This window comes from Eretmochelys imbricata, chromosome 8, assembly GCF_965152235.1.
Source record: "Eretmochelys imbricata isolate rEreImb1 chromosome 8, rEreImb1.hap1, whole genome shotgun sequence".
NCBI lineage: Eukaryota > Metazoa > Chordata > Testudines > Cheloniidae > Eretmochelys > Eretmochelys imbricata.
Window position 1 is genome coordinate 66,054,546 of NC_135579.1, and position 144,179 is coordinate 66,198,724.

A 144,179-nucleotide genomic window follows, 5' to 3' on the forward strand; every position below is an offset into this window, starting at 1 on the left:
CATAAATGATCTGGAGGATGGTGTGGATTGCACTCTCAGCAAATTTGCGGATGATACTAAACTGAGAGGAGTGGTAGATACGCTGGAGGGGGGGATAGGATACAGAAGGACCTAGACAAATTGGAGGATTGGGCCAAAAGAAATCTGATGAGGTTCAATAAGGATAAGTGCAGGGTCCTGCACTTAGGATGGAAGAATCCAATGCACCGCTACAGACTAGGGACCGAATGGCTAGGCAGCAGTTCTGCGGAAAAGGACCTAGGGGTGACAGTGGACGAGAAGCTGGATATGAGTCAGCAGTGTGCCCTTGTTGCCAAGAAGGCCAATGGCATTTTGGGATGTATAAGTAGGGGCATAGCGAGCAGATCGAGGGATGTGATCATTCCCCTCTATTCGACATTGGTGAGGCCTCATCTGGAGTACTGTGTCCAGTTTTGGGCCCCACACTACAAGAAGGATGTGGATAAATTGGAGAGAGTCCAGCGAAGGGCAACAGAAATGATTAGGGGTCTAGAACACATGACTTATGAGGAGAGGCTGAGGGAGCTGGGATTGTTTAGTCTGCAGAAGAGAAGAATGAGGGGGGATTTGATAGCTGCTTTCAACTACCTGAGAGGGGGTTCCAAAGAGGATGGCTCTAGACTGTTCTCAATGGTAGCAGATGACAGAACGAGGAGTAATGGTCTCAAGTTGCAGTGGGGGAGGTTTAGATTGGATATTAGGAAGAACTTTTTCACTAAGAGGGTGGTGAAACACTGGAATGCGTTACCTAGGGAGGTGGTAGAATCTCCTTCCTTAGAGGTTTTTAAGGTCAGGCTTGACAAAGCCCTGGCTGGGATGATTTAACTGGGAATTGGTCCTGCTTCGAGCAGGGGGTTGGACTAGATGACCTTCAGGGGTCCCTTCCAACCCTGATATTCTATGATTCTATGATTCTAAATTGATTCAAGTCACGGAGGAGGTTAGAGCCAGAATTAAGACACAGGAGCCTTGTACTCAGTCCATGCTCACTTCTGTTACAATGCCCATCCTAGGGATCAGAGATCACAGTGTCTGCTAAGCAGACGTGGCTCATCAGCCAGTAGCAGGCCGAAAGCACTCCACAGCCCTACTACCATTGCTCCCCCACAGCCACAAACTGATCCGGAATGAAGATCAAGTGACATTTGGACATGGCTTTCATGCATCCCAGTAAAAATAATTCAGAATCTATTGTTCAATTTATTTTCAAGGCTTTCTCCACCAGAAGGAGGGCTAGCTGTGGCTAGCACATACATTTCTATGTCCACCAAATCAGGAAGCCTGCAGCCACATGCATCAGTACTTTCATGTAGGCTAGTACCTAGGTCAGCTCTGGGGTTTTCTGAGTTTGCTTCTTAGAGAGTTTTGTGCCAGTAGATTGGGTGAAGGGCAGGTTTTCTTTCTCAGAGTATTTTCCTTGAGAAACCAAATAGCCATTTTCTAGCTCTTAAGCATTTGTTCTTCCAATGTGCCTCATTCTAGCTTTCGAATTCTGAATGGACTTCCTAGTCAATGATTTCAGCTGCAACGGCCCTGAAGATTTAGAACTCCCTAAGATTTAGAATATCAAGATCCAATGAACAATCAGTGTTCAGATGAAGCTCCAGACTCCTAATGGCTAAACATACGTAACATTATTCACTGAAGGACCCAAGACAGTAGTTACACAATGTTCAACAGTGGTAATAAGACAGATACAGATAAAGCAGAGAAGGGCTGATAATAGAGGGCTCTTTAACTTATCAGATAAAGGCATAACAAGATCTAAGGAGCAAAAGTTGAAGCTAGACCAATTCAAACTGGAAATAAAATTCAAAGTTTTAACTGTAAGGGGAGTTAATCACTAGAACCACCATCCCTTAGTAAGGTTCTCTCTCACTTGAAGTCTTTAAATCAAAATTAGGTGTCTTTATAAAAAGATATGTTCTAATTCAAGCAGAAGCTATGGCCTGTGTTAAGCAGAAAGTCAGACTGGCTGATCATAATGGTCTCTTATGACCTTAAAAATCTATTCATACAGAATATTTTGTCCACAATTCTCCAGTGACTAAACTTCTTTGGCTTAGCTATTGTATCCCTTGAATTTCAGCCTAATATGGACCATTCACTGTAGGATACCTTTTATCTATGGATATATCCTCCTTTGCAGAGCCACAGTATATTCTGTCTCTATTGAAAGGTTATTGATATCTCTCTCTGAGATGAAAGAAAAGCTGTTTGCCTTAGTACAGTATTGGTCTTCTTTCTTTCTGCAACAGGATAACCTTTCAACAAATAAATAATAAAATTAAGCTTCTATAATGGGTTACATACTCCGCTGTAAGATGTTATGTAATGTGTTATGTTATTTTATACCTTGCAGTATATGGAACACACATTAATGAAATCAGTATTTTGAGTGATATCATTAAAATACAAATGCAGAATAACTACTCTATTAGAAACCTACAGGCTAAAGTGTCCCTTACAAATTTAGCACCATCCCACTTCATGTTAAACTAGGTATGGTTGCTCATGCACAACTTGATCGTGCTTGGTCCTGAGCTGAAGGTGCTCAGCACAGGATAAGGCTCATGGTGGATAGCATGATGTACTGACCTCAGGCCCTTGCCATACATATAGTAGGTAGAATGTGGTAAGGGCAAAGGACAAGAGAAAATCAAACTCACAAAAGCAGAGGAGTTTTAAGTCAAACCTTTAATGTCATTTGTTGTGTCATCATAAGAGATATGTTTGCTTTCAGCCACTCAAATTGTAGTTTCATGCCTTGATCCGGCTTACAAACAAGGCTTTCCTAGTGAGTTCAGTGGGAGAAAGATCGCACCTAAAAAGCTGAGAGAGGGCACAGAGCAATGGTAATGAATTAGGCATTAGTGCCCAAAATACAGTATCTTAATCTACGGATACTACAACTTCTCCCTCCCCCCCGCCCCCATCAGACTTTGAAAAAAAATTCTAGAAGATATTGGGTGAGAGACTCATTGAGAGGACCCTGAAAAAAAATGAGCAGTCAAATTCTATAGTTGGAGAAACACAGTAAATTTGAGGATATGTAGCAGAGAGTAAACAACAGCAGTTAAAATTAGATGCAAATACCCACTTCTATTGCAGCAAAGGCAGGACATGTGTATATAATAAATAAATAATAATAATAATGATCAAATGACCCCCAAATGAGGCCTTTTATTGAACCTGTTGATTTGTTACTGTAGCATTCTTTCGAGTATTTGTATGTTTAATACAATATCACATTAAAATTAAAACCAACAGAATATTTTATATTTATATTTGAAATACAGATGCAAGATTCTTGCAAATGATTGGTATGTTTAAAGTACAAAGTTGATTGACACATGCTTTCACTTAATGATGGTAATTACAAAGAATAACAACTCCAAGCCACATCTGCTCAATGTAACAATCTTGTAGGGCTGTGCAGATTACATTGAGAGCTGTCAGAAATGCCAATTTTACCACAAATCATGCATAAGCACATTTGTAAGACAAGAAACAGATTAATAAGCATCAACACTTTTCTGTAAACACTTGTTGAAGAGAATAAAAGTTGTTAGCACTGAAGGAAATGATACAACAGTGGAGGCTTTCTCTATCAAGCCTGAAATAAGAAATCACAGGAAGGACAAAAGTGCATGCTGAAGCCATAAAGAACCTGTCCCCCATCAAGGGATCAAAATGTAGAAAACCACACATTCACATTTCATGTGAATAACATTTGATCAAATTCACTCTATCACTTGTGTCACATTTTGACTAAAATCTTCATTTAACACATTCTTTAGCAACACTAGGTTGTCGTGCAAACAAGGTGTTCCTGAATGGACCTGAAATTGAGTACCTAACAAATTAAGCAATTCTTTACAAATATTTAATTCCTTTTACAGTAAAATAAGTTTTTGCTGTTGTTTATATTTAAGCTAGGAAAAATAATTCTGTCTGCTATTTTAATCATGTGTAAACTCCGGAAAAAAAAATTGTGTGCGACTTTAAACATGTATTAAAAATATCAGGTAAAAATCAAATGACAATTGAAGTTCAAACCAGTAAATGAAAATAACTGAAATAGCAAATTTATAAATACCGTGAACTTTGTTACCATATCATAATTTTAGGTGCTTTTATTCAAAAGCTGTTTAAGATTCAGGGTCATGTTTTTTATAGCAAAGGGGCATGGAATTATAGCCAGTCAGTCATATGATCTCAGACAAGTCATTAATGTAACATGACTTTGTTTGCTTTTGTATGACACGAGGCATTACAAGATATAGCTAACACACGGTAAAATTGCAGAATAAATAAATAGTATGAATTTAAAACAAAAGATCCTTAAATATGCTCCTCTCAGTAATTTTTTTAAAATGAAAAAGTTAACAAAATGTATTTGTTTGTTGGAGAAATAGTTTTCCACTAAATGTGTGTTGGTCATTTATAAACAACCAATCCAAGTACAACCAGAACACGCACATGCAATGGAAAATTACCAAATATCTCTTAAATAAATAGATTTGCAAGAAGTCCCTTATATGTACTCATATACATGACTATCCCAAACTCGGAGTAGATAAATTAGTTACAGACTGAATATCAAAATCCATTCATTCAAAAATTAATGCCTTTTTATTTTGCATCATTTGCTTTTAAATCAAATTTTAACCTACCCAGATTTCTGCAAAAGCATTCCTGTTTAAAAAGTGTGCATTTCTTGGTAAATTTGAATCCACAAGGGAAGGATCACAAGAGCTCAGCAATTTAAAATATTAAATCAAATTATTGCATCACTCCCAAGTATTTCACTTGCAAACTATTTATTATTTACTATGTAAATACTAACAAGGCTGAAGTGTAACGAATACAGAACAATGCTACAATTACTCTCATATTTGATGCTTATTCAGTTACATATTTTATTCATGCTCCTCAATCCTTTTTGGGGGTAAGGCCAATAAGAAAGGCTCACTGAGACTCTTAGGCCCCATTCCTGCAAACACTTATGCATGCTTTAGTCACCTAAGTAGTCCCAGTGAAGTCAATGGGACTACTCACATGAGTAAAGATAAGCATCTGCATATTGCAGACTCAGGTCCTTACCCTGATTTGTAGCTCTCACTCACCTAATTCTGCCTTTTCGTACGCCACAATAAACTTAGCCATCTACCGGAACTTATATGATGGTTTTACTGGCCAAAGTTCACAACAAATAAATCAAGCAAATATTGTCCCACTACATTCAAAATGTCAAGTTTTGAAGAAGTTATAAAACTTACTGAACATTGCTTCAGAAATGGCAACTAGAAGGATTTAATAAGATTGTAATGTTATTTCTATCAAGCCATTAACAATAAAATTAACTTTCAGTGATTTTTTACAGTGCCTGTCAAGCAGGAACAGTGACATTATTTAGTCAACTTGCTAGTAAACTCACAGTGTGGCAAGGTTGAAAATTGTTGGACTAGGAGTGCATCAGCCCACTAGAAATATAGTTTGACCTGCTCTGAAGGGTATGACACTTCATGTTTTCTATTTCTATAGGAAGAGATTCTCCTAAGTAATATTCTTATCCACAACAAATATGTAAGCCTGAACAAATTTTTCTCAGAACCAGCTGCTTCTGTGGTATCTTGGCATCTGAGTAAATGATTTGCAGAAATTCCACAGGGAAGGAGGTACTTTAAAGGCTGCCAGGGAGTGTTATAGGGCTAGAAGAAGAGTGAAGAGGCACAGCTGTGACAGCTGAAAGCAGGATAAGCTGCCACTGATCTGTTTCCATGCTTATCACAACACCCATTAATCAATTCCAATCACAGCAGGCCCACCAACTAAACCATACTCCACCTCTCAAAAACGGACTACTCAGCCCTATAATCCTCTTGAAAAATTGTTCATCTGAGGAAAATGTCAGAGGGACAGTGTGTTTACTTTATTAAAATTAAAATTAGTTGGGAATATAAAAATAATAGAAGTAACAGTTAAAACAGCCACAGGCTTTTCTTTTTGGATATCTTATTTTCCGTTAAAATTTCACTTACTAAAATGTTTTGTATCATTCTAAATGAAAGGATCATATTCTACCTCTGCCTTCTGTTGTAAGCCAATCTACAGATACTCATTTTAGACAACCAAACTTCTCATCTGTTTATTGCTATTGAAATGCAATCTAACCTTTAGTGTAGCCAATGCAATAGTTAAGCTCTGACAGCGTCATTGAAAAAACCCACTCTCCTAGAACTATGTAAAACATTAACACACTAGAATCATGCTATGAAAATTATGCCACAAAATATACAGAATTACCTACCAACGGTATCAACCAAATCATAACTGAATGTGTTAGATAATGGTGGGTCTGTTTTCTCCTTAACATGTGCGTGTACTTCCCATTAATGTTAACGCTGATATGAATGGGAATTACGTTCTGCACCAAGGAAATAAAAGGACACCCATCCTCAGTGACCATACACATACTAGGCTCAACACTGATACGTAAGCAGGTTTTGAACTAACTGCCTGATGTTTACTCAGTACCCAATTACGGCACACTTGTTCACTTTAAGTACCATTCATGCAGGCAGCCCCATCTTTTGTTGGCTTGCTCCTTAATTTCCCCATCATTAATGTGATTTAGGCCCTTCCTATGCTGACCCTGGGTCTGCCCATGCCAGGCCAATTGCAGCATCAGGACCTTAATGATGTTCTAATGTTATAAATCAGAGACCCAAAAGAAAATTATTGTAAACATATTTCTATCTTGCAACCATTGGGCCATACACTGATGCAATGTGCACATAAGTTCTTCATGTAGTTCCAGGACAATAAGGTAAAGACTTCCATGAACTGTAATAAGAGTTAGAATGGGCTCAGAACTCAGAGTAAGGAATAGAGACTGTTATAAACTCAGAGCCCCTGTGCCCTCTGCCGCTGTGCTGCACGGAACAGATTTCAGCTTTGTGTTGACAAACTTGATGTCGAGTATCAAGGAAAGCACTTAGGCAGAAGCCTGGATGCTTGAGATCACACGTGGAAGGATTAAATGCACTTTATGAATATCTCTGAAGTGTCATGTTTAAAACAGAGGGAGATTTTCCAAAAGCACAAAAGGGATTTTGAAGCACAAGTCCCGTTAACTTTTGATGTGACTTGTGGTCCTAAATACCTTTGCTACTTTTAAAAATCTCCCCCATCTATAATAAGTCTGTAACTTACCATGTCCTCCTTTATTCAGCTATCATTCCTTATATGAGTAAACGAGTACATATGTTGTAATGGCGTAGAGTCTTGTGGCAGTATTTGGAGGATTGCCCTGGTTTCCACAGAACTGCATGGGTACTTTCCAATATTCCTGCAATTTATAGAACTTCAACACATGCTTTAGCTGATAATTCCTATTATTTACATAGCATCAACACTAGCACTGTATATAGCATGTTCTGATACACCAGCAAATTGAAGATGGTGAAATAATTACTGTAAAATAGCACAGATCATGGTCAGCAACATTTGTACCATTTACACAGGAACAATACGCCACATAAGAGCCAGGCACTGGAGAGTTGTTTATGCATCCTAGTGAATTTTAGGTTTTTATTAATACAAATGTCTCAAATTATCAGGACCTCAGAACTGACCCAGTTTTCAGGCTAATCCATCTCTCCTACCAGGCCAAAACTCCATTAGATCCAACATGCAATACGCGATGTCATTGCAATATGTAATGTTGATTTATCACAATAATAGTGGCAAGAAATATATCAGAAGCGCACAGTACATACCTCTGCATTGTGAAGATACACATTACATGGTAGCAAGGAGAACCCCCAAATTTCAGAGTTTGGGATCTACTCAAATACACAGTATAATATTTGCAGGCACTTCTGTGGGTCCTGTTGAAGACTCGTCAGGTAGCACAACCATCACCACAAAAAACATTGGCACCGCCTTACCTTTTGTCATGCTCTCGGCTCTATGGCCTGTTTGCTCATCCATGTGTCGTGGGGGGACCTAGACAATACGCTTTCTTCCTCCCTTTAGTGTCTGTCTCTGGGGTATGGATGGCAGCTCTGCTTCTCCCATCTGGCATCTTTGCAGGCCATCTCCATCTGTCTCAAGTTTACCCTGTTAAAATCCACTTCTGTCATGACTTGCTGTACCTCTGTGGTCTGGTTAGAAGGCCAGTTTTGGGGACAGGAACTGAGGTTACAACTTCCTCTCCCTGCTGTGAAGCACTTAAAGCATGGAGAGAGGAACAATTAGAGAGAGCATGTATGATGGCAAGAGGGACCCAGAACAACAAGTGATCACCTCTAACTCACTAGTTTCCTCTCCTAGCCAAGGTGAGAGCTGCAGTCATCTATTCAGTCCCAGCTGCTTAAAACAGAGCCCAGAATTGGAGTTGCACCCCTATATTCAAACTGAAAATAGAATTGGGTCTCTGCTGTAATAAGCCATAGGTTCAACTTTAAGTATTGTTCTGTCTAATGCATTTATCCCTTTGTGTCTTCTTCCATGTCATGTACAGCACGCTCCTGGCACTCTAAGTATTATTACTGCTCTCAAGATGCACTCAAGTATCTGATCTCAATTTTGACATTTAACCAGTATCTTTGAAGAGAATTACGCTTGTGAATATCTCAGAGTAATTCCTGACAAGGGTTTAGAAAGTAAGCATTATAGGGGGAGGTGAAGAGCTGGGCTAACCAGGAGTACAATAAATTAGGCAACCTCTTTAGCTATAAAATTTGAATGAGAAGTAGTTTCTGCTCCTCCATCTGACTACCTAGGAAACATCATCATAGCAAAGAGGAAAGATTATCTTGAAATTAAAGCACTGCACTTGGAACAGGAAACCTGGAAACAATTCTTAGTTAATCTGTGCCTCAGTTCCTCATCCGTAAAATGGGGATAACAATACTACTATTTCCTCCTCCTTAGTCTATTTAGATTATAAATTCTTTGGACCAGGGACTGTCTTCTACTACGGGGGCACACATGAACTAGTACAATAGGGTCCTGATCTCAGTTGAGGCCTCTGGGTGCTACCATAATAAAAATAACAAATGATAATAATATGGTGTCTGACGAATCTGAAAAAGAAGTTAAAAATGAAATGAATGGCTATGGTGAGCAGATAGGCAAGTAACATTCCAGAACCAAACTGCAAACTGTTTGGGAGATTTTGCCTCCTTAACCCATCTCCAAACTGGTAGCTGATGCGATTCAGGTTATCATCATTCCTGAGGCTGGTATTTCTAGGAATAAAATCATATCAGAAGCAGATCTGGGAAGAAAAGCCAAGGAGTTTCAACTCTGCTCTCACACCACTTTCCCATCTTTTTTAAATTTGGGCACTCTGTGGCAGAGATGATATCTTCCTCTGTATTTGGAAAATACATAGCACATGGTGGGCACTAATTCAATTTAAATAATTAATAAAAATATCCTCAGTCTGAAGGAATTGTGTTAACAGAGCTGTCGCAGTGGCATGTGACATTCCTTAGCACACTAAAGGACACCCCCTCCTGACCCAAATATAAGAGCTGATCTTGCTTTTTGGCTAAAATAGGAATTCTTATACATTTATGATATAAAAAAAATATGAAAAACCTCAAAGAATATTGCTTCCAGCAGATGAATCACAGACTAAAAACAACAGATAATGTGAACCTAGATATTTGCTTCTTGGGAATATAGGGTACAACAATATGCTCTGAACATTGTGACATTTGGAAATATGGAAGTAATAGAAAGGAGATCAGATGTACAAATGTGCACATTTGTGCACACACACACACACAGAGGAATATATGCTTTTTACTTTTTATTTACAAAGAAACATAATGCCACTGGGGATCCATTGCATTCCAGGATTGGATGAATCTAACAAGGGTCTAATAACTCAGTCATAAACTACTATGCAGTATGAATATGGCTTTTATTGACCTCATTTTTGGCTATAAAAAGAACAGCACTATGCTCCCAAGGGAAATGTTGATACATTTTGATTTACGGAAACGCAGACCTGTTCAAGTGCTGTTATGAACAGAAAAGTGACTGTAAAAATGGCACTTTTACTCAACACGTCAGCTCCCTGTGCGTATTCAGTCTATCTTGCATTTTTAGCGGCAAAAATAAGTTTTACTACTTCTTATTCCTGCTGTGACTGCAGAGCCAATGCAGCTATGGGAAAGCAATGGATTCTTATTTGACTCAAGCATCATCAACAGAATTGTTAAGTTCCCATTGAATATTCCTTGCAACTGAGTCCTTCCCCACAACAGATATAAGAATACGCAGACCTCCCACAACAGGGAATTTCTGTTATCCATATTTAGGGTCATTATTGTGTGACAGTACCAACTACCAGCATACTGGTATTACATAGGTTTCATATCCAGAAGCCTAAACACGAGAGAAGCCTTTCAGCAAAAAAATCACATTATTCCCTGATGTCCTAACCAACTTTCTTTGTTATTTAGTGTATCTACAAGATCCTGTCCCCCAAGCAACTATTTTAATATTATTTAATATTTATCCAATGCTGTGAACTTTCATTATTGTCTGCTAATACATTTTACTTTAATGAGAATATAAAATGTTTAAGGATTTCTTTATGAATATTAAAAGGCCAGAGGATTTTTCTCTCTGAAAGCCTGAGTTATCTGACTGCAGAGAAATGAGAAGGAAGAAGAAAAGCACTCTAAAGAGATGTGTTGCATATGTGTGCGCGCATTTGAGAAAAGTGGATCATTGATGTGTAGACTTCTGGATGTAGATGGCTCCTGTGGACGCGTAGATGCTCCTTGAGGACCCAGCATTGGTTGCCTATATCACGTAACATAGAACTATCTTTATTCTTTGGACATCAAAACCTACCACCACAGCATTGCCACTGCAATGTGTCATAAATGTGTTTTATGTATTGTATATCTCACTGAAGTCTCATCTTTCCTGGACCATTGCTGAAAGCTAATAGTATGGAATAAAGTCTAGTCTCAGATACAGTGAAAAAAGGGCCATCAAAAAGAGGAAGTTCACAATAGTGTGTTGGAGTTCCTGGTACTGTAATAGCAGAATTCCAGGACCAGTGCTAGTCTTACTACTAGACCACTCTCGAACTAAACTGCAGGGCTAATCTATGTGAAGGATTCATAGGCAATATGGTAATACATATAATAAATAATTTCTACTTCACCCATCACCATAGTAGCTAAGGGCTGTTCTATACACAGATTCTGGAAATAAGCTATACTGATTTAAGTACCTTTGTATCAATATAATCATGTCTAAACTAGGTGGATTGCAATAGTTTAACTTGCAATAGTTTAACTTGTATCAGTTTCTAAATGGATATTGTTAAATTGGTACAAAAACCACATATAGACCAGCCTTATGAGGATACAACATAAGAATTGTCCTAGTGAAGATCAGAAGATGTTGTAGAGTAAAAGTGAACTAAAGAACCTGTGCCTGTAACAGGGGCTGTTCATAAAGATGTCATTAGCCCTGGATTCTATTCCCAGTTCTTCCATTGATTCAGTGTGTAACTGTGCGCAAGTCAGTTAATGTCTCTGTCTCAGTGTCTCCATTTACAAAATGGAGATATTTACACATCTTTGTATAGCACTTTGAGATCTACAGATGAAAAATGCTACACTTTTTTTTATTTGTCTGATTCCCACTGTAGCAACCTCCCACCCTGTTGTGGAGAAAGGGAGACAGTCTGATGCTGACTGAGGGACACAAAGTTGGAGCATTGTCTGGCTATTCTGGAAGGAAGACCAGAGACACTAGATGTGGTTTAATTAGGCCGCAACCTTATTCCTAAATGTCTGGGAGTACCCAGCAGAAAAAAGCATACAGCACAGGTAATTTCATAATCATGTACATATAGCAAGAATGGGGAGGCTGCTGCCCTTTACCCATCCTCATCCCCAGCCCACCCACTGCTGGGACCTCACCCCCACCGTTGAATGACGGTTAAGGGGGCTTTTACTGCCAAACCAGTCATAGTAACCCCAACACCCTCCCCCACATTTCCATTACCTTAAAGAATACCTTCTTTAAATCCTTTACCAATCCATTTTATCTGATCACGTATCCCTTCCCTACAGTGTACCTGCATTGAACATCTGCCCCACATTTACATAGAGTTTGACAATCACAGCCTAAACCCCGTTTCATGTCCACCCCAACTAAGCCTCCAACTCATTGTGGGGAATGCAGAAAACCCCACTTCATCTTGGCCAGTCTGTCAGTGATGGGAAAAGTCCTTCCCAGCCCCTTGAGAAAGGAGCAAGTAGGGTAACAACCAGCAGATCATGACAAAATCTGGTATTTAACTACACCCATGAGCGGGAGGTGGGTGCTGCTCTGCCTGGTCCAGGTAAAAGATGGCTTTTTCCAGTGCCAGTGTGGACCTAAACAGTCTTTGCTCTCTTCCGGGAGGAAGATGGGTCAGCATCCCCACGCTCACCTGGTCTGAAGTCACTTCAGCAAGGTAGTCTCTGGCCATCTAGCCCTGAAGGGGGGTTCTTTTCCTACAAGCCGGACAACAGCCCTCACCACTTAATGTATGGTTAGGTCATTCCATCTGTGTAGAAGAATGACCAGAGTATATTCATAATCCGTAAAAATTGTGGGAAATTCTCTCCGTACACCATCAGCGCCAAAAAGCGTGCCTGCTCTTGATTTAGTAACAAATACAGGACAAAGTTCTTGTGGGCCAGACGTGCACACATGTATCTACTTGTGCATGTTACTGATCTGCAAAACACTCTGCAAATTAAGTGGCAAATAGACCCTTCAAGAAGAGAAATTCCACAACGCCATTCACCTTTTTATGTCTATCTCATTTCATTTCTGTCTTTGGTTAACCTTTTCATCTCATAGGACTGATGTTAAATGCAGACAAAAAATACTTGAACAATCCCATACTACCACAATACAATTAACAACTCAGGTTCTGAACCCCTGGTCTAAATTTTTGCAAGCACAGTAATTGACAGGTTGGATTACTTCTGGCCCACTTTTATTCAAGGGGCAGAATGTGGATAAATGCAGATTGCTCACTAATTGAGGAATCTCGCTCTCTTCAACTACGCAGACTGCTTCCCATTTATAGTCTCAATCTCATGAGGAGAATAGCTGAGACTGGGAAGAGATCCATACAGTTTATCTCAAACGTTTGCAGCTCCAAAGGATAGACTATTTAATTATGATGCAAAGTTAAATTAATGGATGTCTTAATTTACGTTTAAGTAAAGAATAAAGGAAAGGTTACTAAAGATACAGATCTATGTAATAATCTTTCTTGTGAGACTTATACACCGTTGTCTCTGTTCATAATATTTCTGTGTTACTCAATCATTTATAAACTTTTATTTCACCAGGAAAAAAAAACATTTAGAACAAGTTCTTGTTTACAGTAGTGACCTGTCCAAGACCGCTCACAAACTCCTCTATGTTATTTCTTAGCAGGGGGGATGTTATCTAGTGGTTAGAACATGGATTTGTCACCAGAATTCTTGGGTTCTGTTTCCAGCTGTCACTGATTTACTGTGTGAGCGGGTAAAACCTAGACCCCCCAGTACAGCAAACTACTGAAGGACATACTTAAGCACTTTATTGAACAAGGATGACTTAAGCAAGAGCTTAAAGCTAAGCATGTGCTTAAATACTTTACTGAATTGAGTGCTTAACATTTTGAAATCTGATACAAGATGTGATACTGGTGAACAGTCTTTTCTCATAATTATTATAGACATACACAGTCAAGTAATTATGTTAGAAACAAAATAGAAAGCAAGAGCACTAGGATTTTTTTCGTATTGTTGTAGTCAGAGTATAAATTCTATACAGTATATTTTTCCATCTAATAGTTGACTGTTCCATGTATACCCTGCTAGTCCATGTAATTACTTGAAAACTATACACAGAAAAGAACCATCCTAATAAAAAAATAAAAATACAGGTTTTTACAGAAGCTGCTTTCAGGTATGTTACAAATGTTAACTTTTAGTTGTGGTTAGATTCCCTTCCATGAGGGAGGTTAATACAGACACTTCTTAACAGGCCTTGTAATTAGCATAGACTTGTGAAACACCTCCATCTAGTGGCTAATATGAGAACTACACACTACTGAAATTGAGAGTATAGATGGCCAAGATTTCAGTCCATCATACTGACTTACTAGAGCGTTTGCTATTTGATCAAGCTTTTCCACATCCATAACCATAATATGAATAGCCACATCATCAGCCACCCTTTCTCTACCCTCCCAAAAAACCCCAGCCTACCCAGCAGAGCTTTCTTTAATCCTGTATGGGAAAAGAGCCAAAGGCTCCCTATAGTCCATTCTGGATTTCACTCTGACCAGTCTCATTACGGTAAAGGGGCTGAAGCACTAAGAAAAGGTTACTTACTGTAACTGTGGTTTTTTGAGAAGTGATGCAGAGGTGTACTCCACTTGGGTGTGTGCACACCCAGAGCCCGTGAGCCAGACACTTTTGCCTAGCAGTATCTGTAGAGGGGCAGTGCTCTTGCCTTGTGGCTGTGGCCCCTTCCCTAGCTATATGAGGCAGTACTACCCCAACCCCCTCTGTCCTCACCACCCATGGCTGGAGTCAAAGCTCTATGTGGTTGTAGTCTCACAGCCTCACATTTCATCTTCGGATCATTTATTGTCCATATAGGGCCTTACCAAATTCACGGTCCATTTTTATCAATTTCACAGCCAGACTACTTTAAAATTGGTCATTTTAACCTTTTCAAATGTTTACATCTGAAAGTTCATGGTGTTGTAACTGTGGTGGTCCCAACCCAAAAAGGTGTCAAAATTGTTGTAGGGGGTTGCACGATTGCTACTCTCACATCTTCGCTGTCTTCAGGGCTGTTATAGTAGCAGTTAGGAACCCTAAACAAGGATCCAACTCCCATCGTGCTAGGCAGCATACGGACAAATAAAAGAAACTGTTCCTGCCCAAGGAGTTTTATAGCCTAGGCAGGTAGACAAGAAGATAGAGGGTGGGGATAAGTTAAAAACCGAACAGACCTTAGTGGGAAAAATGTATTTTTAATGGACGTTTCATTCTGTAGAACCCATCCCAGATAGTGGGTAAATATCTTACAGCAAGCAAATCTGTCCCATGGGCCTGGTACTTAACAACAATGGACTAGCTGATTTGAAGATACAAGAACATGAATGTCAAAGAAGTTAGATATATTTGTTATTGCATTTCTTTTGGGGAGGTCCAAAGGAGCAGGCAAAAGAATATTTCTTGAGCTTTAAGGAAGCAAAAGAAATTCTACTTTATAACTATGGCCTGGTCTACACACAAAGTTGCACCAATTTAAATAAAGGTGTGATGTTAAACTGAATTCATGAAACTCCAGCAACTTTGTGTGTGAACACTCCAATTCAGTTTAAACCTGGCTTAAATTGATTTAGTTTGTCAAATTTAGGCCTGGTCTACACAGCCCTGGTTTATGCTGATATAACTGGGTCCGATAGGAGTAATTTATTTAACAATATAGTTATTCCACTCTAAACCCTGGTGTGGACACAATAATAATGGTATAAGGGTGCTTTATACTGATATAACTTATTCCCCCTTCTCGTACAGGGATAATCATATCAATATAAAGCAGCTTGATACTACTATAACAATGTCCACACTAGGGGCACTTTGTACCACTTTAACAGTACCGGTATAGTTGGAAGCAGCACAATTTTCTTGCGTAGACAAGCCCTTAGGATCCTAAATACCTGTGTCATTTTTAAAATGGGTCTTATGAGTCTAATTCACTTAGGTTCTTCTTAAAATGGTATTTATACATTATATATTACAGGGGTAGCCAAACTGACTTGTGAGGCACATGGGGCTCTTTTACCATTAAAGTGCAGCTCGTGGAGCCCCCCACAATCCCATGATTCTCCACCTACCAGACTGGGTGGGGAGAGCTCGGATCCCTGACTTGCAGCAGGGTGGTGGGATAGGGGCTTCTGCCCAGCAGGAGGAGGGTCTGGGGGCTTCTGCGGGGTGCACATGATGCTGGGGCCTGGGGCTTCAGCAGGAGCGGGGCTGAAGCCCTGAGCCCTGGCAGGCACACGCCGGCTCTCAAAACTTCTGAAAATTGTTGTATGCAGCTCAGAGGGTCAGTAAGTTTGGCCACCCCCATATATTAGAATTAAACTCAATTTACTCTCAGTGGTTGCCTACCATTTACCATACATACCTCATAGAAGCCATGTAAAGATTCATTAGGTAATATTTGTGACATGCTTGAGATATCTGGAAGGGACACACTATACTGCAATACAACATATAACACTTTTCTTATTACAGGTAAATGCCACAAAATTTATAATGCCCTCTAAAAGCAACATTTCTTTTTTCAGATATTCCCCATTTCACATCTTCCCCTCTACCTGAACACCAATCTGATTGGGGTTTCACCTGGGCTTATCTAATCATTACAGGTAATTCAGAATAAAGGCATCACATTCAAAAAGATATATGTAATATTTCAATCTTTATCTTGTCACAGGAATGGATTCACTTCTTATGGTGCTCTCTGCTCATTAAATGCCAGCCTCTCAGGAGAATGGATGCCTTTTTGGCTCTCTTCTCTTTTCATTGCAAGTCAAATTGATGTGAACATGGACTGGATTTTATGCCATTTCCCATTCTAGCTTCCAATGCTCTCATGAGAATATATATAACAGAGCGCAAAATAACATTTTCTAAAAATGGCTGACAGTAACAACAAAACTGAATTGATTTTGAGGACAAGGCTGAAAATAACAAATGAGAGGGTACACACAATATGAACCTTTTGTGCCAAACACATTGTGGCAGGAACAATCTATTGTTTAAAAAAAACCCACACAACCATTTCTAGCATCATGATCTTACAGTCCTTACTGGAAGCTGCTGGTACAATGAATTACTGATTTAGAAAGAAAAAAAGAAAAAGACAGCCTTTAAAAGTAATAGAACAGTCCTATTTACAGTATATTATGAAATGAAAAAGAGGCAGAGCCCAGTCCACAAAAGCTTAGTGTTGTATTTGGCGAGATGAAGTAGCTGTAATCTCCTCTTTTACCTGTGGGTGCCATTACTGAACCAAAGGAAAGTAAAGCTGCAACTTGCTGATTCACCTCATCTTCAATATTCTTAGGGATCAGTGAGTGCATTAATGGTTTGCCCTAATTTGAAAACCTTGCTGAGTGTTCTATAAAAGGTGTGATTATAACCGGTCTTTTTATAAATGTGTTTGCGTGCTGTACTTTTACAGAGAAAAAGCAAAATATTTTAAGATACATATGGAGTCACCTGAAACCAATCTGGTGTTGATACTCAGAGTTCTCTTCCAGCTAAAATGAATCTACACCTGAGAGATCACAACACTTGACTTCAGAAATACGGTCCACATGTCAAAAAATTTTAAGTGGCCTTTTCAGGCACAGTAGGCCAGAATCATGATTGGTTTAACTCCCCTAATTTCTTTGGAGTTACACCAGAGATTAATTTGTCCCTTGATGTCTTTTTGCTGTAGTTCAGCTCAGGTCATGTTATTACCAGCTAAGATGATGTCAGGGTCTGTAATTTTAATAAGGTTTTCTTGAAGTTAAAGGGAAAGTATTAGTACTACCATTAGCAGAATTATAAAAAGAGCAGAAAGAATGAGGAGTACCTGTGGCACCTTAGAGACTAACAGATTTATTTGGGCATAAGATTTCATGGGCAAAAACCCACTTCATCAGATACATGCAGTGGAAAATACAGGAGGAAAATAGATATAGATACAGAGAGAGAGAGAATGAAAAAATGGGGGTTGCCATACCAACTCTAACAAGACTAATCAATTAAGGTGGGCTATTATCAGCCGGAGAAAAAAAAACTTGTAGTGATAATCAGGATGGCCCATTTCAAACAGTTGACAAGAAGGTATGAGTAACAGCAGGGGAAAAATTAGCATGGGGAAATAGTTTTTAGTTTGTGTAATGACCCATCCACTCCCAGTCTTTATTCAAGCCTAATTTAATGGTGTCCAGTTTGCAAATTAATTCCAGATCTGCAGTTTCTCGTTGGAGTCTGTTTTTGAAGTTTTTTGTTGAAGAATTGCGACTTTTAAGTCTGTAATTGTGTCCAGGGAAGTTCAAGTGTTCTCCGACTGGTTTTTGAATGTTATTTATGTGGTTTTTGAAATTGTGGAAAAGCAGCATCACTTGCCCCACAACCTCAGCCGTGCAGAACACAACGCCATCCACAGCCTCAGGAACAACTCTGACATCATAATCAAAAAGGCTGATAAAGAAGGTGCTGTCACCATCATGAATAGTTCGGAATATGAACGAGAGGCTGCTAGGCAGCTCTCTACCACCACATTCTACAGGCCATTACCCTCTGATCCCACTGAGGGTTACCAAAAGAAACTACATCTGCTCAAGAAACTCCCTGAAAAAGCACAGGAACAAATCTGCACAGACACACCCCTAGAACCCTGACCAGTGGTATTCTATCTGCTACCCAAAATCCATTAACTTGGTAATCCTGGATGCCCCATTATCTCAGACATTGGCACCCTGACAGCAGGACTGTCTGGCTATGTAGACTCTCTCCTCAGGCCCTACGCTACCAGCACTCCTAGCTGTCTTTGAGAAACCACTGACTTCCTGAGGAAACTACAATCCATTGGTGATCTACCAGAAAACACCATCCTGGCCACTATGGATGTACAAGCCCTCTATACCAACATTCCACACAAAGATGGACTACAAGCCATCAGGAACGGTATCCCCGATAATGTCATGACAAACAGGGTGGCTGAACTTTGTGACTTTGTTCTCACCCACAACTATTTCACATTTGGGGACAATGTATACCTTCAAGTCAGCAACACTGCTATGGGTACCCTCATGGCCCCACAGTATGCCAAAATTTTTATGGCTAACTTAGAACAACGCTTTCTCAGCTCTCATCCTCTAATGCCCCTACTCTACTTGCGCTACATTGATGATATCTTCATTATCTGGACCCATGAAAAAGAAGCCTTTGAGGAATTCCACCAGGATTTCAACAATTGCCATCCCACCATCAACCTCAGTCCACACAAGAGATCCACTTCCTGGACACTACAGTGCTAATAAGCAATGGTCACATAAACACCACCCTATACCAGAAACCTACTAACCGCTCTGCTTACCTACAAACAAGATCTCTATCAAGCGTTCTTAAAACTACAATACCCACCTGCTGAAGTGAAGAAACAGACTGACAGAGACAGAAGAGTACCCAGAAATCACCTACTACAGGACAGGCCCAACAAAGAAAGTAACAGAATGCCACTAGCCATCACCTTCATCCCACAGCTAAAACCTCTCCAGCGCATCATCAAGGATCTACAGCCTATCCTAAAGGACAATCCCTCACTCTCACAGATCTTGGGAGACAGGCCAGTCCTCGCTTACAGGCAGCCCCCCAACTTGAAGCAAATACTCACCAGCAGCCACACAACTAAAACACTAACCCAGGAACCTATCCTTGCAACAAAGCCCGTTGCCAACTCTGTCCACATATCTGTTCAAGGGACACCATTATAGGACCTAATCACATCAGCCACACCATCAGGGGCTGATTCACCTGCACATCTACCAATCTGATATATGGCATCATGTGCCAGCAATGCCCCTCTGCCATGTACATTGACCAAACTGGACAGTCTACTCAAAAGAATAAATGGACACAAATCAGACATCAAGAATTATAACATTCAAAAACCAGTTGGAGAACACTTCAACCTCCCTGGACACTCAATTACAGTCCTAAAAGGGGCAATTCTTCAATAAAAAAACGTCAGAAACAGACTCCAATGAGAAACTGCAGAACTGGAATTAATTTGCAAACTGGACACCATTAAATTAGGCTTGAATAAAGACTGGGAGTGGATGGTCATTACACAAACTAAAAACTATTTCCCCATGCTAATTTTCCCCCTACTAATAGGTTTCAGAGTAACAGCCGTGTTAGTCTGCATTCGCAAAAAGAAAAGGAGTACTTGTGGCACCTTAGAGACTAACCAATGTATTTGAGCATAAGCTTTCGTGAGCTACAGCTCACTTCATCCGATGAAGTGAGCTGTAGCTCACGAAAGCTTATGCTCAAATACATTGGTTAGTCTCTAAGGTGCCACAAGTACTCCTTTTCTTTTTTCCCCCTACTGTTACTCATACCTTCTTGTCAACTGTTTGAAATGGGTCATCCTGATTATCACTACAAAAGTTTTTTTTTCCTCCTGCTGATAATAGCCCACCTTAATTGATTAGTCTTGTTAGAGTTGGTATGGCAACCTCCATTTTTTCATGTTCTCTGTGTATATAGATCTATCTTCCTACTGTATTTTCCACTGCATGCATCTGATGAAGTGGGTTTTAGCCCATGAAAGCTTATGCCCAAATAAATTTGTTAGTCTCTAAGGTGCAACAAGTACTCCTCGTTCTTTTTGCTGATATAGACTAACAGCTACCCCTGTAAAAAGAGCAGTTAGTGTCTCAAGGTGAGAGAAATTCCAATCTAAACAATGTTGCAAAAATAATACTCCACTTCTCATTTCTGTGCAAAATTCAAAAAAACAAACAAAACTCCCCTTTGTTTATATTAATGGTTCTTTCGCCAGCATCCAAGGAACATAGCAGTGCCTTCCCTGACTGTGGGCCATGATTTAGGAAGGCCCTGTATGTGCCAATATGTTGCAGCACAGACTTTAGGTTTGGAAATACAAAAGCAAGGGAGAACTACAGGACCAGGAACGAATAATCTTTGTATTCAGTACAGCCAAATCCTGTCCTTTTTCTGCCACAAGGGACTCTAAAACTATTAATGCTTTTATTAATGCATGGACATATGGAGGTACTTAAGTTCCCTGATTATACCACGTGCAGTGTGATGTGGGTGAGTCTACTAAGCCCTTCATAGTCATATAGTGTTGGGTGGAGAAGGAAGAGTGAGTCTTGATTAACAATAGTTTTATAATCTGCAGCTAGGCCAGGTACTATAGACATGTATAATTTAAAAAAAATTTAAGGTGAAATTCATCCTTGAGCAAACAGCATACACAAGGCCCTATGCACCACTTATGCCTCACACCCTTAAAAGTGATGCACAGGGCCTTGTAGGGGCCTACTGCAGAGCGGTCAACCTCACCCCACGCCTATGTGGATTTGGTGGTATTTAAGATGAGAACCTACCAGTATACATTAGAACCAGGGTATTAGCATGGTGCAGGATTGCTCACACAGCTCTGCTAGTCCCTTTTTGTCTTCATCTGCATCACCCATAGTATTGAGCCTACCTAGAGAACAGCAACTGCACTGAACTATAAGGTGGTTTTGTGATCTACATGCATCCGGCAGGGAACGTTAAGACAATAAGGATGCTGATGTAAACAGCTGCATCTCTAGACTGCAAACAATATTCCCAGCTGATGATACAGCTGTTCATTACTCTCTCTCATATACTACCCTGTCCCTCTGCCCCCTCACCCAGAGCTGAGAGAGAAACAGAAAATTGGTCAGGTAGATTCAAGGCCCAACCCAGCCAGGGATCTCAGAGGACAACACAATCACAAAAACAAGACTAACTATGCCTATTTGAGCATAAGCTGTAGCTCACGAAAGCTTATGCTCAAATAAATTGGTTAGTCTCTAAGGTGCCACAAGTACTCCTTTTCTTTTTGCGAATACAGACTAACACGGCTGTCACTCTGAAATATGCCTATTTTGCTTTACATGTAGCTGATCTTACAAAGGCCTGGTGCATTATGTTACCTTCTGCATCACAGAAACAAAGGAGAAAATAGCGGTCTCTACTTCATTCCTGCGATATATCAGGCAGGCTATACCCATATAGACATCTCTCTTGACCTAAACCTTACCCACCCTCCAGGTTTACCGCTGTTTAATAAGACACCATTCATAGCTACATCAGTCCAACCCATAATCTGCCTGCCAGGATCCAAACTCCTTAACATCCATAGATTGACCCTAAACCCCTCTCCCTGATGATATATTACACCAATACATTACTAGAGTCACAGCTACCTTGATGATGTATAAATGCAATATGTCCTGAGAACACTAGTTCACCCTGATGACATACAGTATAATTGCAATATATAACCTAAAAGTAAAGCAGTTTGGTGATGTATAACTGTAACAAGAGATTTAGTTAAGATAATGGGCTAAAACTGAACACAGCACTAACGTACTGTGTTGGTTTTTTTGCCTGGCATCAGCATATTGGCCAAAGTTTCACTTTCCCCACCATAGCAAAATTTGCTGTGTCAGTTGTCCACATGATTGCTGTCCTCTCATACCATTGGTGACTGCATTTTAGAAATGCTACATATTAGGTTTGCAAAAGGATAACTCCAGTACAGACATACTGGGCCTGATTTTCAGAGATGCTAAGCACTTGTAGCTCCCCTTGACTTTAGTGGGAATTGTGGGTGCTCAAAATGCCCTGTCCTAGCTATAGAATTTCTGACAAGATAAGAAACTTTTCCCAGAGAAAGGAATCTATTATCGAGCTGTCAAACAAACAAGGATTTAATTAGCTTCCCAGACGTGCCATGGAAAACCTTCCAGGAAGGTTTTGCCATGTGAACTTGAGACTACAATAAAGCCACCAATCTTGGCTCAAAAAGTAAAAAGCTTGTGTATTATTACATTGAACTGAGATCTGATTTCATCATACACTAACTTACAGTATTACTTCGAACTCTGTCTCCCCAACCCGCATCTGTGTAACGATACTGTGTGTTAACAGAGACAATACTAAAGAACCTTGTTTCAGTGTGAAATAGTCCCCCTAAAAAAACACCCCAGACATTTGATTTGTTTAGCTTTCTGTGGAATATTTTATTTTGCAACACACTATTATGTTCTCAGCAGGTGTACCATAGATAGGTCTCAAAGCAACTATAAAAATGGAAACTAATAGGATGTTTACTAGTGTCTTAAATTATAGCAATTTTGTTCTCGGTTCAACAATCTGATTCTACTGTTTACAATAGTTTACAGTTATATACACAGTACATGATTCTGAACAGCAAATTACATTTTTAAAAGTTCAGTCAAATACAAAATAGCACTTTTTCACAAGGTGTAAACATATGTTTGATTCCGCTTTTTGATTTTTTAAAGCCACACAAAGGTTCCTAATAGCAGATTATGTCAAACTATGAATAAACTTTTACATTTCTTCTCAATGAAAATGGAAAGTGATTAACTGAGTCAATATCACATTTTATGTGATACAATGACAAATGCTACTAGCAATAAAAATGTTCTGTCAATGTTTCTGAAAAACACATTGACAAAACATAACTGCACTGCAAAACATTTCTGGAAAAGATATTAAATTATATGAATTTTAAGGAGAGTACTGTATGTGCACTACAAACTGAAGCAAAGCTTTTATTTCCCCAATAGCAAAGACCAGAGAAATACAGTTTATACAGTGGTTGCCAAAATCACTGAATTACTGTTCACAAAATATTTGGACAAAATTTAAAGTGGAAAACAAAAATTTCTAGTTGACAAAACAGGTGATTGATTTTCTAGTCACTTAACTTACAGCCAATTTTTCAGGTCACTTAGTGTTCCAGTTGCTGTAGTATAAAATCACATTTTGCAGATCGTTTACTTCATTCAAGAGGACTTCAAGAAATGACTGCAAAAGGAGTGCATTTTATCCTTTTACTGGCATATAGTATATTTGCTTGCTTATTATATAACTACAGCTTCCCAAATACAAAAACCTCATCCTATAATAATTCTTAACATCCAATTACTAAAGTCACAGGGGATAAGTTTTTTATATTGTTATTGTCTTTTTGTTCACTTATATCACTTAAATGAGGATAATTTCTGGTGTACTCAGACTTTACTACTCGCTGTGTGAAATTCTAGCCTCACTTAAGTCAATTGGAATTTTGCCATTGACTTTAATGGGGCCAGGATTTCACCTGCTCTGTCCAAAGTTGGATAACACCATTTCTGCTCCATCACACTATAACCAAATAAAGCATTGACTAACAAGACCAGGTGAAATGCTGAGAAAGGAACAAAGAACAAAAATGGCATGGATCTGGTGACTGAATTTAATCAAGAGAGGTAATTATCTTTGAGAGGAAGTTTTACATTCCAAAAGGAAGTGCGGGGGGAATCTATCAAGAGACACGCTATCCCTGAATACTTGGTTGAAAGGTTTGACAACAGGCAGTAAATGTCACTCATTACTAGGATGGACAACACCACTGAGCAAATCAGTTGCTCTGATTAGAACATGTTGTGTTATGATCTTTCAGTTCCAAGTGTTCAAGAACAAACACTTCTCAAATGCACCATTATCCTTGATTTTCACAGCAATCATTAGCTCTACCTAGAAGTACTATAGCTTTTTTAAACTACAGCCAACTCAAAAGGGGTGTGGAAAGGAAAAAAGCTGCTTATCAGTTTGACACATTGTAGCCTAGATTTAGTCCACATTTGCTTCTATTACTCTAGCTATTATAAAAAATGAAATAGTCTCAAAGGTATCTGCTTTTATCCTTGCAGAGAATCACAACTGAGTATATTTCACAAAGGAACAAGGAAGTAAACACTATAATAAGTGATCTGAGAACAAGTCACCAAGATATTCTTATAAATCTTTCAACATTAGTACAACTAGGGCCAGACTGTAGCTAGCCAAAGCTCCCAGAAGCAGCCAATATCAGTTGGGATGCAGTGGGCTAGTCTAGTGACTGGTGTAGAGGAGAAGATAGCCATGTCCTCAACCACTTTGGTAAGCCCATTGCCAGCACTGGACTGAGAGGGAAAGACCCTCGCCCCACTGAAGTCAATGGAATCAGGATTTCACCCAGAATCCTTGCTTTTCCTGAAGTCTGAGATTCTGCCCTGTACCTATGCAGGAGCATGAGGTTCTGGGAAAGATGCCTTGTATCCTTCCCTCTCCTTTGTGCACCTGCAAAGAGCTAGGCTCAACCTGGCCTTAAGATTTCAGTATGAACATATTAAGTGTAGGCTGCATGTCAACATAATTCTCAGCTGCCTCACATGGTGACTTATTTGTATATTTTAAAAGTGTTATGCCTCTAAACTTCTATGCATAGCACTAAAAATGATTTAAAACCAAGGAAAATTGTTTTTTGTTATATACTTTGAAACATGAATCATTATAGTCAATCTGCATTAATGTTATCTGAGCTCTGTAACCCCCGCCGTTACCCCTAGGGATTATAAACCTATTATCCCCTTAAATGTGTGTTTACCCAATAATTTTTGTAGCCTTTCACATCTTTCCTAAGAAAACAGATACCAAAAACCTCTCTCAAAAATACTAAAGCTGGCAAACCAAAAATAAAAAAGCCAGGAAATATAGTGGTAAGGATGACACTGCACCCTTAATAAATCATCATGCATTAAAGTGAGGCTACATTATGAATGGAGGATAAAGTGCCCATTTTTAACACTGAATTTCCTAGCTTTTCTCAATAATTTTGTTTTATTTACATATTATTCTTGGACTAGATTTTAACCCACTGTCTGGTTACTTCTTGTACGTTGCTCTATAATTTACTACAGTTAGATATAGGTTTGAATAAAAATACTCACACGTTTGTACTTTTCTTAAGTGTAAGTCTAATGTAAAGTCTTCTGGATTTACATTTGTTCCTGTGCAATTCAATGTACCATATCTTGTTGTACCTCAAGTCCTCTACTTTCACACAACACTGTCCATGCTCTTGATAAAATTACCAACACATTTCAACCTTCCGAGATTTTTCCTTCTCAACGCCCCCCCCCCAAAAAAACAGATGCCCTCCTTGTCTCTCTTTCATTAAAAAAGATAGCTCATAATGTTTACTTTTTCCTACATGCAGGAGTCTACTATATTTAATGCCTTAATTTTATACCCACTGTATCCCACTGGATGAAAGTTTCCCTGAACTTGTAGCTGAAGGCTGAGGTTTATATTCGCATTTTGGAACCCCTTTCTGTTTCCAAGTAGATTCACCAGTTTCAAGCTGTTTTTCTTCAGTCTTGCTATTTTGCATACAAATGGTCTGAGATGCCAATGAATTATGTCCTTGTTCAAGTTCAAAACTTATAATGAGTGACTTGGCGAGAGAATCCAATTCAGAAGTGACCATAAAAGACTTGGTTGTTCTGTGAGGACTGTTTGCTGAAGCAGAAGACAAGCTAAATAAAGTGCAGTAATTATTAAAATGCCCAACTAAGATGCAAATCTTTTCTGTATAGCTTCTGAGTTGAGTTGTATTTCTGTATGATCCTGTGGAGTACAAAAGCAAAAAGAACCAATGCTACTACTTTGCTAAGCAGCATGTGACTTCCATGCACATCTTTTCTTTCATTTCTGTTAGAAACAATACCGTATTTTGAAAGTATGTTAGTAAATCTATTGTGAGACTATGACGTTAACATGAGGAGTCAGTTGGGGAAAAAAAAGACTCAAGACTTTGCCTATAGTCTCAGGCTGACGCAATCAGCAGGTATACCTATAATCCAAAAGAAGCTAGTGGGAGTTTTCTGTAACATGATCAGCAGTGAAATGTTTAAAATTTGACATTTCGTTTTTTTTAATTAGGCTTCAGAATCAACAATGAATTGATATGAATGGAATAAAGATATTGTTTTAGTCTGTCTCTAGACTCAGTAGGATAGCATCCTATTGGTTCACTATTTGTAAAGTTCTTTCCTCAACCATGTGTAGTAACAAAACTTATTTTTTTTCATATGAATCTTTAAATTCTTCAAGAGCCACCAAAGAAATGCTGATATAGTCCACCAGATCAACCTAGAGTATCATGGGAACAATGGTTTTAATTTGCTTATTTGTGCCTGGTCCCTTACCCTGTAACTTATATGACAGAAAATTAAACATAAGGAAGGCTGGATGCAAAGGAAAGTTACCTTAGGATTATCAGGTCACATGAAACCAGGAATGTGAAAACACAGTAATTAACTATGTCAGCGGTTGTAAATGACTTAAAACTTGTAAATTCTCTTTCTTATTAATGTTGAAGTGATGGAACAAATACTTTAAATTCTGTTAAAGGTGACCTGCTTCTTTATGCCTGGAACTGTTTTTTCAACAAAAAGTTTTTCTCCTACTTGTCATCACCTTACAAATTCAACTCTAGTTTACCCTTTTCCTAAAAAAATTATATCGGTGACTGGAGAACTAGTACATTTATGACACCCTTGTTATTAAAAGAAAAAATTTTGTTCGGGGGTGTTGGGGGGGAAGGGTGAGATATTAATCAGACAGTTTAAAATATTGTTATTGTTAAAACCTATTTAACTTGAATGCCTAACAAAGAGTGGGAAGAGAAGATTTCATTAAAGATTCAACACTGTGTTCCTCCAGGTAAGGGCTGAGGAAGACCCCAAATCACTTCCAGAAGACACGAGAAACAAGGAAGATACTGATAGGCACAGGAAACGGTTACTTACTGTAAGTATGGTTCTTTGAGAGGTGATTCAGACATTTATTCCACTTAAGTATGTGCACACCGAGCTCACCACAGCTGGAGTTTGCCTAGCAGCACCCTTAAAGGGGAAGAGCTTCTACCTCATGGCCGTAGCCCTTCCCCTAGCTACACGAAGCAGCACTGCCCCGACCCTCCTCAGTTCCTTTGCACCGAATGCCCAGAAACAAGATTCTGATGCAGAGGGGATGGAAGGTGGATTGAGGAATACAAGTCTGCATCACATCTCAAAGAACCACAGTTATGGTAAGTAACTGTTTCTTCTAGTAGATGCAGACATGCATTCTCCTTAGGTGACTCACAAGCAGTACACCTCCCACTGCCCTGGAAGCAGGGCTCAAAGTCTACCTAAACAAGGACTGCAGGGAAAAAAGGACTTATCAAAGCCTGCATCCACCCTGGAAGGCATAATGGTTGTGGCATAATGGTTCATAAATGTATCGACAACCACACAGCAGCCCTACGTCCAATATGGAAATGTCACTGACGAATGCTACAGACGTTGCTTGCACCTGCTGTTGGGGCATAAAGTAAGCTATTTCATATGCAGTCCTGATACAGGATATTACCCATTTGGACGTCCTCTGTGAAGATTCTGATTGACCCTTCATGTTATCTGCATATGATGCAAACAAATGAGGCAAAGCACAAAACAGTTTAGTCCTGTCCACATCGAAGGCTAGACATTGCCTGACACCTAAGGTGTGTAGATGCTGCTTATCTATAGATGAATGCCGCTTTAGGAAAGAATACTGGTAAATAGACCACCTTGTTCAAATGAAATTGAGAAACCACTTTAGACAAAGATTTTGGGTGTGGCTGTAAAGTCACTTTGTCTTTGGAGAACTGTGTATAAGGAGGCTCTGCCCTCAGAGACTGCAACTCTCATTCTCTGTGTGGATGTTATTGCTACCAGGAATGAAATTTTCTAACACAATGGCAAAAAGGGACAACATGCCAGAGGGTCAAATGGAGATTATATTAAGGCTGCAAGGATTGAGTTAAGGTCCCACAGAGGAATTGGCTCCCGGGCTGGAGGGATGTAGATGAAGGAGCCCTTTTAAGAATTTTGATACCATGGCACTGGAGAAGACTGATCTTCTCTGAATGGGGGGGGGGGAATAAAATGCCAAAAATTGCTACCAGATGCGCTTTCAATGAACTAAACACAAGCCCCAGCTGAAGGTGCAGCAGGTACTCCAAAATGTCCTGGATAGAATCCAAGCAATGCTGGCCTCCTCAGGCTAGTGACCACAGTGAAATGGAAGTGATTTTCAGCAACAGGCCATCCTGGTGGAGGGTTTTCTACTGTTGAGGACAACTTTTTGAACAGCCACTGAACACTGCTCTTCCTCCTCATTCATCCATGCCACGTGATGCAGGGACTTGAGTGCAGGATGCAAGGCACAGACTTGGTTTTGAGTGAGTAAGTTGGGATGGAGAAGAAGCAGAATGGGAGGCTGACTAAACAGTGCAAGAAGGCCAGAGAAAAAATGGTTATCTACCTTTCTTAACTGTTGTTCTTCAAGATGTGTTGCTTATGTCCATTCCAATTATGTGAGAGTTTTCCACATGTACAATAGCCAGAAGGTTTTCCCCCTTGTGGTACCTGTGGGGTTGGTTCAGGTGCTCCCTAGAGTTGCACCTCCATGGCGCCATATATAGGGTCCTGCCGACCTGCTGCCTCTTCAGTTCCTTCTTGCTCTGACAGAAGGGTAGGTGGGTGGGTCTTGGAATGTCGATTACGAAAGATAGGTAACTGTTTTTCTTCTTTAAGTGCTTGGTCATGTTGACTCGCAATCAGGAACTTGGAGGCAGCAGCGGAGCTCATGGGTTCACTGGTTGAAGCACCGCTCTGCTGAAGTCTGCATCGTCCCTAGTCTGCTAGGTAATGGCGTAGTGAGAAGTAAGAGTGTGGATTGAGGACCATGTTGCAGCCTTGCAGATTTCCTGGGTCAGAACCTGGGCCAGGAATGCCGCTGAAGATGCCTGCTTGGAAGGTCTGGCATGCCAGACAGACTGCCCTCAGCTCTCTGACATTGCGGTGAAGTGAGAGCTCTGCTTAGGACCAGAGGCCCTGAGGTCCCCCAGATGCGCTCCCCACCCCATCATTGACACGTCCACGACCAGGGAAAGTGATGGTTGAGGTCCGGAGAAGAGAATCCCCGCACACAGAACTTGCAGGTTGAGCCACCATAGGAAAGACTTGAGAACCGTCCAGGAAAGGTGACTACATTGCTAGACTGTCCTGGTTTGGTCAATACACCGATGGCTAGCCACACCTGAAGGGGTTGGAGCCTCCGTCTGGCATGCTACGCTACGTAAGTACAGCTGGCCATGTGACCGAGGAGCTTCAGGCAATTCCTTACTGTAGTGGTAGGAAATTGTCTGAGATCTTGTAAGATGTTGCATAGGCTCTGAAACCGTGATTCCATTGGGAATGCTCTAGCCTGTCTGGAGTCCAACACTGCCCCTATGAACTCTGTCATCTGTGTGGAGGATAGTGTTGAGTTCTGCACATTCATTAGTAGGCCAAGCTCATTGAAAGTTGATCTTACCAGGTTTACATGCGCCTCCACTTGTGTTCTGGAGTGGCCCTTGATCAGCCAGTCGTTGAGGTACCTGCACCTGGTGCTTCTGCAAGAAAGTGGCCACAACTGCCATGCACTGGGTCAACACCCAAGATGCTGCTGACAGGGAGTACCGTGAACAGATAGTGATTGTGGTTCACCACAAACCTGAGAAACCTTCTGGGAGACAAGGTTATGGATATATGAAAGTATGCGTCCTTCAAGTCAAGGGCTGCATACCAGTCCCCAGATCCAGAGAAGGGATAATGGAGGCCAAAGAAACCATGTGGAACTTCAGCTTCTTCATAAACTTGTTGAGGTTTGGCAGGTCTAGGAGAGGTCTGAGACCACCTTTGGCTTTCGGGATTAGGAAATAACAGGAGTAGAATCCCTTGCCCCTTAGCTCCCGAGGAACCTCCTCCACCACTCCTGCTCTTAGGAGCAACTGCACCTCCTGAATTTGAAGATGATCATGAGAGAGGTCCCTGAAGAGGGTCCGGAGAAAGAGGATGGGAGGGAGCTGAACTGGAGAGAATATCACAGTTCTACCATGTGGAGCACCCAGCGATTTGACATGATCTGGGCCCACACATGGTAGAAGTTGGACAGTCAGCACAAAAAGGATTGGATCATTGGATATGGTGTTTGAACTGGTGCATTGCCCTCGGGTGCACCAGTTCAAAAGGTTTATTTTTGTCCAGAGGGCTGTTTCACCTGCCCAGAGCCCTGAGATGAAGGAGAAGGCCTCCTCCTGTGGTTTCTATTATACATTTTAGAATAGTCCTGCCTATTCTGAGGTTAGTAGAATCAAGGCGGGGGCTTAAAATGGTCCTTGCCAGGGTGTGAAGGTCAAGGGAACTGAGAGTGGCTCTTGAGTCCTTAAGGCTACGAAGCCACAAGTCCATTTGCTCAGAGATGGTCTGTTGGACCTCATATGGGAGCCCTGATGCTTGCAGCCAGGAGCTCCTTCTCATGGCCACTGCTGAAGCCATGGTCCAAGTGGCTGAATTGGCAACATCCAGGACTGCCTGTAGTGAAGCCCGTGCCACAAGCCTACTCTCTACCACTAAGGCAGAAAACGCTGCCATCGAGTCCTCTGGCAGAAGCTCCATGAACTTTGACATAGCCCCATAGGAATTGAAGCTACACCTGCTGAGGATCGCCTGTTGGCTCGAAATCTGAAGCTGGAGCCTCCCAGTAGAACAGACTTTCCTCCCGAAGAGATCCAGTTTTTTCATGTCTCAGGCTTTAGGTGAGGATCCTTGGTGCCTTTGACGTTCACATTTGTTCACTGCTGCCACCACTAAGGAGTCCAGTGGTGGGTGTGAATAAAAATGTTCAAACTCTTTAGAGGGGGCAAAGTACTTCCTCTCTGTCCTTTTCGCTATTGGGGGCATGGAGGTGGGGGTCTGCCACAACGTTTTGGTGGTATCCTGTGTGGTCTCTATGAGTGGCAGGGCTACTCAGGAGGGTTCCCAGGGGGCCAGGATGTCTATCATGGGGTCCGAGGACTCAGACCCCTCCTCAAGCTGAAGCCTCAGGTTCTGGGCCACTCTCTTCAGGAGTTGTTGGTGGACCCTACCTTCCTTGAGTACAGGAGCTGTGGAGGTTCCGGCCACTGCTTTGTCTGGCGATGACGAGGCTCTAAACGGGACCAGCTCTTTCTATAATGCCGAGAGGATCGCACGGTACTGGGTCTTCCAGTGCAGCATGGGGTGGCTAGTCCTGCACCAAGGGAGGTGGAGAAGATATGAGGGTTTCCAAAGCCACCGACACCGAACTCCTGGAATAGGACCCCTGGCTTTAATAGAATGGCCAGGAGGTCCAAAACGACCATTGGGCTGGAGCCTGCCACTGCGCAGGCTATGGCATGGGGGAAAATTGCTGTCTCTCCCTGTCTGACCTCGAGCGTCTGCGCTCCAATTTGTGCCGGCTCTGCCTGGACACAAAAGGACTCCACCTCCAATTGTGAGGACTCGCTCTGAGAGGACCATGGGGAAGCAGTGCCACCAGTGCAGGGGAGCAGTGCCAGGACATTGGGAACCAGTGCGATTCCACTGCCAGTCTGCTGCCTGAAGGTAACGGGGATCAGTGCTGAGATGATTGTGACCAACGTGATTTGCCTCTGGATGGCACCGAGGGTCTTGGGGAGCCATTGCTTTTGAGCTTGGGGCCCGATCTTGCCTGGGCGTGGAAGTGTTGCCGTGAAGGCAACGAGCTCTCTTGCTGCCTCAAAAGGTCTATGGCATGGAGGGCAGCTCCAAAGCCTCTCTGCGACTCTCCCAGGAGGGGAGTCCTGCAGAGCTGAACTCGACTGACCCCTTGTTGGGACACCAGTCAACAATGCTGGGCTAGGTGGTGCCGCATTTGCGTGGCCCAACACGGGTCTCATTGCGCTTGAGTCTTTCCGTCCTGGTCTTAGTGTGGGTGAATGTCCCCTATTTGGCTTCGTCTTCTTGCAGAGCACTGGGGACTGGAAGTGGTGCCACGTGCTACCAAGTATGGAGCCTTTGTTCAGAGTGCCCTGCTGGTGTTGTGTGTCTCTATGAGAGTCTTTTCTTGGCACCGAAGTCTCCCATGTTGATGCCGGGGCACTGCACATCAATGTTGAGGTTCGGCCAAACTCTGCTCCGAGTGAGGATGGAGGGCAGCTTCCATCAGAAGGATTTTTCACCACTGGTCTTTCTTTTTGAGACCTGGGGTGGAATCCCCTACAGATCTTACAACTGTCCTTCTGATGAAATTCCCCCAGACACTTCAAGCAGGAAGTGTGAGGGTTACTCCTGGGCATATGCTTGTTACAAGCTAAGCAGGGTTTAAACCCCAGGGACCGGTGGTGGGAGAGGGTAGAGAAAAAAGGGGAGGGGGTAACCCCCAGAACAATTCCTTACTGGAATTCTAACTATACTGTGACTAAACTAACTAAAACTACTAATTAATTTAACTATTTACAAAGAACAATTGAGGACTACTAGGGAGAGGGCTTGCTGAAGCAAGAGAAAATGAGTGTTCCGGCTAACTGTCACAGGAGGTAAGAAGAACCGAAGTGGCGGCTGGTTGGCAGGACCCTATATATGGCACCGTGGAGGTGACACTCCAGGGGGCGCCTGAAAAGACCCGACGGGTACCACTAGGGGAAAAACCTTTGGCTTCTGTGCATGTGGCACGCACACACCTCATTGGGATCGACATGAGTAAACACTCGAAGAAGAACCAAACACTGGTCGTGCCATGCTGGGGCTTTGAGAATGAGCCTGGCCTGATCTTGAGCAAGCCTGAAGGATGACCAGGAGAAAAGCATACAGGAGAGCCAATTGCCAGATGAGGTGGAAAGCGCTCGCAGGAAGCTTGGACTGATGCCCTCTAGAGAGCAGAACAGGTGATGTTTCCTGTTGTTCCTTGTAGCGAACAGGTCAATTATTGGAATGTCCCAAGCTGTGAAGATGACCCAGGACATGTGTCTTCAGGGAAAAATGCCTGCTGAGATGGTCTGCAAGATCATTCTGAACCCCCAGCAAGTGAAAACTATCGAAGCAACGTTCTCCTCGACGCAGAACAGTCACAGCCTGATTGCCTCTAATCAGAGCAACCTGCAGCATGCTCCCCTTTGCTTGCTGCACATAATAAAGACAATAGCATCATGATGTAAATATGCACACCAAGTCTCTAATACAGTCTCACAAAGCATGACATGAATTGTAGATGGCCTGAAGCTCCAGCAAGTAGATATGGAGTGAGGCCTCCTACTCCGACCACAGCCTTTTCACTTTTAGGGGCCCCCAGGTGCACCACCCACAAGTCATCAGCATGGCATCAGTAAAAAACAATCTGGTTGGCAAAGACCGGACAAAGGGAACACCTTGGCAAATGTTCTCTGGACACATCCACCACTGCAAGGAGTCTAGCACTGTAAAGGAAGACTGACCTGTCTGTCTAGAGGGTGAAGACTGGGATAGTAAATCACTCTTAGTCACATTTGAAGGGGAGTGAAGGCACAGCCTTGCAAACTGGACCACCTGTGTACAAGTGGAAATATGGCCCAAAGCCTCAGATACATCTGAACTGCCATGGAAGGCTGAGACTGCAGAATGAGGCAAAGACAGCGAACTGTCTGAAAACAGTTGGTCAGCAGAAATGCTTTCAACATCACAGAATCTAACAGAGCCCCAATGAACTTTGTTTTCTGAGTGGGAACGAAGGTTGATTTCCAGGTGTTTATTATGAGACCCAGACAGTCGAGCAAGCAGTGTGTGGTGCTGATGTGAGCAAGAACTTCCTCTCTGGATCTGCACCTAAGTAACCAGTCGTCCGCATATGGGAAGATGTGAATTCCCTTCTTCCTGAGATATGCTGTAACAATGACCAGGCACTTGGTAAAAACCTGGTGTACAGAAGAGAGGTCAAATGAAAGCACTGTGTAGTGACAGTAGCCTTCCGCCACGATAAACTGAAGAAACTTTCTGTGGTTGGCAAAATTGCCACATGGAAGTAGGCATCCTGAAGGTTTGGAGCACACCACCAGTCGTTCTGAGACTATGCAGGGAGAATAGTCGATAAGAGTGACATAGACCTGATATATTTGTTGAGGCCATGAAGGTCAAGGTCTTACCCCTCCCTTGAATTTGGGTACCAGAAAGTACCGGGAGTAGAAGCCGTGACGCTGGTGTTCCAGCTGAACCTCTTCCACCACTCCCAAAGCCAGTAGAGAGCAGACCTGCTCAAGGAGCACTGTTTTGTGAGGGGGACCCTGAAGAGGAATGGGGAGGATGGATGGGGTGGAAGTGTGGAGAGGAACTGGATGGCATAACCTGATCTGAGAGCACTTAGGACTCAGCTGTCAGTGGTGATCGAGCCCCAAGCATTGTGAAAGCAGGCCAGCCTGTCCCACAAAGTGGGGGAAGATGAGGAGGGAGGAGCAACAACAGGAACAGAGCTCTGCACTAAGGAGACCAAATGGGTACTTGGAGAGCACTGAGGGGAGGGCATGTGGACTGGCTGAACCCCAAGCCTGACTACATTCTCCTGTGGAATCTGTCCCACAATACTGGCATGGCCACCCCCAAGGACTGCAGTGTACGAAGGGAAGGATGAGCTGGCCAGCACAGAACTGTGCAGAGATGAAGATGAGGCCCTGGATGGGACAACTCTGGAGGTCAACAGGGAGAAGGACCGCCAGTGCCTGGGCCTGTGGCAGGTCAACGGTCACCACCATAGACCTGACCAGTGAGCTCACCTTTAAGCAAGACAAATAGCAGGACCTCTGCAACTGAGGGGTATCCCATGGATTCCATGGAGGCCACAGACATGGATAAGGCACTGGTGGCCAGTAGACGCTGGGCCAGATGCCTCCATCCCAACCACAGGACGTGTGCCAATCTTGGTACCCATAGTGGTCCATCAACGACTCCCAGTGCTGGTCAGGTGATGGAGAACAGGAGGATAATGATTCCAACTCAGATTCAGAGGAGGCTTGAGATCAAGGCAGAGTGAGACCAGAGAGTGCAAGTATCTGGTCCGATTTGTTCATTGCCCAGAACGAGGCAGGAAGTGGCAGTGCCGATGGAAGTGGTACCATCAATACAAAGCATGCCAGTGCTGGAAGCGAGAAGCAGTACTGGAGTGTCTGACAGTACTGATGTTGAGGGTGGTGAAAGGCACCACAGAAGCATTTGCAGTGCTGAATACAGCAGTGCCAAGGAGATTCCTGATACTGACGTCCCACATACTGAAGCCGGTACCAGCCCTGCTTATATAACCTGTGAGGGGTGAACATTGGGGTGCAATGCAGACAGACCCGAGGGTTCAGCGGCTCATTCAGTCAACAGAGCTATAGATGACAGTCCTGGCAAAGTCCTGGACCAAAGGAGAGATTGCAACCAAAAGGTGGAGGAAGTCTGTAACTGCCTGGTATGCTACCGACATAGAAACAGTCAGTACTTGCATCTGCCTCTTTGGTACTGTACTCAATGGATGTCCGGAGGCCAGAACTGGAGTCAACAGTACATGGCTTCTAACCTTCCTGTTTGGTACCGGGGAAGGATTAGAAGTATCTGCTTCATTAGGTGCACCAGCACCAACTCCATGCCAGTCCACATTTTCCTGGGCGAGCAGAAGATTCACCTGGAGACCTGGAGTGGTCTTGATTGACCTTATGCAAACTTTTCCTCAGCGCAGTCGACAGGGAATGGCTCATCTGTGTCTCTGAAGAAAAGCCTGCTCTGGAACGTGAAGCTGCAGCACTCTTGGAACCTGAACTTGATCTCCGACCCAATGAAGACCTCGATACTGAAGCAGGCCACATGGCCTGTTCGAGCAGATGCTGCTTCAGATGAAGGTCGCAAGCCACTTGAGTCCATTTCTTAAACCAGAGTTGGGCAAACTACAGCCCGCAGGACTGTCCTGCCTGGCCCCTGGCCCCTCTCCTGCTGTCCCCCCACCACCACGCCGCTGTGTGGACAGCACGGCTTGCGCCTGCCCACCTCCCAGTCTTTCCAAGAAGCCTGTCCTGCCACTCTGAGTGGCATGGTAAGGGAGCAGGGGTGGCTGGATAAGGGGCAGGAGGTCCTGGGAGGGGGCACTCAGGGGACCAGGAGTGGGGGGTGGGGAGGGTGGGGGCCAGTTAGGCACAGGGGTCCTGGGAGGGGGCACTCAGGGGACCAGGAGTGGGGGAAGGGAAGGGTTGGATTGGTTGGAGGTCCCAGGGGAGCCTATCAGAGGGAGGGGGTGTGGATAGGGGTCAGGGCAGTCAAGGGACAGGGAGGGTTGGATGGGTCAGGGGTTCTGAGGGGGGGGCAGTCAGGGGGCAGGAAATGGGACGGAATGGATAGGGGGCAGGGGCCAGGCTGTTTGCGGAGGCATAGCCTTCCCTACCCAGCCCTCCATACCGTTTCACAACCCCGATGTGGCCCTCGGGCCAAAAAGTTTGCCCACCCCTGCCTTAAACGATCTGCAGGTCATGCAGCACCAAGGCAGAGGAAGAACCACATGTGGGGATTACCCCCCACACAAAGGATAATGTTTAAACCCCAGCGAGGACAACACCGAGGGAAACAAACTACTACAACGAACGCTACTCTGACACTAATGGCACTACTAACTATATACAAGGGGAAAAACAAAACCAGTTGATATGTTGTGAAGTTAAGATCATGCAGAATTGTGACTCCAGGCACAGGCAGGAAGAAGGAACTGTGAGATGGTTGGGGCAGCACTGCCTCATGTCGCCAGTGGAGGGGCTATGGCCACAAGGCGCAAATGCCAACCTTCTATGGGTGCTGCTAGGCAAATTTCTCTAGCTCTGTTGCGTTGGGCATGCACACACCTAAGTGGAATACATGTCTACATCTACTCGAAGAACCACCTAAAAAACCCAGGCAGATTAAAAATAACCGTCAGTCTTTCTAACCTCCAACATACATCAAATAAAGAAGCAAAAAAAAAAAAAAAAAAGCACAAACCTCTAACTTCACCGGTCTCCTTTAGTGTACAATTTTCTGGTACAACACACACAGAAGCTGAGCTACATACCTTGTAATGAAGTAGTAATAATCTGACAGACTTTATCTATGCACTGCTCTAATTCCAAGTATTCAGAAGCAAGATTAGTTGCCTTCTTTAGTTCCTGGTGGGCAGATTCTTCTTTTGTTAATTGAGTTCCCATTTCTTTCTGTATTAATAAAGAGCAATTTATTTGAAAGCTATGAGACATCTGTAATGCTTAGTGGTTAGCGTTCTGATAGCAAATGTGGTCATGGGTTCAAATGTCACACCAGCGTTCATAGTTTTGCACTTCACTATTGCAATGTATTACGGGGATGTTGGGTTGTTGAAGATGTTATGTTTCAAAATACAATTTTGGCAAGATTTGCAATTTCTGCCAGTCTTAAAATCACCAGTTGGAGCTGTAAGATCCTAGAACATTTTTGACATTCAAGGGATAGATAACACCAATAAATTGGTCAATATTCCATTCCTAATTCAAAGTAAATCCCGGTGCTAATAGTCAAGGCTGTAAGCTATTGCGTACACAGTGAATTTTCTACTAGTATCTAACACGACATTTTGAAATAAATAAAAATGTGTTTGATAAGTTAAATTGTATGTAAATCAATGATTTCAGATAGATCAAATAGAAAATAAAATGAATATAATCTTTAATTTATAATTGACAGTGTTTTGTTGGTCTCTGAACCACTTGTATTTCTGCTGTATAATTTCAGAGATGAGACGACCAGAACAACAAGCAGATGTATTCACTGGGCTGTCCAGAGTGACATGGGGTCAGGGGGTGATTTTCAAAGGCACATATAGTAGTTAGGCACCTATCTGCCCTTCGAAAGTCTCTGCAGGTCTTTTCCTTGAGTTATTACAGTCAATTTAGAACCAAAAAAAAAAATCTATGAGCAATTCAAATTATTCCATCTAATGTATATTATCTTTCATTTGTCAATACTGAATTTCAATCCACAACACAATAATCAAACATCTAAAACTAAGTCCCTCTGGAGATGCTCACTCATTTCTAGCCAGAAATGGCCTCAAAAATTCTGCCAACAACAAATTCTGCCATCTCTACATCATCCATTTTATCAGATTATTAACAGGCACCCCCAGAACCTTAGGTCACCTCACTTAATTTGGCCATTTTGAAAAGTGACAATTTATTCCTAGTTTTCCTTTGTCATTGAACCAGCTTCTAAGCCATGATAATACTATATTTCTGATCACACAACCGCCTCATTTCCTTACTAGCTTCATGTTAGGGACTTTGTCAAGGCTTTCAAAAGTCAGAATACATTATATCTTGTTCCTCACCATTTTGATGACACACACAAAGAATTCAAGTAGCATGGAGGGTTATTTTAAAAAATTGTAAAGCAGAAGAATGAACCAAATTCTGTTCTAATAAACACAAAAATTATATTTATACAATCATAAGATAGTTAAGTAAAGAAATGCAAAATGTAAAGTTCTTATAGCAAGATTAACTTGGCCACAATGCATACAGGTACTAATTTTTATCCCTCTTCCTTGCTAAACTTTTAAACAAGAAACCCTTTGAAGTTAACATTTAAACAATGTAATTTTGTGAATGGGTTCCCTTACCTTTTTGTAGTCAGATATTGTATTTTCAAGGCATCTGGCAAAAGCCACTGCATTATTCTTTATTTGATTTTGAATCTACAAAAAGGGAATTTTAATTATTATTTTGCATGCATTATTCAAAGCACTGAGAAAGAAAAATGTGTAAACCTATATCCCAGAGACAGGACAATGAGCACATTTGATTAAGGAGGAAAGTGTTCAGAAGAGAATTACAGCACAAGCAATAGTTGGAAGGTGAATTTTCTATCATAATTCTCAACCATTTCATAAAAAAGTTATCACTTTATAGTGTTCATACTGAATATGCAAAAATTTGAATAAATCTACAGTAGACTTTATTCTAGGTGCAAGTAAGAAGACACTATTCTTTCAACTTTTTCTAAAGGAAGTGACCACTTTAATTGTACCACCACCATCATAACTCTCAGTAGTAGGATTATGGCAATGCCATTTGTCTTCTCTCTGATGCTTCCTGTTATATGCACTGCCCTCCAGTGAAGCTAAGACCCTTATGGTTCCATAGGTCTCTGCTACAAGCAAACACAATAGCATTTACCAGGTTGGCTGTTCAATCCCCACCCTTGGCAAAAAACTACAAATACAAATTTAATTTGCTGGGAATAGGGAGAATTTGAGTTCCCTGGGAACAGTGCCAGTTGTGGGAGGTCCAGTGTAACATTGTGTCGTGGAGAGGAAGAGGCAGGCAGAGTGAATCCTTATCTCTGGGAGCAGGGCTGGTTGTGAGGGAAAACACAGGCACGATAGCACCAATTAGTGTAAAAATAGATTCAATTATTGTAAGTATTTGCATATTTTGGGCAAAAGGTTTGTTTTCAAGCCCCAGTTATGCCATGGGCTAAACAATTTAACTATCCAATTCCTTATCAATATAGTAGTGCTCCTTCCACAAAGGCTATCACAGAGGTTTTCAAAATGCATCCGTAGCTCCGGGGGTGGTCTGCTGTATAGCACTCATTGCAGCCCTGGAGCCTGTTCCCATGGCCACTGACTCCCTATGGCATAACAGAGGCTTGGCCCCCACTTCATTCCCTCTTTTGGCTTGAGTGTGCACTCAGAAAGAGGATGCAAAGCTGGGAAGAGGATTACAGATGAGTGAAATTTTGAGGAGAAGGGCAGGATAAAGAATGTAGGGCACACGAACACAAAGGGATTGGTTACAGGAACATAGTGAAAAAGAGGAAAGAATAAGGGGGAAAGAAAGGAAGAAAGAAGGGAGAGTGTTGTGGATGAGATGTTGGGAGTTGGTCCTAGGTGAGCAAGGGTGGGTTTCTTCACTTCTCAACATTAGTCTTCTTTTTTTTTTCTCCTGCACTGGGAATAGCTCCAACGGCTATTTTTACCATTCTTCTCACGTTTCTCAAGCAACAACGATGAAACTGAAAAGACACTGGTCCAGTTTCACTGCTGTCCAGAGAGTTAAGAATAGCAGCAGTGGAACTAACAAGAGCTAAGAGCTTTCTCTGGTGGCTCAAAGAGCCATTGAGCACTGCTCTGCGTCACATTTGGAAGGTTTACTGCACAAGCATAAGGAATCATACATTTTGATTAAAATGGAAACTTAAGTTTTGCAGAATTGTATGCTCTAGATGTCCCGAATTTGCCAAAGAAGTTCTCTTACTTTCCACTAGCAAATAGATTATACAAGCTCTGTCGTACTCTGGAAAGACCCATACAAAGTAAACAAAAGACAAGAGAGCTTCAAACACAAATGAAGAGTAGGATTTGCCTTGCACACTATCTGTCCAAGATACAAGTTTTTATTCTCAGAAGAAAAGAGGTAGAAGAAGAATGCAGGTATACCCTGAGGCTGAAAAGAGATATGTACACTATGTGCAGCCTAATACTTTTTAAAATAACTTTTCATCCTTTTAAAACATTACCTGTAATGCTACCAGACTCACTGTCAACATGAATTACCCACTGTGTAAGTGGCATCTTTCCCAGGGCTACTGTAACTTGCATTCCTGAATTTTCAGACTCTTTTCTGGGTACATATTTTAGGGAAAAAATTTAGCTGCAGAGTCTAGTCTTTGTTTCTGTCTTCCTTTTTATGTAACTCTCCCTACCATGTATCTCCTTAGACTTACCTAACGAATATATATAATAGGGGAATACCAAGACCATGCACCTTATTTTAGAGAAATTTGTTAGGTGGGCTCTCTTCAATTTGCTTTAAAAATAATCTCTGCATGCAAGAAGGGCTTGAACTATTTTAACTGAAGTGACAAAACACTGTTTCTACCATTTCCCAGACAACTGTGTCTATCTTAAATTAAAATCGTCAGCCTATGATTTTCTGCTACAAATCTTAATCAAAAAGCCTTCATTAAAAAAAAAATAGATACAAACCCCAACTTTTTAACATTGCTCTGAAAAAAGTGTGAATACTGTTACATATGCTTTCATGCTAAACTTTTATTGCCTAATGTATAATTAAAATATCACAGCTGCCACCAGAAAAAAAACTACTACCCCAATTGCTCTAAGTGAATATGAAAATTCTCTTTTATATTATAAAGATTAAACAAACTCAGAGGTCTTATGTAAAGTTAAACAGAACACTGGTGTCACTTCTTTTTACATTTCAGTGTGTCTGGGGAGGTGGCAGGGTCAACTCATTGAAATGTCAAATATATTTGCTGTATTTATTCTATAACTTAATAAAGCAGCTGCTAAAATGGAAGTACCAGTGCTGCTTAGCAACCCAGAAAACTTTTGAAGGTTATTCCTGATTCCAGTTGCTACCATGAAAATGAACAACAACATTCTGGCATTCATGCTGTTAGATGCTTACTTGGAATAAGCCACTATCCTTTTACAGGCCCCAATTCAGCATAGTGCTTAAGTGCATGCCTAACTTTAAACATGTGAGTAGTCTTGGACTATACTAAACTTACTCACGTTTATGTACAAGCTTAAAAATGCTGAATGGAGCTAAAATTATAACAGCAGAAAGTAGGAAATACAGTTATCTTAACCCTCTAAAGATGCATAGAGACAGGATTTTGTAACACTAACAGCAAGTGCAGTAATAGCAGATGTGCTTGCTATTAGTACAATGAAAGGTAGTCAGTTTCAAAAAATAAGTTGAAAATAGTTTCATGTATCATACCAGCCCTTGAGTGTCCCTGCCAATTTTTGAAGTCTTATGATATTTTCCCTTTTTCCACTAAGTTTCTCTCTCCTTCTTGGTGTGTGAAAGATCCCCACAAACAACAAGGGAAGCTGAGTGGATACTCAGGGGATACAGTGAGACTCCATACAATTAGCACTGTCAAATGCACAAAGTAAACTGAAAATACACCGAATACTTCAGTGGAATCCATTTGAGCAAAAGGGACCAACTTTGGAGAACTAATTGAAGGATTAAATCAATATTTTCTCCCCTCCATTATATCAAGTTAACAGTAATTGAAAATTTTTTCATAATAGTAGGCAAAACATTTTCAGACAAGATTTTGTTAAGTTGATATTGTATCTTTAAAAGGGTCCAATTATAGTAACAAAGATACACCTTGCAGAGGTTTTATCTATAACAAATACAGATGCATATACAGTCTATACTACCATATCATATATTATTATTGTATGAACTCCAGGATTTCACAAAGCAAGGTATAAGTTTCCAACCCATATGTGTTACAGCATAAAAGTATTAGCAGCTATCACTAAAAACTGACCCTCAAGCCACAAACTCTCTCTCTCACCTCATTTTGTTGATACTGTTTCAAAAGTTCTTTCTGCATCTCTCTTGTTTTTTTCTGTACAGAATCCAAGAGACTCTTCAGTCCTGAACCTACTCCATCATAAATGGCAAGTATAAAATCTTCCTAAAAAATATTCAATATTTTTAACGTTCAAATAATGGTTTAAAAAACTGACATTTGCATCAATGAATTTGTAACATTTTGTTATATTAGGCAAATTGACCAACACAGACAGACCAACCCTTACGCCCAAATTAGACCTAATGTAGTCAATAGGGCTCTGATAATGCTTTCCCTTTGAGAAATCTGTATCTTCAGCTCTAATTCAGATTTCTGAGAATTCTTTTTTGTTACAGACTTTTACAGTGAGAATATTAGTGGCAAAAAAAACACACAAAACAAATTATTTTAATTTCAAACTCTGCATACAGGCTGTCAGCACAGGATTCAACCCTTTTTTTTTTTTTTTTTTAAACTTAGCTCTATTGACATGTTTTATCTTTCTCATGGTAAAACAATTTTTAATATTCAGGACTCAGTGTAAACACATAAAACCTGCTATATCACTGCCTTGAGGCCTGGTCTATGCACACATTTTGTATTGGTACATCTATTTGATTAGAGGTAAGATTTTTACCACAATAGCTCTAGTGATACAACCCTAGTGTGGATAATTATATCAGTATAAAGGTACCTTATACTGGGACAGTTTATTCCTCATCCCATATGGCAATAAGTTATACAAACATAAAGATGCCTTATATCAGTATAATTTCAGCCACGCTAGGGAGGTTGTTCCACTTTAACTATATCAGTATACTTATATGACTTAGGGTTATAAACAGGGTTTCAGGGTTTAAGTCAATGACTTGAGAAACACTCTGTTACATTCCAAAGGTGCTATGTAGGACCAAATTTTATGTTACAGATATTACGTTGATGTGACAAAGATACACTGTGTTAGTGTATTAAATGTGCAACTATGAAAATCCGAGTGTAGACATTTTAATTATTTTAAATCTTTCCTTCACACTACTACTGTGAAGAATATACTTTTATAGTATTGAGAAGATACCTTTATTTTGATCCAGTGGAATAGTCACAGTCCATAAAAAATTCTGATATTAATCTTTGAAGGTGTTGTATTCAACTAAATTGTTTTTACCTGTGAAATAGTTGCATCTTCTTTGGTGTCTTCAGAAAGGTGTAGGTCAGATCCTGTAAGTGCTGTCAAATGTCCTACATGTTTTCCTGCTTGTTTCACTATTTGGATTATTTTGTTGTGTGCTTCTGTTACCATTGAGGATATATCTGAACAACAACCCTGAGAAATGAAAATAATAATTTAGTTAGAAAACTTCTGCAATGAAAGTGTAAATGTTTTCAACTGCACATATAAAACAGTGTTTAAACTATCCTGAAGCATTACCAATATCATATCCTTATATTACTAATAAGTGGCTCAGTCACTGTCTCAAATAAAAAGGGAGCCAACCTCGCAAGCACATACAGAAAAATTATTACAATTACACTGCAGGATTAAAAACCATGACTGCAAATATATCTTAGACTAGAATAGAAGAAATAATAAATGGGTTTAAAAAACTCATAATCAATAAGTTTATATAAAATGGCACTGAACAGAAAACAACAAGTCTATCAAATTAAAAAATATCTAAAGAGACAGAACCATTTAAAAGAAAAGAATAACTACGGAGCATAGTTGTGGAAAGTGCTATATATTTATTCATCCAGCAAAGTATTCACGGAGAAGATGATTAATTAAAATTGCTGTAGGCATCTTTATCATATATCTTACCAAGTCAGCTTGTGATCATATGCATTGTGTGCCAGAGTGTTGTTACAAAGTCTACGGCCAATAATATAATAAGAGTATATACATTACACAGCTCTAGATTATTTTTTCTTTCAATTATTTATATGAAAATATAGGGGATATAGTTTACCTGCAAGAGTAATTGTAAATAACCTCCCAAGTTTTTTACACCCTGTCTCAATTCTTCATCAATTTTTAGGGAATCAGTGCACTTTTGGAAACTATTAAGCCAATGTTTTGTTAGAACCACAAGTTGTTCAAAGGCAGAGGTAATTCTTATGCTGCAGGACTGAGTAGCACGATCAAGAGAGAAAACTACAAAAAAAGGAATATTAATCAGAATTTCAGGTCTGCAAATGAAAGCAGGAACATTTATACTTATTATGTGTAAGACATGACAGAATAAACAGTGTAGAATATTTTGTTTATGTTAGTAACAATTAAGCTTACAATTCTCTTGACTTTCTTCATCTTGTTGTTCATAGGCATTTGAAATGGCAGTTACTCCAGTATAAATAGTAAACAAATTAGTTAGGAGACTATCTGCTATACTCTTTTCTTCATGATTCTGTCCTAGTAAATCCAAAGCTGAACCAATTAATTCTTTGCAAATTCCAGGTAGAAATGATTCAGAAGAACTTGAACATATGCTGCCGGATTTATTGACTGAACCTGTATTAATAGAAGAGCAACATGAATTAAAAGTTCCTTACAAAAGTAATGGGTCTGTTAGTTTAATTTTGGTTCCTTCTGTTTCTATGATCTAACTTGAAGGATGAAAAGAATTAGGAAAAATAAATTAGACATACTTCTGTTGAGAAAAGTTAATACACATAAAAGTTTCTATTAGTTAAATGAAAAAAGCACAAAAAGAAAATAAGCATATTTTAAAGTGACATAGATACTAATATACGCTATCACAAAACTATTCTTTCCAATTGCACTTATCAGTAGCTATGATAAAATAAAAACACAGCTGATCTAAAATGAGCAATAAATATAAGTATAAATATTTGGGAGACTCAAGTAACTTCTTATCTCTGAAAAACATGTTTTAAAATTTTAATTTATGAAATTTGTAACCAACAAACCAGAGACAATATCAGAGAAGTTGAGTAACTAGCAACATCTCAAGCAAAGAATTACTCAGTGACTGTATTGGAATTAATAGTCTCTGGTACAACCAACACTAGGCGCCGGGTGACAGCATAATCCTAGGTTTCAGAGTAACAGCCGTGTTAGTCTGTATTCGCAAAAAGAAAAGGAGTCCTTGTGGCACCTTAGAGACTAACCAATTTATTTGAGCATGAGCTTTCGTGAGCTACAGCTCACTTCATCAGATACATACCGTGGAATGCATCTGGTGAAGTGAGCTGTAGCTCACGAAAGCTCATGCTCAAATAAATTGGTTAGTCTCTAAGGTGCCACAAGGACTCCTTTTCTTTTTAGCATAATCCTAGTTAACCTTCAATGGCTAAGTGTAGCAAGTTTCAAGCCAAAACCCTCAGCATGATAGGCAGGAGCCTTGTTCAAGAGGGTTTTACCCTCAAGAAGGATGACACCGATTTAGGCAAAGAAATGTTGTGAAGTCTACAAGCAGGCACAGGAACACCAACAACAAATATGAATATTTTACTTGTAAAATGTCATGCTTCTCATTTTCTTTACAATAAATTCTCAAATTATTATACAGGCATAAATTACTATTAATAATAATAAGCTATAAGTTTCCAGCTTCTCAGTATGAAATAAAAAAGGTAATTGCCATACAAAAGAAAAACCACCTGATAAGTGTGACATATGTAGATCCTGGATTGGCTGCAATTTTATGTCAGACAAACATCCAGAAATTCTCCTGTTCTTCATGAGACTTCTGCTCCTAGAATATGAGGGCATGGAGGGGAAACACAAGAGAGACAGGTCTTTATTTATATTTATTCCAGAAGGTCAGTGGAAAATTGAAGACATTTGCCCTCAGAAAGATTAGTGAGAATCCCACTTATTTTTCAGTGACTGGATCAAAACAGCACAGACCATAGGTGTACCAGTCATCACTGTCCCCTTACATATGAGCCCCGAAATAAAGATCAGGGGAGATCCTCAGTTAATGTAAAGTGTCATACTTCCATTTGAGTCAATGGAATTATGACAATTTACATGAGCTGATGATCTGCCCCTACTCTTCAACTAGAACTCCTGTGTGACTCACTCTTATAACACTGGACCCTCTTCAATTTGATTATATAAGCAGGAACGATGACCAATTAATATAACAGAATTTACCCTCCTCAAGTATCTGCTTCCTCCAAGTTCAGTTCCTTCCAACATGAATGAACAATGCATTCTCCCAGTGGTTCTCAACCAGGTTTCAGGGGGTCCGTCAAGCAGGACCAGTGTTAGACTCGCAGGGGGCCAGGGCAGAAAGCCTAAGCCCTGCCATGCAGGGATGAAGCCTGGGGTCTGAGCCCCACCACCCGGGGCCGAAGCAGAAGCCTGAGCAACTTAGCTTCACAGGGCTATCTGTGGTGTGGACCCCCGGACAATTGCCCTGCTTGCTACTCCTTAATGCTGGCCCTGGCTTTTATATGCAGAAAACAAGTTGTCGTGGCACAGGTGGGCCACTGAGTTTTTAATCACATTGGGGGGGCGGGCCTCAGAAAGAAAATGGTTGAGACGACGTGCATTAGCCTACACACCACCCTATCTACAAGTCTCACCCTCAATCCTAGAATCCTCTGAGAGGGTGGGCTGTCTTGACTCAGCCACAGAAAATGGGAATATAAATTCTCTTTCTGTGCCTGCACAGCACAGACCTTAGGTTCAGAACAGTGGTACCTCAGCAGGCATCTAGGGAAGAGGCTAGACTAACCACTGAGATCTTTTCTTCAGTAAAAAATTACCCCCCCAAAACCATATATTAACTAACACATGGTATCTACCATGAGGTAAAATCCTAGTGCCAACAAGGGAGTTGTAATTTTCACAACCGTTTGCTAGGCAATATAAACCACAGGCTACCTCCTAGCTAACACGCCGCAAAAAACCTTCCACCTTCTATTTCCTACAGTGGGCATACCCTGAAAAGATATAGGACCATAGGGGCATGAACACAAACGGGATGCCATGTTCTTCTACTTATCCCTCTACCAGACAGCTCCCTAAGGTAGTGCAACTCTAAGCACCATGCTCATTTGGTCCGAGTCCCTCCTGACTAGGTAAAAACTCCCACCTACGTAGACATTCTGCTTAGCAGATGCGTCAGACTTATTGATAGCAGATTTCCTTACATTCACTTAAAACAGTAGTATGCCCTCCCTTAGCTATGTGAGGTTCCCGGTGCTATCCAGACAGATCAAATATACTACCACCATAGTGTTATAAGAGTTTATGAGGAAACACCTGCATATCTTGAAGGTGGTCAGTTTAGCTGACCTTAGATTGGGGCAAATTCAATTAAGTAAACTTGAGATATAGACAGTACCTGAAAATCTCAAGCTATGGGGATTTGCAACAGAACAAAGCCCAGTAGCCATACCTGATGAATAGTTGTCAAACTCAAAGCTCTTCCTCTGGAGGAGCCGCTGACTGAGATGGAAATTCTTGAACAGAAACTAGACGAAGTGATGCTCAATTTATCTATTTCAATAACTTGTAAGGCCCCCATTACTTTACTATCTAAGCATCTAACAGTCTTTAATGTATTTCTCTTCTCAACACTTCTGTGAGGTATGGTAGTACTATTAGCCATATATTACAGATGGGGAACTGAGGCAGAGACTGTGACCTGCCCAAGGTCAGACACGAAGACTGTGGCAGAGCAGAGACTTCAACCCAGGTCTCCCCAGTACTAGGCTAGTGCCCTAATCCCTGGACTATCCTTCCTTTCTAAAACCTGGAGAAAACAAAGGACTGCTTCCTCCCTGGTTCATAGGGTTTATGAACATGAAACCTGGGCCTGCCACTTTAGAGAAAAGGCTGATTTTTGGACCCTGTCAGAAGAAAATAACTTCATACAGTCAGCCACCCACCCTTTCTAAGGGAATAAGTGACAATAGCTTTGCTTTTCTCGGTGTCTATTTGCTGGTTGAACAATCTAACACCACGTGTCAGGGGTGGCATCCAAGGACACACAATGCTTTTTCAAAAACAGAAACTGCTAATTACCCAAATCCACACATTTTAAAATGAACTCTTACTCGCTCTCCACGCTAGGGTGACCAGATGTCCTGATTTTATAGGGACTGTCCTGATTTTTGGGTCTTTTTCTTATATAGCAGGGGCAGGCAAACCTTTTGGCTTGAGGGCCACATTGGGTTTCCAAAATTGTATGGAGGGCCGGTTAGGGGAGGCTGTGTCTCCCCAAACATACAGGCGTGGCCTGGCCCCGCCTCCTATCCAACCCTCCAGCTTCTCGCCCCCGACAGCTCCCCGGGGACTCCTGCCCCATCCAACTCCGTCCCCTGACGGCTCCCCGTGGACTCCTGCCCCATCCACCCAACCCGCTCCCTGCAGCCCCATCCAACCCCCTGGTCTCATTCCTGACTTGCCCCCTGGGACCCTTGCCCCATCCAACCCCCCCTGTTCCCCGCTCTGATCACCCTGCCCCCTAGCCACACTCCCGCCCCCTGACCACCACCCCCAACTCCCCTGCCCTCTATCCAACCCCCACCCGCCCCATACTGCGCCACCAGAGCATGGGGTCAAGCCGCAGCTCTGCAACTGCGCTGCCCGGCCACCCAGAGCGTTGCGCCAGTGGCATGCTGAGACTGCAGGGGAGGGGAAACAGCAAGGGAGGTGCCAGGGACTAGCCTCCTGGGCCAAGAGCTCAGGGGCCGGGCCGGAGGGTCCCACAGGCCGGATGTGGCCCACGGGCTGTAGTTTGCCCACCTCTGTTATACAGGCTCCTATTGCCCCTCACCCCATCCCGATTTTTCACATTTGTTGTCTGTTCACCCTACTCCATGCCATGAGGTTCAGTATTTTCTTTTTGCCCTGCTATAATCAACATCACAAACTCCTACAAAGCATATTAAATTCAATTTCCTTCACCATTAATGATGTCACCAAGTGTTACAGAAGAAACAAAGAACCTTGAACTCAGGTGTTGACAGTTCAAAAGCTTTTTCTTTCAATTCACTTTTATACAGGACATTGTTTAAATTAGGCAGATTAAATACACAACTGAGACTCTGACAGTGCACAGAAATAGCATTCCAATTACTGCCCAGCAAGCAACAGACCAGGAAAGCTGTTGCCATTCCAACATTATTCTATTGTTAAACTAATGTTTAGACTAGAAATAAAGAAACTGCCTGTCAGATTCCTTTTAAAGAACTTTTATTTAACCTCAGGGTAGAATTTACTTTGGGCTGTCAGCAACGCATATAAAGATTTACAATCAGCTGAACCAAACTGCTTTACTGCAGAATAACAGTATCATATCTGTGCCCCATAGCAAAGCCATAATTAAGGATCTGTCAGCATTTCCATTATAAGCTACTATTTGCAGGAGTTTGCAATTCAGCCGTAAACACTGTTACAAGGCTAAAACTTCATGTACAAGGTCTTGGCTCAGCTGCAATTTACTTTTTTAAATATGATGCTTTTAAATTATAGAAGTGTAAATAAAACCTTCTGAACCAGACACTATTTTGTATTGCTGATACCTACAAACATTTGAAAAAAAAAATCTGTTTTAGATCCTAATACATTTTTGGTATTTTTTCCCTAACCCCCCCCCCCCACCCCAGCTTCAAGATTTCGAATAGGGCTGTCAAGCAATTAAAAAAATTGTGATTAATCGCACTGTTAAACAATAATATAATATGATTTAATATTTTTGATGTTTTCTACATTTTCAAATGTATTGATTTCAATTACAACACAATACAAAGTGTAGTGTTGATTTTTTATTACAAATATTTGCACTTTAAAAAACAAAAGAAACAGTATTTTTCAATTCATCTACTCCAAGTACTGTAGTGCAATCTCTTTATCATGAAAAGAGAACTTACAAATGTAGAATTAAGTACAATAAAAATCTGCATTCAAAAATAAAACTATGTAAAACTTTAGTGCCTACAAGTCCACTCAGTCCTACTTCTTGTTCAGCCAACCGCTAAGAGAAACAAGTTTGTTTACATTTACAGGAGATAATGCTGCCCGCTTCTTAATTACAATGTTACCTGAAAGTGGGAACAGGTATTCGCATGACACTGTTGTAGCCAGCGTTGCAAGATATTTACATGCCCGATGCGCTTAAGATTCATATGTCCCTTCATGCTTCAACCACCATCCCTTCATGCTTCAACCACATATGTCCATGCTGATGACAGGTTCTGCTCGATAACAATCCAAAGCAGCGCGGACCGACGCATGTTCATTTTCATCATCTGAGTCAGATGCCCCCAGCAGAAGGTTGATTTTCTTTTATGATGGTTTGGGTTCTGTAGTTTCCGCATAAGAGTGTTGCTCTTTTAAGACTTCTGAAAGCATGTTCCACGCCTCATCCCTCAGATTTTGGAAGACATTTCAGATTCTTAAATCTTGGGTCAAATGCTGTAACTATCTTTAGAAATTTCACATTGGTATCTTCTTTGCATTTTGTCGAATTTGCAGTGAAAGTGGTCTTAAAACGAACAAAATTTGCTGGGTCATCATTCGAGACTGCTAGAACATGAAATATATGGCAGAATACGGGTAAAACAGAGCAGGAGACCTACAATTTTCCCCCAAGGAGTTCAGTCACTAATTTAATTAACGCATTTTTTTTTTAAATGAGCGTCATCAGCATGGAAGCATGTCCTCTGGAACGATGGCCGAAGCATGAGGAGGCACATGAATCTTTAGTGCATGTGGAATGTAAATATCTTGCGACGCCAGCTACAACAGTGCCATGCGAATGCCTGTTCTCACTTTCAGGTGACATTGTAATTAAGAAGTGGGCAGCATTATCTCCCTTAAACGTAAACAAATTTGTTTCTCTTAGTGACTGGCTGAACAAGAAGCAGGACTGAACAGACTTGTAGGATCTAAAGTTTTACATTGTTATGTTTGAGAGCAGTTAGGTAACAAAAACCCCCTACTTTTGTAAATTGCACTTTCATGATAAAGAGATTGCACTACAGTATTTGTATGAGGTGAACTGAAAAATACTGTCTTATTTTTACAGTGCAAATATTTGTAATAAAAATAATAAGTGAGCACTGTACACTTTGTATTCTGTGTTGTAAATGAAATCGATATATTTGAAAAAGAAAAACATCCAAAATATTTAATAAATTTCAATTTAACAGTGCGATTAATTTTTTTAATAGTGATTTTTTTGAGTTAATCATGTGTGTTAACTGCGATTAATCGACAGCCCTAATTTAGGATTATAAAGTAACTGCTATGAATGAAAGATAATTATTCTCTTTAGATAACTACTCTCTTTAGTTAAATTTACTGCTTACTTGATGATAGTCCACAATGTTGGATATTATAGCTTTACAATGCACACTGAAAAAGCCATAAAAACTATACTGTACCTATATACACTAAATCTGCCTTTAAAGTTACCCTTTTTTTTTTTTAGTTCTCCCCATGATGTATGAATGTGGCCTGAGGTGGGGGGGGGGGGATTTTTTTTTTTTTTTTTTTTTGAAGTTCAGGTACAAATTCATGTCCACACAACCTTAACTCTGCCCCTCAGAGCTGGCAATAGCCACGGGGAATTATCTGCATGTAACTCCAGCTTTATTCACTGTATTAGGTATAACTGTACTGAATGGTGGAGGAAGCTGTAGTAGCTTGGAAGAGCTGTGATTGTGATACAAGGTAACCTGGGAGACTGTGGCCCTCTGGGGGTGGTGTGAGCCTGGGTGTGTAATCACATGAAAGAGGTGCAAGGAAGGGAAAAAAAAAAAAAGTTGCCTTTGTCCCTTGACAGACCCAGTATGCCTCATTTCATCACTGCGCTGTGTAGACTGTGTCACTAGCAGGGCCTGGGGGCCATGGGGATTGTCAGCAGTTAGGTGGGCAAAGAACATGGTCTGTGATTTTAAGGAAGGGTAAGTGAAAGGATAATGTTTGATGATCTAGTGTGCCTACGGTGAAGAAGTTGTGAAAGGGTTTGAAGGAGTTGTAAAATTTAGTATATGTGGAGTTCTCTCTGTGGAATAAGAAAAGCATGAAAGTGTAGGGAGCTCCTGTGCAATACATAGCTAAGGCAAGTGAGAATATCTGTTATGGGCTTATTGGGGCTGACTTAAGACTGCACTGGCATTTACTGTAACTCTGTATTTCCTGGTTTTCACTAGTTTGAGCTTTGCTCAACTCGATGTTCTGGAAGGGTGTCAGCTATCACCAGGCAACCTTAACTCTGCATTAAAGTACAGGATTTTTTTTGGACATTTAATAGATATACTGGCAAACCACTGTTTGTATAGCCACTGTCAAGTCCATGTGACTGGTTCCTCTGACCATTTGTCTAGAGGATTTTTTTTTTTATATATCTCAGGAATTAAATTGATTGCTAGTTTATAAAGGTAAGTCGAGACACTCTCCAAACTATCTTAAGTTAATTGACAATCAATTAGGTACAAACTTTACTGCAGACAAGCCTTAAAATAGACCTCCAGCAAAAGTACTGCAAAAAATTCAACATTCTTGATATCTCCAAGGGAAAACATAAGGAAAAAAAGGTATTAGAAAAACCCACACCTTTCAGGCCTCCTAGGTACATCATAAAGTAACAAGATGGGGAATATGTATATATATATATTTTTTAAAAGGTCACTTAAGAAAAGATACAAAAAAATCACTGCTAAGTGCATCACATTCACAACAGAAAGTCATTAATATGCATGAAGAGCATACTTCAGCCATTCCAAAAATACATGAAATTATATTTATTTTATCACTATTGGCATAATGTGTACAAAAGAGCCTCAGAGCTTTCTAAGGTATTATATCAGTACAATTCCACCCTCCTCACCAATACGCAAGTTGAATGGCGAATAATTTTTAACGTGTCAGCACTGTAATAAGGCAAATAAAATAAATGTAAATTTATTGAGACATTTAATTATACCAATCAACAAGTTTCTGAAAATGTAATTTTTAATATAAAAAATTAGAATAATAAATTATTTACCTCCTTCTGGAAAAGGAAGAAATGGATGTAGTTGTAAGGTCAGGTTCCCACTCATCAGCAGGATCATAAAATACATCAGCTTTGTTACTACCATTACTCTGAAAGGAGAAGAAAATCCAGTTCTTTTAGCTATGCTAAAAAGAGGAATGGTATAATAAAAGCTTACAATTTATTTGTAAAGAAAGTAGGCTGGTCTTTAACACTAGCATTTGCCTTTGAAATAAATGTTTGTTGGCTTGCTTGTTAAGGTTATGTCTACATTAGACCTCTGTGTCTCAAGTTAACTGATCGTAATTAACTTGAAGTACTTAATATATTTGTAACTGCTAATGCAGAAACATCTCCACAGACTTGTTGCAGGCTACAAACTTTTATTGAGTGTCCACACTAGCCTTTACAAACGAGATAAAAGTTTAGGGAAGACAATGTCCAGCCTCCTGGATTTGGGGAAGCCAAGGACAAAACTACTTTACAGCTCACTCCCTAAAGCAGAACAATAAAGACTCAATGCATTTAGATTTCACTAAAGTTTCTTGCATTATAACAACATTTAGAATTACATAACAATTCTAGCCATATTTTTCCATATGTAATGGCAAAACTAGAGGTTAGGTGCTAAGACCAAAGCAGTTCCTAACGGTAAATATACCTAAATGCACTTTTTTTATTTGATATACATACATAGAAACAGAATTTCCCCCAACTCCCTCCCCACACCTCCGTTTACAAAATTTGAACCAGATAATACTGAAAGAAGAATTCTGGAGCTTTCTTTTTAAATTTCTGATTTCAGATACCCACATTTGTCTGAAGAAATTACTCTTTCAGATGAAAGGGTTTCATGTTTCACCATTTGAGGGGCAATTTTCTTTTAAAGGTTTGATAAATATTACAGAATAACATTTTCCAAACATGAAAAGCCAGTATTTTTTCCATTGAGAAAATTTTTTTCAAATGGTATTTTTGGGGCTCCAGGGGCTCAAACTGTCTTTTCAAATTCCAAGCTTGAGTTAGGCCTGTTCTACACTACAAAAAGTTAGGTCGCTGTGTCAACCTGGTTGTACACTTAAATGTCTCTGCCACTGATGTGTGTGCCCCATTACACTGACATAGAGACACCAGCTCCCTGAGCAGCATTGCGCTATGGTCAACTTGTAGAAAGCGACACAGCTCAAGTGAAGACATGAGTTACCCATGTCGACCCGAAAAGTCCGCCAGCAGCTGCCCCACAATGCCTAACGCTGACTGCTCTGGTCACAATTGTTAACTCCAGGGGTCATGCATATCAGAAGTCCCTCCACGTTTAAAACCCCTCATGTATTTTGAAATGGCTTTTCCTAGTTGTCCAGCTGGGTGAGCACAACTCTATCTGCTCTCCCTTGCTGTATGCAACTTCCCAGCTGACTATGTCAGCTACACACTCCAGATGCACTCCTGCCTGGAGTAGACAGGAGCTATTGGATCTCCTGGGGCTGCGGAGAAAAGGACTGTGCAGGCACAGCTCTGAACCAGCTGTAGAAGTGTCCACATCTATGAACAAAAAGAACAGGAGTACTTGTGGCTACTGCCGTTTGAACTGCTTATGTGCCGGGGCTGACATGTATAGACACAGGATTTTCAGAGTGGTGCGGAAGTCCTTGAGGCCATGCAACTTGCTGTCTGTTTGCTCTGCAAATAGGGCCCCCCCCCGTCGAAGGGCAGGTCTTGCAATGACTGCTGGGCCTCAGTGGACAACCCAGAGAGGAGCAGCCAAGAGACTCGCCGCATGGAGATAGCAGAAGCCCTGGTGCAGGCAGCAGCATCTGATGTTGCCTGGAGGGCCGCCTCAGCCACAGTCGTGCCCTCATAGAGGATCACTCGGAACTCCTTCTTAGAAGCCATGGGGAGCGACCCTTCGAACTTGGTCATTGCTTGCCAAATACTGAAGTCATATCGGTCAAGGAGGGCTTGGTGGTTGGCTACTCTCACCTGAAGGCTGGAAGACTAAAACTTTATGTCCGAAAAGATCCAACCTCCTCAAGTCTTTATTTTTGGGGGTGGCGCCGGGTTGTCCCTGCCTCTCCTTGTGGTTAACCACCTCGATCACAAGGGAATTGGGGGCTGGGTCGGAGTATAGGTATTCGTGCCCTTGTCTTGGCATGAAGTACTTAGGTTTGGCCCTTTTAGAGATAGAGGCCAGGGAAGAGGGGGTCTGCCACAGAGCATTACTGATTTTGGAGACCCCTTCATGAAGGGATAGGGCCACCCTGGTGGGAGCAGAGGAACAGAGGACGTCAAAACAGAGAGTCCGAGGGCTCTTCCAATTCCTCTGCCTGAAGCCCAAGGTTAGAAGCGACCCTCTTCAAAAGTTCCTGGTGCGCTTTGGTGTCATCCTGAGGAACTGGGTGAGGGGGGCCCCCATGATAGCCTCATCTGGCAAGGATGCCAGTGCTGCAGGAATCTCCATGCCCATTGGTGGTCCAGCAGCTTGCTCTCCTGGACACGCAGGGTCTTACCCCCTGAAGCCTCGAGCATCGGAGGGGGATGGGATACTGAGGCTGCTAGCCTCTCCGAGGCTCTCAACACCAATTGGGCATCCTGGGAAGGTTGAGTGAACCCCCAGGGTGCTGGCCACTGCGCTTGGTTTTGGTGCTGATAATATACTGCCGACCACTGGGGCAGGTTTTGGTGCTGATAATATAGTCAGCACTGCCACTACTGGGGCTTGTCCCGCGGTCAGGGAACCTCGCTCTGAGCCAGAGCTACCAGCGGAGCAGTCGGTACCAGGCGACCAGGATTGGGCTGAGTGGTGGCTCTTGTCCGACCGGTGCCTGTTGCTGCATCCCGAAGCCAACCTGTCCAAGCGACATTGTCTTGGTCTGGGTCTTGGGGACTGATGGTGTTCAGAGGATCTGCATCGGATACCCAGAAATCCATGCCTCATGCTACTCGACTGGTACCGGGACACCGAACAGGACCGTGAGCTACTATGGGCCGGTTGCCAGGAGGACCATCCTCAGTAGGGCAATATCCTTCTTGGAGACGGGTCATGACGGCCCTGCAATTCACAGTCTCTGGTGTCTGATTGGCCCCGGGATCATTACCGGGCACTTGGAGACAATTGGGGTTGGTCCTAGAGTTCCTGCTGGGTGGTGTGTGCCCCAGAGAGTCTGCATCAAATCCACGGGCGAGGTACGCCTTGACTCCCTTGATTAGTGCCCCCATGCAGGGACCGAAGAGGGCTCAGATGAGCCTGCCTCTCTAGTCCTGAGGTGTGACTGCTTCGGGCAGGTGAGCAATGGTGAGATGTCCCTCTCTATGGGGAATGGTGCCGCTGAGGCAGGGACACGTGTATGGATCCCAACGCGGGTTTTCCCCGAGACTGGGATACCGCTGGAGCTGGTGAGCGTGACACTGAGGATCAGGACCTCCTGAGCTGCTTGAAGGCCTTTGGGCGTGAACAGCACCTGAAGCTGGCTGCAGCCTGCACGGCTATCTGGGGTAGGCTGCACCGCTCTACCTGAGCTGGGACCCGAGTTCCCAATGGGGGCTTTGAGCTACCTGGCACAGGTCGTGGCTCTCCCCCAGCCCTCTCCTTTCCCTTATGGGACGTAGGAGATCTTCCGCTCACAATCTTTTTCGGTTTCTTCACTGGAGCAGTGGAGGGGGACCGGTGCTGGCTCCTGGATGGCACCAGCAGAGCACTGCGCACAGAGGCCGCAGTCCTCACCACTGCTCCGGTGCCAGAGTGAGTCCTGACTCCATCAGGAGCACTTTCAGACAGATATCGCGCTCCTTCTTCGTCCTAGGTTTGAAGGACTTGCAGATACGGCACTTGTCACTTTTGTGCCCTTCACCTCAGCACCTTAGGCAGCTGGTATGTGGATCACTGATGGGCATAGGCCATTTACAGCGTTCGCAGGGCTTAAAGCCTGGGGACTGGGGCAATCCCCGTCCCCTGGCCAAGTCCCATTCAGGACTATCAAAGAGTTGGGAAATACTACTAAGGATAACTAAGAACTACTAACTAAATACACAACATTACAGGTTTTCAAATTTTGCAAGAACTAAGAATGAAACAATGCTAGCCGAAGCAGAAGTTCCAGCACCACCACTGACTGCAAGAAGGAACTGAGGGTGGAGGGAGCTGGTGGCACCCCTTATACTGCGCCGTGTGGGCACCACTCCAGAGGGCAACAGAGCCAGTCCCCTGCAGATACCGCTAAGAGAAAAACTTCTGGCACCGGTGCATGTGGCGAGCACACACACCTAATATGGAATGCACATGAGCAACCGCTCAAAGAAGTAGCCTCCCTTTCTGTTGATGTACTCTGTAATAAGGTGAACTAGGGCCAAAACAGGAACGTGCATGCTGTCTATTGCTCCACCGCAGTTTGGGAACCCCATAACTGAAAAGACATCCACTATACCCTGCACATAGAGAGTCACAGTCCTGCACAGCATGATTAATGGCCCTGCACTTTTGCATGACAATGGCCCCCCACAGTGGATTTTCCTACTGACTGGTAGCAATCCAGCATTGTAAATTTCCACAGTGTGTTCACCACTTGTTTCTCCACTGTCAGTGCAGCTCTCAGTTTGGTGCCCCTGCATCAGACGGCTTCAGCGAGCTCAGCACACAGATCCAGGAATGTGGCCTTGGACATCCAAACGTTCTGCAGCCACTGCTCATCATCCCAAATCTGCATTATGATGCAATCCCACCACTCAGTGCTCATTTCTTGGTCCCAGTAGTGGCACTCCACTATTTGCAGCAGTTCTGTGAATGCCACCAACAACCTTGAATTGGTTCTTGCTATGTATCACACCAAAGTGACTGCCAGGAAATCATCCCCACGGTTCTTCTTTGCAGCTCTGCAAATACCGGAGAATCATGCGTCCTGTGCTTGCAACACCCAGGACAACAGTGCAGAGCTGTTCAGACACCATGTTCTGTCAGAGATGACAGACAGTGACAAGTCTCACACACATTCATGGAAATTGAAAATAGGCAATAAAAATGATAGGATACAGATATTATGGAATGGAGTACACTGCATTATGGGAAGTTGACCCCTTGCTCTTAGTCACTTCTACGCTATCCATTTCTGCCCCACCTTGCATTGCCAAAACTACCCAAAAGAGAGCACACTGAGTGTGTTGCACTTTGGGATACCTCCCTATGGTGCACTGCACATTGACACAAGCACTCCCGGTGAATACACGCAGCACCGACACAAGGAGCCAAGTATGCACATGCACAGGAGATATACTAACCGTAGTGGCTGTATGCTGACATAAGTTGTGTCAGCAAAACTTTGTAGTGTAGACACAGCCTGAATGCTCCATCAGAATTAGTGTTTTTGAAATGTTTGAAGGAATTTAGTTTAGAAACAGCAAAAATCAAAATGTTTGATTATAACCTTGACATAGCACATTGTTTTCTACTAATTTTTCAACAATGCATGAGGCTGTGCACAAAATAAATGCTGAAAGGAAAAAAGAACAAGTGTGCATATATCCACACCATCTGAATATACACACTGAAGTACATATAAACTAATTAAGACAAACTGTTTTATGGTCCCACTTGATAGCTTTGGACCCTTCCTGCATTGCAGCCAGCTCTCACCTCTGAATACCATCTACTATGTTTGTTTTAGTATGCAATTAGATTACACCCTCACATATTGCACACACTGAAGAAAAGATACTGCACTCTGCAAAGCTCCTGAAATGAGAACTGGAATGCAGCAGAAAGACCACTCTTTGTGCCCTCCTAAAAATGGAAGGAATCTGAAGAGGCCCAGCAGATTGGGTGAACTTTTTACTAGGCTTCGTAAGCTACCAGTTCTAAAACTTCACACAATGTATAAATCCATGGTTCTCTTTAGGACATATTGTCCTAGAACATGGGCAATTTACACTGTGCTTATATGTTTATAAAGAATTGTACAAAGATGGGTTTATTTCCTCTGACACATTTTCCTCCTGCACAGACCTCCTGCACTACCATTTTAACTTTGATACGCCATGGGAAAAGAAGTTGCATACATACAAGACTAAATAAAAAGGGCAATATAATTATGAAGGTGTTGTCTGCATTCATGAAATTTCAAATTTTAAAAGTTTTTTTTTAAATAATGTACAACTGTGGAGTCAAATACAGATACCTTTCTTCTTTTTTCCTGCCCCCCCACCCCTTCCTTTGCACGTGCTCTTGTTATGTACAAAGCATTAATGTTAACACCATCTACCCTAATACAAAACACTGCATGTACAAAGGGAACAAGGTATAAATTCTATAGTTTCTCTAAAGGAGATGTAATTAGAGTGATGGAAATTTTTGCTGCATTTCACTAATATAGTTTAAAGAACAGTTTATTAGGAGACAGATGCTTTACATTGAAAAAAGGTCTTTAAACCCTTTTCCAACCCTTCAACATCTAAGATTGCACTTGAAAACAAGGATCTAGCTGAATGTCAAATTATGTGTTTGACTAGCAAGATCCAAAAACTAGTGAAAATTTGAAAAAAAAATCCATAAAACTTTTTAAATCGATATTTTCTCCAAATGTGTGAGCACGTGCACATGCACACACACACCCAGTTACAAACATGGTCCAAGTCCAGAAGGCATCACTCAGTTTTTGCTAAGTAAATGAGAGCTTTACCTGAGGAAGGATGGAGTAAATGTAAAATGCATAAAACTGAGTAAAAACTAGGATTTCCCCTACCTACATAAAAAGCACAGATGTTTAGTTCATTAAAAATCTGTCAAATTCTGGACTCTAACTCCTGTTTGATTTCATCGATATAGCGTAAATTAAATGTTTACAATTAGTGAAGTTTTTCTTCAATTCTTACAGACCTCATAGAGTTCTTTCATTGCTGCTAGCTTATATTCAAACTTCTCCAGGCTCCAGAAAGTTGCAATTTCCAGCTTGAGGTTACGAACCAGCACTTTAACAGAAGGTCCAGTGCCATTTCCTTGTTCTGATATATCATGTCTAATTTTAAAAAAAATACAAAAGCTATGATCACCGAAATTAACAAAAGAGTGGACTAGTGGAACACTATGAGGCTAATAGTTTGCCAATAGTAGACAAAGATTAGTTTTGAGAAATTTGGCTTGCTTAAGTAACAAATAATATCAAGGGGATAATTAAAATAATAGAACCATAGAACTGGAAGGGACCTCTAGAGGTCATCTAGTCCAGTCCTCTGCACTAGATGGCAGGACAAAATATTATCTAGACCATTCCTGACAGGTGTTTGTCTAACCTGCTCTTAAAAATCTCCGATGATGGAGATTCCACAACCTCCCTAGGCAATTTATTCCAGTGCTTAACCACCCTAACAGTTAGGAAGTTTTTCCTAATGTCCAACCTAAACCTCCCTTGCTGCAATTTAAGCCCACTGCTTTTTGTCCTATCCTCAGGAGGTTAAGAAACAAAATTTTTCTTCCTCCTCCTTGTAACAACCTTTTACATACTTGAAAACTTATGTCCCCTCAGAGTCCTCTTTTCCAGACTAAACAAACCCAATTTTCCCATCTTCCCTCAAAGGTCATGTTTTCTAGACCTTTAATCATTTTTGTCACTCTTCTCTGGACTCTCTCCAATTTGTCCACATCCTTCCTGAAATCTGGCACCCAGAACTGGACACAATACTCCAGTTGAGGCCTAATCAGTGCGGAGTAGAGCAGAAGAATTACTTCTCGCGTATCTTGCTTACAACACTCCTACTAATACAGGAGTAATCAGGTTGGTTCGGTAAAATTTTCTTGTAATACAGTCAGATTCAAGGGAGAAATTCCAAAATAGTATACAAGATCCTGGCTCTTGAGAAGCCTTAAATAGAAGTTTCTCTGTTGTGTATTTATTATAAGTGAGTTTACTCAAAATAGCTTGCAAACCAAGAGTAATAAGCAAAAGTTTTCTAAGAAAAAGCTCATTCCACATCTAACATCAAGTTCAGTTATTTTTTACACGTGCCTTGTGTGTGAATTAGGAAACTCACCTGCAGAAGACTGTGTGCTTTCCTAATTTGCTACTAATGGTATTGGCCTCCTGGATCATCAGAGAGAGTTTCATAGAATTCCAGTTAGGCTTAACTAAATAAAAAACACATAAGATCATGATTGACTGGATCAAACATACTGAAATGATCCCAGATCAAAAAAGGAGACCTTTAAAGGAGTTTGGTGGACAAGGCAGTCACACGGACTTCCAATTTACTGAAAACACTAAAAGACAGATAACACTTTCAAAGGATATTTCAAAACTGGAATGCCATTTAAATCATGGCAGGTATCACATTTGAATGGTTTCAGAAACAAATACATTTTACCTTCCTGCTCTAGTCCTCCAGTCTCCACAACTGTGTTTCCTGCTCTTTCCCACAAAGCCTAGACCATCTGATAATGGGAGAACCTTTGGGTCTGCTGAGGAAGCATGCTAATCTACATGTTTGTTTGTTCACCCAGATCAACTAAATGTGAACAAAGTATCACTCTAGCGCTGCCTGATGTGCATGTCTCAAGAAGGGCAAGGATTGCATCCAAACAGTAAAGATGAAGATCTTATAACTTCAATTCCACCAAGATAACATGTTGGGGTAAGAGACTAAGCTACTAGGATCCCATCTCAGCTAGAAATGCAGCAATTTTCTCACAAGAAGAATGGTGAAAACAGAGACTAAAGAGGTGTGTCTGTCAGAAAGTAAACATCCCAGCAAGCGGGAAGAGAAGGGGAGAAAGGCTCTCCATTGCCTGATGGCAGATGAAATAATGAATTGAAAGTTATACTGTACACAACCTCCCTCCTCCCCACATACTAGTTATTGTTTTATTCCCATTTCCACGATTCTGTTGGAGAATTTCTATTTCTTTAGCAATTTTCTGCTTCTCAGCCTCCAGAGCTTCAAGAATCTTTGCATGACGAATAGTATGATCTTCTAAAGCCTAAAGAAAAGACATATAGATCCATCCATGACAATGTTTTTACAAAAAGCAAAAGGATAAAACAGGGCGAGAGGTTATTTTATCTTTTGAGGGTAAAAGCTTTACAATAAACTTCTTTTTGATGTGATCCCTCTACTACATCAGTTAAGACGACACAAATTCTACCAATTTTTATTGCTTGCTTAAATTCTCACATGTATATGTTGGAGCATTTATTATTTAGATGGGACTGCTGAATTCAAGAAAAAGGGAACAGAATTTTCTATCAATTATTTTAAAAAGAAAAAATCTCTATCATAGAAGTTTAAAGATGAAAAAAATGTGCACTAGCAGTCATGGAAAATAATGAAGTTTTGGTGTCTACTGCAGTCAGCAAATGTAGAAACCTAATCTAGGTCAAAATGTAAGGTATTACATCTATTAATACTCTTTAGGAATAATTCCTCGTTTTCAGGGGTGCTGTCAAGTCTCCTTTCATGTTTTTATCTGATTAAACAAATTTTGAAAGTATTCTGGCTCCCTCAGATATTTCCCCAAATACTTAACATTCTAGACATTGCTTGCACTTATGCCTGAGTCCATCATTTTTGGTGAGCTCAACATTCCCCTAAGTTTGGAATATCAGCAACCCAGCCCCCATTACATAAAATTATAGCTTGTTATTTCTGATTCCCCAAATAGCAGCTGATTTAATAGGAGGACAGTAAATGAGACGTGTCTATCTTAAAATCATTTTGGAGAGGACTATTTTTAAGAGAGCCAATGAAGTTAAATAATACTATAATGGTGTGTTTAAATAGATGTTTGATCAGACAAAACACATGTTTTAAAATTACCTGTCTGGTGGCGAATGTCTCCATTTCCAGACGCTTCTTGCTGAAATGTACTTCCAACTCAAGATGTTGCTTTGCTTTTTCCAGTTCTTTTATTTTGTTAGTAGTCTGCTGGTTATTCATTTCCTGAATTTGTTTCTTATGAGATTCTTCTCTCTAAAAAAACAAAGGACAGAATGTATGGGATATAGGAAAAACATCACATGCTTCAGCTCATCCAACCCATTTGGTGAAGATGGATATTAGAGTCGGTTCTTCTTTCAGTCCATAAGAGATTTATTACCACTATAGATTACAGAGATAAATTCACTTTCGCAGCAATGGGAGGTTATATCCCAGTCAATGATCATCAACTATTATACCCTGTAGTACATTTGCAGAGAAGTAAAGTATCATAAATTTATCACTTTGCCACCATATATTATTCTCTGTTAATTATATCAAGCCAGCACACTGTGAAAATTTTATCCTGCTTGTAACAGTCCTTGCCCCAAAGAACATGCAAGCTAGCAGAACAGCAAATGCAAGAAAGAATGAAAACGCCGTGCAAAAAGAATGCATTATAGCTGGAATACTTCATACAATAGGTGGACTTTTATAAGTGTTTCAAAGGAGAGGAGAGATAGAGCCAGGGATTCAGCTGTTCAGGCACGCGAGACAGCATGAAAGATTACACAATCCACGTTTTGGTTTAATTATACAAAGCAATTTACCAGTTCTGCTTCCAGTGATTTTATCTTGCTTTCGTATACTTTTTTTTGAGAAATAAGTTCTTGTTGAGCCATCTCTTTTGCAACCTGTATACCTTGCATCATTTCTTCCTTGGCTTTCAGTCGTGCCTCTTCAATTTCTGATTCAAGTCTGGAAGTAGTGAGTAACTTAAATTAAAATGTTAGCTTTTAACCTTTTTTAGTATGTTGTATATGAGTTAAAAAGACTAACAAATGCTATATTAATTACTTTATTGCTTCTGTCAAAAGTGAAATTTAGGTCTAAAAACCTCTCATTTTAATTGTGGTGGGTGTGCTGAGTGTTTTGTAGTTTATTGATTATTGGTTCTCACGTCCCCCAATGGAAAAAAAATCGAGAGAGAGAGAGAGAGAGACTTTTTAGCCACAGCTGCTACATTTTATGTCTATTTTATTACATTTGATTTCAAGAACTGTTTTGAGAATCTTTCACAAATAGTATCTGCTGTAGAAACTCACAAATCTACAGTCACGTGGATTAGAAGAGCCAAACTTTAAGTCAGTGAGGACTGCAGATTTCCAAGTGCCATGGGTGGCCCTAGTGGGCTGATAGCATGCTTTCTATGGGCCAACAAGGTGCCACATCACACACACTAGTCCCTTAGCACCTCATACTACCACTTACAGCTGGATACAAATGATGTTCACCATCCTCTGTGTTGTTGCTGCTGCTCTATAAAAGGTAAGGTACTCTGTGCTCCTACACTGGTCTAATCAGAGTGGGAAGAGAAAGCCTGCAGCCAAAACTATATTGGGGGTTAGGCATAGGGAGCTTTAGAATAGCTGCATCCTTCCTGTCTAGCTACAGATCCTGGAAGAGTCACCACTGTTCCTCATGTGTGCTTCCCATGACATAGAGCCCAGGCACAGAAAACTATTACTCCTGGGGGAATTCTGCACCACTGTGCATGCATATTTCATGTGCCGCATATATTTTTAATTAAAAATTTATTTATTTAATGTTTGCAGAAAATAGCTTCTACTGAAAAGTTGATGCAGTGCTGCCTTTTGCACACCAGAGGGTGCTGTGGTGCTAGAACACAGCAGCTGCTCCTGCCAGCCCCTTAGGATAGGGAAGAGAAAGTCTGCCTTCTTCACAGCGTTTGTCGGGCCATGTCAGGAGACAGGAAATATGGGGAGACAGACAGTGTGGGGCTGCTGAGAGGGGTCAGACAGGGGCTCATAAGGGCTAGTGTGTGATGACAGACTAGGGCAGGGGCTGAATGGGAGTGGAGGTGCAGGGCCACATGGGCAGAGGGGGAGGGCGTGCAGGACCACATGGGGACAAATGTGCCTGATTGAATGAGAGAGGCTAGGAGTCAGGCAGGGTCTGCATGGGGGACGCTCCCTAACACCACCTTCCACTCCCCCCACAAAAACACTTGTTCTATACTTTTCCCACCCATTCCCAACAACTGTTCAAGTTCATACCCAAGCTCCTTCCCAGCAACTACTTTCCTCTCCTTCAGCTTCTCCATTACCCCTGACTCCCCCAAGCCTTTGCACTGCTTTCGAGGGGTGTGGGAAATATGGTTTAAATCAATTATTACTCAGAGTTCTGTATTAATATGCCTAGTAAGGAATCTATTTGTCAAAAAACGTTTCCCGAATCTTTTTTGTTGTCTGTATTGTTACAGAAATACTCGTTGACAGGTATTTTGAAATAAGTTACCAAAATAATTTAAACTGGTGTGATAATATTGTGTTATTCTGACAAATAAAATATGAAGAATTTTGCAATATTGTGTTGGATTTTTGTAGTGGAATAAACTTTCAATTTAATCTTTTGGCAAGCAAGAAGATTCCATGTGAGAAGACAATTTTAGCAGAATTCAGGCTTATGATGGAAATATGTCATAATAAGAATTATGTGAATTCCAAACAGTTAATCAAAAGAGTGCACAGAGATTACAAAAATAAATGTTTCATGGTTATAAAAACATTCCAATATCATTGTGTGTGTATTCAACTTTATTAAAATTTTGGATTTTATGAGACGTAAAGAGTGACTTTTTTTTTTTTTTTTTTTACACACACTTTCACTTATTCTTATGCAGTTTATATGCCTATACATTTCTAGAAGACAGCATGCTGCATTAGCAGATGAGCAGTTTATTTTTAACTTGGAAGGTGCCACAATACTTACTGTGACCTCTGTGCAACCAACAGTTCATTTTTTGCAAATTCGAAATCTTTTGGCCCATCACATGAAAGGGTAGTCCCACAAGATGGCTTTTTTACTTTCTGAACCTCTACTGGATGATTAAACCTGAAATAATGGTCTCCACCAAGAATCACACGATCACCCTGCAAAATACAGACACTATCAGTCTCTAATCTTACAATCAAATATATATATATAATACATCAAAATATCCAGTGTTCTGTCAGGATGAACGATTCAAGAGCCTTCTCAAAATCTGCAGTCAACAGATAATTTACCGTTCATGCCAGGTGTTTTCAAAGCCATGCATAAATATATTTATTTTTGTATCAGTGATGGATAACTTACGTGATGCATAACTGTTGGCTCTGAAATGTGTTTCCCATTAACAAATGTCTTTGCTTCTCTGAGTGGCGTAATACTCACTCTACCATCAACATTTTTGATAACACTGAAAGTGAGAAACATCAGATATGACAGCAATAGCTAATCATGAACAAAAAACCAAGTTATGTAACTTAACTCCGGCTATCCATGAAATTCATGACTTAGATAATGTGACTTTGAATCTCTTTCCTCCCCCGCCCAAGCCTATCCTGACTACAGAATGAACCCCACCTGAGAGGAATCAGGCAATTTCCTCTTCAAGAAGGAATTGATAAATTGAAGAGGGTTCACGAAAGAGCCACAAGAATGATTAAAGGATTAGAAAACCTGCCTTATAGTGATAGACTCAATCTATTTAGCTGAACAAAGAGAAGAAGGTGAGGGGGTGACTTGATTACAGTATCAGTATCCACAGGGGGAACACATTTAATAAATAGGCTCTTCAGTCTAGCAGAGAAAGATATAACACGATCCAATGGTTGGAAGTTGAGTTAGACAAATTCAGGCTGGAAATAAGGTGTAAATTAACGGTGAGAGTAATTAACCATTGGAACAATTTACCAAGGGTCATGGTGGATTCTTCATCACTGACAATAATTAAATCAAGATTGGATGTTTTTTAAAGGTAAGTTCTGTGGCCTGTGTCACACTGGAAGTCAGACTAGATTATCACAATGGTCTCTTTTGGCCTTGGAATCTATTAATCTATAAAAAGCAGAAGGTGGCTGCAGTAAAATGGCAGAGATTGAGAGAGGCTCCTGCAGGGAAGACCCTCAGGCAAGGGGGAATTGCTGCAGCTAAGAAGGGCAGGGTGTAGCCTGCTAAGGCAGTAAGGACTCTGACCAGATCAGGAGCATTTGGGCTGCACCTGGCTGAAGGGAAGGCTTTATGTTTAGTTTTGAGCTTTAAGTTAGTACATCAGACCATAAGAAGGGCTGTTGTGATTGGATTGATGAATAGAGGTAAGATAAGAACAGTCACAAGAGGTCAATGTGGTTGCACAAGGAGCTTTTTAGCTATCTAAAAAGCTAAAGGGATACATACAAAGTAATGTCACAAAGAAAGTATACATGGGAATAGCGTGAGTGTGTAGGGACAAAATCAGGAACGCCAAGGCAAAGAACGAGTTACAGCAGGCAAGGAATACTAGAGAGAACAAGAAGGGGTTCTTCAAATATGTCAGAAAAAAAGAAAGATCAGAGTTGGTGTGGGTCTGCTGCTCAATGGAGAAGGCGAGCTGGTAACAGAAGATGACAGGAAGGCAGAGCTACTCAACGCCTACTTTACTTCAGTCTTCTCACAAAATATAATGTGACCGGACAACTAGCGAAGCTACCATAGACAATAAAGGGGAAGGGAGACAGATCGGGATAAGTAAAGAACACTTCTGACAAATTTGAATTAATTCAAGTCAACGGGGCCCGATGCTATTCACCCCAGGATGCTGAAGGAATTAGCCAAAGAAATCTCAGAGCCACTGGCAATAATATTTGCAAACTCATAATTGACAGGAGAGGTCCCAGAAGATTGGAGAAGGGCTAATGTAGTACCCATCTTTAAAAAGAGGAAAAAGGAGGAGCTGGGGAACTATAGACCAGTCAGCTGACTTCGATACCTGGAAAGCTACTAGAGCAATGTATAAAACATCCAATTTGCGAATACCTGGAAGATGACAGGGTAATCACTAGCAGCCAGCATGAATGTACTAAGAACAAATCATGATAAACCAGCTCGATTTCCTTCTTTGACAGGTAACTGGTTTGGTGGATGGGGGAATTCGGTGAACTTAATACACCTGGACTTCAGCAAGGCTTTTGACAGAGTCCCACATGACAGTCTGATAATTAAACTGGAAAAATGCAGGCTCGGTGGACAGGAGGGGAGAGAGAGAGAGAGAAAGGTGGTAGCCCGTTCTCACATAGCCACACGAAGGATCTTTCATTTTAGGGTATCACATACCAGTGATCATCAGCAATTAGCACCCCAGAGAGCTGGATATCATGATGAGAATTTGGTTTGTACTTTCCAACTGTAGTTTGCCCTTCTTTTATCATATACAGAAGCATCTCAGAGAGCTGGGGATCTTCATTGAGATTGACAAGGTTTGGCAAACGATTGTCCATCTTGAATGTAATTCCTGCTTTCTAGGTGATGGATTCAGAAAGAAAACAGATTTATTTGTATGCATTTATCAAAAATACATCGTTAAAGTCTGCCTACTGTACAATAGGTCAGTGTTTCTCAACCTGGGGTCCATGGACCGCTGTGGTTCCGCAAGGATACTCCAGGAGGTCCATAGGCCATGCTGATCAACTCCTCTCCCTCCCTCCCTCAACTCCTCCCCATCCTTCCCAGTGCCTCCTGCGCAGCGGCAGGTGGATGGTACAGGGGACAGCCCAGGGTGGCTCGCCAAAGGGAGCACCATGCATAATGTTTGCCTGATTCCTACCTGGTCTGCCAAGAGCCAGTTGGGCTGGCAGAGGCAGCAGACAGGCCAAGCAGCAGCATTTGGGGGGGAGAGGGAGGACCTGAGCTGCAGGGGGGCAGTTTGATGAAAAGCCAAGCCAGGTCTCTTCTCTGAAGCAGGGGTGCCCATCCTACCCCCGATCCACTGCCGTATGCAGCCATCGCTGCTTCTAGCCCCCCTGGAGCCCGAGGTGGGGGGGGGGGAAAGAAGGAAGACGAGAAGGAGGCTGATGTTGGGTGTCCCCCACCCATGTACCCGGTCTTCATTGAGCTGGGGTGATGGGACAGGGGGAAATCTGTGTGTGTTGCTGCTTCTCTGGGTCAGAAGCTGCTGGCAGCTGCTTGTGTCTGAACAAGCCTTCAGGCCCCTGAACCTGAGTGCTTTATTAAAAAGAGTGTGTTCAACACTCACTCAGGTGCGCGCGCGCACGCACACACACACACACACACACACACACCAGTCTCCCTCACACAGTCCCCCCCAAACACACACACCAGGGCTCCCTGCATCTAGGTCAGTTTCACCACCTGGGCTGTGCTGAGAGGTGAGCACAAGGAGCTGCTGCTCTCCTGCCCTCTCCTTACACAGCCCAGGTGGGGAAAGTGACCTGGATGCAGGGAGCCCTGATGTCACTCCTTGCTCGCCCCTCAAAGCCCCCTGGGAGTGCGAGGCTCAGATGAGCATCAGTCCAGTGGGGGAGCGAGCAGCAATGCCAGCTGCTCAGTCATTGCATCCACGTCAGTTTTCCCATGTGGGTGCAGGATGGGAATGCAGAGGTTGGGGCACAGTGCAGAGGTTGGTGAGCAGAAAGCAGGTGCAGGGGTAGAAGTGAAGTGGGTGCAGGGATTAGTGGCACAGGAGGGGAGTGTAGGGGTTGGGATAAAGAGGGCACAGTGCAGGGGTTAGGGGCACAGTGTAGGGGTTGGGATGAAGGGAGGGTGGGCAGGCTATGGGCGCCAGGGTCAATGGTGCAGGGGGGTGCACCATGCCCATGGGGCCAGGAGCACCAAAATGCAAGTTTGCCAGGGTGCCATTTTCCTTAAGGCCAGCCCTGTGGTTGCCACAGAACAGCTGTTCTCCGGCATGCAGGAGGCAATGGGAAACAGGGAATGGGGTGCACTTGGGGGAGGGGGCAGACAGAGGCAGGGAAGAGGAGGGGTGGGAAGAGGTGGGATCTTCGGGGAAGATGTGGAGTGGGGGATTTGGACGTCCACAAAAACTTTTAAACCAAAATGGGGGTCCACGGGTTGCTAAAAAGTTTGAGAACCGCTGCCATAAGTAATTTATTTGAAAGCACTGACCTGAAGAGAATGAACAATATTAACTGCTTCTTGCAAAAGAGGAACGTAGACTAGGAAAGAGGATTCTTAGGACAACCGCAATTCTGTGCATTAAGGGGTTTATTGGTGTTAAGCATTTTCTATACTACTTTAATTCTTATGAATAAAGGGCACCTGTAACTCCTTTGTTTCTTCAAATTTCCTTTGTTCTGCTTGTTCAAATTTTTCTTTCCAGGCCCTTAGCATATTAGGGGAAAAAATCAAAATAATTACTTTAAGGATACTTTATTCCAGTATTTATAAGACTACTACTTACTATTCGGAAGACATTAATGACTATCCCACCTTTGCATCTCTGCCATATCCCTCTCCTGTTGGTGGAGTTTTACCCTTAGGGATGTTATTTCTTGCAGATACTGTCTATATTTCTCAGGATCTGTATTTAGAGCACTTTTGCGAGCTGCTTTCAGTTTCTCAATTTCTGCTTTCAGTTCTACATTTGAAAAAAACATAACTCAGCTTTTACACTAAACATAGGATCCTACATTAAGCAGGTATTTAATAAATAAAAAACATTCTTTTTGAACAGTAAAGTCTGAGGATTTTCTCCTAACTTTGGCAATATCCAGTTGAATTTATGTTAAATAGAAAGCATTCCATCTAAGCTTTAACACACCCATCTAGCTACAAAAGTCTGCATTTGTTACTTTTAAGAATAGAGAAAATAATTTTATTTCACTACTCTTGAAATGTGAGACATTAAATAATCTGCTGAACTGCACACTGAATTGTGCTTTTATATATGGCAAACCGATTGTTTTTGGTTAAAGTCTACAGGTCACTTTTATATCATGCTATTCTCTGAAACACACAGGTCACACCAAGGAAGCATTAGCTAAATTAACTGATCAACTAGAGTGCTGACAATAGCTTATTGCACTATACATCTGATTTCATTTGATTATACAGCACAGACAGATTCCAGTTAAGTACTGCCAGATTTTCAATCTTTCAATCTGCATACAATGTTTTTCAGGAAGCTGCTAATTTAACACACAACAACTGGTTTGCTCTCTCATATTACACGATGGTTCTTTTGTTTGCCATTCCATCTAAGCACTTTTTCATTTATATTATTTCCTCTGTGCAACACCTGCTGAATTATCACCTACTTTTGTTTTTATTTTTAAATATGAACAAAATAAACAAGTACTCTAATTTAATAAGTAAAACAAATGCTACTTTGTGAATCAATCACATTATATCTCTACATACAACCACATCAGCATGAATACCACACACCACTGGAGGTGGTAGTAACCCAATCCCCTCAGTAAACCTACGAAGAAGGAGACAGAGTAGCAATATGAGGGTAATGCCAGTTTTTACACCCCAGTTACTACAACACTACTCCTAGTACTCATCTCTAGTACGACTGCAAGTTAATCTGCACTTGCCTATTGGCTGCAATACTAATGTTCCCCACAGGTAATACAATGATTATATATGCAGCTCTAAATTATTTCATAATTCAGACTGACTGAAGATCATAATAGTAAATCTGTCTGACTCCACTTTTCTGCAAGAAAAGACTTTCCTCTTCCATTTTCAGTTAGCACTATACGACTAAATGCCAGAGAAGCTATTCCTCTTCAAAAGGGAAACTTCAGGTTGAATGAACACTTACAGTCTACAAAATACAACAATGTCCTAAATAAAAGAGTACAATAGCATGTGTCTAAGCAGGTTGCTACTGACCCCACTCAGCTGGAACAATAAAACTATTTTGTGTGGAGAATTAAGGTCCAGAATTTTATCTCCTTGTTCACACAGCATAGCAATTTAGTAGTACCATTGATTTCAATGACTACTAGTGCAGTACGGTGCTCTTTATCATGTGTGAGCATATCACAATCTGACTATGTAAAAGCAACATTATAGCTAAGATTTTTAAGTGTACAGACCTTAGGAAATCCATCTTTAATTTGACCACCTTTCACTCATGTACTATAGTGTGTATCGCTGTAGGAATCGTACTGAATTTCCTGACTCTTATTTAAAAATCACAACCATAATGTTGAATTACATGTAAAAAAACTAAGGTTAATTTCCTTGTTTCATAAACAAAAATAAACGGAAGGAAAACTTAGGTTTGCTTGAATGCACAACTGAAATGAACACATTTAACTGGATGCTGTGATATCTATACAATTGTGTACATTCAAATATATATACGGTACCTAATTACTGTAAAGAGGGTATAGGTTCAAGCTCAAAAACAAAACAACCTATAAAAAACACTGATATGTAAGTTTTTGAAACTGTATCAAAGAAAAGAGTATCTCCAGTTTAAAAGTATGAGTAGGCCTGTAAATTGTTTAAAGCCAGTTATTTAGAAAACTCTTAATGTTAAAATGAATAAACCTCAAATATGCTGTCAATCATTACAAGAGGGTATTAATATCAACATCTATCATAAACAATTAAGTTAAAAATGCTTGCAAATAAAAAAATCCCACCTTACCTCTAATTAATTTAGCATTCACATCTTCATTTACTTTGGCAGTGTTGATTATCAAACGAGCTTGTTTAGCATATCTAAGAGTGCTAAGGGTTTCCTCTACATTGCTGGCAGCAGGGCTTACTGTGGCAATCATGGTCGTTTTTGAATTTCCACCAAGACTTTCCTTTAATAACCTTCATTGACAAGAAAATGAAACAATTATTTCCACCATAAAAACCAAATTAACTTCTCAGAGTTCATAAGGGATTAAATACAAAAAAATCCTGTGTGATTTACTATTTATTTCAAGATGATTTTCAACCAGATATCCAAATCCAGAACATGAGCCTGTTCCTGCTTATAGATACACAACAAGTTTTTCTTATACTTAGAGAAAATTAAATCAACTACTTATACACCTAAATAACTTCACCCTATTATACTTTAAGACTCTTACAAACCATAGACACTCTTACATACAAGCATTTCTTTGCTTTCCATTTATGCCCTCCTTTTTTTGGAAAGCATCGATCACAAATGCCTAAATATAGCAGAAAAAACATGCCTGCCTTTGTTTATATTTTCACTGGTGTACCAACACTATGGAAGATTTTAGATGAATATGTTTTAAGAGTTATGGGAATAGGTCATAAATCAATTTTTGGTGCAATCAACATGATGCTTTCATTTTTTAGTGACAAAACTGCATTAAAATGGATTTAAATAGTCTATAATTCAGATGACATTCCCCAGCAAGTTCTAATAGCATTAACTTTCTATCTCATGATGATCTCATATCAAATTACACAATCCTTGTTGCCTTCTCTAAATTTGCCAACAAATTCTAGTTCTTAGAGTAATTTGCAAGACAGTACACCTAGCTACAGAGTGGACAATGAGAGGGGAATGCGGAAGGAGAAATAGTTTTTACTTTGCCCAAGTTCTTTTCCATTCCTGAATTAAAAAAAGCTTCTCTCCCTGTGCCTTTTTACATTTTTCCCACTCCACATTTAGTATTTATGACAGTTGCCAGAATGAAGAAATGGAAACTAAAGTCCTTTATTTACAGAAAGCCCTATTCTGACTAAAATAAACTCAGGTGTCAGGCATGCATAAGCCCCCAGGCCACTTGCCTCTACCAGCTGATCTATAGGAGACAGATGAATGGTATTGTAAGAACTACTCAGCTGACCAGCAATTCATAGTTTTAGGGTTTGTCCTTAATCTTAAAAAAATTAGCCGATTCCCAGGTGCATGACACTGTGGAATAGTTCAGTGCCAGTGATGAGGGCTGAGAGAGGACAGATTCTGGCTGCTGGGAGGCAGAGATGGGATCAAGACCACAGAGTCCCACCCATGCCTCCTCTCATGCACTCTGTGCCTAATGTGACATGTCCACCCGTCACTAGTTCGATCAGGCCAGCAACCTGCTGAAAAATCTGTCTTTAGGAGAGAAAGAACCATCATGGAGCCAAAAAGGCAAGGCCAGCAAACAACAGAATATAGGCAGGGAATAGGAGATTGTTTCCTCTCTTGTGGAATTTTAGTATTCAACAGATGCTAAAAATGTGAAAGCAGTCTCTTCAGAGTCAGAAGAAAAAGGGAACAGCAGAGAGATGAGGGCACTGTTAAGAGAAGAAAAGGCATCAGAAACACATTTCTTCATATACAGTACAGAACCACCGAGGAAGAATATACCAGTCCTCAAACGCACCCACAATTAGCAGAACATGAAAAAAAAATATTTTTCAAGTTTACGTTACTTCATCCAATAGTTATTTCATACAATTTATAGAAGTGAGAGTCTACGGATGCATGAATCTACAGTCTGATAAAAGTCTCATTTTTTTGTTTTCCACAGAACCAAGATTACTTTATAGTAGCTCTTCATGAAATATACATACCACGTAAGGACAGATTCCCGATAAGGAATGAAAGCTCTCTTTCTGTTCTGCGATTGCTCAGAAAGCGCAGAAATAACTTTCCCCAGAGTCAGCAGTGATTTATTAATACTCACGCCCTCCTATATAAAAGCAGAAATAAAAATAAATGCACAGCCTCATTCTGAACATAAAATATTACAACTTAGATTTTTTTTTTAAATGGGCAAATTGCTAGCAGGCTAGCAGCATTCTCCTGTGAACTGAACTGAACCTGTGATTGAGACTCAGATTGATAATAATTTACATACATATACATTTTAAACAGTGAAACTGCTAAGCAACTAAAGCAAGAAGTTAAATTTAACTATGAATAGTACAGAATATTCAGCAGACACTACAGACATTTTTTTCCAGTCTTGTGAAAAGACCAGAGCAGCAATGCAAAAGACACCGTTACATCAAGATTCATTCAACATTGAGACCAATAGGTCTTCTCTTACAAGTGTAGACCTAAAGCATTTTCATTTCATGGCCTCACAACACTGTACTCTTTGGGACAAACCATATGTCACAAAACTGTAAATGCAGTTTACCTTCAACCTCTCTTCACTGATCTGAGTTGGAGAGCAGCGTTCACTGCCTGCTAGATCTATTAGATTTATGCGACTGGTAATCCTATGATCATGCTCTTCTCCTTCCACAAATTCCGTCTAGAGAAAAAAAAGAGAGATTACTGTACTTAGTCTGCAAAATTAAATGTTTTTCTATGACTCATCACCAAAATAAAAACCCCGTGAAGAGTCAAATCTATCACGCTATTAACTTTTAAACAATATGTTAAACATTTTCTCATTTTATTTTTTTAATGAGAGTGTCATTTAAGATATAGTATAACTTGCAACAAGAAAAGGAGTAAGGCGAGGATAGTAAATAGTATCAGAGACAAACACCTGAGGATTTCCAGTAGCACACCTGCACAAGGAGAATTCGTAAAAAGTGAAAGGCAGCCTAGAAGTACATTTTGGTACCTCAGCTCGGGAGCGTATCAGGACTACTACTCACTTGGGCTTCAATCCAGCACCCATCGAAATCACTAGAAGTTGTCTTTGACTTCCACTGGTGCAAGACTAAACCACTGGTGAATGAAAAGGACACTGACCTACATGCCCTGATGGGGAAGACAGAGCAAAGCATGGTGATGGCAGCAACTGAGGAAAATCAGTGAAAAAAAAATCTGTGGGAGGAAAAAATTGGAGGCCCATAGACTTGGGAAGAGCTCTACTTCGCCTTCTTCTCCACCCTCGCCTCTTTGTGGAGGGTCTCTGTCTCCTATATACAAACTGATAGGGTGGAAGAGCAGACTCATGTCTGCTAGGGATAGGTGCCACTGACCTGAGTGCACAGGTGTGTTTCAGTAGCTTCTCGTTTTACAGTCCCTGGAACACTTTGCATTATCCTATCTCTGACCCAGGTCAGGTATGTTGGAGACATCACTGGGACATAAACATTCAAAACTGTGTATTATAGAATTTTCTCCCCTTGCTATAACTGAACCATGAACATATTTCTATAGTGCAGTAAGTATATATAGTGCAGAAACATTAGAAAAGCAGTGTCCTGAAAAGTTTACAGTATGACTCAGACATGTTTACAATGTGCATTTTAAAAAAAATAGTACTGTGAGTATATAAAATAAACCAGACCTGGCTACTTAGAAAGCAGGACTACTACTTCTTTATTCAGCCCAGTATATTTAACACAACCCTCCCCTACTTCATTCTTTTCTAGGCAGCACACAATAATTGAATTTTCTACCACTACATTATTGCAATGATTAAAAAGAAAAAAAAAGGTACTCTATACCTTTGTCTGTGTCATCACGAGGGAGAAGACAGAATGAGATCTAGAGCTCTTGTCATTCATGCCTGTGGCAGCAGTTGCTCTCTGTTTATTTCCTAGCTCGAGCCAACTCTGATAATAGAGATAAGAGACAGGATATTAAGCGAAAGGATTCTGTGAACAGCTAACAAAAGTTTAAAGAGCTCTGCAAAAATGAACAAATATACTGTATCTACATGCTGGTATTAGCAGTAGCGTGGGCCACTAAAAGGAAAATTTTGGTAGCCCACAAAATACTTTGGGGATGTAAATTATGTAGGATGCCAACATTAATCAATGTTTTGAGCATTATTGATACTTTTTTTCCTCCTCTGAACACAGGGGTCAAAATGGGGCAAACTTTTTGAGACCTTGGTGTTACCACAAGGAAAAATGGAACCACTACTACTTTTGTCTAAACTTAAATGAGAAATTAAAATGAGAAGTTTAGGCCCCGATCCTGCAAGTAATTTCACCTGGGCACAAGGGTCTGCCCACACGTAATCTGCTGCAAGATCAGATAAGATGTCATAGGCTAACAGACTAGGCTTTGTAAGCTCATGTTTATCATCACTGAAAACAAGCATTCAGGAGTGAAGAAAGGAGCAACCATGAGGCAAGAGAAAGATTTTTACTTACAGCTATTAGAAGACTGATTTTTATTACTTAAAAACTTCATCATCATCATCTTACCTGGATATCAGAATAAGAACTGACCATGTTCCTATAAAACAAATAAATAGTTCTAGTTCAAACCAGTTCATTTTGTTTCTACAAAAGTCATTAATGGTTTAATTTTTGAAAAAATTTACTGAGTTATAGACAAATACATACACTAAAGCTGAACTTCATCGAGGCACCATACAAGCCTAAGTGTCTACCCCAGCGAGATTGGGCAGGATCTTAGGCCTTGATTCGGCAAAGATTTACATGTGCTTAACTTTACTCACTGAGCAGTTTCCATGGCCTCCATGAGATTATTTACAGTTCATAAAGTTAAGCATGTGTGCAAGTCTTTGCAAAATAAAGGGTCCTGCCCAATCCTGCTAGGGTTGACCTTTACATCTGCAGAGCCTTTATTAAGTCAATGGTACTGCACAAGGGCATAAGAACAATAACTAGCATATTGCCATATGAGGCCAAAGTATTTACTAGAATTACAATAGTTAAGGCTTACGCTGTCAAGTCTTCCACATATGGCCCCAATACTGGATGTTCTCTAACACGGAGCTGTTGAGAATAATTGTAAAAGAAAAAGCGATTCAAATATATGAATTTGTCATAACCATTATGCAACCATCTCTTAAAAGTAAAAAAAAACTAATGAAAATATAAGTGAAAAATGATTTTTCTACATGGCATGGTATGAAGGGTTTTTTTGGGGGGTGGGTGGGAGGAGGTCTTACAAAAAAAATTCAATAAATGCTCCAGAGTAACATCATTACAAGAATAATAAAACCTTTATTTTACCAGGATAACTGAAAATGAGTTCTCAATTACAAAAATAACCAGGCCAAAATAGGTTACAAACTGGAATATACTGTTGCTTACCAGATAGAACCGAAGATGTAACAATGTGTGGACAAAATAAAATTGAGGAAAATTCATAACTGGGATTTGCTATAAACTCTCTTTACTACTTTTACACTGAAGTTTTAAAAATACCTGCACACTTAATTACCTGCCCAAGACTTAACAGAAATTTAGCCCAAGTCCATCAGCAAATGTATTCTGCCAAAATCACCATCCAACCTAACCCTCCCAATTTAATAGAGCCGTAGGGTGCTCTGCAGAGAACTAGAATAAAAAAGTGCTGCATATAAATGAATGCATTTCACTAATAAGTGCTGTGTATTGGGGGGGGGGTAGGGGGCTCTTCTTCTCTTCAGCATTTCTTGGTTTAGTAATCTCCCTCTCCTCTTTGTTTTGTTTTTCCCCCACTCCTGTCATTTAATTTACTCTCTCTCTCTTATCTGTTTATGATCTTCTGCTTTTACTGGCAGCACAACAACCTGAATTGTCCTCTTTCATGTTTGTTTTTCCCCTTTGATCTCAATTTGTTCAATACTTCCTTCTAAACTTTCTTTCACCGTTCTGCTTTCCCCAGCCCCACTCCATAGTGCTACATCTTCACTGCAAAGAGGTGTGTTTTTACATCAAGGTAACTATCTTGATGTAAAATCCTAGTGGAAGCAAGGCATTGTCGTTTTTATGCCAGTGTAGCTGGTCAAAGTCAATTTTAGGTAGGGGAAAAATAAGACTGATCTTGACCAGCTACATCAATGTGAAAATTACCTGTACCTTGTCTCCACTAAGATTTTACACCAAGATCTCTCTCAACGTAAAACACATTTTTTTTTAGTTAAGACAAAGCCTTAGGGTTTATGTACACTAGGATTTAAAGGTGTGTTATTAGATCATATTAGCTAAACCAATCTAACACATGCCTTCTAGGACAAGTTGTTCTTTAACACAATTTAGTAATTTAGCAACTTGCCTTGCCTCCATAGAGTTTCAAAAGGAATTAATTAGCTACTCGATCTACAGTCACACCTTTAAATCCTACTTAAAACACGGCTTTAGGGCTGAAGTCTATCAAGCAGAGACCTCTGCTCTGCTACTCCAAAGCAGGGGGGCAGGGGAAGGTATACATGAGAAACCCCAAAATGTAAATGTAGAAGAGGACCAAAAAAAGAGAAAACCCCCCAAAATCCTAGAATTGGAGTTAGGGAAATGATAGATAGAAAAATCAATGTATTAAATCACAATTTTGGGGAAGGGATTAATTGTCTGTTTCTTTCAGATGCTATCAGCTTCAACTAATTTGGTATGAAGTAGGGTTGCCAATTCTGATTGGACGTACTCCTGGAAGTTTCATCACATGACAATCTTTAATTAATGATTAATCTTTGTCCTAGAGTCTCCAGGTATTAATCCTAGAGGGATGGCAACCCTCCCTACAAAGAAGGCATTCAGAGAGCAATCCTCAAAAAAGTAAATTCCTCCACTTGGAGGAAGACTGATGGGCAAAATTAAATTAAAGCCCTATCTGCAGATTCCAGGTTTCTCACAATGTTACTTTAATTAGAAATAACCCTGGCTCTGTTTTTAACTTCTTCTATGCAGGGGCATCATCAATATCAGTAGCAGAAAGGTGGACAGACTAGTAAAAGCATTTGGGTGAACAAAGATTCCCAAAATCAGTGTATGTTTCTTCATTTTATCGCTGAAAACTTTTTGGTCATGCAGTAGTGGAGAAAAATAAAATTTAGTCTGCAAAATATTACTCAGTTAATATTTAACAACCTTAAATCTAAAAACTACCTTATAATTTGACAATATTTTATTGAAACTGGCATAACAATGTATTTTTAAAATTCGTACCAGTATAAATTCTAGGCACTGAGTACATAGCTAAAGATGCTTCATAGCAGTCCAATGTGTGTACCATCTTCTCTGTAACTCTTATTTAGTAGGAGCATTTATAACAAAGGTAAAATATTAGGAGATGTGCTCATTTCTTTCTTCTTGCTTATCACACAACAATATTGCTACATAATCTACCTATACAACAACTTCCAAGCTTGCCTGACAGGAAGCTTACCATATCCTTCCAGTTAGAAGACAGGTGCCACTACATCTTGTATATTGACAGATATATTAAGTGTCTATATTATGAGTAGTAACTTACAGGTTGTTTCTTCTGTCCATTTTCAGCTTTAAAGATGAGCAAATCATGAATTTTCTCATTGTAGACTTCAAAATAGCTCATTTCAAAATGGTACAAAATCTAATTTAAAAAAAAAATAAATATGAGTCAGATATTCTGCCAGACTTCTTTTGTCATTTCTAGCCAACACATTTAATGGAAGCTGCAGGTATTCTACGCCACCGGTGCAAGCTTTCATTTTGAAGTCCTCTTCCAACAGCAGCAAGATCCTAGACAAGAAATCTTAAGTATACAAACTTATTACAATTCTATCCACTGCTTTCCACAGCTGTGAAATTTCTGAGATTTAAAAAAAAATAATAAAAAAAATGACATGTCAACATTGTGCTTCTAATACATTAAAAAAAGTTTTATTCACTCCTGCAGGAGTCCCATATTCTTTTATGGACTAAGCTTCCACAGTATGATAAATACAATACATGAAATAAAGATTCTGACTGGTGGAGCTGGCACACTTAGGTGATTTTTTACCTTGCCTCAGAAAAGGGACATGCATTGTCATAACTGGTATCCACAATTATCTTAATTTATTGAATGAGGATTTTTCCATGACAGTACTCACCCCTTCCCAGACTCCTGTAGTATTTATAAAATTGAAATGTATTGTTTAAGGAGCAAAGAAGACTGAAGTAAAACAATGACAATACAGAGAAAAATAGAACTTAGATGATTTATGGCAACAGAATCACTTATTCACAGCACATAAGCATAGACAGTCACTTATATCCACTCTATTGGCATTTATTAGAAACTATAATTTGATACTCTTTATTGCTAAATTCAGCCGTATACTACTTAGATTCCTCAATGCCTAACAAAACTTTTATAACTTCTGTGCCTCACAGTAAAGCAAAATGATTTATAAGCTTCGTAGCTGTGAATACCAATATATTTATGTATGCTGATGTGCTGAATACTTTGGCAATAGATAAAGAAATTTAAGCAAGTTAAAGCAAAGAAACCTTCCTGTATAAACTTCACTCAAAATTACCCTCACTATTTTATAATCAGCAAAATTTAGTCACCAAACACTTGTATGCAGCCTTTTCTGTCCTATAAGAAAGCAATTACATGTTCTTGATCTCTAATTTATCTTTACATATGTGGACAATAACATCAAATAAGATGTGAAATAAGCCAGATGTCCCTCTGTTTTACATTTAATATCTCCTTCAATAAACTTTCAAAAATCAGATTTATAAATTGAAGAAAAAGATTCAAAACATTCTTTCTAGGGAGCATCCATACCATTCTTACCAAGGACAGTATCTTGTATTTGTAGCAAGGTAAGATTTAGTTGTCTCAGTCCTCTCTCAGGCTCTCTGGTCTAGGTAAAAAAGAAGTACAATACCAAAAACCAGCGCTCTCTACCAAATTATTAGGAATTCAATCTTAGCAAAGCCTGAATCCCAGTAACCATAAAAACAAGAAAAGCACATCTCTGGAGGAACTTCTTGTGATAAGAATCACTCAACAAAACCCCAAACCATCCTTCTCTCTAGAAAGCATAGGTATACACGGTGTATACATACCAAGTTGCCATCACAACCACATACAGATTAGCCATTGTCTGAATGCATCTTAACCTGCTCAACAACCCTGGTGACCCTTCTGCTAGACTTCCTTACAAAGATTCCAAAGCAAAATTATAGAAGCTGTAGTACGTGTTTCCAACTAATTGCAGATGCTTCAGTTTGGCTCATTTCTTGCTTGTTGATCTCTCCATCTGATAAATGTTCCTCTCCACATGAGCACCACAATTTTTCTCCTTGAAATGGTTTTTGGCTCACCAAACAATTCAGCTTTAGCATCATTTCCAACATGCTAACTTGGAATAATGGGACTGTCCTGCTCTTCCACAAACTCCAGCATATGCAACTGCTTTCTTCAGCCGGCATGACCTACATTACTCTAGAAAAACAACGAAGAATCTGGTGGCACCTTAAAGACTAAGATTTATTTGGGCATAAGCTTTCCTGGGTTAAAAAACCACTTCTTCAGATGCATGGAGTGAAAATTACAGATGCAGGCATTATTACACATGAAGAGAAGGGAGTTACCTTACAAATGTATAATAATGCCTGCATCTGTAATTTTCAATCCATGCGTCTGAAGAAGTGGGTTTTTTACCCACAAAAGCTTATGCCCAAATAAATCTGTTAGTCTTTAAGGTGCCACCGGACTACTTGTTGTTTTTGTGGATGCAGACTAACATGGCTACCCCGATACATTACTCTAGGTAGCACCAATGCAACAGATGTAACAATGTTGCCTTCTAGGTTTATAACATAGGCTCCAATATGGAGTATTGAAAAAACTTCCCGCTAAATTATAATTGATCCTTTCCTGAAAGAAGCAAACAAGGTATCATAGAGGAACAAAAACAAAACAACAAACAGCCATTTGTTGTCCTGAGAAATCGAAAAGGTTATTATACTGAAGGATATCACCCATATAAACTGTATGATAAAACACATTTGAGGTGCTGAACTTCAAACAACTGAAAGGCTGTCTCCATTTGACCATGCAAGTTACTGTACCAAACATATATGATGTACCTGAGTATTGAGAGAAACTTTGGGACAAAGCTTGCATTTTATCTTTGTCCTCCAAGTTTCTATCTGCGCTCTGGGACTCTACTTTTTGCCACTTTTTCTTTGGATAATGAATCCATGCTTGAGGGCCTAGAGACTTTATGGAATGCTCTTCCAACTGTGGATTCAGTAGATCAACTAAAAGTAAGTGCTTGCCTAAACACAAAAGTTATACAAGCATGCTTTAGTCTTTCCCATCTTAAAAAAAAAAAAAAACACCACCTTTAATCCTACTTGTCTTTCCAACTACCATTCCTTTCATCTGTAAATTCATTGAACACACTGTCTACAATCACTGCCTGGAGTTCCTCTTCTCCAATTCCATCTTATACCAACTTCAATCCAGCTTCTGCCCTCAAAACTCCGCTGACCTTGCTCTCGCCAAAGTCTCCAGTTACCTCTTCTTAGCCAAATCTCAGAACCAGTACACCATCCTCATTCTCCTTGACCTGTCAGCCGACTTTGAAATAGTCAACCAGGCTCTTCTTGCAGTCTTGTCCTGCCTTGGCTTCTATGAAACTTTACTCTCCCTGTTATTCTCCTACCTCTCTATTTGCGCCTTCTGTGTGTTCTTTAAAGTATGCCCCTCATCCCCCCTTCCGTGTTCCCACGGGGCTCTGTCCTTGGTCCCCTTTGCTCCCTCTACATCTTATCTTTGTATAATCTCATCTGTAAATACAAGTTCTATCAGCATCTTTGTGCTGATGACCCTCAGGTCTGTCAACCACAGGCCTGTCTCCTTCTGTCCAAACTAAAATCTTAGCCTGTCTCTGATATCTCCCCATGGATATCCAGCTGTCAGATCAAGTTCAACATGGCTAAAAGAGCTCTTAATCTCCCACCACACATGATTTTCTTTTGCAATCACTGTAGACACCACCACCAGCCTGCCTGTCCTATCCATCAGGCCCATGCTCCAGGTGTCATCTTCGACTTGGACCTCTCTCAGGTCTTCACAACCAGGCTGTGTCTCAATCTTGCCAATTCTTTCTGCATAACATCTAAGGTATAGCTTCTCATCCATCCACAAAGCTAAAACATTCATCCAGGCTGTCAACTTGCATCTCAATTAGTACAACATCCTTTTCTCTGGATATGACAAATGCAATCTTGCCGCACTGATATCCATTTAGAATTCTGCTGCAAAGATCACTTTCCTAGTTCAGCACTTTGAAGCTGTCACCTCTCTTTTTACATCCTTTCACTGTCTTCCCTTCTCCTCTATCACATCAGACATAAGCTACTTGTTTTCACTTTGAAGGCCCTTCACAGCCAACCCACCCCCATCCACAAAGCTATCTAATTATCCTCCTTGAAATACCTCCTTTAAATGTTCTTTTGTCTTGATACCTACAAAAATCTTGACAAGAGTTAAGATGCTGGTGTACCAACACCACTGCCTATCATTCGGCGAGTATTGTCTCACTGTTTCCTTGTACTCCTCTGCTAGTATGTCTTTATCCATCGGATGTCTTATATTTAGGTTGCAAGCTCTCTGTCTTTATGTTTTGCATTTGCACAGGCCCTAGCACAATGGTCGATAACTAGGGCCCTTAGGCACTATGATAATACAAATAGCTAAAATGGTACAACCCCATTAGTGGGCATGCAATTTTATCAGTATAAAGGTGCTTATAATGGTACAGCTATTCCCATATGGGAAGGGGAATAAGCTATACTCCAGTATGAGACACCTTTACACTGATTAAAAAAAAACTAGGACTACTTCTGACACCTTAGAGGCAAGCCAAATAAATTTGTTAGTCTCTAAGGTGCCAGAAGTACTCCTGGTTTTTTTTGCTGTTACAGACTAACATGGCTATCACTCTGAAACCTTTACACTGATAACTACAGCCACTCTAGGGGTTGTGTCAGTATAACTATTTTTGTAAAAGAGTCACATACACCGATACAAAAAGTGTGCGTAGATCAGGCCTAAAAGATTGTTCTTAAGTAATCACGGAGCTTTATGTGAATTAAAAGATGACTTCACAATAACTTTAACATAACCAGAGACAGTTCATCTAATTGTTCAAACTTTGGTTCTTTTTCATGGTTTCCTTTTTTCATATTATGCTCACCTGTGTTTATCCCAAAAGTAATAATATTAATGAAGAAGGGCTTACATTCATTAAGTTAGGAAAGGATTGCATATTTGTCTTTTCAATGGCACATACCATAGCAAGAAAACTGAGGTCTTGACATTAAATAAGCTATGCTCTGAGTAAACAAGAAGGTCGCTATACAGTGCAGACTTGTCCAATAGTAAGACATTGCCAAGACTAGGGAGAGGGAAACCCAGAATAACCTCTGCCATTTACACTGCGGATCTCTTAAATCTCTCAAAATTTCAGAATCAGAAAAGTTGAGAGGAGGAATGTTTGTTTTTAAATAGAGTAAAAATAGTTACCATTAGGCTATATCGTTAACAGTTATTACTGAGTTTCATTTTTATACATCAACACCAGATCTGCTAGGATTTTTATTTACCCCTTTTTCTGTAAATTTTTATCTTTTACATACAAAAAGTATATATAAAAAAATACCTAACCTTTTGGTACGGTACCAATAGTATGTATAAATTTCTTTTTGCATTATTCCTGATATGGGACTATAGCACAATATATTATTTGGATTGTCTAGAGAACGTTACTTGTCAGTTTTAGCAAAAACAAAATTTAAAGCAGCAGCAGAGTACAGAAACTAGGAGGAAGTAAAATAGCACTAAAGAGTAGAATGATAGGAATAAATATCAAAATCCTTGATAACAATATACTCTAATACAATACATCCACAATAGAAATAAGCTTTCTGACACAATACCTGTTGTGTGTCCATTTGTGCTATTTGAGTAAAAAGATCTTCACAAAATCTTGGAATTATTCCTAGTTCTTCACCAAATCCCATCATCCTGTAATTACAAAAGAATGTATACACACACACACACGTAGTTTTTTAAAAGATGATGTTTACATTTATCTGCCTAATGTAAATATTAATTATGTTGTAGTTAAGACCATATTACAGTTCAAATCCCAGATGCATTTCTAAATTATACAAATACTTAATTATAGAAACAAATCAAAGACTTTTTTTTTCTCCTGAAAAAAAGTTATCGATACCTGACCTGGTGTATACAAACCAATTTATCCTCAGATTCCAAATTGAAGTTTATGGGCCTCCCTTTAAAGTCCTGTCTACCAGTCCAACTTCTTGAACTCATTACTACTAATTTTATGAAAAAGTCATACTTAACACATTTCAAAGTATACCAACATTTATAAAAATCAATGCATAGAGGCCAATTCACTTGAAAATCACAAGTTTGTTCAAAAATAAATCTGGCATAGTTGTTCCGATACTAATCACCTCATTATCTCCAGTTCATACCCTTCTTGATTTGAGTTTTGCATCTTTAGTTCAATTTAATTTCAGTTTCAATTTGAAAAAAACAGCCATTAACTCAGCTAGTAAATGTTTACATTCATAGCTGCAGTAGTAAAAAGAAATCTGTTCTGAAACTACAATCCCAGCACAGTACTAGTTTATGTCAAACATTAAAATGCTGTAAAATGTGACCTTGTTTAACATGAAAATGAGTACTGTCCTCTTCATTCTCCTCCCCTACATAGCTATTGAAAAACTTGTTTAAAAAAAAAAAAATCACATAGAATAGTTATTGTTCAAGTAGGAAGTACAGCATCTTGTGTACTTCTACTGAAGAGCTATGCAATAGAGGAATCATAAATTAATCGAAGTCCCGCACAAGTGTTGTGCCAACATCTGAGAACTGTGAAGCCTAGTACAGAGAGGTACAAATCAATGTTTGCCAGAGAGAAAAATGACAGTTGGGAGAGAACAAGTCATTTTTAAGCTTTTAAGAAGGATGCTAGAAATATGACAATTTTATACTATAGAAAGTACTGAATGTGTCTGTTTTAGTCCACCTTTACTAAATACTGCAAGTCAAAATTGGGTTTTCAAAAGAATGACAAAAATTAAAAAACAACAACACACTTCTGTCTAAATATTTTCAGTTACAACTTCTGCAAACAACAGCTCAAGACAATTATAACAGGAAAAGTTTAGCGGAAAAATAATATTCCCCCCCCCCCCCCCATTTGTTTACTTTGTGCATTTGGCAGTATTTCGCATGTAGTCATTTTTACTCTTCCCTTGTAGCCCATTTCTCTTGATTGATGCGTGGGTGTTTGGAGAAGATTTGGGTGTTTAAGACAGTAAAAATACTTTACAAAAAAAGAAAAAGAGTTAGGCAAACTTGAGGCTTGTCTACACTACAAATGCTTGGCTGATCTAGCTATACTGGCACAGCTATCTCAGCAGAACCTCTACTGTAGCTGCAGCATGTGCCAACAGTTGTAGTTTTTTTGCATCTACACCGAGTTGCATCTACGTCGGGGGTTTTGCCGGTCTAAAAGTATTGAAAAACAAAAAACAGCCCCTAGCCAATATAACTATGTTGCCAAAACTTTGCATAGACTAAGACTGCACTAAAAGTTAAGCTGACCTAACCCCCATTATAGACAGCGCTAGGTCAACAGAAGAATTCTTCTGTTCACCAAGCTATCATCTCTCTGGGAGGTCGATTAACTGAAGTGACAGGAGAACCCCTCCCGTCGCTGTAGCAAGTGTCTACACTGAAGTACTATTGTGGCGCTGTTGCAGCATTTCTAGTGAAGACAGCCTAACATTTGACTGTAAAACCACAAAAATGGGCTGAGGAAGTCAGTGGGAGATACATATGTGAAACTTTTTTAAAAAAAATTTACTAGATTTCCAGTTGAAAAGGTCTCTTTAAAATAAAATTCCCATTGACTTCCTTTAGATTAAATATTGGGGGTTGAGGGAGTGTGTGTTTTTTAAAAAGAAGATCAGGATCACCTTACAACATTCCTTCCTTTCATTCCTGAGAAACTATAGACGTAACTATTTCTGCTTATAGGGCTTCTTTAGTAAGCAGCACGCTCGCTATGATGTCCATTTCACAAAAAATTGTTAAACTACAACAAACAAAAAGGGTGGGATTTTCAGAAGCACTCAGCCTTAACCTTAACCTAAAAGTTCCCATTAACTTCACTGGGAGCCAAGTTAAGCCAGTGCTGACCTCTTCTGATAATCCCACATTACTTTACTATGTAAAGAAGAATCTTTTGGGGTTTGAGGCATTTCTGGACTAAAGCCTCTGTGGGTTTGATAAAGCTGCCTGCCAAGTGCTATTAATATCCTCTAGGCACATTGATACATGTTTGATTTTATTACACATACAACACTGGAATTCAAATCGAAGATCCTTAGAAGACATACATTTAAGAACATACGAATGGCCCTACTGGGTCAGACCAAAGGTCCATCTAGCCCAGTATCCTGTCTTCCGATAGTGGCCAGTGCCAGGTGCCCCAGAGGGAATGAACACAACAGGTAATCATCAAGTGATCCATCCCCTGTCGCTCATTCACAGCTTCTGGCAAACGTTTGTTACTGTTTTTAAGATAACCATACTGAAAAAAATGTTTTCTCAATATTGCCCAGCCAAACAATATTAATTCTGCTTTAGCTGAAGCCAGTGCCCCAGACTTGAATTCATTAGATCAAACAATGGAAGTAACATAGCCCTTGAAATAATAGCATAATAACATTCAATTAATAGTATTTGTCCAGCTCTGATTATCTTAATTTCTATTATAAGTGTTAAATAGCAGATTTTCAAAAGCTTAACAACTCAATCATTTACAAGCCTATTTAAATTAGGCCTCTTTTAGCAAACCCAGGTGATTTATAAATTCGGCTCCAACAGAAACATTTCCAAATTATAACACTTGCAATGAAACTTACGTATATGATTTTCCAGAACCAGTCTGTCCATAAGCAAAAAGACAGGTGTTGTATCCCTCAAAGGCTCTTTCTAGGAGCGGTACTGCCAATGCCTTATAGATCGTCTTCTGGCTGGCAAAGTTAGGATGACAGTGGTCAAAAGACCAGAATGAAAAGTCATAAATGAAGTCGTACACTTGTTTTGTTTCTGGATGTCGCACGACTGTCTCCTGGCCACTCATTGAGACCACTTGGGATGCTTTTTCTTTTCTCTCTCTGAATAAGACACAAAAGCAAACTTTACAGATAAATGTAACATTAAAAACAAAGTATGTTATGGTGGTCAACTCAATCTATTTTGTGATCAATTATTTTCTAAAGAGCCAAGGTGTTTTACCTTTATGTAGAACATTATCATCTAATAAAGAACTGTTTAATTTTGCAGAAAAAAAATAAACAAGTCTTTTACATGGAGCAGTGACCTATAACATTATCTACCAGTGGTTGCCCATCCTAGCCTGAACTACATTAATGTGCTTTTTAAATTTTTTTTCTTTATTTAGAAAGAAATCAGATCTTTTCACATACATTATGTGTCAAGCGAATGAACATCTTTAATAGAAGGACCATACTGCCTACCTGATATGTATAAAAAGGTTGTTTATGATACCACACATTTAATTCAGCTCAGTGTATAAAATAGACCTACGCTAAAATGAAAGATTGACTTTAAAATAAAGCTGAAGATTTTTAATATGGTTAAATAAAATACTTGCTACATCCTTTCTAACTATGCACTGTAACTGTTTGCCTAGTAGATCAACTGAAATGATTCAGGAAACTTTAGCAGTTAAACATAACTAACAAATTAAAAATTATATTACATTGCTTCTACCAAGATAATAACGATTCTTTTGAACATATACTGCAGAAACTATTTTAAACTGTCCAAATCAATCTCTGAAAACAGTTGATTACTAACCTGTCACTGAAGGGCCTTACTCGCACAGCCACAGTCACTTTACTGTTTTCTACTTTGAAAGGATTTTCGTCTGTGCAAGTGTTCTGAGCTACAGTTTTTATTTTAAGTGCAGCAGGTTGCATAAATATTTGACTCTCTTCTGCCCTGGCACTTCTACTTATGGACAAAGAGTTGGATGCATTGGTGTTCTTTTTCTGTGTAACTTGAAGACAAGGAGTCCTGTTCTTAAGAGTAGACGAAGCTGGACTTTTGGCATCCTGAAGAGTGCCACGCATTGGTGTAGCCTTTATTCCTTCTGTTGTACCACCGTTCCTAGGTGTTCTTTGTCTTTCCAAACTGCCATATTTAGCAACTGAATTTCCTATCCTTTCCTTTCCAGTCAGTTCATTAAAATTATCTTTTTCATTCAGCTTTACCCCTGGGGTCCTGTTAACAAGTTTTGTTGCTATTAAATGTGCTGATCTAGGAACATCATTTTGAATTTTGGCATCAGCAATAGTTGTCCTATATTTCAAACATTTACTATTCTCATTTCCACTTGAACCATTAAGATTAGCAAGGGAATCTTTATTTTTCAGATCAGAGCATCTCTTTCCATTCATCTGACCTTCAACTAACTGAGTACTAGATTTAATGTAATGGGTGTTGTTAGTACTAATGCCTGGTGGAAATACATTTTTGTTGTTTGTCTGTGCAACAACAAAATCACTATTTTCTATCCCAGGTTCACTGTTCTTATTGGTTTTATGTTTCTCTATTGATCCAGTCCGCATACGTCGCTGCAGGGTAAGTCTTCCATCTGTTTGGGTATTTTCAATGTCTTGTGCTGTGTTCTTCTCCAACTGTTTATCAATAGAAGTGGATATTTTGCTTGCTCCAGTTCTTCTCTGGAGAGTTAACCTACCTTCAGGTTTAAATGTAACTGAAGTATCACCTGCATTTTTACAGGCAGAAATCACATAGGTCCTATTTATTTCTTTGGTCTTAGTCAGAGAGAGAGAGAGAGAATTATCTTTTTCATTTTCTGGTCCCTGTGATTTAAGCTGCTGTCCAAACCTGTTGCTTTTAGGAAAGGTATTTTGTGGAAGATTGTTTTGGAAAGAAGAAACACCAAGCACATCCGTGTGGTTTCTAGTAGGAACTGTGTATATGGGCATTTTGGCTTCAAGCACGTTTTAATTTTAGGATTTAAAATATACACCCAAGCATTTCCTGAGAGATTAACTTGATTTTTAATTTTATCTTCTCTACAATCAAGTGAGCCACCATCCAGCTTTTACATGGAATCTGTAAAAGTAAAGCACACATTTATTTTTATCCTGAAGAATGCAAGTTATTTTTACTACAATGTATTCAAGTCCTTTGTTGGGTAATATATATTCAGTCTAATGTTTAAAGTAAATGATAGCCCCCCTTCTACTTCACACACAAAACACACATTTGATTAAAATGCTACTGGCCACAACATTGAGAATCATTGCAATAGGGTGAGGTGCAAACTTTTATACTGGTGACCCCTTTCACATAGCAAGCCTCTGAGTGCAGCCCCCCCTTATGAATTAAAACCACTTTTTTATATATTTAACACCATTATAAATGCTCAAGGCAAAGCAGGGTTTGGGGTGGAGGCTGACAGCTCGCGATCCCCTCATAATAACCTTATGACCTCCTGAGGGGTCCCAACCCCCAGTTTGAGAACTCCTGCCCTATTGGATGCAGGTTTGGCTAGAGTGAGTCACACATTTGTGACAAATTGTGATTTTTGCAATTCACGTCTAAGAGAATGTCTACACTGCAATCGGAGGTATAATTTGAAGCTCACGTAGGCATACCTGTATCAGCTTTAATTTAGCTCAGTGGTTCTCAACCAGGGGTACGTGTACACTTGGGGGTACGCAGAGGTCTTCCAGGGTGTACATCAACATATCTAGATATTTGCCTAGTTTTACAACAGATGACATAAAAACCACTAGCGAAGTCAGTACAAACTAAACTTTCATACGACTTGTTTCTACTGCTCTATATACTATACACTGAAATGTAAGTAAAATATTTATAGTCCAATTGATTTTTTTATAATTATATGGTAAAAAGGAGAAAGTAAGCAATTTTTCAGTAATCATGTGCTGTGACACTTAGTATTTTTATGTCTGATTTTGTAAGCAAGGAGGTTTTAAGTGAGGTGTAACAAATCAGATGCCTGAAAGTGGTACAGTTATCTGGAAAGGTTGAGAGCTACTCATCTAGCTAGTTCACTAAAAATAGCAGGGAAGATGCAGTGATGCAGGCTTCAGCACAGGCTAGGAACACAAGTAGGTACCCAGGGTTCTGGGCAGGTTTAGACAGCCCATTCTGAAGCCAATAGCACCACTTCTTCACAGCTGCTCTTAGCCGTGTTAGCTAGATTAAAGCTATTGTGGGTACGACTACATGAGCTACAATCACACCTCTTAGAGTAGTGTAGATGTATCCTAAAAATTAAACACAGATCCTAAACAAGGTCCAGATGGTACAAAATGCAGTAGTCCAACTTAGTAACACTGGTCACCATGGGCATGTCACCCTGTTGCTCTACTCTTTACACCAGTTCCCAGTTGAAGAAAATCCAATTTAAGGGCTCTTCTCCTGATAGTCGAAGTCCTCCATGGAATGACCTCTAGCAACCTAAGAAACTGCCTCTCCCGCTATCATGATGTTTTCCCACATCTAAATTCCACTGGCATTATCAATCAAAAGGAGGAAGCCTGTGAATGTAGGAAGCAGATCTTTTACAGGAACTGTACCTAGACTGAAAGAAAAGGAGTACTTGTGGCAATTCACAACCAGAAAAAATAAGAATGACTAGTAACTATACTATGTTCAGAATCAAATGCAGATCTATATAACTTATTTCCCCCTCCCTATGTCCCACACACATACACAACAGAGAAGGGAAAAAAAACGCCTTCAATTAATCAAGCTATGTCTCCTAGGATGGCAAAGGGAGACAATTTTTGTTTTTTCTATTTTTTAAAAGACTCAGGAGGCACTCAAGCACTATAGTGTTGGGGTCCATGATGTAAGTTACCACATAGATTTGACAGATCAGACACACTCAGATGTGTGTCACTCCTGATTATGCAACATTTTAGGTGTGATCTGATTATATAGTGCCTTCAATCATCCAGATGTATCACCTGGAATTTCAAAGAGGCACAACCACCTTAGGTGTCCAACTGCTATTAAAAGTCAATATGAGCTGGATGCCTAACTCCCTTAGGTCCCTTTGAAAATTGCAGATATTTTACATAGCAACACAGGCCAAAGAGTATTTTATCAACATGTATTTTGTATTCTAAATATATTGCTAATATATCTTTGAGGTGGATGGGCTGTATACAGAGAGTGAGGAAGGTTGACATGATAGCAGGGTTGGTTAAGACTAAAAGTTTAAAATCCATCCCTTTTTAACTATGGTTTTTGTTTTTGAATTTGATAGTGAGAAAAACCTTAATTTTCTTCCTATAGTTAATTGCTCTCTCCAGTTCTGCACTTTTCATTACAGGACAAAGTTTACATAGCTCAAATGCTGCAAAGAGAGTAAAATGCCAAAACAAAACCTATTAGCCAGCCATCAGCTTGATGTGAGAAACTACTTCTATAGTATTTGGAGTTTGCACAACAAAGAGATTTGAGAGTGTCCCCTTTGAGCAATGATTTATGTTATATGCTTTTGGATCATTTACTACTATGGTCTCTAAATTATCCTTATTTCATTTTGATTTGGCTTTAAAAATGCTTAAGATTGAAGATACATGATCTTTCTTGTTCCAATATAATTTGTAACTACTTAAGGAATATTACTTCTGCAGCAAGATTAATCTCTCAGTTTATTGCTGCTTTCATTTTATGAATTTTTGACAAAATAAGTAATAAAGAAAATATACATTTGTAACTGAGCTATTTGTTTAGATATAAAATTCAAGTGTTCAAAATTAGGTTAAAGCTTAAACAGATCAATGAGCTATTACTATATTCACCAAATCTATTCTCTTCAGAAAAAGCCTGTCAGATAAGGTTACAATTTTTGTATAGTCACAAACTTTCACTTTTATGCCCCAAATTCAACTGCATCCCCAGCCCTGCACAAATGCAGTGGTGCAAGCCTATGAACTATCGCCAGTACTAGTACTCATTTTGTAAAGATACGTTTGGCCATAACAAGTCAAGACTACCATATTTCCCCAAATGTAATTTTAACAAAATAAAGATCCCAATACTGGCAACAGATGCAATACTCTGTTGGCTGAGAGTGCTTGGTTTGGGAAGGCCAGGCAACCATTCCTTTCTCCCTTCACAGCTGTCTCAATGGAGTCAACAGCCTCTCGCCCACGGAACAGCAACTTTCATGCATTCCTGTTTTTCCGGAGAAGGTAACCCATTAGCCAACCGCATTGCGAGGCACGGCGAGATCTGAGATGGGTCCGTTTGGGGCCCTCTTTTAGAAGGCAGAGCTCCCTGGAAGGGCAGGCCCTAAGGCAGCAGCTCAGGGCTGAGTCCAGCCACTTGTAGACGCTGCGGCTGCCGGTGGCTAACGGGGTAGTCTGTGCACTAAGCGCGGGCTCCCTGGGCTCGGCAAAACAGGGCCCCACTAGGGCCTCAAGGCAGTTGCCCTGCACCTGGCCGGGTGCGTCAGGGGGCTGTTAGCAAGGCCCCGAGGCATTAAAAGCAGGCACGAATGACCGTACTTCCCCTAATCAACAGGGGGAAGAGTCTATTCCACTAGCCCACTCGTAGCCCCCGCACCACTAGAGAAGGGCCCCGGCTTAGGGAGGGAGAGCGGACAGCTCCCGGGGTACCAAACCCCATCTCCAGGGGCTCATGCACGGGGGGAATGAGAGGAGGACTCCTCCACTGGGAGACTAGCCCGCCCCCGGCCTCCGCGCAGCTGCCTCACTTACCTGCCCCCAGGCAAGCGCACCAGCGGCCGCCGCCCTCCAGCGCCCTGTTCGAATGCGCCGCGCCGCCCGCGATTGGCTACAGCCCTGGTCGCGTCATACGCAGCACGGCCGGGGCGGGCCCAAGCAGTTGTCTGGGGAACGGTCTTCCCTGCTGCGGCCTGGGCGCTCATGCTCTGGGGAGCGGGGAGCTCCCCAGCGCGCCAAAGTCTGCCCCCAGGGAATCCCCCTGCCCGAATGTCCTGCTCTTCCCAAGGGCTTTGTGATAGAATGACCTTGCGCGCTGAAGCAATTGGCCTTCCGTGGGAAAGCAGGTGAAACCCTCCTTCGCACCGTGCAAGGTTTAGGAGCAAGAGAGGCAGGGCACCCTCAAGCAACTGCTAAGAATTTCCTTTGAATATTTGTTCTCACTTTTCTTTTTAACGAGCCGTTTGGAAGCTGGGAGAAAGCTCCCCACCTGAAAGTGTCCCTGCCAGTCTTGAAAAGGAGGACTTGTGGCACCTTAGAGACTAACAAATTTATTTATTTATTTATTTATTTATTTAATTTATTGATGTATCTGATGAAGTGAGCTGTAGCTCACGAAAGCTCATGCTCAAATAAACTGGTTAGTCTCTAAGGTGCCACAAGTACTCCTTTTCTTTTTGCAAATTTATTTAAGCATAAGCTTTCCTGAGCTACAGCTCTGTAACCAAAGTGATCACTTAAGGTGAACTATTACCAGCGGGGAGGGGGGGCGGGGGACCCTTTTGTAGTGATAATCAAGGTGGGCCCCCTTTCCAGCAGTTGACAAGAATGTCTAAGGAAGGGGGGGGTAGGGGAGGTGTCTTTTATGGACACAAATCAGACATCAAGAATTATAACATTCAAAAACCAGTTGGAGAACACTTCAATCTCTCCGGTCACTCGATTACAGACCTAAAAGTGGCAATACTTCAACAAAAAAACTTCAAAAACAGACTCCAACGAGAGACTGCTGAATTGGAATTAATTTGCAAACTGGATACAATTAATTTAGGCTTGAATAGAGACTGGCAGCGGATGGGTCATTACACAAAGTAAAACCCTATTTCTCCATGTTTATCCCTCCTTCGCCCCCCACTGTTCCCTCAAACATTCTTGTCAACTGCTGGAAATGGCCCACCTTGATTATCACTACAAAAGGTTTTCTCCCCCCCCTATTGCTGGTAATAGCTCATCTTAAGTGATCACTGTGGTTACAGTGTGTATGGTAACACCCATTGTTTCATGTTCTCTATGTATACATATCTCCCCACTGGTTTCAGAGTAACAGCGGTGTTAGTCTGTATTCACAAAAAGAAAAGGAGTACTTGTGGCACCTTAGAGAACCAATTTATTTGAGCATGAGCTTTCGTGAGCTAGTGAGCTGTAGCTCACAAAAGCTCATGCTCAAATAAATTGGTTAGTCTCTAAGGTGCTACAAGTATTCCTTTTCTTTTTGCAAATACAGACTAACAGGGCTGCTACTCTGAAACCTGCCATTCTTGGCTCTTATCCCATCTCCCCTGCTCTGCACCATTTTCAGCTACTCACACAAACGTTAGCACCTGCTTCCAGGCTGCTCCATACACAAATACCCTCTCTGAGCTGGCCCCCTAAGGCCAGAGCCTTCTCTTTCAGATCTGTGCTCAGGACCTCCCTGTGCTACAAATCCTATAATAAATCAATCTATTACTAGTTGCTAGGTTGAGCTGCTGATTAAGATAGTTGATACTTCATTTATAACTAGCTACTGAAAGCCTGTGCTGTTACCCCACTGTGATTCATAAAGCCGTGTGTGTAAAAAAAAAAACCTGCAAATGGCAGAGACCTTAAAACTAGTGGTGAAGAGTATTCAGAGCATGTACAAATGGTTAGGCAATAAATCTTTTTTGAATGGTCAAAGATTACTTCTGCTACCTTGCATCTGATTTTAAGAAAAATATAAACATTACTAAGATTTTGCAGTACCTATGAGATAAAAAGTAGTTAGATTTGAGTCATACTTTTTTTTTAAAAGTGTGTGTGTATATATATATACACACACACACACACACACACACACACACACACACATACATACATACATTGAAATTATGGATGACAAGATATTAATCCACAAAAGGAAGGGCTTTCTGAGTTAATGTCATAGCCTTAACATTTAGTATAGTATATAGTGTACCAATTTAACTGATACCTTCTCTGTTGAAAGATTCTATCCTTCCCTTCCAAATGAACTCAGTGGTTTGTTTTTGCTTTTTCCCATATCTGGGAAATAATCCTATTAATGTTTGCAAATTCCCTTTTCCTAAGTGCCATACAATTCAAACTGATATGCCTTTGCCAGGCGTGATCAACTCCATAACATTTTCTTCAGAGGGCTCCAGTGAAATCATTTTGACAATATAAAGTCATTGTCATATATCGGTTACATCCCACAAGAGATGAAGAGGCAACTTCCATCTGAAGCAAACCTAGTTCAGCTCAAACTGAATCAATTGTCCAAAGATTTCTTTTGGCTCAGATAAATAGAGCTGCTTCCTTCAGACCACAAGGATCTTTGTTTAAGACTTGGCTTTAGGATAAGCCACCAGATGCAGTACGGCGCTTGTCTAATTGTTTATGTCTGATCTGGTGTCTGGCCGACAATTGGGGGACAAAACAAATCATATAATCTATCTCAATTAAGAATAATAACCCTTCCACTACTCTACTCTTTCTCTACATTAAGAAAACATTATAATCCAGGGGTTTTTTTAATTTAGTTATTGCTTCATATTGAACAAAATTACCAATTATTCTACCACAAAATTTCCACAGAAAATAATCCTAAAAACAGGACAGTAAAGCTGTGTTCTATACATACTATATGCAAATACAATATCCCACCCACGTTCTTTACTAGAAAAATACTGTTAGCTGTTTCGGTTATCAGAATATTCATCAGTTGCATAATCTTATATGTTCTGAGTAGTTTTCCAGTTGGTCTTAAAGCATTCAGCTCTGTTATAGGGCAGGTAAAACAAAACAGCTGGTATTCAGAAATATTGTACATCGGCCAAACTAAAATACAAGACAGGTAAAAATATGCCAGCAGAGGGAGACAAAAGGAAGGATAAAGTTCAAAAGCAGCAGCACAGTAAAACAAGACATGACTGTTTTCCTAATCTTAATCAAACTATGTTAACAAAGCAGTATCTGGAACACGGTACAAATCAGGATGAAATATTAAATACAATATTTTAGCATAAATATTAGTATTTGGCACTGATCAAATGAAAAATAATTTAAAATGTAAACATAGCATTCAAACTTGGAAGGGTTAAATTCTGGTAAGTGCAGACAGTGCTGTGTCATTTCCAGTACGTGCATATGCACATTCAAACAAATCTTGTCTACATGAGAACATCCAGGAAACTTAATTTGAATTAACTAAAGATGTTAATTTGAAATGGGTTAATTAAACATTCTTTGTTATTCAGAATTAGTGCCCTTAATTTGGTGTAGTTTAATTGACTCTGGAATTGAATTAAGGTCACTTTAATTCTGAATGAGGATGTTCAGACTGGGTTAATGTGGTTTCACTAATCCACTTCAAATTCACACATTTAGTTAATTTGGATTAATTTTCCTGCATGTCCTCATATAAACAACCTCATACAAGACAAAAGCAGTATTGATAATGTATTGGTATTCTGGCTGTTAACCTGAAGAGGGCACCCCTTCTGAAGTTCCTAAACTGTGGCCCATGGACCACTGGTGATCATATAACAGCTGTTTTTGTTTTGAAATGAGACAAATGGAATAGATTAGTGGGGGGAAATGAAATAGAGCACAAACAGAGAATGACAACTTTCTTCAAAAAGGACAAAATATTTAATGCACTAAAGAGAGCTAAAACTACATAATTTCCTAATGATACTCTTGTTGCCACAGGCATGTTATGTTATGACTGGGAGGGTAGGTGTCTGCAAGACAACTGCTAAGAAGCGGTTCATACTATAAATTAGAGAACTACTGATATATAAGTAGGAATAAATAGCACAGTAGCAGTGCCTAGGAGCAACATCTATAGCAGGTCAAGGTGGCCAGCTGGTGAAACATGTGGACAATAACCCCTTACCTCCATTATGCCACTGCATAACTCCAGTTTTAGAGGTCCACTAAGAAAAGGTTCTTTACAGTATTTCAGGGGATGCAGGATTGGGGAAGACATGTCCCTCTGTTTTTTTGCATACCACATAAAAAGGAACCGATGTCTTTGTGAATTCCATATTGGATTATTGTCTGAGATTTCCTTGAAGACCATCCGGAAGTTTTAGATAATGCATTAGGATGAACATGGAACATGTGTCACTTTATCACCAGAGATTGCAATGGCTTCCAATTAGTCTCCAGCTGCAATTTAAAGGTGCTGTGTTCTCAATAAAGCACTATATAATGTAGCTGCTGATAATTTCTGAGATTACTCTCTCCCTCTTTATCATCTCAGTTGAGATAAGTGGGTGCACTTTCTGCTAACAGATCTTAGATTTGAATTGCAGTGGCCTGGAGGGAAGGCTGTATCTAAATTTGTTTCCAGGATAGGTCTGAAAAAGCCAATCTTTTGAGATTCAGGGTATAGTACAAAGCTCTATTTATTCCATTCTTGGGCTGCTGGGATGACATGGAGTGAGCTGTGGTCGGTGTGAAATAGGTTTTATGTTTGTTTTTTTGCTTTTATCAACATTAGTTTTAATTGTGTTTTTACATGTGTCCAGATGCTTGCAAAGGATGCATTTTTATAAACCAAAAGATATATATATATATATATTATATATATCTAACACAAAACAACTTACTTTTGAGCTATCTTCAACCAGCGGGTTACTTTAGTACGAATGCAGACACTAAATAAAGATCTGCCTACATAGCAAATATGTGTTGTCTTTCCAGAGGAAAAAGGCATGTTTCCATAAACCTCTGTTTTCATGTACTGTATAATTCCACACCCATCCACATGCCTATACAAGTTTACATAAGACTTCAATTTTCCTGTACTTATTCAGCATTCATTCTGTAGTCTGACTCACTCAGAAAAAATGCCTGAGTAGGATAAGAGTTGTGTTTTTTTAAAATAGGATGGATAAAAATGGACTGTTCTCTCCTGAAGTTTCATTAATGATGGGAAGATGGTACTTTATTCTGTAATGAACTTGGTTTTTAAAAGACACTGCAGGGTTTGGGCAATATACACAAAATAAATTTAAAATATTAATTGATGGGTTTTTATTGAAGGGAATTAAAAGGCTTTGTTGACAGAATCTCTTGCAATAGTTTTAGCATATAGGACCACACGCCGGCAAACAGTTATGCACACGCTAAATTTAAGTTCATATGTAGTGCTCTTGAAGATTGGGCCACATCCCCAGCTGATGTAAATTGTCAAACTCCATTGCTTTAATGTAACTACAAAAATTTAAACAAATTAAGGATCTGGCCCAATGAGACTACTGTGCTTAAATGTAAGCATTTCTTTAAGAGATTGCAGGATTAGAGCCTAGAGAACCAGATTCAATCCTGTTGAGGTCAAGAGCATTTGAAAACTGCTTCCCTGCATGATCTATCTGATTCTGTTGGGGTTTTTTTAGGGCTGTCAAGCATTTAAAAAAAAACTGATTGGGATTAATCGCACTGTTAAATAATAATAGAATACCATTTATTTAAATATTTTTGGATGTCTTCTACATTTCCAAATATATTGATTTCAATTACAAAACAGAATATAAAGTGAGCAGTGTACACTTTGTATTTATTTTTGATTACAAGTATTTGCACTGTAAAAAACCAAAACATATAGTATTTTTCAATTAAACTAATACAAGTACTGTAATGCAATCTCTTTATCATGAACGTTAAACTTACAAATGTAGAATTATGTACAAAAAAATGCATTCAAAAATAAAACAGTGTAAAACTTAAGAGCCTACAAGTCCACTCAGTCCTACTTCTTGTTCAGCCAATCACTCAGACAAACAAGTTGGTTTACATTTGCAGGAGAAAATGCCTCCCACTTCTTGTTTACAATGTCACCTGAAAGTGAGAACAGGCATTCTCCGGGCACTATTGTAGCTGGCGTCACAAGATATTTACGTGCCAGATGCGCTAAAGATTCATATGTCCCTTCATGCTTCAACCACCATTCCAGGGGACATATGTCCATGCTGATGACTGGTTCTGCTCAATAACAATCCAAAGCAGCGTGGACCAACGCATGTTCATTTTCATCCTCTGAGTCAGATGACACCAGCAGAAGGTTTTCTTTTATGGTGGTTGAGGTTCGGAAGTTTCTGCATCTGAGTGTTGCTCTTTTAAGACTTCTGAAAGCATGCTCCACACCCCGTCCCTCTCAGATTTTGGAAGGCACTTCAGATTCTTAAACCTTGGGTCCAGTGCCGTAGCTATCTGTAGAAATCTCACATTGGTACCTTCTTTGCGTTTTGTCAGATCTGCAGCGGAAGTGTTCTTAAAATGAACAACATGTGCTGGGTCTTCATCCAAGACTGCTATAACATGAAACATATGGCAGAATGTGGGTAAAACAGAGCAGGGGACATACAATTCTCCCCCAGGGAGTTCAGTCACAAACTGAATTAACATTTTTTTTAACTAGTATCATCAGCATGGAAGCATGTCCTCTGGAATGCTCGAAGTATGAAGAGGCATATGAATGTTTACCATGTCTGGCATGTAAATACATTGCAATGCTTGCTACAAAAGTGCCATGCAAATGCCTGTTCTCACTTTCTGGTGACATTGTTAATAAAAAGAGGGCAGCATTATCTCCTGTAAATGTAAACAAACTTATTTTTCTTAGCAATTGGCTGAACAAGTAGGACTGAGTGGACTTGTAGGCTCTGAAGTTTTACGTTGTTTTGTTTTTGAGTACAGATATGTAACAAAAAAATCTACATTTGTTTAAATTGCACTTTCACAACAAAGAGTGCACTATAGTACTTGTATGAGGTGAAGTGAAAACTACTATTTCTTTTATCATTTTTACAGTGCAAATATTTGTAATAAAAAATAATATACACTTTGATTTCAATTACAACACGGAATACAATAGATGTGAAAATGTAGAAAAACATCCAAAATATTAAATAAATTTCAATCGGTATTCTATTGTTTAACAGTGCAATTAAAACTGCGATTCATTTTTTTGAGTTAATCATGTCAGTACATTGACAGCCCTATTTTTTTTTTATAGTATAACATTCCACCCTAACAGCCCAATCATGCCCCCATTAACAGAATGAGATCACAATTTCATGTTTTAATTACTAGATCTAATTTTTCTCACTTCTCTAATATGAAGTTGAAGAAACCACAGTCCTTGCTAGCCAAATGACAACCGGGAAAAAAATCTTCTTTATGTTGTACAGTACTGGAGCAGGATTTTTTTTTACTGGTTTCAGACATGTGATGGCAAGAAGAAACCAATCATTTTTAATAATTCATTGTGACCCATAAATGAAAATTGTGGGGGTGCCCAGTATTGAGGATAATTAGATATTGATTTGAGGGTTAAAGGGACATTCTTAACTTAAACATTGTTAATTTAACAAGAGTTAAAAATATTTGCAGATAGTAAACATGTCCATGCCAATTAGTTTTACAACCAAATTTTTCTGTTTTAAAAATATTCCTCTCTCCTCCACTGCGGTGCAAAAACCCCACAGAAACAACAAGGAAAGAACAGTGAAAATAACTATATAAGAAAATAACTATATAAGAAGATGTCACCTACACAAAGTAAACAAACTGAAAAAATGCTTTTAGATGTTACTGTATTTTTAGACTGAAGTGCACTTTTTAAATTTGGAATGTCCTTTTAGATCAGGCACTATTTGGGGATGGAGATGAAAATCAGACTCAGGATTTCTCCAGAAAAAAGGTTACACGTTTTAAAAAATAACTTCGAACGATCTTATACCAATGATATAAATTCATGTTTAATTATTACTGAAATACAGTGCTTTCATTATATTTACACATTTATAAATATAATACCATTAATCACTTCTGAGAATTACTTTTGTCATGTTTTCTAATAATGTCCATAAGATTATCACCTGTTACAAGACTGTTCTGTGATTGTGTAACTTTCTGTTGTTCTTTTCTCTTTTGGTCATGAAGATAAGGGGAGTTTAGCAACTGTGGAGGAAGAATCGTGCCTGTTGGTTTTACTCTCTTTACAACATCCCAAAAAAGCTTCTTGCTGTTGTTATTGATAAAAGTAATTGCAGTTCCATTGTGACCCAGCCTTCCTGCTCTTCCAACCTGCAAATGAAAACAAAGTTTATTTTAAATTGGCATTAGTAATCTATCTCCCTTCAGAATAAAAGAAGACTGCTTAAACTCCATTGTGTGATAGTTTAAAAATGTATTTTTGTTGCAGCAATACTGTACATTGGGTGTTCTTACATGAAACTGGATATATAGTAGGACTGTCAAGTGATTAAAAAATTAATTGTGATGAATGTGTGATGAAAAAAATTAATCACGATTAATTGCATCATTAATTGCGCTGTTAAACAATAGAATATCATTTATTTAACTATTTTTGGACATTTTCTACATTTTCAAATACATTGATTTCAATAACAACACAGAATACAAAGTTTAGAATGCTCACTTTATTTTTGATTACAAATATTTGCACTATAAAAAACAAAACAAATAGTAAAAAGAAAAGGAGTACTTGTGGCACCTTAGAGACTAACCAATTTATTTGAGCATGAGCTTTCGTGAGCTACAGCTCACTTCATCGGATGCATACCGTGGAAACTGCAGCAGACTTTATATATACACAGAGAATATGAAACAATACCTCCTCCCTCCCACCCCACTGTCCTGCTGGTAATAGCTTATCTAAAGTGATCATCAGGTTAGGCCATTTCCAGCACAAATCCAGGTTTTCTCACCCTCCACCCCCCCACACAAATTCACTTTCCTGCTGGTGATAGCCCATCCAAAGTGACTCTTTACACAATGTGCATGATAATCAAATTGGGCCATTTCCTGCACAAATAGTATTTTTCAACTCACCTAATACAAGTAGTGTAGTCCAATCTCTGCCATGAAAGTTGAACTTACAAATGTAGAATTATGTACAAAAAGCCTGCATTCAAAAATAAAACTATGTAAAACTTTAGAGCCCACAAGTCCAATCGGTCCTACTTCTTGTTCAGACAATTGCTCAAACAAGTTTGTTTACATTTGCAGAAGATAATGCTGCCCGCTTCTTGTTTACAATGTCACCTGAAAGTGAGACGGGCATTTGCATGGCAATGTAGCATGGTCTTGTAGGCTCTAAAGTTTTACATTGTTTTGTTTTTGAGTGCAGTTATGTAATAAAAAAACCTACATTTGTAAGTTGCACTTTCATGACAAAGAGATTGCTCTACAGTCCTTGTATGAGGTGAATTGAAAAACACGATTTATCATTTTTGCAGTGCAAATATTTGTAATAAAAATAATATAAATTGAGCACTGTACACTTTGTATTCTGTGTTGTAATTGAAATGGATAAATTTGAAAATGTAGAAAAATCGAAAATATTGAATAAGTTGGTATGCTATTGTTTAACAGTGTGATTGATCACAATTTTTTAATCGCGATTAATTTTTTTGAGTTAATCACATGAGGTAACTGCAATTAATCCACAGACCTAATATATAGTATTGTCATGGGCAAGTCAGTACTCTGAATGCTCTACTAGCTCTTAGTTGTTTCACAAAAGTAGTGAGGTCTAATAGGTTGGAACTAAGCAAAACATGAAATATTGCTATATGGGTAAGCAGAGTTCCCATTCATTATTTCATTGACATTTCAGTTTTTTCCAACAAAAAATGAAAGAACTAATAATGTTTAGTATACACATATGCTTTAAAAAGGTATAGGAACTGAGATACTCCTTCACACTGAGGTGGAGAGGGAGAGCTATATAAACACCACTGGCAAATAGAGGCATTATTTTTTAGTGTTCCTCCATTAATTCAGACTGAAGGTTTGGTGTTTCTTGCATAGGATGGAGGAGAGATTCTTCAGAATTCCCTTCTTCCTGCCCTCCTAAAGGGAACTTTTCCGGAGGTACGTCCATCCCTATGCGTGCATCTTTCAATTCAGATCATGCATGGTCTTGTTTTATTTTTCCAACAATGTTTTAGCAAGTATCTCATGTATGTTTAAGATACACGTATCTCTTTACCTGATGTACGTATTCGTCCATGCTTGAGGGCATATCAAAATTTACAACCAGTTTGACATTGACAAGGTCAAGCCCTCGCCCAAGGACTCCAGTGCTTACTACGACTTCATATTTTTCCTGAAATAATCCCTGAAGGGTGGGAAACAAAATAAATAATTACTTTCTATGTATGCTTTATTTCCTTGCAATTCCCCTTTTGAGATCTGCTGTAAAAGGGCAAGATACTGTTGGTTCAAATAAAGGGCAGTGTCATAATTTGCACAACAGACTATTCTGCTGCTGAAAAAAGAAGAAAAATAGTGCCCTACTGTACTCTTGATTTATGTAGCACACACAGAAATAAAATTTTGTGATTCAATGAGTCCTGCTTAAAATGATACAAAACACCAATTCAGCAAGGCACAAAACCAGTCACAGACTAACTAATGTTCAAGTCAATTCCCATTTAAAATAAATAATAATAATAATAGAGTAATCTAGAGTATTTAAAATAGCCACTTTCTTGAAGTATTAGTAGAAATACAATCTGTGCTCTCATTTCAGTTTTCCATAAACTCTAGCATTCATTGTGAAAACTCAGTAATACAAGACAGATGTAAGTACTTTCACTATGCATTCACTTCACCCCAAAGAACAATATTCTGAAGAATAAAAATTATGCCTGGAGTTTAAAAACAAACATTAAATCCAGTGGTCTCTGGAATTGCATTAGTCAGCTTTTATGTAAGTGACAGACAACGACAAGATGCCTACTTTACTAACTCATTAAAACTAAATTATCTTTTTAAAAATAAGATGGAAAGTTTCATAGTGACGTAGAGATCTCTATTTTAGGAAGTACAAACCTGCAATATATTTGTTCTTTCAGTTTGTGATTTATCAGAATGCATCGATATGCATTGTAATCCTGTGATTTTATGAACAGCATCACTCAGAAGATCTGCTCCAAGCTTGCAGTCCACAAATACCAATACTGGAGGTTTGAAGAGTTTCTTATCCTGTAAAATTAAAATAGTTGTGTAAAACCTACTGTATCAGCATAGTTTATTTCTGGTCAACCACAGCTATTTATTTTCAATTGCTCATTTTCTCTTCAGTAGATTTTATACATTAGATTGAAACAAGCATATTTATTTTTTTTAAAAATCCTCCAACACCTAATAAAAAAAGGACAAGATTTAAGCCCTAATCCTGAAAATACTTGCACACATGTGTAATGTTACTTATGAGTCAAATTAAACACATGCATAAGGGTTTGTAAAATCAGGTCCCTAGTTTGCCTTGAAACAACTTCAGAAATAGTCTTTTTGAAGATGTATTTTAAATACAAAAATGGTGAGTTTTTAAAATGTGAAATAGATCTGAGTTTCACTTAAATGCACATATTAATCTCTTACATAACTGCAGCTAAGATTACTTCAGAATGCTCATAAAATAAACCTAGAATTATTGTGAGGATTAAGGCCCTCACGTCTTTTTGTTTTATCAGGGAACCCCCAGGGAGACATTCTTGAATGTGGTGGGGCAGATAACGTACTGTCCATTACTGCTCGTTTGCATCACTCACATTTGCACTAGATAGGCAAGAGCTAAATTAAACTAAATTAAACTTTATTCACTACAAGCATAGAAATAATTTGCTAAATAAAACACTATACTAACATTTAATATTTCAAATAGTTTTTTCTTTTTAGATGGTTCTTCTACCCACAAGATAATCTGGCGAACACTGGAACATGGCAGATTCTTTTCTCCAATGGTTATTCTCACAGGATTCTGCAGAAGTTGATTTGCCAGCTGCTCAATGCCAACTGGTATTGTGGCTGAAACCAATATGGTCTGACGATCACTGGAGGTGTTTTCCAAAATATCCAGCACTTGTTGCTGGAAGCCCATCTTTAACATGGTATCAGCCTAAATGAAAATATTAATTTAAGACAGTATGATGTTTTTCCTAATAATTTTAAGTATAGTATACAAAAAGACACAGGGAAGCTCTGACAATCATGCACTATTCTTTAATTGACATAATCAACACTAGTGTAGCGACATTGTCACCACATTAAAATCAGTTCTGATTTGAGTAGTCAGAAGAAAAGCTATGAAGAGGGATAGACACACTTCTTCTGTTGACACTCGTGGGGCGCTGTGGCGGAGCTTGCGCTCCTATCAGTTATGTAAACTGACATGACTACAGCCACTCAAGCATCTTTTACATAATACTAAATTCACTTTTTAACCCTGAGAAGTATAAACTATATTTTAATAAACATTGTGTTTAGTTGACAATCAACCACCTCGCCTGGGACTCCAGTTAAACCACTTATTAGACACTATGGACCTAATCCAGCAAAGCATTCAACGACGTGCTTAACTTTAAAGCATATGCTAAATTCCAAGGAAGTCAGTGGGACTACACACAAACTTAAAGTTTAGGACTTGCGTAAGTGCTTTGCTTGATCAGGACCTATATTAGGCAGCCACTTTTTATTTAACAGTCAGAAATATGAGAGCTCTAACAGTGGCCATTATCACTGTATTTTGATAACACTTGTTTCTAATTACAGTTTTTAACTTTATATGAACTTACTTCATCCACAACTACGATTTTAATACCATGGAGCTGAACAGAGCTTTGTTTTAAAATATCTAATAGTCTTCCGGGTGTTGCTATTATAACCTATCAGAAGAAAGCAAAACATTAGAAAAGCAAGCTAATATGAGTTAAAGCTATATGAAAATTGTATGCAGTCCTTGAAAAATAATATGTTTGACATTAGCACTTGCAAGCATTGGACTACAAAAATGCAAGCTTTCTGTTTTTGTTTTTAGTAGGGACAGAAAAAGGTGGGTGACTATCCAGGGTACGTTACAGTTACAGCACATTTGTACTAATTATCTGTATTTATGTAATTATTAAGTTCAAATGCGAAGAGACTTGACATTCCTGTACATGATTCTCCAAAGTTGTGTGTAACTGAAAACAAATGGAATAATTAGCCCTCTGAAGAGGATACCTGAAATTTATGAATGCCTGCAGTGTGTTCCGTGCCACAAAAATCTAAATCCTAAAGTCAAGGAACTAAAGTGTTTCCTGTTGTAAATTATAATTCCTCACTTAAGTGGCAAATTATACCCTTTGAAAGCAGCAAACTTATAAAGACGAGAAATCATTTTGAAATCTTATTCTTTATATGTAAAATTCAGAAGGATACATATAAATGTTTCATATCTGTAAAGAAATGTATATTACTATTAGGGCTGTCAAGCAATTTAAAAAATTAATCGTAATTACTCACACTGTTAAACAATAATAGAATACCTTTTATTTAAATATATTTGGATGTTTTCTACATTTTCAAATATATTCATTTCAATTACAACACAGAATACAAAGTGTACAGTGCTCACTTTATATTTATTTTTGATTACAAATATTTGCACTGTAAAAAAGAAATAGTATATTTCAATTCACTTAATATAAGTACTGTAGTACAATCTCTTTATAATGAAAGTTGAACTTACAAATGTAGAATTACGTACAAAAAATAACTATTAAAAAATAAAACAATGTAAAACTATAGAACCTACAAGTCCACTCAGTCCTACTTCTGCCAATCACTCAGGCAAACAAGTTTGGTTACAATTTGCAGGAGATAACGCTGCCCACATCTTGTTTACAATGTCACCTGAAAGTCAGAACAGGTGTTCGCATGGCACTGTTGTAGCCGGAATCACAAGATATTTACATGCCAGATGTGCTAAAGATTCATATGTCCCTTCATGCTTCAACCACCATTCCAGAAGACATGCATTCATGCTGATGATGGGTTCTGCTTGATAACGACTGAAGGACATAAATCCACATTGTGTAGAGATCAAGAACAGGAGTTTATTACGTACAGTGCTGACGGGAGCATCACCTCACTTATTAGGCTCAGAGACACTGTCAATCAATTGATTACAATGGAATATATGGATTTTCATGGGCAGGGGAAAGTGACAGGGTACGCAGTCCCACACCCCCGGATAAGTTTAGCTGCAAGACATGATAGCACAGTAGCCAATGGTCAAGGTTACATAATGTCTCCGCCCATGGTCTCAAGTTAACAAATTAACATTTAACATTTAATTAGTACTTTAATAAATATTATTAGTATAAAATATATGTGTTGAATTCTGCTTTGGGGTCCATAGGAATGAAGTAGCTCCTTTGATTGTCCAACAGATACATATCTAGGTGTAAAAGCAAAGAAACAGTGAAAGTATATGGCAATAAAGATTGTCTTTCAAGTTGTTCATTTGTGTTTTAAGACAGGCATTGGTCCCTGGGAAAGGGAGGAGGCCATATCTTATACTGACATGCTTGAACCTTTCATAAACTCAAGGTTGGATGTGTGGGAAGAACATCTCCCTACAGAAGAAACTAACACAACAGAAACAGGGCTTCTTTGTTCTATTTACAAAAAGAAAAGGAGTACTTGTGGCACCTTAGAGACTAACAGATTCTATTTGTAACTTTAAATAAGACACAATTATTGCCCCCAACATCTGGCGTTCTGCTGACCAGGCATATCTAGCAAAAGCAAGTTATCTTTGTTTATTCTGCTTTCTCTTAGCTAATCACTATTTGCTAGGCCTCTGACCTCTTGACCAAACTCTGGACTTTGGGCCTGTACATAAATCCATATACCAGGTTATTACATCAGCAATGAATTTTAACCCTTCAACAATCCAAAGCAGTGCGGACCGATGCATGTTTATTTTCATCATCTGAGTTAGATGCCACCAGCAGAAGGTTGATTTTCTTTTTTTGGTAGTTTGGGTTCTGTAGTTTTTGCATCGGAGTGTTGCTCTTTTAAGACATCTGAAAGCATTCTCCACACCTCGTCCCTCTCAGATTTTGGAAGACACTTCAGATTCTTAAACCTTGGGTCGAGTGCTGTATCTATCCTTAGAAATCTCACACTGATACCTTCTTTGCATTTTGTCAACTCTGCTGTGAGTGTGTTCTTAAAATGAACATGTGCTGGGTCACCATCCGAGACTGCTATAACATGAAATATATGGCAGAATGTGGGTAAAACAGAACAGGAGATATACAATTCTCCCCCAAGGAGTTCAGTCACAAATTTAATTAATGCATTTTTTTAACGAGCATCATCAGCATGGACGCATGTCCTCTGGAATGGTGGCGGAAGCATGAAGGGACATATGAATGTTTAGCATATCTGGCAAGTAAATGCCTTGGAATGCCGGCTACAAAAGTGCCTGTTCTCACTTTCAGGTGACATTGTAAATAAGTCAGCAGTATCTTCTGTAAATGTAAACAAACCTGTTTGTCTTAGCAACTGGCTGAACAAGAAGTAGGACTGAGTGGACTTATAGGTGCTAAACGTTTTACATTGTTTTGTTTTTGAGTGCAGTTATGTAACAAAAAAATCTAAATTTGTAAATTACACTTTCATAATAAAGATTGGACTACAGTACTTGTATGAGCTGAATTGAAAAATACTATTTTATCAGTTTTACAGTACAAAAATTTGTAATCAAAATAATATAAAATGAGCACTGTACACTTTGTATTCTGTGTTGTAAAAGAAATCAATATATTTGAAAATGTAGAAAAACATACAAAAATATTTAATAAATTTCAATTGGTATTCTATTGTTTAACACTGTGATTAATTGTGATTTTTTTTTAATCGCAGTTAATTCTTTTGAGATAATTGCGTGAGTTAACTGTGATTAATTGACAGCTCTAGTTACTATAAAAATTCAGGAGCTAATCTTTACTACTAAGGGTCTAGACTCATTGTGTAGAGCAAGGGTGCCCAACCTACAGCCCACCAGAGCATTTCATAACGCCCACAGCCTGCTTCAACAGCAGATTAATTAGTGTTTTGTGTTCTTCACTGTTTTTTTCCCCATTTTCTGTAATTCTGATACACATTTTATGCACTGATTTCTTTGTTTTTAAATAGACAATGCTATACGTAGAAACAACCCATCTAAATACATACAAAACAAGCTGAACTTAAAATATATATCAGTACAGGGGACTATAAATCTGATTAAAATATGTAAAATCTGTTTGACCCACACAAGGTTGTGGCTTAGATTTATATGACCCTCCTGTGTAATGAGGTTGGGCACCACTGATGTAACACACGCAAATTCAAGTCAAAGGTTAAGTCATCAGTTTTTATTTCCTACACATGCCATAAAAACATCTTTCTTCAAGGAACTCTTTCACACAATGGTTCTTACCTTAACAGTTTGTTTTAGACGATGAAGTTGGGGTGGCAGTGGTAAACCTCCTACAAGAAGAACTGTTCTCATGTTTGGCAGACCAATCATCAGCTCTTTAGCTTGTCTCTCTATTTGAATGGCTAACTCTCTCGTTGGTGTCACAATAAGTGCAGACGGAGTTTTAGTCTAAAAAGAAAAAAAAATACTTCTATCCACCATCGAATTTTCATTCTTTGGTGAAAACCTAACATAAATCTTTCTACAGAGACATAGTTATGTAGTGCAGTCATTTTGATTAATTAGCTAGTAAACAGCCTACTAAAATCATTCATGGAGCCAACTCTAATATTCAACTGAAAGATAAAGGATTCTAATTGACATTTAGGTCCCTTTACACTGCTCCGGCAGTGACCGCAATGTAATGTATACCAACTTCAAAGCTCCTTTACGCGCCAGAGCAGTGTAAAAAGCCTTTAGGGTATGCCTACACAGCAAAGAATAACCTGCGGCTGGCCTGTGCCAGCCAAGTCAGGCTTGAGGGGTTTGGGCTGCAGGGTTGTTTCACTGCTGTGTAGACTTCTGGGTTTGGGCTGGAACCCAGGCTCTAGGACCTGCAAAGTGTGGGGGTTCCAGAGCTCGGGGGGGGGGGGGGGGGAGGTGAGAATCTGCCAAGACTCCAATCTCCCCAACCCTTTGAACTGACATGATGGCTAGTAAAAAAGACTGTCTTCATAGATAAATGGAGCAGAGAGCTGGTTGCCATAGGTTCAGATAGAGGTCTCATAAGGTAACCGAGTACCAAACTGAGGTTCCAGGTTGGGGTGGGGTCTCTAATCTGAGGGTAGAGATTCCCCAAACCCTTAATAAACCTAGTCAATATCAAGGGAGCAAAAATGGAAAATACTTTTAACGAAGGATGAAAGGCTGGTATTTGGACCTTAATCAAACTAACTGATAACCCCAATTTTTTCAGATCCAACAGGTAATGCAGGATGGCAGAAATTCTGGCAGGAAGGAGTGACACCACCACCATGGAAGAAACTCTTCCATTTCTGCAGGTAAGTAGTACAAGTTGACCTCTTTCCACTATTCAGTAACATCTGTTATACCTCTTGTACCCGTTGTATTTCTATAGAGCAGGAGGATTCTGACTCTGAACCACACCCTGAGGCAAGAACTGCTAGGTTAGGATGAAGCACATGGCCCACACTCAGTGAGAGGAGATGAGGAGTGGACAGGAGCTTGAGCTGCGTTTGGACACAGATGAAGCAGGTAAGGGTACCAAGCTTGTCTCAGCCATGTCAGCACTATATGGATAACTTTGGCCCTCTCCTGTCTGATTTTGCTCATCACCCTTAGTATCAGCAGTGTTGTGGGAAGGCACAGAACAGACCTTTCTTACAAGACAGAAAAGAGGTGTCCCCCAGGATTGATGGCCCAGACCTCTTCTTGAGCAGAGAAGAGGGCACCCTTCTGGCAAAGAGATCCCCAGCTGTCCCCATTTTTTGAACATGCTGTGGAGAACTTGTGCATTTAGCTCCCATTCATAGTCTTGAGAGCAGTACCAACATCATCAGATGTGTTGTTCTGAATACCTGGGAAACAGACTGCTGAAATTTGGGTCTGATGATCTATCCACCAGTTCCATAGTTTCATGGCCTTGGCACACAGAAGGAGGATCCTGTTCCTTCTTGCTCATTGAAACAGAACATGCAAGATACATTGTCCGTCATGACCCTGATTGATGTACCCCCGATGAGGGGCAGGAAATAAAGGTAACTGTTCCTGACAGCCCAAAGCACCAACAGATTGATGTGGAGACTGGTTTCTGGAGTTGTTCATCTTCCCTGAGTTGTGAGGATACTGAGGTGCGCTCCCAATCCCAACAGAGATCCATCTGTTATTAAAGTCACTAATGGAGCTAAGCGACAGAAAGGAATCCCTGAAAAGACACAGAGTTGATCCTTCCACCAGTGTAGGGAGTTACTCTCCTGTCTGTCCAATGTGTCTGACTGGAGAATGGATCATTCTGAGCCTACCCCAGAAGCAGTGGAGGTGTAGCCCTGCATGACTGGTCAAAGGTACAAGTTGTCATGTGCCCCAGGAACTGTTCCTTATTGTAGAGGGCTACACTGAATTCCCTGTACCAGAACTGCCAAAGTTACAAATCTGTCTAAGGGAAGGTAGTCCCTGGCTGCCAACAAGTCCAAATATACCCCTATAAACTATCTTCTGTACAGGGTTAAAGTAGATTTTTTTTACATTCAGTTTCAGGCGAAACTGTAGGGGTCAACATGGGACAGAACAAGGGCTGTCTGAGTGGAAGACAGCACTGCTTCATAGGAGCTGCCCTTGAGTAGATCATGGAAATATCAGTCATCGAGATATGGAAAAACTACAATTGCTTCTTGTCAGGGGTAAGTCGCCACTGCTGCCACTGCTCTTTTTTCCAGAGATCCAGTGTCTTTGTCTTACAGGGTAGACTTAGAGAAGTACCGTCTATCATGCTCATTTACTCCCCACACATCACCACCAGGGAGTTAGGTGGAGCAGGGGAGCACAAAAGGTCAGAATCCTTAAGGGGTTATCTGCCTGTTTAGATGTGGTCCGAACAGTGGAAGGTGTCTGCCATACAGTCTTAGATGGATGTAGGAGTATCTCGTTAATGGGTAACACCACCCTGGAGGTTGTTGCGGACGATAGGATATCCAACAGTTTGTGCTGTGAATCCTTGACTTCAAGAGAAATTTGCTACCCACTTTATGACTTCTTGAAATTGCTGAAAATCTCTGGCAATGGATGGTGGTGGAGGTATAACCACTTCATCCAGAGAAGAGGATGAAATAAGTGTTTGAGGGGTGGCCTCTTTATCCGCCCTGGTTTCCTGGTCTCCAAACATCTCTTTGTGTGTGGGGAGGGGGCTCATTGGGGAGGAGAGCTGTGCAACTCTAGCCTCCCTATGAGCAGTATAGGTGGTCTGGCAAATTGCTGCCAAGAAGCATCCTAGGGGTCCCAGTGTGGCCACTAAGGGAGCCCATATGGAAGTTGGAACCAACCCTACATGCCCCTCCATCACCCTTGATAATAAGAAGAATCTTCCCTGTGACTGTCGGGGGGGAGAGGAGAAAAATAATCCTCTCACTTCTTAACTAACTATAACTATACTAATTAATCAATCAACTATAGAAAAATAGAAAAGACGAAGCATGCTTGAGACAGACACACTAAGGCTCCCTCTCAGGCTGAGGCGGTTGAGAAGGAACTGAAGGGCAGTTTGTTCATACTCACCTATATGGACTTAGTGTCCAACACAAGGAGGCATAACGCACATGAAAGCACATTACTAACTGAAAATCTTTGATTGAGAGGCACATGCGCCGCTGAAGTGGAGCACCCATAAGGATACTACTCAAAGAACTATAGTGATTCTACTGCATTTTGGATCATCCTAAACTGCCACTAATTACTTGGAAAAGTAAAGCTATTTCCCTCCCACCCATAATAACCAATAATTATTATCCTAAAAATTAACAAGTTATAAAGACAAACTAAAGTTTTTCAGATGTCACCAGGATATAAATAAGCCATAGTGTATTAAAGGGGGGATGGGGTAAACCCTCCTAAATTAGAGACACTTTGATTTAAACCCACCAAAAAAAATTTCAATGTTCAAATGAGAATCTGGACTGAAAAGTCACCAAACTGTATCCTGAAACTGAAGTACAGAATAGTATGCAAGATCACCCATTGCTTGAAAACTTGCACTATGAAATGTAAGCATTCATGTTAGTCTCTTTTTCCTTACTTCAAATGGTATTGAAGTTAAGTATTAAAATATGCACTGATGGGCCCCTTTTGATGAGGTTGTGGGGAGCAGTCAGAAATAAGTTTTACCTACCCTTTAAAAATTATTTTACCCTCTGAATTCCTCTGGATATTTGCTGGTTGGCTGAAGACATCACAGCCTGAATTCATCTGTGAAATCACATGAATACCAGGAATGTCTTTACAGCCCTCATAGTATTTGTGATGTCACAGAATGATGCATGCTGGAACATTAGCAACTAACTCCTAAGTTACTGGGAAAACTACATAATTACTGGGAGAAAAAACACCAAAAGTGTCCTTTCAATAGGTTACTTTTTGTGAACAAAATGAAACTGCAAGTACACTAATGTCAATTAAGAGACTATATTTCCTGCCCACCCAACTAGAAAATATTCATAGTATTAAGGGGAAAAGCTCTTTAAAAAAAAATAAACTAATGAGCTTCAATACAAAATCACTGCCATTCTTAATTATATTAAGAACTCTGGACTCATTAAGCTTCTCACCTCTTTCTGAATATATACGTAAACTTTAATTACCCCCCTAAACTTTAATTACCTCTTCTAAGGCTTTAATAATAACTGGAAGCAGGAAGGCTGCAGTTTTTCCTGAGCCCGTGTCTGCACTGGCCACGATATCCCTTCCCAAAAGTCCAACAGGAATCATCTGCATCTGGACAGGGGTTGGAACTTCATAGCCTGAATTCTTTAAATTATAGTTTAAAGTTTCAGGAAAACCACAGTGTTCAAACTCTATAATAGGTCTTGTAACTCCTTCGCCCTGGACAACAATACCTAACTGTAATTTAAGGTTCTTGATCTGGTCATCTTGCAGGCTTAAAATAAAGGAATGTTCTTTATAAGTATAAAGCGTGACAGGCAAAAGAGTTTCTGGTTTTGATTCTACTTTCACAAGACTGTCAGAGTTTAACCCTTCTTCCTTTTCTTTAGCTTGTAAAAGATGTTTGGCTTTACATTCTAAACTACAAACATCTTCATCTGTTTTATCACAAATATATTCACCATAACGACCACAAACAACACATATAGGTTCTCCAGGTTCTGCCCAGCGCTGGAATTTGCTGAAAGATTTAATGGGTTCGTCTACAGAGGAGCTGTCTTCATCAACATTTTGGTTGTCACTTCCCAAAGATTCATCAGCAAAGGGGAAGTCTGAATCTGGAAAAGTGTGTCGCTCTGTACATTCTTGTACTGCTTTATATAAATTACATCCTGAAGCAGAAGCGTCTTTTATAGCTGGCTTGACATCTCTGAAGTCTGTGGCCTCCACTAATGAGGGTTCTCCAGAAGACAACTTTTTTATTTTTGCTGTACAGCTTAGGTCATCATCAGCATTCCTCTTCACTTTAAGAGACCTTGGAACAAACATGCTTCAATATTCTGTGAAGAAAATAATTACAATTATTAGAAGGTATTTTAATGTGGCCTTGGGGAAAAGCTGCAGAGAGGAGCCAGCCAGAGACTCCAGCTGGTAGCCAAAGCAGGGACTATTGCACTGCAGCAAGGAAGCAAGGGGTAAAATAGGTCCAGCCAGAGTTACCCCTCCCACAGCACACAGAAGTGTGGAGGGGAGACCACTGACCCCAACTCCAGGGGTGCCTACCCCACCATGTGACCTTGGAGAAAAAGTGCAGAGAGCAGCCAACCCAAGATTCCAGCCAGTAGAAGTAGCAGCCAAAGCATGGACTTTTAGACAATCAGTGAATTTTCTGCAGTATTGACTGGACTTTCTCTGCCCTGTGCTGATTGCTCCAACCCTCTCTGTCACCTTCCTTCCTAGTCTGTTCACCTCAGTTTCACTCAACACCTGGGCCTCTTGCGCTCTTGAGCCCTGTCCTGTCTCCCACTTCCCTTTTCTTTCCATTTAGCTTATCCCATCCTAAGTAAATCCACTCAAAAGATGTGTGTGTGTGTGTGTGTGTGTGTGTGTGTGTGTGTGTGTGTGTGTGTGTGTGTGTGTATTCACATTGTTCACGCCGTTTATTATACCTCTTCCCCCACCTTTGTCTATTTCGGGTCTGTCTTGTCTATGTAGATTGTATGCTCTTCAGAGGAGACTTTGTATAGTACAGTGGGACCCCACTCTCGGTTGGCCCTTAGGCTCCACTATAATAAACATGATTAATAATAATCGTCATGGTTTATTTTTACCATGAAACATTACAATCAGTGAAATGTGTTTTCAAGGCAAGAGACTGAATCAACATTCAGAAGTACCCAGGAGTTAATTAACAGAGGTTTTGGTTCATATAGCACAGCTCAAGACTGTTAGGACCCACACACAATGACAGTATCTTCCTTTTCTCTAAACAATATTGAAAATGTTTATACCACAGGTCGGCAACCTTTTAGAAGTTAAAAGAAAAGGAGTACTTGTGGCACCTTAGAGACTAACCAATTTATTTGAGCATGAGCTTTCGTGAGCTACAGCTCACTTCATCGGATGCATACCGTGGAAACTGCAGCAGACTTTATATATACACAGAGAATATGAAACAATACCTCCTCCCACCCCACTGTCCTGCTGGTAATAGCTTATCTAAAGTGATCATCAGGTTAGGCCATTTCCAGCACAAATCCAGGTTTTCTCACCCTTCACCCCCCACACAAATTCACTCTCCTGCTGGTGATAGCCCATCCAAAGTGACAACTCTTGGCCTCTCCTTCTGCCCCTCCACCCCCACGAACATGATACAGTTCTGTGGTGACCTAGAATCCTATTTTCGACGTCTCCGAAGAAAACCTGGATTTGTGCTGGAAATGGCCTAACCTGATGATCACTTTAGATAAGCTATTACCAGCAGGACAGTGGGGTGGGAGGAGGTATTGTTTCATATTCTCTGTGTATATATAAAGTCTGCTGCAGTTTCCACGGTATGCATCCGATGAAGTGAGCTGTAGCTCACGAAAGCTCATGCTCAAATAAATTGGTTAGTCTCTAAGGTGCCACAAGTACTCCTTTTCTTTTTGCGAATACAGACTAACACGGCTGTTACTCTGAAACCTTTTAGAAGTTGTGTGCCAAGTCTTCATTTATTCACTTTAATTTAAGGTTTCACGTGCCAATAATACATTTTAACGTTTTTTAGAAGGTCTCTCTCTATAAGTCTATATATAACTAAACTGTTGTCGTATGTAAACAAGGTTTTCAAAATGTTTAAGAAGCTTCATTTAAAATTAAAGTAAAATGCTGATCTTACAACGCCGGCCTTCTCAGCCCACTGCAGGCTTGGGGTTCCATTCACCTGGGCCGGCAGCGGGCTGAGTGGGACCTGTGGCCGGGACGCCGGCTGGCAAGGGGCTGGCAGCCAGAACCCCAGGGACTTTGGGGAAGGGGGTGGAATCGGCATATCCCCTCCAGCCCCCTGCCGTGAGTCACTCAGGGCAGGGGGCTGGGAGCACCTCCACGACCCCAGCCCACTGCCCTGACCCATGCACTCCCTTTACACACCCCAGCCCTCTGCCCTGACTCCTGAACCCCCCCACAACCCCAGCCCTGACTCCGGCACCCCCCACCCATACCCAGCCCCCCCCACCCCATGCCCTGACTTTTGCACCCCCCACATCCCCACCCCCACCCCGAGCACCAAATGGGAGCTCTTGCACACACACACCCCACACACATTTTCCCACCTGCAACCCTCGCACCAAATGGGAGCTGCCCAGGTAAGCGCTCCACACCAAACCACACCCAACCCTGAGCCCCCTCCCTCATTCTAGCTCCTGGCCAGACCCTGCACCCTAACCCTCAGCCTACTCCTTCACCCCCAGCCCTGTTCTCAGCGCACTCTCGCCCTCATCTCAGTGTAGAGAGAGGAAGAGAATGGCTAGAACCAGGGAGAAGGCAGGTACCCACTCTATGTGGGCAGGGCTGGGACCCCAGACCGGCAGCGGGCGTTCAGCAAAGTACTCCACTTAGGAAGGAACAATCAGTTGCACACATATAAAGTGGGAGATGAATGCCTAGGAAGGAGTACCGTGGAAAGGGATCTAGGAATCATAGTGCATCACAAGCTAAATATGAGTCAACAGTGTAATACTGTTGCCAAAAAAAAAAAAAAGCAAACATCATTCTGGGATGTATTAGGCAGGAGTGTTATAAGCAAGACAACTAGTAATTCAGGAGTTCTCAAACTGGGGGTCGGGACCCCTCAGCGGGTCATGAGGTTATTACATGGGGGGGGGGGGGTTGCAAGCTGTCAGCCTCCACCCCAAACCCCACTTTGCCTCCAGCATTTATAATGGTGTTAAATATGTAAAGAAGTGTTTTTAATTTAAAAGGGGGGTCGCACACGGAGGCTTACTACGTGAAAGGGGTCACCAGTGCAACAGTTTGAGAACCACTGAAGTAATTCTTCCACTCTACTCTGCGCTGATTGGGCCTCAGCTGGAACATTGTGTCCAGTCTGGGCACCACATTTCAGGAAAGATGTGGACAAATTGGAGGAAGTCCAGAGAAGAGCAACAAAAATGATTAAAGGTCTAGAAAATATGTCCTATGAGGAAAGACTGAAAAATATAGATATGTTTAGTCTGGAGAAGAGAAAACAGAGAGGACATGAAAAGATTTTTCAAGGACATAAAAGGTCATTACAAGGAGGAGGGAGAAAAACTGTTCTCCTTAACCTCAGAGGATAGGACAAGAAGCAATGGGCTTAAATTGCAGCAAGGATGGTTTAGGCTGGACTTTAGGAAAAACTTCCTATCTGTCTGGGTAGTTAAGCACTGGCATAAATTGCCTAGGGAGGTTGTAGAATCTCTGTCATTGGAGATTTCTAAGAGCAGATTAGACAAACACCTGCCAGGGATGGTCTAGGTAATACTTAGTCTTGCCTTGGGTGTAGGGGACTGGACTAGAAGACCTCTCAACCCTTCCAGTCCTACGATTCTATTCTCTCCGCACTCCTTTTATAACATAATATTTTCTTATTGTAAAAATATTTTACATATATGTAGACCCTTTTGTCCACATATTTCAAAGCACTTTCAAAACATTAAGTAAACCTTACAATACCCACATAAAGCAAAACACTTATCTGAATTTTACATATAGGGAAATGTATGCACCGATAGTTTAAGTAGAAAGGTCAATCATTCAGTGAATCAGAACTCATGATTACTAGATATTTACTCACATTTAAACAAACCTTTCTTTCCCACTGTAAGATTCCTTTAGAACAGCATTACGATAATATCCAAGGAGTGCACTGATATTTGCAGTAGTTTATAATGGTATATAACACTGGTCAAAATTTTTCAGTCAAAATTGTTTCTCAGTTGAAAGTTGGATTTTCAACCCAATGACATTTTTCATGAAGTGTCTGCTTTCTGTAGAAACTTTAAATTTTTTGTCAAAAAAATAAACATATTAAAAAATCCAAATATTTTGATTTGGATCTCCTGCTGTGGTGCCTCTGGGAGCTGTAGTTCAGTTTCCTCATATCTACATTCTCCTCTAAGGGCTGGACTCCCCACTCAAACTGCATCTCCCAGCTGTGCACAACAGTGAGGAGCTTAATAACGTAAACCCTAAACATGCCCACCCAGAAGACTAGGAAAAATAATAAAATTTGCATTTTTATTAATCTCATATATTTTTGGGGCCTTACTCATTATTTTTGAGTACTTGCAGCAAGTATGTTCCACATCGCAAACACTTGTTGCTAGTGATGTTTAACACCAGGCTGTCCTGTCTACATTAGAATTTACAATTGTGTTATTAATCAAGCTGTGTTAAAACACAACTAAAAATGCAAATGAAGACATAGACTTGGGCCATGTCTACACGAGGGGTGCTTTGCCCCTAAAGGTATCGTATAATTAGGGCCCTACCAAATTCATGGCAGTGAAAAAACACATCATAAACTGTGAAATCTGATCTCCCCCGTGAAATCTGGCATGCAGCTGGGCGCTCCTAACCTGTGCAGGACTCCAGGGCTTGTCTACACCACCGCACAGGGTCAATCTAAGATACGCAACTTCAGCTATGCGAATAGCATAGCTGAAGTCGATGTACTTCGATCTACTTACTGTGGTGTCTTCACCGTGGTAAGTCTACAGTTGACACTCTCTCGTCGACTCCGCTTGTGCTTCTTGTTCTGGTGGAGTACCGGAGTTGACTGGAGAGTGCTCAGCGATCGATTTATCGCATCGACGCGATAAACTGAACCCTGCTGGATCAATCACTGCCCGCTGATCTGGGGGGTGGTGTAGACAAGCCCCTGTTCCCAGCTGGGGATGTGGAGGCATGAGACTTACTCTTCCCCTTCAGGTGCTGCTCCCAGAGTGGGTCAGACTCACCTCTGGGATCTCCCGGGGGTGGAAGAAGGTTGGGCAGCTCCAGCTGTTACTACCGCGCACAGAGATGCTGCCGCTCCAGCTGTCACACACACACCCCATGGAGAGGCTGCGGCGCCAGCTGTCACACACACCATCCCGTAGAGAGGCCGCGGTGCCAGCTGTCACACACACCTTCCAGTGCACAGAGGCTGCACCTCCAGCTGTCAGCCCCCTTCTTGGGCAGCAAACTTCCAGGAAAACGCATACACACAGCCCATACCCTGTGACCCTCACTTCTGCTCTGCTGCTGATGGAGGCACTGGCTTTAGAGCTGGGCACCTGGCCAGCAGCCTTCCTCTCTGGCTGCCCTATACTGAAGGCAGCACACTGTCAGCAGCAGGGAAGAAGTAAGGGTGGCAATCCCATGACACCCCACACCCCCTGCACGCACACACACAATATAGCCTTGCAACCATCCCACCCTGAGGGCCTTTTAGGTCAGGACCCCAAAAGTTACAACACTGAAATTTCAAGTGTAAATATCTGAAAACATGAAATTGACTAATTTAAAAAATCCCTGGCAGTGATCTTGACCAAAATGGACAGTGAATTTGGAAGGATCCTAAACTATAATGACAAAGTGCTCCTCACACAGGCAACAAATTGGTAAAACCGAGCTTTTGCCAACCATCCCGTACCCCACACACTCCAAAATAAACCTACCGTGGGGCTTATGACAGCATACCTATGTCAACCAGGGATCACACCCCTGGCCTAGCTATGTCAACAGAAGTTGTTTGCTGTGGAGACACCGTTCTGGACAGGAGATGGTGGGGCAGCGCAGCTAAAAACTGGGGCTTGATCTACACTAGTAACTCGCCTGTCTAGATAACATCACTTATGGGGTGTGGTTGTCTTTCTGAGACATTTCTATACGGGCAAAAGCCCTAGTGCAGGTGCCGTGACAATGGCAAAGAAGGCCCCTGCCGAACCACTACTCTGGCCAGGGAGCGGACCAGTCTGGCAGAAGCGCTCACTTGCTGCGTAGCCATGGGGCAAACCCCGGCTAGGGTGGACAAGGCCTCAGCCCAGCCCCTATGTTCTCCCCGGGGACACAGGAGGGGTCTGAGCGCGCTCAGTCATCCCGCCTCCCCAGAGCCCACCGGCGCAGGGTCTCGTTCATACCGCTCCCCACGGCAAGGTGGATGCAGCCCCCGCCCAGGGGACCCCCTACTGCAGGGCTTGGGCTGCCCGGTGCAGACACTCACCGGCCCGTCCCCCGGCGCTGCGCAGCTCCCCGCCGCCTGCCTCGCTGCAGACGGGACCCACAGCCCCGCCGGCGCCCCTGCTTTGGAGCCAGCGCGCCCCTGGGGCGAGGAGTTGCTGGGTAACGTAACTTACTGGTACCTCCCTGCCATGCGCCTCGACACCGGCCCGACCTTCCCGTAGAAAATGGCGACACCACAAGCAGCGAGAAAATCGAGCGGCCAGCGACCAAGCCAGGCGGCCTCTCACTCCCCACCCCGGCGGTGCGCGCGGGGACGGCAACCAGAGTGCATGCGCTGGAGCAGCGAATCACAGAGGGCGGGGGCAGGGGGTGAGGAGTAGGGTGACGTGGGCGGGAAAGGAGAGAATGGGGATGGAGAGGGACGATATCGCCTGGGGCGGCGGGAGAGGAGGGAGAACCTGACAGGGCCTGAGGACAGAGGGTGGCGGCGGAGCAGGCAGCAAAGCCAAGAGGTGCCAATGTACGGGGGGTTCTGTTGAAAAGCCCCTGGAGGGACATGCAGGAATCAAATGTCAAAAAGCAGAGCGCTTAGGGAACGGGAAACGGCGACGCCCAACGCCGCGGTCCCCGTCCCAAAAATACCCCAGCAAGGCGATTAAACAGAGACAGCGGGCTCCATTGCAGCACACGGCCCAGGAGGGGAAAGGAGAGTGGACGGACAGGTGGCGGTTGTACAGCAGAGCTGCAGTTACAGCGGAGGAGGCAGCTCCTGCAGTCTCAGCCCTTCCTCACAGGCCCTTACAACTTTCTATAGAAAAGCTTTCTTGTGCCTTAAATTTCTCCTGGGCCTCCATCTTTTCCACAACATTTCGCTGATGCTTAATTACTGTTTTGCAGGGTTTCAAAAAAAAGGGTGGCTGGGTGCTTTTTTTTTTTTTCTTCTTTCCTCTGGAATAATTTAAATGGGACTGAAATTCCACACATGGCATGCGCATGCACTCCTCAGTGAGAAACGCATGCCTTTGCTGAGGGGGAAAGAATGGAATAGAAAAAAAATGGAGTATGGATAACCAGGTAGCTGTATGCTCCCAAATGAGTTTGTCACTGAATAAATACAATGGGGGGTGTACCTAGATGACACGTGGTATATATGCAATATGGTAATTTCTATCAATTTTCAGCTTGGAAAAGAGATGACAAAGAGAAGATATGATAGAGATCTATAAAATTGTGAATTGTGTGGAAAAAGTGAATAAGGAAGTGTTATTTACCCCGTCACATAACACAAGAACAAGGAGCACCCAATGAAATTAATAAGCATCAGGTTTAAAACAAACAGAAGTACTTCTTCACACAATAGAGTCAACCTATGAAGGCCAAAACTATAACGGGGTTCAAAACGCAATTAGATAAGTTCATAGGTTCATAGATAAGAGCATAGGTCCATCAATGGCTATTTGCTCAAATGGTCAGAGGTACAACTCCATGCCGTGGTGTATCCCTCTTCTCTGATTGCCAGAAGCTGGGGGTGGATGATAGGATGGATCACTCAATGATTGCCCATTCTGTTCATTCCCTCTGAAGCATCTGGCATTAGCCACTACTGGAAGACAGCATACTGGGCTAGATGGACTACAGGTCTGACCCAGTATGGTTGTTCTTATGAATTATTATCAAAAGCTCTGCTACCATTTCTTGCCATCTAGTTTCAGCAATTCTGCATCTTTTTCTGCAGTGCCCTCCCTGAATGCAGTAATCCAATCCATGCATAGTTAATTATATTAGACTTTTAGAACATAAATTCTCCCAGGAAGAGCTTTTCCTCTTTCATTAATTGGATTTGGAAGATCCTTGTGGTCCTGAGCTCAGTAGAGTCATTTGAAGATGCAGTAGTCAAGTTTTGATGCCATGCTACAACAGCCTGGTGCAGTGACATTCTGTTAAAGGGGTCAGGAACTGCCTAAGCCTATTATACAGTATTTCAGCTTTCTATGTTAACAGACCACTGCAAAATTGGAGATTAACAAATTTTCTTAGTATCCATTCATAAAAATTCTCCCTCAAATTTGGGAGTTTCTTTTTAATCCAAGAGGCTATAATATTAGAAAAAGCAAATCAGAAACGGACATTGGTTAAGAAAAAACAGGTTAGGATCTGCTACAGCTGCATCCCCATTTTCTACAGAAATCTGCATATACAGATATATATCTTTACTGCAACAGGCAAGGCTACTACTCTACCATTGTTGCTACATTCAATATTGCAAACGTTTTGTGTTTGGCAAGAGGCTAGCTGAAACTTCCTCCAGTTAAAATTATTTTATCTGTTGGTCCCAATCTGCACCAAAACTAAACTACAGAGTCTAACAAGCTATAGCTGTGATTTGCATATCATTTGGTGGCTCTATAATCAGCTTCATTGGACAGCTGTTCCTGGTACCTATTGCTGCTGACCTCAGAAATTCACCAAAGTAATTGGAGATGCTGGCCACTTCCTATTGCTACTAATTTTCTGGTGATCCAGCAACTCTCGTCAGCTGGGAGGTCATGCTGACATGACCAGTGACCTGCATATTTAGAAGGCTATTCTGTTGATTGTTATATTTGAAGGGAAGAATGGGGGAATATGTTGCCCACAGTGTATTCAGGATGAACTCATTAATACAAGAATTGTTGAATTTGTCTGTTATATAGCCACAACAACTGTGCCTTTATGATGACTAAGTCTTGGAATAGAAAATGTAACAATGTGGGATAACCATGATGTGTATGTGTTATGTTTTTTAACTGATGCAGAAACCCTTGGCTCAGATTTCCTATATTTGGACACAACACACCTGTGTTTTTTTGTTTAAATGTATTTTCAAAGATACCAAATATTGTATAATGAACATAATAAAATGACTACAAAATTAGACTAGAAATCATGTGTACTACAATAGATAACGTTCATAGCTAAGAACCTTATCACTGTAGAAGTAGGACAATCCACTCAAACTGTGCATATGATCATGGTATGGAAGACCACAAAAATATTCTGTAATTGAATATCTTGGCAGAACTTCAGACTTGAAAATGTAATGGCCCAGTATATTTTTTTACTCAAATTATTGAGTCCAAAATTATGCTTCATGAACAAATTCAAGTTTCTTGTTTCTTCCAGGATTTACTTAGAATGTTTACTAGTTCACAGAATTTTCAAATATTTCACTTTTCAGAATTCTAGGATCTCTGCAGTTGTCCTGTAATGCTGAGGAATGCACCTTTCCAGAACACAGACAGAGTGTGGGGCACTGAAATACAAAGGCTGTGCATCTGTGAAATTCATAAGGACTGAGAATCATGCTTGTAGATCCTAATGGGAAACATAAACACAGTGGTGATCTTTGATCACTGTACAGGTGTCAAAACAGTAATAGACTTTGAAAAGGGAAAGGAAGGGCATGATAACTATTATAATGGCTCCTAGTCTAGAGTAAAATAACATGAAAATTGCCAAATATATCATAGGACTGAGTTTGATAACTCTGTTTTACAGAAAACTGAGCTTTGAACAAATCCAATATAACAGCAGCAGCATTCTTTGTTGTTGAGTCTTTGGATGTCAATGATAGTTTTCGGTTCAAACTCAGAAGCTTAAATAATACTGTCTATAGCAGTGGTCTCCACCCTTTTTATGCACACTATCACTTTTTGAATTTAAGCGCAACCTAGGATCTACCCCGCCCTACTCCCGAGGCCCCACCCCACTCACATGCACCTCTCCTCTGTCGCTCGCTCTCCCTCCCTCAGTTTCACCGGGCTGGGGCAGGGGATTAGGATGCAGGAGGGGGTGCAAGCTCTGGACTGGGGCTGAGGGATTTGGAGTGTGGGAGGGAGCTCCTGGCTGGGCAGGGGGTGGGGTTGCAGGAGGGGGCTCTGGGCTGTGGCAGAATGTTGGCGGGCAGGAGGGGGTACATGGTGCTAGCTCCAGAAGGGAGCTCAGGGCTGAGACAGGAGGTTTGGGGGGCACGAGGGGGTTCAGGGTGCAGACTCTAGGAGGAGGCTCAGGGCTGGGGTAGGAGGTACTGAGTGCTGGCTCCGGGAGGGGGCTCAGGGCTAGGGTGCGGGCTCCCACTGGGTGGCACTCACCTCAGGTGGCTCCTGGTCAGCAGTGCAGTGGGGCTAAGGGAGGCTCTCTGCCCGTCCCTGCCCCACACCACTCCCAGAAGCGGCCATCATGTCCCTGTGGCCCCTGGGGGGGTGCACATGGCTCTGCGTGCTGCCCCTCTCTGCAGGCAGCAGCCCCGCAGCTCCCATTGGTTACAGTTTCCCATTCCCAGCCAATGGGAGCTGCAGAGGTGGTGCTTGCAGGCAGGAGCAGCATGCAGGGACCCCTGCCTCTCCACCCACAGGGGCCTTGGGGCATGCTGGCTGCTTCTGGGAGCAGCGCAGGGCCAGGACAGGCAGGGAGCCTGCTTAGCCCCGCTGTGCCACCAGACTTTTAGTGGCCGGAGATCGCAATTGACTGTCAGAGGCTACAGGATCGACTTGTTGACTGCTGGTCTACAGGATAAACAAATTACATGTTTTTGTTGTCACACAACATTATCTTGCTGTTCTGAGCTGCAAAGTACAGAAAATTTCTTTGTCTAATATGTGTCTTTCTATGGAAAGAATAATTTAATCAGTGGTTTCAGAGTAACAGCCGTGTTAGTCTGTATTCGCAAAAAGAAAAGGAGTACTTGTGGCACCTTAGAGACTAACCAATTTATTTGAGCATGAGCTTTCGTGAGCTACAGCTCACTTAATCAGATGCATACCGTGGAAACTGCAGCAGACTTTATATATACACAGAGAATATGAAACAATACCTCCTCCCGCCCCACTGTCCTGCTGGTAATAGCTTATCTAAAGTAATCTTCAGGTTAGGCCATTTCCAGCACAAATCCAGGTTTTCTCACCCTCCACCCCCCCACACAAATTCACTCTCCTGCTGGTGATAGCCCATCCAAAGTGACAACTCTTTACACAATGTGCATGATAATGAAGTTAGGCCATTTCCTGCACAAATCCAGGTTCTCTCACTCCCTCACCCCCCTCCAAAAACCCACCCCCATACACACACAAACTCACTCTCCTGCTGGTAATAGCTCATCCAAAACTGACCACTCTCCAAGTTTAAATCCAAGTTAAACCAGAACATCTGGGGGGGGGGGTAGGAAAAAACAAGAGGAAATAGGCCTCCTCTTGTTTTTTCCTACCCCCCCCCCCGAGATGTTCTGGTTTAACTTGGATTTAAACTTGGAGAGTGGTCAGTTTTGGATGAGCTATTACCAGCAGGAGAGTGAGTTTGTGTGTGTATGGGGGTGGGTTTTTGGAGGGGGGTGAGGGAGTGAGAGAACCTGGATTTGTGCAGGAAATGGCCTAACTTCATTATCATGCACATTGTGTAAAGAGTTGTCACTTTGGATGGGCTATCACCAGCAGGAGAGTGAATTTGTGTGGGGGGGTGGAGGGTGAGAAAACCTGGATTTGTGCTGGAAATGGCCTAACCTGAAGATTACTTTAGATAAGCTATTACCAGCAGGACAGTGGGGCGGGAGGAGGTATTGTTTCATATTCTCTGTGTATATATAAAGTCTGCTGCAGTTTCCACGGTATGCATCTGATGAAGTGAGCTGTAGCTCACGAAAGCTCATGCTCAAATAAATTGGTTAGTCTCTAAGGTGCCACAAGTACTCCTTTTCTTTAATCAGTGGGTATTTCTATTCTTCTTATATTATGCAATGATTCATTTTTGGTTGCATGCCTTTCCATTTTTGACTCTGTATTGTACGCTGTTCCATGAGAACACTAATGCATTTGTAATGAGTGTCCTTTGATTAGATTTGACATTTTTGATCATCATTTGTTAGTTATAAATGCAACATAATAGCACACATTGAGATTCCCCCATCAGAAATCCTGCCTACAACTATATCTTTATCCATTTAGCAGCTTTCTTTTCTTCAGTGTTTAATGAATTAGTAGATGAGTTCATACTTTTCCCTCACAGTGATATACTACATCAAGAGATAAAAGCAGGTTACAGAAATATTTCAAATCTAAACATTTTAATAAGCTTTGTTAGAGATATCATTATTCAATCTAGTTAGAGACTAAAAGAAACTGAGTACTCAGAGACCAATCTGGGGGATTATATTACTAATCCGAAAAGGAACTGTAAAATACCCCTAGCTCTCACAGCATGCTTAATTATCTAAAAACCTGTTTTAAATTGGTCAATATTAGAATGTTAGATTTGATTATGAAGTCATAATTGTTAATCTTTCCTGAGCTGAAAACTTTTTTACTGCCTGTAGAAGGAAGATGAGAAACCATAAATCCATATACCTAACTGTTTCCTCTATGTCTATATCAGAATTTATGAACTATATAATTTCTAACTAGAATTTGTAGGGTAACATGATGCATAGCAGAATTCACACAGAACTGGGGATATATCACATTTACACTTAGGATGAACATGAAATCATTAGGAGGGAGGGAAAAACACTTTTTTGCCCTACTACTATTTTATTATTTGTTTTCACTAGTGACCACAATATGCTAAAAAAACAACAAGGAGCCCGGTGGCACCTTAAAGAGTAACAGATTTATTTGAGCATAAGCTTTTGTGGGTAAAAACCCCACTTCTTCAGATGCATAGAGTGAAAATTACAGATGCAGACATAAATATACTGGCACATGAAGAGAAGGGAGTTTCCTTACAAGTGGAGAACCAGTGTTGACAGGGCCAATTTGATTCGGGTGGATGTAGTCCACTCCCAATAATAGATGAGGAGATGTCAATTCCAGGAGAGACAAAGCTGCTTTTGTAATGAGCCAGCCACTCCCAGTCCCTATTCAAGCCCAAATTAATGGTGTTAAATTTGCAAATGAATTTTAGTTCTGCTGTTTCTCTTTGAAGTCTGTTTTGAAGTTTTTTTGTTCAAGTATAGCTACTTTCAAATCTGTTATAGAATGTCCAGGAAAAAAGAAGTGTTCTCCTACTGGCTTTTGTATGTTACCATTCCTGATGTCCGATTTGTGTCCATTTATTCTTTTACGTAGGGACTGTCCGGTTTGGTCAATATACATGGCAGAGGGGCACTGCTGGCACATAATGGCATATATAACATTAGTAGATGTGCAGGTGAATGAGCCTCTGATGGTGTGGCTGATGTGGTTGGGTCCTCTGATGGTGTCGCTAGAGTAGATATGGGGACAGAGTAGGCAACGAGGTTTGCTACAGAGATTGGTTTCTGGGTTAGTGTTTCTGTGGTGTGGTGTGTAGTTGATGGTGAGTATTTGCTTCAGGTTGAGGGGCTGTCTGTAAGCGAGGACTGGCCTGCCTCCCAAGGTCTGCGAGAGTGCGGGATCGTTTTCCAGGATAGGTTGTAGATCGTTGATAATGTGCTGGAGAGGTTTTAGCCATCGTGTACAGTCCCCAGCTAAAACCAAATAGCCATTTTGATAACCCCCACAGTCTGACACCCTGTGACGTCCTGTACCTACCCCTTGACAGAAGCATTCATAGATATAAAAAAAGTGGCCATATCTTTTTTGCAAACAACAAAAAAGAATACATTTTTCTGTATTATATAGAATTTGTGAGCTCCAAAAAGAGCAAACATCAGCTTTATCCTGTGGTTCTCTCTTTAAAGGCTACTAACTCCATTGACATTAGATAACTGCAGATATTATTTTGTACACAAATTATAAAGACAATATATCTAGGAATATAGAATCTAAGAATGTGGCAAATCTACTTTTTGAGAAAGAGTGAATACTGAATTATAACTGAATTATAACTGTTTTTTTCTGTCTAATAGCAACATGTTAAGATCTTACTATAACTACCAATAACTTAAGTTAAAATGGTACATCATGCAAAGCATGACGTTGTCTTCCTTGTTGAGTTGTGGAAGACATCTTAACCAACCCACAAAGATCTACTAGTCTCTTCAGCTACTTAAAACTTCCCTGAATAGGGACATGATCAAAAGCCTAACAAAGTCAACAGGGGTCTTTCCATTGTCTTCAATGAGCTTTGGCTCAGGCCCCAGATTCTCACAAAGAATCATCCAGGTAAAATGCTAATCTCCATTTTGAAGGATTAAATCTATAACAAGTCACACTGAAGGCTATCTTTTCCACACTATGATAAGACCCTAGTAGCTGCTGCTCCCTCTGCTTTTCCATCTACAGAAACAGAGGTGTTGGGAGAAAGAGTATGAGAGGCTACAGCTGCGTTCACCAGGCCAAGAACTACACAGTGCAGAACTGCTCATCTTTTGGGAACAACCAATGGCCCCCCTCCACCAAATATCCTGAATAACAGATGGAGAACAGGGACCCCTCAACTGCATTTCCATCACATTAAAAATTCTATTGAAGGGAGAAGGGAGTGGGTTCCACGTAGGCATTTTGGATTAGCTGGGTATTCCCTTCTTGCTGGGCTAACAGCCCTGCAGTACAGAACTGCTTCTCTTCTGAGTAAAGCCCCACCCTTCATGTCTCAATTAAAACATTTGGACGAGGGGAGAGTATGAAGAAGGCAGTGGGAGTATCTCACGAAAAATGGACAGCTGGATATTTTCCAATATAGTTTGGCATTCTATTTTTTTTTAGATATGTTCTGTTTGCTTTTATCTGTTTTAATCACATATGTAACTACATTTTCTGATATCTTGTTATTTTTGTTATCCAATATTCAAATTACATGTGTGTACAAAGAGAGGAAGCAGTCAAATTTGAATGAATTCATGTAGAAATTATATTAATTTGGGGAATTATCCCCTACCTAATTGTATTACCACTTTTTATAACTGATCCTGTTTGGAATAAACTCAGACACTTTCCAGTGCACAAGTTCTAACAACATGAAAACAGTGAAATCCTATGGTAAAATTTCACTCTATTAAAAATTCTACTACAGAAGGGCAGGAGATTATATTGGATTGTTTTGTGCTTGGGTAGCTCCAAATTTAGCAAAACTCTATGGGAAGTAAGGAAGTAAAAATCTCAAATAATTCTTCAGATGTGTTGGGGACCATTTGTTCTTTCACAAGGTGGAGAAAGTAACCAGGCACAGCCATTTTAAACTTTATTCTGACCAATAAGGAGGAATTGGTGGTGAATCCATAGGTAGAAAGCAATTTGCGTAAGAGTGATCATGAAATGATACATTTCATGATTCTGAAGAAAGGAAGCAGCAGAGTAAAGACAACAATTAAAAAAAAAAAAAAAACACTTTAACAAATCAAAGAACTGGAGGTAGGATCCCTGGTAAGAAAATCTAAGGGAAAAATTTGCTCAGGAAAGCTGGCACTTTCTCAAAGTGACAACATTAAAGGCACAATAGCAAACTAGCCCAACATAAAGGAAAGGTAGGAAGAAAGGTAAGAGGCCAATGTGGCCTCTCTTTAGTGAAAATCAAAAAGGAATCCTAGAAAAAGTGGAAACATGGACAAACTGATAAACAAGTATGGGAAAAAATCATAAAAGGTAAGGCACAAAATGAATTACACCTAGCATGCGACATAAATGGCTGTAAGAAGTTGTTCTGTAAATACATTTGAAGCGAGAGAAAGTTACAGGAATATGTGGAATCATTACTAAATCAGGAAGGATCGCTAATAACAGACAAAATCAAGAAGACTAAAGTGCTTAAGGCCTATTTTGCTTCAGTCTTCACTAAAAAGATTAATTGTGACCAGATGCTTAACATAATATTAACAAATATTAACATAATTTAAAAGATAAATTAGAGCAAAGAAAGAACAGGTTAAAGAGTAAGATAAGTTAGATGTATTCAAGTCATCAAGGCCTGATGAAATTCACCCTAGGATACTTAAGGAACTAGCTGCAGCACTATCAGAAGCATTAGCATCCGATGAAGCGAGCTGTAGCTCACAAAAGCTTCTGCTCAAATAAATTTGTTAGTCTCTAAGGTGCCACAAGTTCTCCTTTTCTTTTTGCGAATACAGACTAACACGGCTGCTACTCTGAAACCTGTCAATTATCTTTGGGAATTCATGGAGGATGGGTGAGATCCCAGAGGACAGAAGAGCAAACATTGGTCCCCTTTTTACACACAGATACTAAGAGAACCCAGGGAATTACAGATCAGCCAGCCTAACTGCAACACCTGGAAAGATACTGGAACACATTATTAAGCAATCAATTTGTAAGCACCTAGAAGATAATAGGGTTAAGTAATATCCAACATGAATCTGTCAAGAACAAATCATGCCAGACCACCTAATTTCCTTTATGACAGGGTTACTGGCCTAGTGGAGTAGAGTGAAAGAAGCAGATATATCTTGATTTTAGTAAGTCTTTTGACACAGTCCCCTATGACATCCTCATAAGCAAACTACAGAAATGTGGTCTAGGTGAAATTACTGTAAGATGAGTGCACAAATCCCGGGTTGAAAAACCATATTAAAAAAGTAATTAACATTGGTTTGCTGTCAAACTGGGAGGATGAATCTGGTGGGGACCCACAAGGTCTGTCCTGGGTCTGGTACTATTCAATATTTCCATTAATGCATTGGATAATGGAGTGCACAGTATGCTTATAAAATTTGCAGATGACACCAAGATGGAAAGGGTTGCAAACACTTTGAAGGGCAGGATTAGAATTCAAAATGGTAAACTGATAAATTGGAAAGGTCTGAAATCAGCAAGATGAAATTCAATAAAGACAAGCACGAAGTGCTATAGTTAGTAAGGAAAAAAATAAAGGCAAGAAAATACAAAATGGGAAATAATTGGCTAGGTGGTAGTACTACAGAAGAGGATTTGGGAGTTAGAGTGGATCACAAATTGAACATGAGGCAACAACGTGATGCAGTTGCAAACAAGGCTAATATCATTTTGGGGTGGAGTGTCATATATATCACACAGGAGGTAACGGTCCCGCTGTACTCAGCACTGGTAAAGCCTTAACTGGGCTACTATGTCCAGTTTTGGGTGTCACACTTTAAGAAAGATGCAGACAAACGGGAGAAAGTCCAGAGGAGAGCAACAAAAATGATAAAAGGTTTAGAAAACCTGACCTATGAGGAAAGCTTAAAAATCCTGTGTATGTTTTGAGAAAAGACGACTGAGGGGAGCACCTGATAACAGTCTTCAATTACATTAAGGGATGTTATAAAGTGGAAGGTGATCGATTGATCTCCATGTCTACTGAAAGTATCTGGCTCAGTCAGCAGCAATAGAGATTTAGGTTAGATGTTAGGAAAACCTTTCTACTACAAGGCTTGTTAAGCTCTGGAACAGGTTTCCAAGTGAGGTTGTGGAATTTCCATCACTGAAGGTTTTGAAGAAAAAGGTTAGACAAACACCTGTCAGGGATGGTCTAAGTGCAGGGGCTGGACTAGATGGCCTCTCATGTTCCCTTCAGTCCTACATGTCTACAATTCTTTAATTATGAAGCTCCGTCCAGCTTCCTGAGACCAGGCCACTCCACTTCTGTACACTCACAACACACAATTTCCTTCCTGTTCCAACCATCTTCAAATGGTAACAAACCATTCTTGTCTGTTTGCAATGCCCCATGTCCGCTTGTCACACCTACTCCCCTTACATAGCTCAGGAAGCCACGATGTAGTGCTAAAGTGCAATTGTCCAAGTGAGGGAGGGAAGTTAAGAGATTGATTCTGTTATGGCTTGCTGGCACCAGGGTCAGATGGTACTGCAGCTGGAAAGTTAGGGATGGTGCTGTCTCTTGAGAGCAGATTGAGCAGTGTCCCTGGAAGCATAAAGCTCTGTGTAGCTGCATAAATAACTTATGCCTAAGGCAGCTAATATTTATACCTCAAGTAGCTTCAAAAAATATCACAGACACAACTGCATATTACTGGCTTACACAAGTCATCCGGTTCACTGGAAAACTGAAAGTCTGTGGTATTTGCACAAATTACACAGAACATGAGATAATCCTGCAAACTTACTTACAAGCACTTATTACATTTTGGAGGATAGCACTTTGCATACATTTCACTATGTGTAAATTATGAGGCATCATCTGTATTTATAATGAAATACACACTCTATATACAGAAGAACAGGGCCCAAATTTAACTTCTGGCCAAAACCTGGGGTCCTTCTTCAGACCAAAACCAATGGGTGCAGCTAAAGAAAGGAAAAATGGGGAAAGTCAATCAGGATTTTACCCTTTAAGAGAGTTTCAATGCATATGTTATTTTTGTTTAAGTACAACAAATCCAAAATCTAGTGTTGAGAAAACTGCCACTATATCAGATACTAATTTAAAATGTAAAGACCAAATTTATTATTGGCATAAGAGAGCACAACTGTTATGGATTTTCATCCACTTAATGAAGCAGTGAACTTGGTAACAAATCTCTTAACAGTGTTTCCCTGTAATCTATATCTAGCAAAGCTTTTCTATCTCCATCAAATATGCAGTCTCAGAACATTTCACAACACCTGCTAGTTACTGTTCCTGCTTATGAAACAGCATAAACCATTGAATTAAAGAAGTGTTCAAAATGACCTTTAGTTCTTAGAGCTAAGAAATTCTCAAAGCCTCAAAAGAGGATCAATCAACTCAGCCCTGCTCTATATTATGGTATTCTTGAAAATTTTGTAGGTTTTACTTTGCCAGTATAATAATAAACAAAATGTGTATACAGTGGTTCCATCTTTTTGTTCCCTTCAATACTTTTGAGTCATTAATACATCTCTTTCAGAAGTTATAGTAAGAAAATTTAGGGTTTGAATTCCCCTCATAATGATGTAAATCAGGAGTTACTCTATTAAAATCAACAGAGTTATCCCAGGGCAAAACCATCAGAAGTGAAAAGAGTATCAGACTCATTAAGTTTAAGTACACACAAACTGCACTTTTAATCATCAATACTGCTTCTTAATTTTCTCTACTTGCAGTTTATTATTACTCCTGGGGGAATTATGCACCAAAAAAAACAACAACGTTGTGCTAAAGAATTAAAAATTCTGCGCACAGTATTTTAAAATTCTGCAAAACTCTGCATATTTTATTTGTCAAAATAACACAATATAATCCCATCATTTTCAATTATTTTGGTAATTTATTTCAAATACCTGTCAGCAAGTGTGTCTGTAACAATAGAGACAACAAAAAAGATTCAAGAAATGTTTTTTGACAAATAAATTCCTTATTAGCCATATTTAAACTACAATACAGATATGTATTTCCCACATTCCTCAGAAGTAGTGCAAAGACTCGGGGAGCCAGAGGTAACAGGGACAGGGAAGTAATTGCTGGGAAGGAGCATGGGAGGGGACCTGGAGGGTTGTTGGTTGTGGGTGGGAGAAGTATGGAACAGGTTTGTTTGTGTTGTTTTGTTTTTTGCAGGGAGGGACTGTTAGAGAATTGGGAAGCCTCCCCCATGCAGACTCTGGCTGACCCCCAGCCTCTCCCATTCAGGCAGGCACATCTGCCCCCTCACCGTGTGTCCCTGCACTCCCCCACCTGTGTCCCTGCTCTCCCCTCCCCCTGTGTCCCTGCACCTCCACTCAGACACATTCTCCTCCACATCCCCATGTGGACCTGCAACTCCTTCCATTCAGCCCCTGGATCAATGCTGTCACCCCACTGGTTCCTGTGCCCCCATCCCAGTCTGTCCCTTCCACTAGCCCTTCTGAACCCCAGTCTGTGTTACCCCCCCAGCAGCCCCATGTGCCCCGCTCTGTCCATCCCCCCCATATCCGGTGCCTCCTCACCTGGCCTCTGCCCCCTCCCTCTCTGGCCTGTGAGCTGGCTGTCCTCTCTTCTGGTGCCACAGTAACCCCTGACGGGCAAAAGGTATAATTTCAGTGCCTCTCCAGCAGAATGTATTTTCTGCAGGGGAAAAAAATATCTGGAAGGGTGTGATGGGGCATCTGCCTCACACTGGCCAGTAAGGGGTTAACAGAGCCCTAGGGAGACCGCCTGAAAAGCAGTCAATAGGAGAGAGGCTGTGAGAAGTGGCCAATCAGGCACCAGCAGGCCCATATAAGAAGAGTTGCATGACAGAGCATGGTCAGTAGCTGTTTGGAGCTTGAGGAGGGAGTACTATGTCTGAAGTAGGCCGCAATCATGGAGCACCTTAGACAGAGTAGTGCAGGCAGGAAGCCAGGGAGGGGAGAAGGAGCTCTGGACAGGTTCCTGAGACTAAGAAAGGTGCTTTGGCCATGCAGAAGTGGTCCAGGAAATGCAGTGACAGTAGAGAAAAAGGAAAGCATGTGACTGTGGTTCAGAAGGTCCTTGGGCTGGGACCTGGAGTAGTGGGTGGGCGTGGGTTTTCTCCCATTTGCCACTGGGGAAGGACAACTGACTGCAGTTGCCACTGGGGAAATGGAAGGACTACTGAAGAGCTAAACCTCAAATAGAACAGGGGAAGACAGAGAGTGATGTGGCTAGAGGGTGGAGCCATGAAGAAGATGCTGTGGATCCTCAGGCGGCAAGCAGGGCTGCAGGCAGATGGTGGAGATCAAGTGATGTTGTGCAGATTTGGATGGGGATGTTGACCTTGAGCTAATCTCAAGAATGACTTAGAGGTGCCAATCGAGTGACGAGTGATGCACACTGTGACAATTTGGTGGAGAATGCTGGCATATGGTCACCCCACTATAAGGGGAGGCTAGAGGACTGTGGGGATGATAGACTATTTGAAAGACTGTGAAGGTGGAGAGACAATGGAACCTCAATATGCGGAAGCATATTTTGCTGAGGGATCATACACCCTCCCAGGATGAATTCCAGAATCGCTGACCTTGCAGAAAGGGGCTGACAGTCAGCAAGGGTGACTCCAGGCCCTGCTGCAGCAGGTACTCGAAACCCAACAGATAGTGGGAGACACAGGAGTACTTGCAGCCCTCTATGGCCCAGCTAGCTGAGCAGCAGCTATATATATTCAGGCTCCTGTGGTAACAGATCACTAGAGGCCACAGAGTGAGTGGGAAGCAAGGCATCAGGGCAGGAGGCTGGTGCTGGGACAGGGCCATGTTATGCCTGTGGGCGACAAGGACCCTGGAAGGGAGACAGCCCCTACCAGGAAGGGGGACAGAAGCCTTACCCAGAGGATGGGAGGAAGAAAGAGCCCAGGAGAGTCCCACATGTGAGGAAACAGGGAGGAGATGGGCATGTTGGGCCTGTGAGCAACCGGGGCACCTGCAGCGGAGTGCCCGCACATGAGTTGTAGAGTCAAGGCTAGCCCAGGTAAAGAGCTGAGCAAAGGGAGGACAATGGGAGGCCTATGGCCAAAGGGAGGCAAAGAGGTTGCTTTCAATGCCATGAGGTGGGCCATATAAAAAGACATTGCCCCCTTTGGAAAAAGCAGGATAGAAAAGGCATGTCTGAGAACCAGGCTAGGGTAGAGACTGTCAAGAGGGATGTGGCAGTGAGGACCATGGACCTGGCAGGGAGCCATCTCCGACACCCAGCAGTGTGTGGTAAGGAAGTGGTGGATAAGATGAGTGAGATGGAGAGGACTTTTTCACCTTGTTATGAATGAAGGACTTTCAACTTTGCAGTGTACTATATAACCTTTCCTCCACTCTGTTTCAGAGGTTGTCATAGGAAACTGTTAACAAATAATTAACTTAACATAGGATCTCAAAGCTGGATTGCGTGGAAGTGCAATTTGTCCTGAACTATGGTGAGAACTTTCCAATTAGAATGTACCTCACATGCTTGGGGTACTCTTAGCCAATGAACTTCGAAAAGGGTTTAATTTAATCAGTTCTTCGCATTGCAGAAACAGAAAAACTAGGCAATGTTTTCACAACCCCAAAGAATTTATTTTTATATTTCACTGTTTTGTAACTTTTCTTGTAATATTTTGGAGAATACAGGTGATGTGCAGTTGTTTCATCACATGCTGGCTGCCCCTTTCAAAAGTGTGAAATTTTCTTCAAAATTAATAGATGAAGAACATTCACTATAACTGAGATTATGTTTAATCATATGACACCAGTACTGTAATCTTATCTTTAATTATACTTATCTACCTTTATAGGTGTACCTTTAGATTAACTAATCTGATTCAGATCCCTATATATGATAGAAAAATCCCTTCCACAGAAAGAATAGCAAGGTTTTAAAATGTTTGTAGAAATTTGATCAACGCATAAATAATTTCCATGCAATATGATAGACCCAGTAACATCTTTTCCCCCCAGAACACCTCTTTGATTTGTCATTATTCTTTATTTTTGAATTTTAATTCTTTATAATAGCACGCACCTAGCATTTCAACCTCTGAGGTGCTAAATCTTTACAAACATTAAATTAGCCTCATAATTCCCCTGCAAGATACTGTAGATATTACAATACTCTCTGCAAATCCTCATTGCTCTAAGCAGTAGCAATCTTTGCCCAGTTGAGGTCAATGTCACATTCATTGGAAAGAGGTCGCAATGTGCAGGAGCTTAGTCAAACTAATTCTCTTGGTTATAATTTCACCAGGCAGCTAATAAACTGCCCTCGTTTCAGCTCAGAAGACTTATTCAGCAGAAACGAATAACCCGTGGAGATAACAGTAATACTGTGTACTTCTATCATGCCTCCATATCACAGAATATCAAGGTACTTTAGAAACATTAATTAAGTTTCAAAACACCCAAGTGATGTACACAAATATCTTCCCCCACAAGGAAAAGTCCATAACATATAATTATGGTTGAAAGGGTGTTGACATGCAGTATAGCTAACATCCAACCAAATATTTTTTACCCTCCCTGTCAGATACATATAACAACCTTACCACATGGAACACCAGAAAAATCTGCAAATGAATCATTAAGGATTCAGCCACCCAGTTCCCCCACAAACAGCTTACATATTCAGATGCATCCAACACATGATTCAATTCAATACCCAAACAAAAGAGCCTAATCCTGACTTGAGAGAGTGTAGGCTGACTCCGTGCCCACATGCAGCCTAGTCAAGCATCTGCTCATGTAATGCTGAGAGACCCCGATCATCAGGATAGAACTGGGGACCTCCGGAGCTTAGAGCATGAGCCTCTACCGCATGAGCTAAAAGCCAACAGGCTGTTAGCTAAGGCTGTAGAGCAGACTCATTAATTGCTCTCTAAGTAGTCTCGGTGCCACTATATGGGACAGGACAGAGCTGTAGCTCACGAAAGCTTATGCTCAAATACATTTGTTAGTCTCTTAGGTGCCACGAGTACTCCTTTTCTTTTTGCGGATACAGACTAACATGACTGCTACTCTGAAACCACTCATACTTCATAGATTGCAAGATCGGAGCCAAAGGATTGTGGGACTGGGCAAATGTAAGATTGACTGGGTGGTAGAAATTGGTTTGGGTGATAATGAATGGGTAATTGTTACATGGCAGCAGATAATTAACTGGATTCCTCTAGATTTTCTAACATTTAAGGGCTTGTTGGGCCCCTTATCATTGGTGCCTTCAGCATTTACACAGTTACACTATGGAACTAATGAAAATTTGAAAAATGTCTTGTTTTTTGTGTTTTAAATACAGATACATACATAGGATATAAATTCATTTGCTTACATATAATTTAAAATAAATTAAATCATTGGCTATTTTATTTGCATTTTTGTACACAAATGGACATGATGAAGTGGTCATTTAAAAACATACATGTAATTCATCTGTCAAATATGGAAAATTCCAGATTTTTCTGATTCCCACGCCAGAGCTATATAGAATGTAATTATGATATTGTAGACTCTTAGGACTCTTCCACAATCATTTTAATAATTCATCCTTTCAAGAATATGGATGTAAAATTCTTAAAGCCTAATAAAAAAAAAAGAACCCAAAGGGCGAAGACTGCCAAAATGAGATGACGTTAAATGCCACTGATTATTTAATAAGAATAGTAGTCAAGTAGTTGGAGAGACAATTTGATTACTTTTTTTAGGTTTATGCTTTTGTACATCTAAATCATAAAACTCAGCAGTATACATCGATATAAACTGATGGATTATTCCTGCACTTGCTTCTTAATGAAGCTGTTTCAATTTTGTGATTGCAGTACACCAGAACTTGTCCTGTAAATCAAGTTTTTCTAAGGACACTGGACACTCATTCATGGACTTAGAATAAGATCTCAGAGCTGGATATGCTTGCAACAGTCATTCAGTCACTGACACAGCACAATACAGACATTGCTAGTAAAATCTGCTGTTGGCCAATAACTGGTAGGTAAATATACATATTATATCACTGATCTCAATTCGCCAATTAATTTCATTTCTGGCATGCTTAAATATGCCAGGGAGCAGGGAACAGAAACCTTGACTACATGGTCAGTGCAGAGGATTTTTGTGTCAGAACTTTTATGTTTTTATTATCAGCGATATTTTCCTGTACCATAACTGCTCTCTAGGCGCATGAATAGGCGAACTGTGAGTTTGTGGCACAACATGGTCCGTACTCAGTTTCAGATAAACTGAATGCAATTTTGTCCCATTTCTATTTTGGAACACAGGACAATCGTCCCCACTCCTTTATCCTATTTGTGGACTGTCTTGTATGAATATACAAACAATGTTGCTTGCTAAGAGAGACTACACAACTGCACTAGAAGAAGAGGCTCTTACATCCTTTTCACTTCCCTCTAGCACACCCCTACAGCAAGGGAAATAGTTGGCCTTAGTTGTGTAAATTTCAGTTTAACCTGGCCTTACCTGATATCTTTCCTCTTCCTAGATTTGATAAATATAATTCATATAGACAGGTTTTCACTCCTGGAAAGTGAATTTAATATTTGTTTACCGTGAGTATTCAACCTTGCAAGTTTAGAATGTACCTTTCATGCTAATTCATACTAGGCAAACTCAATTGCTGTGATGTTGGCAGAAAGCAAACACAAAAAGGGCCAAATAAATGTTCCAGATTTTTTTATTATTTGTCCAGCTTTACTAATTCATCTTCACAACACCACTGTCAGATAGGTAAGTTATTATTACCCCTATTTTACATAGGGAATACTGAGGCAACCTGACTGGGCAACTGCCCAGTGGCAAAGTTAGACCTCGGGCGGGGGCGGGGGGGTTAATTCTCACCCCGTATTCATTCCTCTAGACTCATGTTACTTTTAATAATGTTTATAATTAGCTAGCAACAAACAATAAAAAATATTGGTAGAGCTTAATAATCATTAAACTAATAAACAAAGCAAACTACTCCCTTCCCCCAAGTTACTAAACTATAAAATAAAACAACTACTCACTGGTCCTTACTATCATTCCAAAATCTGGAGCAGCTGATCATTGCAATAAGCTCCACATGCAGAGGAATCATCTCTCTCCTGACTGCTAGTTCCTCCAGCAATGTTCACAAACCACTCCCACAGACATCCATGGATTTGCATATCGGCCAATTTTAAGTACAGAATGGCACATAGGTCAGAACTTACACTGTGAGTAGGATTTTTCTTACACGCATTAGGAAATCCTACGGTGCTATTTTTCAAAATATAAGTTGAAGCCTTAGAAGGTAAATTCCATCACACATTTCTGTTCTCCTCTATGTAAATGTCTATAGTTCCCTCTACCAAAAAAAACCCAACACTCCATGATGGCCCATGCCTTATCACTTTTAAGTAGGCAACTATGGAGGATGCCATTGAGGGAAAGCTATGGTAAAGAGTCCTAGTAGAGCCACATCTGTGTGGAATCAATGGCCCCAAATCCTTTGTCTCAACTATTTTTTTTAAGGGTTTTTACATCAAAATGGCTAACTTGAGTAAGCTATTCTTAGACATTTCATTTATAGGTTTAGGTCTTAGATTGTATTTTTGTGTGCATATGTTAAAAACAAGCACTTAAACGATGCAGTTACTGTAATGTTAGACTAAGTATCTTGTAATCATGGGCACCCTGATAGTAGAAGACAGTAGCCATGGGCAGTCATGCATTTGGATGCATCCTCCAAAGATATAAATCCAGTTTTAAAAAATCATAGGATGCAAATGTCTATATACCAGAATTATATGTAGCTTAAAGCACACAGGCATCTTATGCATTCCTCATATTTGGTACAAAAAAGTGTCCCCTTGACCGAGGGTTGCCAGGCATCCGGTTTTCAACCAGAACACCTGGTCGAAAAGGGACCCTGCCGGCTCCGGACAGTACCATTAACAGTCTGGTTGGCAGCACAGTGGGGCTAAGGCAGGCTCTCTACCTGCCCTTGCTCCGTCTGGCTCCTGGAAGCAGCCGGCATGTCCACTTCTAGGCGCAGGGAGGCTCTGCACACTGGCCCCACCCCAAGCACCGGCTCTGCAGCTCCCATTGGCCGGGAACCATGGGCAATGGGAGCTGCAGAGGCAGTGCCTGTGGGCAGCGCACAGAGCCAATGACCTGCACAGTAAATGAACTGGCCGACACCTACTCATGCTATTTTTACCAAGTTGTAGGCTTTTTCTTTTACTGCATCTAGTGTTAAATGCTCATGTAATGGCAAACACCATGCTTCAAGATCTATCAGCCCCATAATCATGGCTATAAGTCTTCTGTGACAAACTATTACTTTTTTCCATCAGTGCTACAGATATCAATAATAGATCATCATATGGTTCATCAAGAGATTACTCTAGATGTTACATAAACAGACCTTTCCTTTGTTTTTCGTGTTATCATTAGCACAATCATGCAAGTCTGTAGGTTCATATTTAACAGCAAGTAGTGGATATTTTGGAAATGAATGGACTCCAAAATCTCCATGTTGCCTTATTCTTTTCACTGGAATTGTGTAAAGTTCATTACATTCAAATGTTTCACATTAGCTTGCCATTTAGATTCAAACTCAATAGCCTGTGTAATTGATTTCGAGGCATAAACAAGAATGACACATTCCAAAATGACACTTACTGAAATTATTTTTTCTTACAAAAATTAGATTTCTTATATATTTCTTACTTGTTAAATCTTTCCACTTAAGACTAGGACAGCAGAAGGAAAAAATGAGAGAGTAGCAATCACTAGTGCTAACGTGGCAGATTACCTCTTTGCTTGATTTGTGATCCCCCACCGCCCCCCAATAACCTTCTCTCTCTTTCCAATCATATTGGTGTTCAGGAGAGCAAAATATTTCTGATTAGTCAGTGAACATATTTAATTTAGCAGTTAATGATCTACTCCATCTCAGCTGCATT

The 144,179-nt window shown here is 40.6% G+C and overlaps 2 protein-coding genes across 6 annotated transcripts; both read right to left on the reverse strand.

Moving 5' to 3' along the window:
* Positions 1-23,484: 23,484 nt before the first annotated feature.
* On the reverse strand, positions 23,485-91,368 carry KIF14 (kinesin family member 14). The gene is made up of 29 exons (XM_077824940.1): positions 90,212-91,368; positions 89,251-89,505; positions 86,221-86,308; positions 80,765-80,863; positions 78,251-78,303; positions 77,767-77,797; positions 77,059-77,166; positions 75,789-75,905; positions 75,217-75,335; positions 73,334-73,506; positions 71,155-71,302; positions 70,984-71,047; positions 69,022-69,206; positions 67,024-67,126; positions 66,658-66,818; positions 64,476-64,623; positions 63,766-63,918; positions 62,803-62,929; positions 61,987-62,080; positions 60,836-60,974; positions 53,986-54,083; positions 46,634-46,728; positions 45,300-45,521; positions 44,980-45,164; positions 44,178-44,336; positions 43,013-43,135; positions 39,285-39,359; positions 37,707-37,845; positions 23,485-26,390 (listed from the first exon to the last, which is right to left on the reverse strand). Exons 1-29 carry the CDS (start codon positions 91,366-91,368, stop codon positions 26,008-26,010), a joined length of 5,001 nt encoding a protein of 1,666 aa, XP_077681066.1. The 3' UTR covers positions 23,485-26,007.
* Positions 91,369-100,922: 9,554 nt separating this feature from the next.
* Positions 100,923-123,317, reverse strand: DDX59 (DEAD-box helicase 59). Of its 5 annotated transcripts, none has more exons than XM_077825320.1 (9): positions 123,187-123,317; positions 116,039-116,880; positions 111,671-111,838; positions 107,991-108,080; positions 107,063-107,314; positions 106,246-106,398; positions 105,401-105,529; positions 103,263-103,470; positions 100,923-101,693 (listed from the first exon to the last, which is right to left on the reverse strand). In XM_077825320.1, the coding sequence occupies exons 2-9, from the start codon at positions 116,867-116,869 to the stop codon at positions 101,452-101,454; spliced, it is 2,073 nt and encodes a 690-aa protein (XP_077681446.1). In that variant the 5' UTR covers positions 116,870-116,880; positions 123,187-123,317; the 3' UTR covers positions 100,923-101,451. The 5 variants fall into 5 exon arrangements, with proteins under 5 accessions (XP_077681446.1, XP_077681448.1, XP_077681444.1 ...); XM_077825322.1 differs by having other exon boundaries at positions 100,923-101,690; positions 123,181-123,317; XM_077825318.1 differs by having other exon boundaries at positions 123,181-123,317.
* Between the last annotated feature and the right edge of the window lie 20,862 nt (positions 123,318-144,179).

Excerpts from the sequence above, each read along its gene's own strand:
- KIF14 (XM_077824940.1), bottom strand. The coding sequence starts at position 91,368 with ATGCCCATATACACAGTTCCTACTAGAAACCACACGGATGTGCTTGGT. Across the intron at positions 71,048-71,154 it reads GATATGGCAGAGATGCAAAG|GGCCTGGAAAGAAAAATTTG; the intron begins GTGGGATAGTCA and ends TAATATGCTAAG. Across the intron at positions 64,624-66,657 it reads TTGGTTGCACAGAGGTCACA|ACTTGAATCAGAAATTGAAG; the intron begins GTAAGTATTGTG and ends CACTACTTCCAG.
- DDX59 (XM_077825320.1), bottom strand. The coding sequence starts at position 116,869 with ATGTTTGTTCCAAGGTCTCTTAAAGTGAAGAGGAATGCTGATGATGAC. Across the intron at positions 111,839-116,038 it reads TTATTAAAGCCTTAGAAGAG|ACTAAAACTCCGTCTGCACT; the intron begins GTAATTAAAGTT and ends TTTTCTTTTTAG. Across the intron at positions 103,471-105,400 it reads TGGACGAATACGTACATCAG|GTTGGAAGAGCAGGAAGGCT; the intron begins GTAAAGAGATAC and ends TTTCATTTGCAG.